Source organism: Lytechinus variegatus, chromosome 18 (assembly GCF_018143015.1).
Source record: "Lytechinus variegatus isolate NC3 chromosome 18, Lvar_3.0, whole genome shotgun sequence".
Taxonomy (NCBI): Eukaryota; Metazoa; Echinodermata; class Echinoidea; order Temnopleuroida; family Toxopneustidae; genus Lytechinus; species Lytechinus variegatus.
Genome location: NC_054757.1, coordinates 9,964,643 through 10,082,009, shown reverse-complemented (window position 1 = coordinate 10,082,009; position 117,367 = coordinate 9,964,643). Strand labels below are relative to the sequence as shown.

Genomic DNA, 117,367 nt, shown 5'->3' with positions numbered 1-117,367 from the left:
ATTATATAAAGCCGAAAATAGTTATGACTGGGTATGTTTATGTTAGCCTTTATGTGTATGTTTAATATGTTACTTATGCTTCATTGGTGAAAAATATTTTAGTTATCATTCTCAGAGTAATCAATTATTTGAATCTCAGAATTAAGTACCGATAAGTACCGTTACCGATTACGTTAGCGTCATTAGGCTATCCACTGTTAACTGCACTAGACCAGAGTTTAAAATAATACGGGCCATATCGGCGAAAGTGCACTTGATAATTATGATTTTTTTTTTAATCTTTGGGTGCTTACCACTAGCGTACCCAAGGGGGGGGGGCAGACTGCCCCCCCCCTGACGAGTCACAACTCATGCAGGGGACGTATCCCTGCCCCCCCCCCCCCTCTGACGAGTCACAACTGATCAAAGGGACGTGCCCCCCCTTTTTGATAAGCCAAATTTATCATTTGTAATGTAAAAATGCAATGAAAACAGACGTGTACCCCCCCCCCCCCTTTGAACCTGAAGACCTTTTTTTTTTTGCTTGTCAATTATTTTCGCGGACGAAATATCCTTAAAAAATTTGCCCCCTTTTTGGAAAATCCTAGGTACGCCAGTGGTGCTCACACACTGAAATAATAATAAAGAGAACGATACGCGTACTAAACATGTTGAATACAACGACATAAAGGCACAAAATGGATATCCCAGATATTTATCTGCTGGCCTCGCCATGGTCGTTGGCCCTTTCCAATCTTTCAACCTAACAGCCCATTGCACTCTTAATTTGTGGTTAACGATTGTCCTGACAGTTTTTTTTTCAAGGAATATGGAAATAGTACTTGATTATTGCGTAATAGATCATACCATTGCCAGATACCTCAACTTTTGGAGACAATAGATGGGAACGAAGAATACCAAGTGTTGTCTGATTATCATTGAAAATACTGCTGCTTTGTCCAATGTGGCAAACGATTGTTTTGAATTACACCCAGTTGTTTATTTTCCTATGATAGTATTCATTGATATAGACTAATAAGAAGTTATCCTTAAGAATTCCTTGTAGTGCTAACAGATGCGCTTGCTTTGGGAACGACTTGAGATTGGATTGGAAGTCAAACAGGATTCGAATTTCCCCCTTTTGTGGTATGCTTAAAGGAAAGAAGATTGATTCGGGCATTCCGTTCAGATTTTGATGAATTTATTTTAATAAATTTTAGTCTTTAAAAAAGAAACCGTTCAAGCCCCTGTAGTGTCTTAAAACTCATTGGAAAATAATTGAGTTTGGCTTTTAACTTCAATTAGAAGTATTTTTCTAAATGCAATGGAACTAGCGTAGGGAGTGACCGGGGGAGTGAGAAGCACACGTCCCTCGGCAACACTAATGACGGTGATTAGTGATAACTGGCGCCAATTGGCCATGAAGACCGTAGTAGCGGTGATGGCAGTGGTGACCGTGAATCTAATGATGATGGTAGTACGTGGAGATGAAAATAATCGAACGTTAAGATGGTGGAGTTAGTGATGATGATGGTGGTGGTGGTGATGATGATAATAATTGATGTTGATCGTAATGAATAATGAATGATCATGATGACGATGATGATGAAATGGGGATAATGATGATGATAATGATGGTTCAGATGATGATGATGGCAGTGATGATAATGACGACGATGATGATGAAAATGGATGTAATAATGATGATGGTAGTAGTGGTGATATTGGTGGTGGTGGTGTCGATGAAGAACTGATTATGATGATGATGACGACGATAGTGATGATGAAGAAGATCAAGAAAGCTGTTAAATTGATGGCGTTGGTGTTGGAAAATGCAGGAGAGCTAGAGAAGAGGACGGTGAAACGGACTCGGACAATCTTGACGGGCACAAATACTTCGATAAGAAAGAACGAATCTCAGATGGCCGGATATGGGGTTGAAATCATAAAGATATCATTATGAATGGAAAATCTCTATCATTCCGGCGACTTTCCCGATCTCATTTTATCGTCGATTTCGTGACATTCTAGTAAAACAACACTCGTTCATAGTTTATAATTTACATTTTGACAAATGGAAACAACCAAGACGCTGTATAAATCAACGGACACGCGAACACAAAAGTAGCAGAGATACAATCAACAAATGCTGACATATCCGTGGCAACATGCATCCCCCTAGTCACCAAATTTAGCGCTTTATCGAGATATTCTTCATTAACATGGAAAATAACACGACCTTGGATCTTATCTTCAAACTTTTGTAGCGGAAGGGAGAGTACAAGATCACCTGAGAGTACATTATTATATCCTACCTGTAAGGGGGAGTGGGGCCCACCTGCAACATTTTCTTTCCAGGAAAGGAAACTTGATGTTAAATTTAGAAAACGAGAAAGTTTTGATTTTCGTACTCCGCTTATCAGATCAATGCTCTGGTTCACAGAATCCGTTACAGAATCTTGTTATAAGGTAGTTAAATTGTGTTATTGGATTGGATGATAGCAATTTATCATCATCTGGTTGTATTTGTTATCAAAAATAGAACTATCATAGGACATGCATCCAAACCACTTTACATAATTATGAACAAGAAAACAGAGAGAAATCCTTTCAGGAATTTGGTCTTACCAGTAGGAGATCGGAAGTACTTTACTTACTTTACGTAATTGTCAAAAGAAGAAAAAAAATGGGGGAGGCGAAGTTACTGAGAGTTTTTAAATTATTTTTTCTTCATCAATTTATCCTAGACCCAAGTGTGCTTTTTCGTGGGCAGAAGGGTTGTTTAATGAGGTAAAGTGCAATATCGCCCTTATCCAAAACCACATGTACAGCATTTTGATTTTTATTTTCGAGGAGTCTTTAAATAAAAATATAAAAATAAAATAGAGGAAAGGGGAAGCAACGAGTAGGGTAGAAGGGGAAGGGTATTCATGAATCAGATCTGAGTGAGTCAGATAATCACGTGGTTTCGTACAGCTGTTTCGGTTTTCGCCGGAAGTATCATAAAATGGCCTCACGGGAGTGGTTGTACCCAAAGCATAGCCCAAATTTTGCAATCTTAAGCATCCATTCGAATGCTCTCCTTTTTTAAAATCAAGTTTTATATAAGTCAAACCTTTCCCTGTTAAAGTTCCTGAATGTTTCTTTTTTTTCTCCCCTTCCCCTTAAAAACATCCATTGTTTAATTCTTTACTTCTCCTTCATATTCTCCCTCTTCTACTTTTTCTTAAGTTGTTTTTCTCTTCTGTTTTATAACTTTTCATCATAAGTCATCATCCCCTCCTCCCCCTTATTTTTCTTCCTCTTCTGATCCCTCTTCTATCTTATCTATTTTCCTTTGACTTTTCATTAAAAAAAATATAATCTCATCTATCAATCAATCAATCAATCTTTCTATCTATCTATCTATCAATCAATCAATCAATCTTTCTATCTATCTATCTTTCTATCTATCTATCTATCTATCTATCTATCAATCAATCAATCAATCAATCAATCAATCAATCAATCAATCTATTTACTTAAATCATTAATTAGCATTATTATTATTATTATTGTTTCTTTTGGGGGGGTCTTCATCTTTATCCTCTTTAAATCCCTTTTCATAAAATATTAATTAATATTCTCCCTTTTTACTTTGCTTCTTTTATTTCTTCACTTTTCGTTAAAAATCCATCTTTTTTTAGCCATTCTCACTGGAAGAACACCAAATCATATAGACAGACTGCAAAGAAAAAACGATTCCTGGTAAACATTGGATATATTTTCAATATTTTTTTTTTGTAATTTTAATTTATATTTCATCTCCTCTCTTTTCACAGTCAGTAATGAGCCGGCCATCTTTTAAACCAAATATGATACACAACATACAACAATACTTCAGGCTTCTTCTCACTTCATGACAGCAAACATACATTTTCAATAAAACATTTCATGAGAAAAAAGAGGATATCAACTCACTACTGAAATAATAGGATCTTGCAGTGGAAACTGAACAACAACATCCAGAAATGCTCACTTTGTTCACCCACCCCAGATATATATAGGCTACCTTCAGACGAGGTGCATCGATATTCGTTCATCCACATTTAATATATTCATATTAAAAGACTATTTAATAATATATCTACGTAATCTTCATTTGAGCAAGTAATTTTACCCAACTTCATCAAATTCGACATTTCCTTGCCGACAATTTCAATTTCACAAAAATTGAAGCGCAAAGGCATGAAATAAGAAAAGACTACCAATTCCTTGCCCCGTAACAAGGTTGTTTATTTCACGTTTAAAAGCTGCTTAAATAACAGTAGAAATTGTACAAAAAACACGCCAATTATCTTTGCATTGCTGATACATATGATTTCAATTCTATTCACGGCAGAGCCACAACCATCAGAGTAAATAAATTTGTTACTCTTTAAAAATCCAATATTTTCTCTGCTTAATAAATTCTCATGACTGTTGCCTGGCGATAAAAAGTGCAAACTACCCTCTCTCAAAGTGTAGTCACTAGAATATAATGGACATCAGTTTTAAGACAAGAAGGTCTTAAAACCCCAAACTAGATATGAATAATTTATAAAACCACAAGAAGTGCATGATACATTGGAAGCACTCTACGAGTGTTAACATGCTGTGCAGAAAACAGCTAACTAGACGTTCTACAATAAGACAATTTTTTTTTTTTGGGGGGGGATGTCGGGTCTATCAAAAGGCACTTTAACACTAGTCTAACTGGATACCTAGCTATTCTGAACAATTAATTTTAGTTCCTCAGACACTGGCTCATTTAAATGACATTAATTGTAATTATGGTGAACTTTGTATGTTTTAAAATGCAAATGTAGACAATTTACCTGATCAATGTGTGCATTCTACGGATGCAGTGACAAAAACTAAGCATTAGTCTTGTAAAATGAGTTATCCCTCTCCCCACCCACCCCCATCCTTCGAAATTCAAATTTGTACTGGCAGTTTGAGTTTTTTTAATATTTGTAACAATATGCTACAAGCTGTTCAGTTTTATTTTACAGTTTCGTTTCCCTCACCCTCCCCCCCCCCAAAAAAAAGAGAAAAAATCAAAGAAAGAAAGTGTAAGTAGAATAATGAAAAGAAGAAACAAATTGGTTTTGAACAATAAATAGTCTCGAACAAACAAGCAAACATAAAACAAATTTGAAATTCGAAAATAAGAATCCAGAAATTCCAAAAATGGAGAAGTAAAAAAACAAAACGTAATGACATCAATTACAATTGATTTAATACCTTTAGTGAAATAAACCACAGAATCAAGCAAGTTTATGTTGATGATATATTTCAAGTTCATATTTGGGTGATTTGAAAAGTTATGGTTAAATGGTTGATATTTCACAATCTACTATGCTGCATTTATTTAAATCAAGTGCATCTTCCATTTCAGTAGCTTCCAATATTGCATTATCCGGATAGAAAGAGACATATCTGTCAGTTCCCGAGTTCCCACAATACAACTGATGCATCAGTAACATCAATGTGTTTTGCTTTGAAGCCGCATTACACAAAGCACCTACAAATAGAAGTATACCGTAACATGCATATTCAAGCTTTTATTCTTTTATGTTTTGTTTGCTTTAAGATACCATCAATGCTCAGCAAGCTCAGGCAATTTTGTCTAGATATTGAAAATTGAAATTCAACCGATAGAATTTGGTGCAAAAATTTGAGAATGTAAACGGTCAGTAGCATCCATTGTTCCAGATTGTGCATTGCAATATGATAATCCAGCTACTATGAGCAGTGTGTTTAACTACATTGAATAATGAATAAATTTTAGTCGATATTCATGGCACAATTAAAGAAGCTCTCTTGCTCGTTAAGGTGAGTGCTCTTGTTCCCAGTAGCAGTGGAAGCGGATGCGGCCCGGCCAGCATATCTAATGACACAAACAAGAAAAGAGAAAAGGATACATAAAATATGCATTCAATTCAATGGTCATCGAAATACAAGATATACGTACAAGAAAAATAGCAAGGGAAATGTCGCTGTACAAGGAAGATGAACTTACTGGCCCGTATTCTGAACTCAAATTTACTTCAAACACTAGTCTTAAGTTGTAGTTTAACCATGGATAACCAATGGTGACACAAATCTATGAGAGTCCAGGTTCAATTTTTCAGCACTTTTGGCACTCAAAACATTAATAACTGTCAATGAAATTCCTCGCTATCAGAGCATGAGGAAAGAACACCATAACATATTAAAGACACAAATAATGTAAACAAAACTGCGACATTTTTGGCTTCCCATGATTTACGCATAGAGTTATACCAATGCCGTAGACTTCATAATACGGGCAAATAGGTTTAAAGGATGGCCTATCACTACAGGAGCAATTCACAATATGACAAAGCTTTCCATAAAGTAACAAACGACTTCATAAATGACCAATACATGCCAAGTAACATGTTTTTTCCAATTATGCACATTGATATTTCTTTCAAACCTGTGATAATGCAGAGCATATTGACTTCAAAATTATTACACAATTACTGGATATACAAAAACATAATGTTAAAACACTAAGAAACACATTTAGCTCGTAATTTTGGTACTTGTTTTGTTCATAAAATCATGTATAACTTTGCAAGCTTTATGAAACAGCCAGAAGGTTCTGTACAAGGAATAACTGATCTCTTTTTTATAGAATCTAAAAATAAATATATTTTGGCAATCAAAGACGGCACATATATGAATGCAACCTTCACAACTCAAAAAAGTAACATTAACAGTTCATCAAATCTTAAATTACAAAATGTACAGTGATATCAAAATTTGTAGTTTTCAGTCATTTCATATTCTTTGTCCACTACTTTGACACACTCATTTGCTTCTATGGGTAACACTTCACAAAACTAACAATCCCTAACAAATGTGAAAATTTCAGGAACAAATTTTGTATCAGAATTTTGTACTTTGTAATTGTGAAAAATGAACAACTGGCATACATGTATATGCCAACTACCATATTGTGAAAATGGAAGGAATCAGTCAACTAATACCATGAATTCAATAAATTTGAGTTTTTTTGTGTGTGTTTGTTATGAGACTAATGGAATGGAAGCCTATTTGTCACAGTCTCTTGAACTTTCTCCTAGGATGATGACAAACTGAAAATGACACGCCATCATGTCAGCACATACATGCCCAAGATAAACTCTATCTGGAGCAACTGTTGCTACATATGACATGTGGCAATAATCATAAAAATATATCCCAGTAACAATTACAGGATCACAGGTTCAACGTACAGGCTTTACTGGCCAAGGCTTTTAAAATGTGTTCTATCAAGAACTGCACATATTCTCATACAACCAGGAAAATTTGAACACGTTATATCTGTGAACTTATATCTTGATAAAATATAAATATCAATATAAAATTTTATCTTTGTGTTATACCTACGAGACAATGGATAACCTGAAATATTAATGTCCAAATCAATTCCAAAAGGTAGATAATTGAAAACTGATGTGACAACCTTACCATGAGCTACATGTAATTAGATATTTTGTCAAACCACAAAGTTCAGGTTATTTTCGCTGAACTTGAGCATTTTAAATGTGCCACAACAGCGCCAGCTCAAGACCCAATGTACCGTGATATATGGAGCCATTTGATTTGTAGTCTTAGAATATATATACTCACGGCCAAGATGAATAAAAAAGTTTTTGGTATGCTTCCATGCATTTTAGGGAAGCGTTTCATAAAAAGACTTGTCAGACGTTTTATCCGACAAGTACTGTTTTATCCGACAGTTACTATGGTAACAGTGCCTCTCAGCCAATCATAATCGAGGAAAATTGTCAGATCGGACAACTTGTGGAACAAAAATGTTAATGAAACGCTCCCCTGTTTTTCAATAAGAGATTTGACTATTATTGTAATAAATGAAAATTCACAATGTGCATCTGATTGTTTTTAAATATGAACAGACACATACATGTATCAAAACTTCTATTGGTACATAGGCTTTAGCAGGTGATTGAATGTGTTGTCGGTGAACTGCCCATTTAACCATTTCAGCCTCAAAAGCCAAAAAACCAGCTTGCAATGTGCATCTGATTGTTTTATAAACAGACACATGTCAAATCTTCTAATGGTACATGATAGGCTTCAGGGTCGTGGGTTAGAATCCCAGCCATAGCGTAATTTCTTTCAGCAAGAAACTGATCCACAATGTGCTGCACTCTACCCAGGTGAGGTAAAATGGGTACCGGTAGGAAATAATTCCTTAAAAAGCTGTGTGCACTATGAATGCCTAGCTTAGCCGGGTAATATAGGAGCGCCTTGAGCACCTAACAAGGTGGATATGTGCGCAATATAAATACCTTATATTATTATTATTATTATTCAGCAGGAGACTCATTGAACTGCCCATTTAATTTCCAGATTAGGATTGTAGCAAGTGAGGTTGACTTACCCAAGAGGTCTTTCATGTCCAATGGAGTTGAGTACCCTAGGTTGGATGTAGGTCCAGTATCCTTGGTTCTTATGTTCTTCTTGTACCCACTGGAGTTTGGCGTTGGGGAAGCGTTCTACCTCCTCGGCCACCAGATCAAAGGGGAACGGTGAAATCTGTAAAATGATTCAACAAATAGATAAAAGCAAGTCTAAGTATTGCTGTGAATATCCATCAAATGGAAATTTGTACTGTTTACATGAGAGTGAAAACAAAAAATAATCAGAGACAATGGGTGATTTCAAGTCCGGTGTTAGCATTGGTGTTGAAATTTTGATTTCTTCCCCTAGCTCCAAAACTTATTCAGAATTTGTGAAACTGATCCAGATCACATTATTGACATCTCAACAAGTATTGAGTGACTTTTCAGGACCATCTTAATTTTATGTTTGGTGTTATAATCGTATGAAAATTGACCTAACACCAACACCAACAGGTCAACACTAAACTGAAAATAAAATCACCCAATATATTGTATGAAGTTATAATGAATATGGAACAATAGCAATAGACAAACATGTAAGAACCTTCCATAAACCGTATGCATTAATGACATCGCGCCGCAATCTTAGAGGCCTAAGCCACTGCCTTGCAAGCGTATCTCTGACAAATCCGTTTGCACGTATTCCTATAGCCTCTGACCGAGGGAGGGTGCTATATCACATGGTCTATTTATTAATGAATTTAATATCAAGGATAATAAGCCATCAATAATGCATAAATTTATAGCAGGTGTTAGTGAGAATGGTGTTAAAAATTGTACAAAAGACATTCAAGCGGTTTGATTGCAATAGATAATCATATAAGTTTACCAAAATTTTTTGTTTCCCCTTGAACATTTCCATTGAAACGTGCAAAAACAGTATTGGAATCGCCTGACAACACTGAAAGCTATATAGGCCCTACAATTGCTTTCTGACAAGGATTAACTCCCCTTTAAGCCACAGGCATTACTGACCTGTTCAATTCTGGTGACAGTGATGTCATTGGCAGGTCCCTTGGTATCTCTAGGTATCTGTTGGTCTTACATTTGTTTTCTTACAAAGACAAACTTCCCTTCTTCTCATTCTCAAGACTAACCAAACAATAATGAGACAAACGGCCTATTTCTACAGAGAAGCGTTAAACGGTATTACCAGCATAAGTATCCAGAATTCCGAAAACTTCCCTGCAGAAACAGACGCGACGTGGTTTATTGATAAACCACATCGCGCAATGTATGGTTTCTCATAACCACCTTCTGGGAGGTCATTATTGCTGTGTTAATCAATTTGGAATGTGAGTTAATCGGATTATTCGCTCTGTAGAATCCAGTTTTAAGGGTGATATGATTTTGATTCTGGAAAACTATTCTCTGTAGAAACATGCCGAAAGACATTACTGACCTGTTCAATCCTGGCGATGGCGATGTCATTGGTGAGTCCTCTGGCTTCCCTCTGGTTCTTGAGCTCAAAGTACACCTTTCCAGTACAAAAGATCAGTTTCTTGACTGCAGCAGGGTTCTGGGCTGGGACACCTTCCTCAGGGTACATCCTCTTGAAGAACGTACCTTGATGGACAGAGAGAAAATAAAAATTGAATCCACAGAAAGATTCACATGCAAGATATTAATGGCCTTTCCTCTAGTGATATAATCCCTCCCTTTAATAATCGAAACATGGACAAAGCCATAGAATAATCAACCTTTTTGTACGCCCAAACCGCATTTTTTTCTCTCTACTTTTATTTCACTTCAAGAACTACATGAGCCATTAAAATTCAGATCGTTTCTCGTTTTGTATAAAGCACAAAGCGGAGATGAATCTTTTCAGGAGGGCCCAGCTGATGAGCTGGGTCATGCATATAGGTGGTCTCAGTATCTCATCAATCACAGATGATGTCATTAATTACAAATTTGTTATTGATTGCTGGCCCCCATTGCATAAAAGTTACCATTATAGTAACTTGCCATGCAATGGGTATTTTGCATGGAATCCTTGATTCTGATTGGCTGTTCATCATTGTTACCATGGCAGTTACCATTGGATTGCAAAGTTACCATGGTCACCATAATGGTAACTATTATGCAATGGGGCCCTGCTCTACTTCAAACATAAGAAAGCATGAATCAATCGGCTTTACTTGAAAGCAATCCATTACAGCAGATTTGCGACTGAATATTGCAATCAATTGCATGTACTTAAGAAGAGTTTAGTTGCAAAGGGGTTAGGTCCATTCCAAAAAAAAAAATCATTTTTTTTTTAAATTCTCTCACATTGCAATATTCTTATGCATACTGAATTTTCATGATACCCTACCATGGGAACATAAAATTGGGTATAAAAGAAATCTACCTGTCTTCATATTTTTAAAGATATTCTTTTCCCAAAAATATCTAAATATAAATATAACTAAACTGGAATGGACCTAACCCCTTTAGAAAAAAAGGTGATTTTTCTTTGCCATTTTAGTTCACTTTTTAATAGGAATTTCAATTCTTTGGTATCATCTTATAGAGCTACTAAAAATCTATACATTAAGACATAAAAATCATATTTGATGAAATATGGACCTAACCCCTTTTGCAAGTGAGCTCTTCATAAATTGACTAAAAGCAATCATTTCCCATATTTTAGGGATTTTTATGGTTAAGATATGGCTTATTTCATCAAGGTTATGATATTATTCAGTTTTATAAAGTGCTCCATACATCAGAACAACTTTATTAGCTCCTTACAGATATATTATCATCCAAGATATCAGATTCTGGCTTGCCTGCATATTAAGGCCACCGCACACCTTACGACCCGACTGGTCGTCGACTGGCTTGCGACTGAGCTAGAGGATATGTGACGTCACAGCGCTTGCCAGCTTGAGAGTCACAGACCTGCCAGAGACAAGTCGCAAGGAAAATCGTAAGGATTTGACATGTCGAATCTTTATGACTTGATTGCAAGCTCAATCCCAACTTCCAGCCAATCAGACAGCAAGGTTGCATGACGTGTATATGATAAACAACGTGCATACGCAGTAGTAAGCGCACTTTCTCAGTTGCTATGCCAAAAAGCGCATGCGTGAGTCGTAGATTTGATCGCAAGGTGTGCGGTGTCGAGGCTTATGACTGCCTTGCGATTCATCTCCCCTCACTCAGTCGCAAGCCAGTCGCCGACCAGTCGGGTTGTAAGGCGTGTGGTGGCCTTAATGTATACAATTTTTCCATTCTCTAACTAGTTATCAGTCAATAACTACTACAGTGAAATCCCTAGTCACTGATTAGCCGCATGAAACAACTCACCTTCCTTCATTTCATCAAATGAAGACCTGGCATCGGGATGACGGAGAAGACTCTTCGGTGTGAACATCACAAGCTGAGAGAGAAAAAGGAGACAATAAATGATAAGTCAATAACCGATACAAAGAACCCCTTCTCCTGCTTGCAGTGCCCATAGAATAAAACATAATGTTTGTTGCACCTCCCTCATAAAACCAGAGGGCAGAGACCTTTAAATTTTGTTGATGGGATTGCATATGTAGGAATACGAATAATTGTTAAATGATTTACCAACTCTAAGGTCAGAAGCCTGTCGTACCATTGTTGATTCAATCTCGGATGCGTCCGATTTTTAGTGTGGCGTTGGAAAACATTCATTTATCAATTGTTTTGTCCATTAGAGAATGAAAGATTGAAGAGATAGGAGTGAAGATGGATTAAAGATTGAAGAGATAGGAGTGAAGATGGATTAAAGATTGAAGAGATAGGAGTGAAGATGGATTAAAGATTGAAGAGATAGGAGTGAAGATGGATTGAAAAAGGGAAGGATGGGAGTAAGCAACAGACAGAGAGAAGAACAAAATATACTGATTTCACTATACATTAGATTGACTACCATTTTGGACAGATAAAATGATTATTCATGCAACATTCAACAAGAAATAATACAAAATTTTGAACTGATCTCATTAGATAATTTTTTTTTTTTTATTGATACGTTTTGATTTTTTTTACGAAGTGCACTTGTACAAGAAACAGCAGTTACTTCAATTTTATTTATTTATTTATATATTCATTTATTCATTTATTTATTTATTCATTTACTTATTCATTCATTCATTTATTATTTATTGATATATTTATTTATTCAATCATTTAATTATTTTCATCTATCTATCTATCCGTCCGTCTGTTTATCCATCTATCTACTTATTTATTTGTTCGGTTTTGTTTACCCAGGGTAACCCTATCAGTGGACTAAGCACAGATTTTCTTGGGGGGCCCCATATATCATTTTCATTTTTAACTATGGTTGTGCGTTATTTTGCATGTTTCAAAATAATAAACCAAAATTAAATAAATAAGATTAAAGTAAATCAAAATGGATTGAGTTAAGCTTTCTCCCAACAATCATGCACTAGGCAAGTCTTGGATACCTACAGGTTTGCGGAAGGGGAGTAGAATCTGTCTTCTCAAGGCATGGAAGAGGTTTGCTGGTGTACTACAGTTCAGGATCTGCCAGTTACAGTCGTAGAGCTGTTTGACCTCCATATCACCATTCCTTTCCTAAACAAACACACACAAATTAAAGTATTAATAATGAATAGAGATGCTCTGCGGGTCGCGTAGCCGAGCACATGTATCCCCGAACCCATCGCATCATTGCGATATAGAGCTCACACTGGAATTTAACAAATAAATATAATTATCATGGCGACAATGACCCTAGCATGCAGGTCCCCCAAGCCCATCTTTCATCCAAGTGTGGTTGAAAAGTGACTTATGGTTGCAGAGAAAGAGAGTCTTGCATATAACCTTCAACGTTGACCTGAAAATGACCTTTGACCTTACCATGTGACCTATGACTGCAGCATAACATGCAGGTCCCTCAAGTCCATCTACCATCCAAGTTTGGTTGAAAAGTGAATTATGGTTGCGGAGTTAGGTGTCATAAGAGAGTCTTGCATGTAATCTTTAACGTTGACCTGAAAATGACATTTGACCTTACCATGTGACCTCCGTCCACACCAAAATCGATAGGCGGCTTCGCTATACCGTACTCGACCTTAATGCCAAATTTGAAGATGATCGGAGAAGAAATACAGCTGATAGAGCGCTCACAAGGAAATCTCTGCGGCGGCAGACGCGGCCAAATCCAAAGTATTCTCCGAACTCTGTTCGGGGGATACAATAATATGTCCATTTATACAGCGCTGTTACCATGTGCATACACTCAACTGCACTTTGATACATGGTATCATATTATTACCCCGGCCGTAGCTGAGCCGCCATATCGGCGCTAAAGTGTCAAGGAATAAATAAAGAAGGAGTATTGCCATTTAAAAAAAAATCCTATGCGCTTGCGTCTAGTGCTCGCGCATTTGAATTTCATAAATTGACGCAATCTTACTTGTTTGCCACACCTCCTTGCTTCAAGGATTTTCATTGGTTGAATGAGATGAGAAAGCTATACAACAGTCTTTCCCCATTGGATATTGCTTTAAAAAATAGGCATGTCTTACAAAGATACATGCAAAATGAAGATAAAATGGTTCTCAGAGTACCAATTCACAGAGATTTTAATCAAGGGTATTTTATTTCACCGATTTTAACAGAGATGAATATTTCATTTCATATCTGAGATCAAATGGATCATAGAATACCACCCCTGAAATGGACATTGTCTGGGTCTCAAATAAGGCAAAAGTTGAAGGACTGGTATCTTCGATGATGCCACCCTTACTATATATCCACTCTAGTGTAAACTATTGCACTTCATATTCATCATAAATTCCTGTAACTTAGTTAAGCGACGTGGCTAGAGGATTGAGTATTTAATTTTTGACTTACTGGGATCACGTCAGCATCTTCATTGCACATCTGTAAGAAACGTTCTGGCCTGCCACTAGAATGTTCAGGGCCCTAGGGGAATAAAATAAAAGCTGATTAAATTATTCCCAATCTTATTCAATATGCCATTTGCTTTAAATATGATCAGGAAGAAAATGGCCAACTTCTCCGTTAGTAAGGCATCAATACCATTGATATTGTAATCTTTAAAATAACCCACATCATCATTATCATAATCACCATCACCACCATCAGCACCAACACCAACACCAACACCATCACAGTCACCACCACCAAGACTACATGTACCACTACTGCAATCTCTACTATAACCCTCGATACCATCATCACCACAACCAATCCTACTGCCATCAATACCATCGTCACCACAACCACTACATTTGAAACCAAGACTACTGAAACAATCGCCACCACAACCACTACTACTGCCATCAATACAATCACAATCACTTCTACTACCACTTCTACCACCTTGACCACTATTACCACCACCAAAGCCAACATAACCAACAACACTGCTATCACTTCAATTATACAAACACCATCATCACCACCACTAATATCACCACCTACACAATCATCACCATAACCACCACCACTTGTACCATCACCATCATCACTATCTGTATCATCACCACCACCACTACCATCGCCACTATCTGTATCATCACCACCACCACTACCATCGCCACTATCTGTATCATCACCACCACAAATACCATCGCCACTATCTGTATCATCACCACCACCAATACCATCACCACTATCTGTATCACCACCACCACTATCTGTATCATCACCACCACAAATACCATCGCCACTATCTGTATCATCACCACCACAAATACCATCGCCACTATCTGTATCATCACCACCACAAATACCATCGCCACTATCTGTATCATCACCACCACAAATACCATCGCCACTATCTGTATCATCACCACCACAAATACCATCGCCACTATCTGTATCATCACCACCACAAATACCATCGCCACTATCTGTATCATCACCACCACAAATACCATCGCCACTATCTGAATCATCACCACCATCACTACAACCGCCACCACAACAACCTGTTGCACATCTGTAAGAAACGTTCTGGCCTGCCACTAGAATGTTCAGGGCCCTAGGGGAATAAAATAAAAGCAGATTAAATTATTCCCAATCTTATTCAATATGCCATTTGCTTTAAATATGATCAGGAAGAAAATGGCCAACTTCTCCGTTAGTAAGGCATCAATACCATCATCACCACCACCACTACCATCGCCACTATCTGTATCATCACCACCACAACTACCATCGCCACTATCTGTATCATCACCACCACCAATACCATCGCCACTATCTGTATCATCACCACCACCACTACCATCGCCACTATCTGTATCATCACCACCACAAATACCATCGCCACTATCTGTATCATCACCACCACCAATACCATCACCACTATCTGTATCATCACCACCACTATCTGTATCATCACCACCACAAATACCATCGCCACTATCTGTATCATCACCACCACAAATACCATCGCCATTATCTGTATCATCACCACCACAAATACCATCGCCACTATCTGAATCATCACCACCATCACTACAACCGCCACCACAACAACCTGTGGTATCACTGCCACCACCACCTATATCACCAATCAACACCACTACCACCACCACCTGTATCATCACCACAACCACCACCTCTACCACCACTCACCATGCCTTCATAACCATGAGGAAGCAGCATAACCAGTCCGCTTTGCCTGTACCACTTAGCCTGTCCTGTTGAGATGAATTGATCTACGATGCACTGGGCTGTGTTGTGGAAATCACCAAACTGGGCCTCCCAGACGACAAGGGCACGTGGGTTAGTGATAGAGAATCCCAGCTCAAAACCTGGTGAATAAATAAGGGAAATAAAAATGTATGTAACCTCCCTAGGAACAAATGATTGTCAGATTTGTCTGGCTTTAATACTTTAACATATCTGACATTACTATTGCTTCTTTGACCTTTGCTTGCACTTTTTTATATCTACAATTTACTATAAAAAGAGCTATTCTCATGAACTGTAGACAGTTACAACATTCAATTGATTCTCTTAAAGGCCACAGTACACCTTACGAATGCTCTGCAACCCGAATTGGAATAAAACGTAGTAGAATTTTATGCTAATATCGAAACATGGAATATCTTACAGTGCTATGTTCTAAACCATTGTACGAATACCTATGTTCAAGTATGTGACTATGCTATCATCCTTATTAGAACAAAAGCGAATTACTAGTCAGGACGTCATAGCAATCATATGATTGGCTATGATTTGAAACTAATTTGGCCTTTAATCCAAAATAAAGGCTTGCAATTGTCCAAAATAATTATATTAGTATTCTTTCAGTTAATTTGAACCTCAAATAAAAAGATACACTTTCAGAAAATGAGCAAAATGCGATTTGTTCCAAAATCGGATTGTGAACCAGTCGTAAGGTGTCCAGTAGCCTAAGTTGTCAATTACAAATAATTCAAAACCTCACAATTAATTTTGTTTACAAAAACACAGATAACCTAAGTATACAGAATCCTCAAAGAACACAGACCTACTCCCCATGAACTTATCTGATTTACAAATAATTACATATTTTGAAAGCATGAGAGATAATAATCTTACCAAGAACGCCAAACTCTGAGAGCGAGCTGTTACAGACAGTGTAATGAGCTTGGTCAGGGAAGAGATTATTGAGAGGATAGTAGCGCTTCTTGTCCACATTCTGATCATGCAAAACGTGATGACGATGGCTAAAAAAAAGATAGAGACAAAGTATAAAAAGTTAGTATTCTTGTCGCAGTCATCGCCCCACCACCTATAGTCTTGCTCTGCCATGCAGGCTAGACAAATATTATTGATTTCACTTTTAATTAACGAGTAGCCGATCATAGGGCATACAGTCACTCGGAATGAACCATTTTATGCTAGGGTATGAAATTTGGTTTCAGCTGTATCAGTTGCAGCTTAAATGGTAAAAGACAGCAGTTGCAGCAAACAATTATTTCACGAGAAAGTCTTTTCAATCAAGGTTAATTGTCAAAATTTATCATACATCTAAATCTGGTACAGTGATGTAAACTTATCTTGTAAAATAATGAAATCTTAGCCCAAAGTCAACCATTCTGATGATTACTAACACAGAAAAGCATACATGGGACAGTGTAGTAACATTTCTTCGAAAAATACCCAACATTTCATGGCATTCTGGGCTTATTTTGCTAATTCTCAGCAGTTACACATTTTCTTCCAGATATATTTTGCACATATTATTCGTTTATACATACAGACACTTTGGTGGTAATTTTTTAAATTCTGTTTGAACTCATTTTGAGACCGTTACCATAATTGGTATTTAACTTTAAAATAAAACAGTTATTGCTGACAAAACTAATATAGAGGATTGATAACTGGTACTAGGTGATTCCATGTTTGGTACCTTGTCAATTAGACAAGAACAGAAATAAAAGAAAATTAAAGCTTCTTTAAAGAGACGGAAAGTTCCCTAAAAGTGGCTGTCACTGTTTCATTTCATTACTACATTATAGACCAATTTCACAACGTGAGAGGGCAGCAGACTGGTCGCCATGCTGCGGTGGGCGAATCAACTTTTATAGTACACAAGTCAATAGGGTATTTGGTACATTCGTTCGATTTTTATTTTTATTTTGGACCAATTGAGCAGATTTCTTGTAAGATTCACAATGAGCATTAATCGGAGAAGTTCAGGTCGCAGCTGTGCTGTGTTCAATTGCCACAACAATTGGAGAAAGCTTCAGAATTGGAAGCAAAGTGAATGTGAAATTCACTCGCCTTGGACTCATGAAGCCTGTTTGTGTGTGAAGCCGTACTCCCTGCATAGGTTTCCAGGCCGTGATGAAGGAATGCGTCGCCAGTGGCCCTCTCTTCCCCTTCCTCCTTTCTCCTTCCTCTCTGTTTTATTCTCTTGCCTTGCCCCCTCCTTTTGGATACTTATAGGCCTGCATAAAATGTGGTGGTGGTGGGTTTTTTTTGTGGGGGGGGGAGGGAGGGGGGATTTATTTGATCATGCTTAGATGGAAATATCAGTCCCTCTCTCTCTCTCTATCTCACACTATCCCTCTCTCTCTCTCTCCCTCTCACTATCCCCTTCTCTGTATTACACTATCCCTCTCTCTCTCCCTCTCACTATCCCCTTCTCTGTATTACACTATCCCTCTCTCTCCCTCTCTCACACACTCTCTCGCTAGCCCCCCCCCCCCTTTCTCACTATTCCCCTCTCCCCTCTCACTATCCCCCTCCTCTCACACATATCCCCCCCCCTCTCCCCTCTCTCATCCTCTCTCTCTCTCTCACTCTATGTCTCGTTCACTCTCCCGCTACTCTAACACAATTTACTAGCAACAAGAAGTGAGCTCCCTGATGAAAACCAACAGCGATTCTTGGTCATCATCAACTCACTTTTACTGACAAAACTAAGGGGAAAAAGTAGCCAAAGTGCAAAAATTCATCATACCTTCATCGGTCAGATATGGCCATTGTCTTACATCGTCTACCCAGGTGTCCATGCTTTATTTTATTGATTTATGATGAAGTTAATGACACAATATCAGAGCTTATCTGTCATCTTTCATTGAATTTGTACACAGAGCCAATCGCGGTCAGCGCACTTGCCCACCGCAGCAATGGCGTCACCGATAGAGGGCCAAATACATAAACCGGCCGTGAAATTGGTCTATAGGAATGTGTAAGCACTAGAACTATTGTGTGGATAATATAAAATAAACACCAGTTTTAGTGCATGAATCTGTGACTTTATAGGGACATTCCTTTTGATTGGGTGCCTGATCAATTTTTTTTCCTCTTTTTTTTAAATATCACTTTCAATCATGGAATAGGCTGAAAATTTTAGGAAATGATCTTATCAATTGTAAAATAAGAATTCATATGGTTCTCTTTAAAAAAGTTAAAAAATTAATAACTAACACTTTTGGAGGAATCAAATGTGAGATGATATGAGTAAAGTTCACATTTTTAACCTTTTACTAAAGTTTTAAATCCGCTTGAATATTAATAGCCTTTCTCACCTAAATGTGCCTCTCTCTACATCCTGTCCACTCAATCTGACATGGATCCCTTCTTTGAGCAGAGAACCGAAGGCAAGAGCCTCACCCAGAGCCCAGTCAATGGTTCGGTTCTTCACCATGTCCATACGTCCACGGAGAACACGCTTCAGACCTGGATGGGGAGGAGAGATAATAACAAGTATTTTTTCATATTGGGGAAGTTCACTCTGACAAAATGTTTGTTGTAAAGATAGCACAAAAAGAAATTAAAATATTGGTGAAGATACTTTATGTAATATAAAATGCATACATTTTGAATTTTCAATGGTTTGTGATGACTAACTTTTCATTTCTTTCAGTAGTGGGTATGAAATGATTTCTTTCAAATACAGTAATTATCATCATCTCTAAAATGAACAAGGAAAAGAGTAAACAAACCTCCATGAAGTGTGAGATCATCAGGGTTGGTACTGAACTTCTCTCCGATATAATTCAAGGTCTCTTCATCGATACCGGTCGATGGGTATTGAAGAGGGATCTCCTTGTTGAAGAAACCTAGGTCAAAGGTCAAAGAAAGAGGTAAGGATATATGTGCAACATAAACCCTAAGATCTTCCCTCATCTATTCATTTAATTACATCTAGTCCCATTAGTTTGGAGTTTGATCACTGGAAGTTTTAACTAGTCGAACTGAAGACGGACAGTCAACCTGCCCGAAACGTCGAATCTCTACTGCTTCTACTCATCATCTCTACTCGCCAACTCAAGCCAGCATCTCCTCATCCATCCTACTACTCCAGCTGTTTTCAAGTCATCAATCTCTTCTGGTTTACAATCCTTTTCAGGACTACATTCAAGAAAGATTGCTCTACTCTCAAACTTCCACTTTCTCGCCTATCCATTGCTTTTCTTCTTCTATCCACTGTTTCTATAACACTCCACATGGTGTACCGTAAACCACATCAGCGATTGATTCAAATTGGTATCCTTACAAAAATCAAATTCTATCAAGTTAAAAACAGAATATTTACTCACAATTCAAAAGAAGTCTTGATTAAGCAAACTTGGAGAAAAGGCTCTATTTGGTTTGCAATACATGTATTTGGTGATGGGGGTCTAACTACATGTATTTCTAAAATTTTGGCAATCTCTCTCTATATCCAACTGGACTTCTGAATTAATCCACTCCCAACTTATTACAAATACCAATCAGCCTGATATTTAGTTGTATACATGGCAAAACCGTGTCAGGAGGATATAAATTTTCTGACAGCAAAATACAGATCATAAAAATTCTGTCAAGGGGGGGGGGCACACTCTGTAATTGGAATTGTCTGACTTTGGCCAAGCTTCCATGTCACATGACCTACCATGATGTCACATGACCTACCATGCCAAGGTGAATCGAGCCAGTCAGCATTCCTTATCTCAGTGACTTTCTTAGCATTCTGGTAAGCATCCTCACAGATCTTATCATAGCCATCTTGCTCCTCCTGGTCATATTGATAGAAACAAAAGATGAAGGTCATTAAAGGACAAGTCCACCCCAGAAAAATGTTGATTTGAATAAAACAAGAAAAATAAAAGAAGCATAACACTGAAAACTTCATCAAAATCGGTTGTAAAAAAAAAGAAGAAAATTACGACATTTTAAAGGTTTGCTTAATTTCACAAAACAGCTATATGCACATCCTGGTGGGTATCCAAATCAGTCTAAATTAGGGGACTGATGATGCCATCCACTGAGATGCCAACTTTTGGAAATCAGAATTAGGGAGGATTTGCAACCGACACCAAATTATGTGTGCATAGCGCACATCTCGAGCGCAGAGCGCTCGACCCTTGTGGCCGGGGTCCAGGGCTCTGAAGCTCTGGGTTTCTAGATGCTCTGTGGTGCAATCTGACCCTTATTTTGGAGCATTTCACATGTTTTAAAAAAAACATTGTTCCCACTTTCTAACATAAAAATTAAGAAAAATATGCATTTTTACATGTAAAAAAAAGTGAGGGGACAATAGAAGAAAAGTACCTGCTCAACAATAATAATAGGGAGGAATTATAATAATCCAGTAAAGAAAAGCTCAGAGCAGATAACATCTTTCTCCTCGCCGGTCCCTTGCTTGGTGAAATAAGTCAACAGGTTAATTTACTAATAGCTGTAGCTAGAAGTAAACTTAGAAGATCTAGTCTTCGCAATGTCCCTATTCCATGAAATGTCCACGCAGCAAACTGTGCAAAATGCATGGTAAATTCCTCTTTCCGACTTCCGAATACATGGGTACTGGAGACTGTATTCAGTCTTATACTTCTGAGACCATTTCTCGGTCTTCTTTTCTTGATTTTCCACCATTTCGTGTCGATATCAACCCATCAATACGCCGAAATCTCGCACCGATAATCAACCGCACGACTTGACAAATCCAGCGGCCACGAGCGCACACGCCTCGCGAAGCTAGCTGGGCCTACCGGCCTGGTGCACAGTGGATTCCTGTTGGGCATATCACATGCACCAGCTTTTCGCTGCTCCTTATTTGTCTGCCTTTCACACAGAATTTAGTAGCAGCAAACGTAATGGAATTACTACATGCTAAAGTTAGCAGACAATACATGTACTTTCAATCCAATTTGATCAATGCAAAAAAATTGTAATTTCGGGAGGATATGGATGGTAATTGTAAGGGCGGGAGTTGGGATGAATTTTCGGGAGCCTCCCGATGAAATCGGGAGGGTTGGCATCTCTGCATCCACTCACTAGATGACATATGATAATCTAATTTTCTCCTCATCGTCCTGTAAACCAAAATTTTAATCCTGCCTGAACATGTGGAATCATCACTGTTTTTGTGGTTCAGTGAAGCTGGTCCTGACTGCCAAATCTGTAAAAATTGAAATATTGTATAATCTAAACAATAAAAACAAAAGAGAGTGAGAGTGAGTGAGGGACATCATTGACTCTCTCATTTGCATATCCCTAAGTTGTGCATATCACCGTTTGTGAAAAATAAGTGAAACTTTAAAGTGCCATAACTTTCTTATTTTACATCTCATTTTGATGAAATTTTCAGCGTTGTGCTTCTTTGATTTTTCTCTATTGATTCAAATCAACATTTTTCTGGGGTGGACTTGACTTTTAAAGAGATATCTATATTAAAATGGTGAATGGATCCCAAATTAATTTGCTTGTGTGTATGCACTGGGATAACCCCTTTCAAGCTCCTTGCAGCTTTTTGGTTTTCCCATATTTTTTTTACAACATAAGTTTAATGATTTCAAATGCATATACCTATTCACCATATCATTGATTTAATTATTACGTTTTCATTGTTTGAATGTACATATTTTGTATTGCTTTTATCATGAGAAATAAAGTCAGTCAGTCAATCAGTCAGTCAGTCAGTCACTCACTCAATCAATCAATTAATCAATCAATCAATCAATCAATCAGGCATATATTTGCCTATCTCATAAATTTACTTATGACCATTGATTTATGCTGTATAAATTCAAGTATAAATGACCAGTCAAGGTTTTGAGATGAGGATGGTTTATTAGCTAACAAGGATTCTCACCAGTATCACGGCCTTGCAAAGTTTAACTTACACGTACCATCATAATGATTGATAGCATGTCTGATGCATCAGTATCTGTTTTAAAAACATTCCATTACATAGACTTCTCCAATAAAATTAGCATTTAAATATCTGCTTGAGTGAAAGTTTGCAGTGGTCAAAAACATCAATTGCAAATTAAGATAATGAGGGGCAGTTCCAATGGAAAAGAGCGATTAAAGAAAATGAAGTTAATCTAAGACGCATTTGAATTTGAGTTTGAACTTTTTCTCTTTTTTCACACATCAAATAATATATCAACACAACACAATGCAAGACAACACATTTGATTGTAATAATACAGACTACATTCTGGCAAAGTAGTTCAGTATTCATATGACAGGAAGTGAGTGACAAACCTCAAACTCTTGTTCCGTCATGATTCCTTCCTGTATCTTCTCTTTAGCGTATTGCCTGAGGACTTGACTGTGACCACGGATCTTCTTGTACATCAGAGGTTGGGTGAACAACGGCTCGTCCATCTCGTTGTGACCATTGCGACGGTAGCATACCTACAATGAGAACACAGTTAAGAGGACTTTTTTTATGGCTGTGAATAGAAATCAAACACTGTCTTGTCTATAACTTCTTGCTGTCACCATGACCATGAATCTCATCCTAGTCTAGCTTGGAGAAGCTAGTACAGGAATTATTACTTCAAGGTTTAAGGCATGTAAAATCATGCTTGGAATAAGTCCCTACATTCATTTGTCAATCAGGGAAGTACATGCTTGCTTGGGTAGGAAATCTTTAAAAATCAGACGCACCAGCCATCTAAGTACTATGGCCCGTATTCTGAAATCGGGTTTAACTTAAATTCAGGTTTAAAGTTGTGGTTTAAGTATGGATAGCCAATTGTTACATAAATCACTAACAATGGAGAAATCGTATTTCAGCTCATTTGGCTCTTAAATCATTCATAATTTTCGAAGATTGATGAATCAGGAAAGAGCACAGTAAACATACAAAACACCCATCTAACAGCTTCCCATAATTTTAGCACAGAGTTAGACCATGGTCTAAGTTAAACCCAACTTCAGAATACGGGCCAATGTATTTGTTTAACATACAAAGTTTTGAAGAGAAGAAGAAAGCAAAACCTGAAAGGACATCCAAGTAAGTTATCAACATATGACACCAGCAAAAACTACCAATAAACAAAACGGCAAAACCATGAGTATAAAACTTATATTAAGCATAATATTTTAAGAACAAGTCTTACCAAATCAATGACGACATCGCTCTTGTACCTACAGCGCCATTTAGAGGCAACCTGACACACGTGCATGACTGCTTCCGGGTCATCAGCATTGACATGGAAGATGGGTGCGTTGACAACACGGGCCACGTCGGTACAGTAGGGGGAGGACCGGGAGAAACGAGGATCAGTGGTGAATCCAATCTAATGTGGTCGGAAATAAAATAGATCAAGATTTTACCAAAAAATAAACTTTGGAGATCGACTATTTCCTATGACATGCTTCACAGGATTCTGATAGGAAAGCTAATAGAAAACAAGAAAAATAAATAATTTCTGACAGTTTCCATGGCAAAAAAGGTATCACCATAAAGGCCTCATGGTAGTACAACATATATCTTTCTTAGGCAGGTCTTTGATCCTACAAAGGACCACTCAACATTTCGGCAAACCACGATTGAATTGATTCATGACTGTTTACATGAATCTGTTCATTGCAAACTTTTTGAGTTTCTCATATCATCTTAACCATGAAATCTGCACTTTAATAGTCAAATCAAAATCAATCTGAACATAATACAGAAACCTTTTGAGTAAAATCATTTATGTATCCATGTATTGTAACAAGAAATCGCTTCATGAGTGGAATACTCAGGGAGACATGTGAAGGTCTCCGAAGCGATCCCTTGACCTGAAAAAACAAATTGACACCCCCCCAATAGACATTAAAATTGATATCTCCATACCTGGTTGTTGATGACGACATGGATAGTTCCGTGAGTGGAGTACTCTGGGAGATCCGACAAATGGAACGTCTCGTAGACGATCCCCTGGCCAGAGAAAGCGGCATCACCATGCATCAAGATACTCATCACCTAGATTAACAAAATGATGTAAGAAATGAGGATTCAAGAACAACATGAAGTTGATGGATAGGAAGAAGGCTGAGGATGCAGACGTTGGGTTTGGAAGAAGCAGTGGACCGGTTGCCAAAGGCGAATGGGGTATGTTGGTATAGGCCCGTGCTGAGGAGGGATGATGAATATGATGGGCTTTTGAGTTTGAGGTGGGTGCTTGGTTCGAGGACGAGGGGACAGCCAAAAAAGACATGAAAGATGCAAGTGGAAGAGGGGTGGAGGAGGGTTGGTTGAAGTTAGAGGATGCTTTGGACTAAGTGCAGGGAGGGGGTAAGGGTGCCTGCTGGGAGTGTCAGGTGAATCAGGCCACCCCCGTTCACGGGGAAAAACCTGGATTAAAATATTTGATGATGAACATCATTACTGGAAGATGAAAAATTTGTGTAAGTGGATAAACTTACACCCTGATACCAAACCACACCCATTCTACTACCCCTCTCCTGCCACTCTCCTCACCCGATTACTCTCTGTATCACCCCCCCCCAGAACTGTTCCGTCCGGGTCTTGCCTTGGACCGTAGGATGAAACTATCTGAAAGTCGTGTCCATTATGCTGGTATTGCCCACAACAAAATTACTTATTCTTCTAAGTGGATTATCTCACTCCCCAAGATTAAACCACGCCCATTCTAGTACCCCTCTGCAGTGCCTCTTATCAATTATATACAATTTATACAAAAAAATGTGGAATAATGCTTGTAAGAGGATCTTACACCCTAAAACCAGCGCACCCTCTTTGTACCCCTTTGGTGTCCCCCTACTCACCTGGTTACCCTCAGTGTCGCCCCTGTAGAACTGCTCCGCCCTGGTCTTGCCCTGGACCACAGGATCAACAGCCTCCAGATGAGATGGGTTAGCTACCAGAGCGAGGTTGATGTTGCGTTTGCTGATGTGGTTGTGACGGGAGTGGGACATTCCAAGATGGTACTTGACATCCCCAGAGCCCTTGTAGAGAGGAAAAGAGTTCAGACTTTAACATACTTGATTCTTTTGGTGCACATTTATACAAATACATTATGATTAAACTGTTTAGTATTTTCTTCTAAACTGGTACCAGAGAGAAAAAAAAATTGAATCTATAGGATAGTTTAACAAAATTTGATGATTTTACTTTATCAAAAGGGGGAAAAATTGCATTCACAATTTACACCAATTAGTTTTCTCTCTCAAATTGGTACCAGAGAAAAAACTGTAGGATCTGTAGGTTAGTTAAAACTCATAATTTGAGGATCTTAATTTTTGAAAAAAAGAAATAATAGCATTAGCAATCAAATAATCTAATCAGTGCACACGCTTCGGTACATTCTTCACATACCAGCTTACATTCACATACCAGAAAAAAATTACATTGAACAATAACACCGATTTGTTTTCTCTTTCAATCGGTACCAGGGAGCATAATTTTTTTTATCCAAGTGATGTAATTAGCAGATTGTCTACACAGACAAATGTCACCTAGCTTTCCCTATCATATAATATATACCAAAAATCACTAAATCTTTACATCAGCAACATGCTACATACCTCATCAGCAGCTTCAAGTTTGGAGTCAAAATGGCAAAAGATCTGTTCCAGCGGCTTTCGGGCGACATTGGCAAGGACATTGAGTCGGCCACTGCAGTATTCAAAGAGACAAGACATGTGACAAATGAAAAACAGCAAGTTTTATCAGGCAGACTATATTAATAAATTGCATATTGCATATAAAATCAATACATGATTGGCAGCTAAATGGCAAATTTGGCATATTTGCAATAAAATAATAGGTTTGGTATTCGGATAATCAAACGTAAGTTGAACTACAGTCTTGAGAAAAATTTTAGTCCATATGTCAATGGAATGCTAAGTTTCATTTTCCTTATTCACAACAAAAACAGCGTACCAATTGACAATTCCTTAAAACTAATTGCTACTCATATTATCCTTAGTGTCTCATTCCATAGCTAACGTTATTTGATATCATTCCACTGGAAGATTGAATGTAATGAATAAGTTAGATGTTTCATTTACAATGGTAAACATCTGAAGGAAACCAAAATACAATTTTAAAACTAACGAGCTACTTAAAGACAATGAGTCATCAATTTCAACACAATAAATTATGAAAACAAACATGTGACCTTGATCAAAACAACGCCCTTCTGCAAGACATGACTTGGCGTAAATGATGGAAAACAAAATATTAAATTTTGGACTGTTGAACCACATTACTTTGTTTGCTCCTTGCATTAAACAAGTTCATAAACCCTTATCCATATTTACTGATAAATCGTAAAGTACTTCAAGCAAACATACATGATACATATACATATTTTACTTCTGTATGAAGTAAAATGCTCTCCAAATCCATACAAGAGATTGATTGACATCTATTTAACCCTTTGCATGTGATGCTCGGTATAACTCTAGTAAGGGTCAATGGAACATGTGCATTATAATTCATACTGAAATTAGTTCAATTACCCCACCCACCTTTCTACATACAAAAATATATGCACATATCTGGCACCTGTCCATCATGACTTAATTCCCCTAATGTAGCATTTGGGGGTATATTTGGTAGTAGTACCCCTTCTTTTACCAATCCTGTTTACAAGTACATGCTCTAAATCTCCAATCCCTTTTCTGTCCTCATCCCTTTGTCATTTCGCCACCCATCCCACTCTACCAGTTTCCACCATTCGTGCTATTGTCTTTCATACTCTTCAGTTACCATAGGCAATATCTGGTACCGTGACGTGTCTCTGCACCCCTTTGGGGTACATTTATTACCCCTATACCCTCTCCCTACCCCTTCCACCAATCTTTCCCATCTACCTACCTAGAGGCATCCCCAGGATAAAACTTTCCACCCCTTTGCCGCTGCACTCGTCAATGATTCATTTCAGGGCGGGGACGAGTACCTCCAGCACCCCTTTAGGCCAAAACTTTTTACCCCTCTCTACCCCTCTCACCAATCCTCCCATCTACCTACCGGTGGGGCATGCCAAGGATAAAGCTCTCCACCCCCTTAGCACTGCACTCGTCGATGATCGATTTCAGGGCTGGAATGAGTACCTCGCACCCCTCCAGGCCGAATCGCTTCTCAGCTGACCACTTACGGGCAAGAAACTCTTCAAACCTGAAACAGAGGTCAAGAGATCATTGTAAGTGCCCTTAATAGTCCTTGGCCTCACTCATTGTGATGGTAGTTACATTGTAAATCATAACAATACAAGGTCTTTTTGCATCATATGGATAATAGGAAATGCCGGATGATACAGTTCTTTGATCTTTCAAGGGCCTTACGTAATATGACATCAGCATTATTTTCTGGTGATTGTAAACATCTGATGGATGATTCATCACATGAGAAGAATTTGGAAAATTCAGATTTCTCAAAAGATACAAGAGAAGCAGCAAGATTCATATGTAGCTTTGGTTTGAAATACTAAGAAATTAGAACTTAAATAGGCAAATTTCTGAAATGACAAAAAATCTCTATGCAACATTGGAATGTTTCCGCTGCTCACACTGCAAGTGACGACCACAATAATCCCAACAATATTCTCAGATCTATTTTTTAGAAAGTTATCACACAAGAACAATTGATGAATGCCAAACATACAAATAAACATAATGTATCAGATATATTACATGATGTTCTGTGTCTATAGATATTATCAACAAGATTGGGGTTGTCGGCCATACAGTCATGTTTAACTATTTTTTCCTTGATTTAAGTAAGGAAAGTATGTTCATAAAACGGGTAGTACAGTATTCTTGATTGTTGAATTTCAACCAGGCAAGCGCATGTCATGGATAGTATCCTTTTCACACTCCTTGAAATTAGGAATGAGATGGCTTGGACCATACGAACCTGGTGGAGCGGATGAGACGCTCCAGGATGAGTCTCTTGTCCATCTTGGAGAACTGCATGGCTCCAGGCTTCTCAAACTGCTGCCTGATCCAGTCACACTTCTCCCTGTCGTTGATGAACATGTACTCTACACCAATGCTGCGGCAGTACACATTCTGTATGAGATAGAATAAATACACATATACATGACATAATGAAATAGTGTAGGTGAGGATAATGATCCCTGTGGTACCCACAGACAATGCTGTGGCAGTACACATTCCATGAGAGGTGGAATGCACATGCATAATCACCTAGAAATAATACTGATTCAAGGTAAGAATACTTACTGTATCCCCATGAAACACTTCAAAATATGGGAAAATGTGACAAACATCTAATTGACAGAAATGAAAATGAATAGATACAATGACAGAAACTGCCTGCTTAAAAGCAGCCTTGGGCGAGAGATATATGTTGGTTACTTTTAAAAATCTTTGACCCCGAAATGGTAAGAAAAGTTTGCAATTTTTTTACCATTTCTGCAAAAAGATATCAGGGTCCCGTTACACAAAGGTTAGCGATTGATCGTACTCTTGATTTTCCAATTGATTGTACATAGTAGTCTATGCTATCAATCGTAGAAAAATGTTCTAACCTTGTGTTGCTTACCTTTGTGTTACGGGAACCTGATCAAGCCCTGTCCCGTAAAGTGACCAAAGCCAAATTTCAGCTCGGGTGCAAATAAACTTGGTTCATCTTCAATCATCTTTCATCAACCATAGTAAGAGTAAGATAAGAAAACCCTACTACTTCAACATGTTCAGGGCGATTCCATACGTGTCGTATGGGACAATTTCTAGTTTTCTAGCCAATGCTTGCGCAATAAACTATTTTTTTTGTCAATGATAAAGCTATAGTGGGTAGTCATGTGAAAAACTAATAACCAACACAAAAGAAATGATTATGGGCAAATTATAGGTGAAAATGTTGTGTGTCGTACGGGAAGCAGAAATGTCCCGTACGACAAGCAACATTTTAAGCTCTAATTCATCTATGGACGACATATTTTTGTTGGTTGTCATGTTTTTTCATGTCTACCCAGTAGTACTTTAATATTACCACAAAGCAAATTGAAGTTCTTCGTTCGATTGGACAGCAGGTTGAAAATTGTTCCGAAAATGGATTTTTCTAGCATGGAATCACGATCACCTTTCATCTACTCACCTCAAGCCGGTCAATAATCTCTCGGAGGGGCAGGGCCTGCTCGTCACCACCGATGAACGTGGTCGTGGGGAGGGTGAAGACCCGATCCATGTCTTTGTCATCTTGGAAAGGTCAAAGGTCGCAGAGGAGAGAACAAAAGAAGAAAGGGTGTTGGGAAGGAGTATCTTTTATCACATGTATGCAAATTCACTACAAGCATTTATTACTAGACATGATCTTTTGATAACTTTTGGAAAATATATTGGTGAAATTCTTACTGATCATGAGTCTGCAAGTCTACTTGAATGATCAGAGGACATTAGAATTTGCATTATACTGCCCTACTTTGACAACAGGAAGGAAGTGATATATTGACTAAACCTCAAGTTTTAGTCTGGATGTGTTCACACCCCACAAACTGAATGTTTCTTCCAGGCCAAACGTTCTGAAATAAAATTACTGGTGCTGCTACAAGTTATGGCTGGATAACCATCAAGCTAATACATCGATGTCTACACGTATGTAAATCACGGACACATTTTGCTCTTGTAAAGGAAATCTATTGTGCTTCTGTTACTATCCTTGAGGAAGAAAACATTTTCATATCTACCTTAGATGGCAGAGGGAGTCTTTCATTGTGTACCATGTCAGTGATTTCAATGAGATATTTGTTCTCAGCCAATCAGAGACAACTATTTCCATAGCTTATAACAATACGTTGTGAAAACCAGAAAACAAAATTGCTTTGTGAATAGCTCCATTGCTACAATGATATCTATCAATCTTGTAAGACACTGGATGTCAAACCAAGCTATGTATTCACATATGAATAATCAATATATTTTCACCTCTTGTAATTATCATTAACCATCATTCTTTGAAAATCATGCTTCTATCCTAAAGATAAGTAATATAAATATTTAAATATTAATTCAAGTAAAAAAAATAATTACAAAATACAATAACTTAGAATGAAATAAAATAAACCATGTGAAAGTACCTAAAAGGTGTGCAACAGGATGAATACTTTGATTTTATCATACTCATGATCAAAACAAAACCCCGGTGTATTTTTCCCCTGACAGTACCAGATTGCAGCATATGGCATCTGCACAGACGGTGAGGCAGGCCATACGCATTGCATTATACATGGAGCCTCCCTCCAGTCATCTTCTTTTCACTTGCAATGCAGAAATTCACTCTCAATGTACAAGTTGTGACATCATAGAGCATGAGGTAGTACTATTACAGCAATGACTCACTCTCTATCCGAATAGAGTTTCATTGAGATAGCAACTAAATTAGGAACATTATGTCTATATAAAAAAATCAAGTTAAAGTACTGCAAATTCTCCTTTCAACCTCATAAATAATAATCATTCTTGCTTATATAGCACCTAATACCTCTTTACCAAAAGCCTCCAAGTGCTCTACAATAAATGCAACATAATTATCCTGGCTTTAGCCAAGCTACTTTATAGCGCTCAAGGATTTCAAACAATAAATTCCTGCCAGGTACACATTTACCTCACCTGGGTCGAATGCAGCACAGTGTGGATCAAAGGAATCTACACCATGGCTGGGATTCGAACCCATGATCCTCGGTTCCAAAGTCCAGAGACTAATCCACTGGGCCACGACACTCCGCAAAAGTAATTAAAAAATAATAAAATATGCTGAGCATTACTGGCACCATTTCTCATTACCATGCCCCTTGGAAATGATGCAGAAGCCCATGGTCTCCTCATTTTCCTCTCAGCAAATATAGATAAGTTTTTTTATCATCATGAAAACCCAACCAAAAAAGGGCTTCCACTCCATATAAAAAGAAATGATATAGCAATTTTTCTCATGATCAGGTCCCTTGGAATTGATGTGAATGCCAAAGGTCCCCTGGTTTCTCACAAGGGTATGCTTTCTTAACAATCATAACAAACCCAAACCACAATGATTGCTAAAGTGTGTTTCCTTTCCATACAAACAGGTGTTTAAGGGCTTGCACTAAAAATACACCACTCTTCACATTATAGTCCTTCCCATCACGATATTATGCCTTTAAGTGAGCCTCCCGTCCTTATTTAGATGCAAGAATAGTATGGGAGTCTACTGGGACAAGGCAATCAGGTGAATTGAAGGTAAATTAGCCGAGGTTCTTGATTTGAGCTAGCTACATTGATGAAGATATGGATAGCACGGCACCATCCCCAAGTGTGAAAAATAGCTCTTCCCATTATTGCTTATATTCAAGCAATATCCTTGGGTAGTGTCAAAGGCACTATTATAATATGTTATAATCAAAGGAGATTTTTTCAGCTGATATATTAGTAAACAGGTCGAAAGTCCAATAAATACCTGAAATGGCAAAAGAAAAATGATGTCAAAAATCTCCCCAAACTTTCAGTATATTTTAAGAATAATTCATATGGAACTGAGTGTGAGTGGAGAATCTGACAAAAACCACTATTGAAAATGTACTAGTGAGGTTATGTACCATACCAGTGTGTTGACTCTGAATACATGTACAATGATGATATGCTATTTAATCTGATTATTATTTTTAAGTGACCGACAATGAGGTGATCAAATTGTCATTAACAAAAATGAGACAGATGATGGACGGGGGGGGGGGGGGGGGGGTGTCGACAAATGAGTAAAACCCACCATTGACAAATTTTGAAGGATTATTCATGAAATGCAATTAGAGCCACAAGATTGCCTTCAGAAGTCATTTGCCAGGTCAGATAACTTCAGGCAATGCTTTAGATGGTTGAAATGAACATCATGATACCCCTTTAACAGGAAGCAATATAAGTATGACAGAATCATCCAAGAACATTCTGTAAGAACAGACTACAGTCATGGTTTGATAGAAATGGATGACTCATATATGTAAAAATATATCCAGCAATAATGTAGCCACAATTTTATGGGGCAACTTACAAAATAAATCTTGCTGAAAATATGATATTCACTCCCGCCAATTAGTACATAATTACATATTTATAAATATCCCTTCGAATTAGAGAAAATTAATTTTCATAATATAAATGTGTTTAAATATAATAAAAAATATAATAATTGTAAGCTATTTTACTTTGTTGAACTATATCAAAAGGTATCCTCAACCAGCGCAGCTAAGTATAAATTTTGCACAACAATAGACCACAATAAATTAATAATAAATATTGTAAAAATAATAAGAGATGAATGAAGATGCATGTATCATATAAAGGTGTAAATATCTACATTTTTTTTCTTCAATAAATAAATAGGGATGTATTGAGGGTTGGAGATGTAAATATACTGTAGACTACATATACATGTAATTACATGAATATCGTAAGTTTTATACAGCCTGAATGCTGCCCTTTTCTTGTAAATAAATGAAGCATTCAATGCTTTTGCACAACAAACCCTTTAATATCATTAATGAAGGCTGGCTGTTAGGGTGCTAGGCTGCTGTACATGTACATTTCGTCAGCAAGGCAAAAGTAAGTCTTAAAGGCAAAGTCCACCTGATAATTTGGATTTCATAAAAGCAGAAAACTTTAAAGGAAAAATATTGGTGAAGGTTTGATGAATATCTATCAAAGGATGAACAAAGTTATGAAATTTTAAAATTTTGAGTTTGTGACATTATAGACAAGTAGCTCCTGCATATAAAGCATGTAATATGTGGAAGCGCCGTGGTGTAGCGGTTCTGACTCTCGCCTTGTAATCAGAGGATCGTGTGTTCGAATCCCACCATGGCCTAGCGCCCTTTGGCAAGGCGTCAATCCACACATTGCCACCCTAATCCAGGTGCTAATTAAGTACCAGTAGAAACAACTGTCATTGTGGTTGGTTTAGCAAGTGTGCGCCTCACAGGCTGCTTGAAATGCTATGAATCCAGTGACCGGGTAATAATAGTGAAGCGCTTTAAACAGTCGTAGATTGATAAAGTACTATATAAAATTAAATGCCAATTATTATTATTATCATTCTCAAATATACCATTATCCAAAAAGCTTAAAGTTAATTTTATTTGTGTTGTGGATATATCTGACATATCATTTTATCACAAATTCAAAACTCTAAAAATTCATAACCATCTTATTATTTGATAAATTTTCAGCAAACCTTCATTAATGATTTTCTATGAATTTTCTGACTTTTTCTGACTTAACGTCAGAGTGAACTTCCCCTTTAATATAATACTAATCGTATTATTGCATAAAAGGGGAGGACTCCTAAGAATGCAAGGAGGTGAATATACTATTTAGCATTATTATTTTTTATTCTTTGTGCATTAACACCAACACAAAATAACATAAAAATATGTGCTGTGCAAAAGAGAACAAACAAAAAAATTCTGCCCACATTGATTCTATTATTTTGACGGACTACAAAGAGGAAACATTTTTTCATCATTTAAAAAATAGCATTCCTGCATTCATATTAGGCATTTATTCAATATTTCAAATTTGTCATGGACACTGCATTTTGATTCAACAAAATCGCAGAACAGAAAGAACATTGCTATTGAAAATATGAGAATGTGATCAAGTTAACCATAAAAATTAATTAGGCCATGAAAAACTTTATAATAGATCTTCACATGTCACCTATCTATACACTCTTTCCTGTATAAAGGGATCTCCTTTCTTATTCATTTTTTTATGAAATGAGTAAAAATTCCAAAATATTCTTCTCAAAGATCAAATATACATTATAACACATGATACTCAAATTCTGAATCTAAGAAGCATATGTTATTGAACAGGAAAATTAAGTGAATTTTTTTTATAACATGTTTTTGTTTATTCTATGCAAATGTACTGTATTATACAATTCACTTTAACAAAAAGATTCAAACCGTTAAACACCAATAGCAAATATCTAGGCCAAGCACTGAATTAAAAAAAAACTTATTCATGCTTACTAGTAACCGAGATCCAATAGTTGGATCCATGTTACAAAAAAATACATGCCAATTTTCTATTATGAGCACAAAAGTTAGAAAAGGCCCAAATTTAATGTGCACTATTAAAGGGGGGGGGGGGTCAGGAAAATGAAACAAGTCTGATGTTCTTTCCTTTAACATGGCATATTGGTACTAAGTTTACAGACTAAAAAAAAATAATTTCAAAAGGGCGGTAATTGAATGATAAAGATCATCATTCAAAAAAGGTTATTTCCACTTAAGTATAGATTTATCCAAAAACCAGCATTCCCAAACTACATCATGCTTGCTGCTCTACAAATTCTAGCACAATTCCAAACAAAAAATTGGTGGAACATTTGATGCTACTCAGTGGACACCATTTTGCATTTTTTGTTACAATTTTTCTTTTCTCTCCCTCTCACACTCACTCTTCCACCATGCTCAAATAATTCCAAGAAAAATATGTTTGTTTGAGCTTCCTGCAAATTAGACATGTAATGAATTCTAATGTTATTGAAACAAACCAATCAAAATCATCGTTAGTTCCCAGTGGGAGCCCTTCTAACCAATAGGAAGGCCCGTGACAGGTATAGGGCGTATCCCCTATACAGTTGTGGGCATCGCGCAATACATGAATATTGATGCGCTTAATTACAAAGAGAGACAGGGAGCAGTGAAGGATTTTAGAGGAATATATATGTAGGGCCTAACTAATCGTAGCATGAAAAAATAATTTTGAAAATTGTCATGGATGAGTGAAACTAATACCACAATCTAATCTAAATAATATCATTATATGCTTGACATTCAGTCGGCAGGGTATCGGGATATTTGGTACTAAAAGATATGACAAAATTTATGACTGCTACCCCCTGTCATAACTTTTGTCATATCTTGCGCTTGTATTAAAGGATTACGCGCATTTAAAGCCGCATATTTTTGGTTCGCGCTAAAGATAAGAGGTAAAATTTATGACAATTTTTGTGACAAAAGTTATGACATCCACCAGAATACCGAATTTGTCATATCTCTGAGAAAAGATAAAATATGGAGAAAAGACAATGTTCAAAATACCGCCCCTGGTTTCCTTTTTTTGTGGGACGCACTTTACATAAAAGGGGTGTTCTCACTATCCAAAAGCAAGCAATATTTTCCAGTCTAATATACACCGTGTTAACACTTAATCGGCTTTTGCATCGGCTTTTTCATAGCATGTAAACGCGATTAACTTGCATCGGCCTACGGTTCAGAACTGGCAATTTTGCACCACCAAAGTAGTAGGTTCAGAACCGCGAGCCGATGCAGAGTCGGCTTTTTTAAAAAGCCAAACCTGCATCGGCAATTGGTGTGCATTTCAATTACTTTACCATTGTGACGCGATTGTAAGAGCACGGATCCGACGTTGTCTTTATTATGACGTATATTGATGGTGTGCGTATCATTTCAGGTTTTTGCATCGGCTCGCGGTTCTGAACCGCGAGCTGTAACAGAGTGTAAACAAAGTGCAAGATAAACCAAAAGCCAATTCTGCATCGGCTTTTGGTTCTGAACCAAAAGCCGATCAAGTGTAAACACAATAACTATGTACGTAACACACGTCTCTGGTCACACCAAAATTTTTCCTAATAAATATTCAAAGGGAAGTGTGGACAGTCTTCTCAGTATTAGACAGGATAAATATGTCCATTATATTGGCAATACTGTGGTCACAGTGTGGTGTCTAAATCTCATTTGGTTTGAAAATATCATCACATTTTCCTAATCTGTTAAAAAAATAATTGAAAAAACGTTATGAAAGACTGTGGAAAAAGGTGAAAGTGTTCCTCACTACATTGTTATTTTGAATCCATAATGTGGTCACTGTGGCAAGCTGTCATTCGCCATGTTTCTACAGAGAATTGCTAAAAATGGTTTATCTTTTCCGGAATCGAAAAACCGTATCACCCTTACACCAACCTGTCTACAGAGCGAATAATCCAATTAACTCACATTCCACATTGCAAATAAACGGATTAACACAGCAATAACCATCTCCCAGAGGTGGTTATGAGAAACCGTATTTTGTGCGATCGATGTGCGTGTTTCTACAGGGAAGTTTTCCAGAATTCTGGATACTTACGCGGGTAATACCGTTTAACGATTCTCTGTAGAAACATGCCGATTGTAATCAGCCATACCACACTCGTAGAAAAACATTATTTAGATAAAGGTTTTCTTAAAGAAGTGACTAGGTGTGCATCATCAATATTAACAAACTGGAAAGGGTAACAAAGCGCTACTCCAAAAGGTCAAGTGTGCACATAGCTCCACTTTTTTCTCCTGCATGTACATGTTGTTTCTTACGTGTTTGTATGGCCCCAAATATCGTTGATTGTGTCACAAGGTGGTTTCAGACCGCCTCAAAGTTTGTCCATTCCAGGTATTTTGGCAGTGTGAAAGCAATTTACGCGTAATCTCCCAGAAATAAAATACCCGCTAAATAGTAGGTACTTGTCAAAATTATAAAAATCTCATGGGAATATTTCCAAGGTCGAAGGTATTTTGGCAGTGTGAAAGCAAATTAAGGGAACTTTTAGCCCAACATGTTAATGGGCGCCGTGGGTGGCTCAGTGCTGAGCTAGCGATTTTGAATCTCATGCCTTGCTTGGTTATCAGACTATACTGCGCATGCTCGTAACTTCAGGCACTTATCCCAAAGAGAATGTTTCGGGGCAGTTTGAATGCGAAAATAATTTAACGGGCATTTTTTAGCCTGAAAAAGTTCTTGTAATTTAATCTGGATTCTTGTGATCTAGGCGGTTTGAAACCACCTCCAGACTACTTTTCCTGTAGCTTCAAGGTCAAGTATGCGGCGGCAAACTATGAGCTCAATCCAGTTTCTTTTTATATCAATGGTGTGCATCACTATAGTTAAACTGTGCCTAATTGGTGTAAAATAAGACACACACAAAATGTGAAAATCAAGTCTACACACTACACCGTAATGTGCATATTGTGTTTTTTCCAACTACTTGGAAACACTAGAAATATAATAAATACACCAATACAACTCAATAAAAAAAGTCAAAGAAAAATATAAAGAAAAACATGTTAAGCAACTTCATAGGCATCAATCCAGCATTGTTTTTCAGCTTTGAAAAACTAACTAGTATTCCAATGTCATCACAAAAAAACCCCAAAACATATTGGGTTTTGCTCACAAATCTTCCAATAAATCTTATCGACGCAAAAAATAAGTCAAATATTTGATACAGACAACCATGATTGTCTGTATCAATCAAATATGACATTTCCCCTCCATATTTGGATACATTACTCAATGTTTGACTGTTTTGCTAGCAATATGGCTTTGAAGTAATGCATATTTTAAAAAAAATGTTCAGGAGTTCCATGGACATGAAGCAATGCATGTTAATTTGTGCAGAGAACAATCACATTTTCTCCTATTTGGCCTATATCCATTACACTGGACCGATGCTGAGAAAGTGCCTATTAATCCTACACTTCATTAATAAGTGAAAAATGGGGTGTTTCAGAAAACCATTTGTAAAATATGAATACAGAAAATGAAATTTTGAATGATTAATGCTATTTAATTTCTGAAGTTAAAACTTAAACATATATATTGAAGAATGGAAATCTTACTGCTGGCCTTCATTTTTGAGGAGCGCGATTGCGCCAACGCTCCTACCGCGCTCCTACAATAAATGAGAGCAAAAAATCGCGCTCCTTAAAAAAAAAAAAATAACATTTTACATCTTTAAATCCATGAAATGGCTTTCTTTTTTCCATAATTCCTTGAAATTACTTTGATATAGTTTAAAACAATCAGAAAAATGAAGAATATTCACCTCTTTCCCGACTCTGATTTGAAGTTACCTCGGTAAATATTGTAGTACTACATGTAGACTTCCATGGTGTTGCCATGAAAATCTACATATGGGACTACATGGGACTGCAATATTTACCGCGTTTAAATTAAAATCAGAGTCTGGAAAGAGATGAATATTCTTCATTTTTCTGATAGTTTTTAACTAAATCAAAGTAATTTCAAGGAATTATGGAAAAAAGAAAGCCATTTCATGGATTTAAAGATGTAAAATGTGAAATTTTAGCAATTTTTTATTTTTCATTTTTTTTTTTAGCAGGAGTGCATACGGTACGACATCTTGTATTAAAACGTATTGACGTGACCCAGGCCTAGTTTCACCACAGATTAATAGCTAACACAGCTATTGCATATATACAATGTTAAGAAAAATCTACAATTTATCATACATGTATTGTAATGAATTGATTTGAGCTCCTCACGGAGAGCGATTCTGAGGAGCTCAATTGAGCACCTCAAAAAAAATAAGGAGAGCGATTTATTGAGCTCCACGAAATTATAAACGTGAAGGCCTCTTACTGGGATTTTTTTAGTCATTTTGAGTGATTTTTTTTTTTTGGGGGGGGGGGGGTGTAATTTGGGAGTCAAGTTACAAGTTATGTAGAATAGTTTTTTTGGATATGATCACACCTTGTGAAAACAGGAAAAACTGTGAAATAACATAATGGCACATCCATTGTATTTGTTCATAATCATATATGCCAATGCATCACTTTACAAATAGTTTTCTGAAACACCCCGAAGTTCTAAATAGCAAGATGCAATGAATAAATGAAGCAAACTGGAGAAGCGGTGAAAAGGTGACATGCAAAAAGCAAAATTTAAAAAAAAGCAAAGGAAAATGAAAGCATGCTCATGACGATGATGTCTCTGCTCTCGGACGTGATATCCTTACCCATGTGATAGTTGGTGATGACAAGCTCCGGTGGTGTGACCTCCTGGAGGTCGGCCGCGTTGATGCCCAGCGGATCCAGATGAGCCATATTGTGACCGCGGATCTAAACGAGGGATAACACACATGCAAAATGGCCGCAACAGGTAAATTTGGGTTTTCGCATGATGATACACAAGTGGCAAAACAAACAAAAATAGCCATTGGTGGGACTGGGAGATTGTAGATATGAGATTGCAAAACATACAGCAGTGCTGATCCAAAACAAATCCTCATAGTTTTAATAGTTTTTATTACTGAAATAAGTGTAATTTACAAGATTTTTCCCCATGAAAACCACCAAAGAGGGCTCTTGCTTAGAGCAATTTTGTGATATTAATTGTTAAACAAACATGTTTGGTGTAGTAGGTTTCACGGTACACCATGTACCTTTCTTGGGCAAGTGTTGGTCCTGAAAAGGACCATCCAAACTTTTGACAAGTATTTGACTGATAAATAAAGACAGGTAAAAATATGGGTACTGTGTAAATTTGACAAAGCATCTAATTTCAAAATCAGAACAAATCTATCATCACAGACATACATGTACAAGTTCCCTTTTTTCAAATAATTTGGTGAATTTCAAACCCAGGTATTTTTAGAGCTCCCATCCCCATCCCCTGCCCCCTTCCACCCCTCCCCCGAAGACTGGAATATTGATTTGCGTATTTAACTCAAATATGCATTAAAAAATAAGAAAATTGTATCCTCCACAAGCGTCATAATATCACTTCATTTTAGCCCAGCACTGCTGTAACAGTAGGCAGCATAAGCAGAAAGGGAGACAAAAATAAAGAGCTGCACTGTGTACAAATATCATACTGAAATAGAAAAGATATACAGAGAATGCTTCATGCAAAATGGGAAAATCTGGGCCCCGTCTTACAAAGACTTATAATTGATCCGATCAATCGTAACACTGTGGAAGTCCATCATAATTTTTTCTCTGAAAAATTTGCACAATGTCCTTTGTAGCAAAGAGAAGCATATTGAATTTTCAAGAAAACAATGAATGCATGAATATACATCATAGCTAGAAAATATTTTGAAGAAGCATGCATAACAGATGTGGACGTTGCTGGCCGTCCATAGTTGTGGTTAATCAGATCAATCGTAACTGATTTCATAATACAAGCAACAAAAAGAACCTCATCTGAATAAAGAGAGCACATAATTTATAAATGAGACCAGGTTGGTGTTTCATAAAGCTGTTTGTAAGATAAGAGCGACTTTAAGAACGACTGGTGATCCTTTCTTTTGTTAGATGGTATACTGTCACTATTGGTGATGGTTAAGCACGTAAGAAAGGTTCACCAGTCGTTCTTAAAGTCGCTCTTAACTTACGAACAGCTTTATGAAACGGCCCCCAGTTGAAATCAATTTTTATGCCGATAGAAATAAAAGATGAATGAAAGTTTCATGTAGAACCAGGGCCCCCGTCTTACAAAGAGTTACGATTGATCTGATCAACCACAACTATGGAAAGCCAGCAACATCAACGTCTAAATACATGTTTGTTCAAAATACATTCTAGAGAGTGATGTATAATCATACACTCATTGTTCTCTTAAAATTCAGTGAGATATCTAATAATCTACAAAGAATATCATGCAGATTTCCTGCCGGAGAAAAATTATGGCATTGCTGGACTTCCATAAAATGTTTAGATGATCAGATCAATTGCAACTCTTTGTAACACTGGGCCAAGGGGTCCCTTGACTCCCTTTCATGAAGCTGTTCGTAAGTTGTGAACAATTTTCACACCTGACTGCTGAACCTTTCTTCTGGTTAATGATGTACTCCAAATTTTCATCGATGTTGCCTCAACTCAAAAGAAAGGGTTACCAGTCGTGCGTAATGGTGTCTGTATCTTACAAACGGCTTTAAGAAATACCAACCCACTCCTGCCATATTTACCAATGATCAAATTTAATGTCATTGAAAATAAACAACCTAATGTCAAGATGAAAATACACAAATGCATAGACAGAAATTTAATGGTAAAACATACATAACACCATATTAAAGAAGACATAAAAAGGGGAACATGTTTAAAAAAAGGAACAAAAATATACAAGATAAATCATGTTATAAAATTTTTCGAAAGAAGCTACACAATAAAAAATGCAATCTATTCTACAGAAAATGTGAAATATGTTAGGGGAAATCCATAAATTCTAGTAAATGTACCTAAAAGAGAGCATACAATGGACGCTGATTCAATATTTTAATTATGATTATCAATCATGCAGAACATTTATCAGCTGTCCATAGAGCTTTATTGTGTTATGAAGCCAATTTAACAAGAAAAATGATGTGAAGACTAAATATAAGACTCAATTATGTTACATTCACATTTCAAACAGGTTCTCATGATCTACTACGCAGCGACTGATAAAAAAAATTTCATATTGAAATATTCGTGGGTTCGAATCCCAGCCATGGCGTAATTTCCTTCGGCAAGAAATTTATCTACATTGTGCTGCACTCGACCCAGGTGAGGTGAATGGGTACCCGGTAGGATTTATTCCTTGAATGCTTTAGCGCCTATATGGCCGCTCAGCTATAGCCGGGGTAATAATGATATACCAAGTATATTTCAGCGCCTTGAGCACATAATCAATGTGGATTTGGCGCTTTAGAAATACTCTATATTATTATTATTATAAAGGACAAGTCCACCCCAACAAAAACTTGATTTGAATAAAAAGAGAAAAATTCAACAAGCACAACACTGAAAATTTCATCAAAATCGGATGTAAAATAAGAAAGTTATGGCATTTTAAAGTTTCGCTTATTTTCAACAAAATATTTATATGAACGAGCCAGTTACATCCAAATGAGAGAGTTGATGACATCACTCACTCACTATTTCTTTTGTATTTTATTATATGAAATATGAAATATTTTTATTTTCTCGTCATTGTCATGTAAAATGAAGTTCATTCCTCCCTAAACACTTGGAATTCCATTATTTTAACATTTTGTGCTTCAGGCAAGGAGGACCTAATTGTCAAATTCATAAAAATTGAAATATTGTATAATTCAAACAATAAAAAACAAAAGAAATAGTGAGTGAGTGACATCATCGACTCTCTCATTTGGATGTAACTGGCTCGTTCATATAACTATTTTGTTGAAAATAAGCGAAACTTTGAAATGTCATAACTTTCTTATTTTACATCCGATTTTGATTAAATTTCAGCATTGTGCTTGTCTGATTTTTCTCTATTGATTCAAATCAACATTTTTCTGAGGTGGACTTGACCTTTAAACTATTAAGCAAAAAAGTTTTCATTTCCAAACGGTATGACATTACACCCTCTCTTCATACAGGATGGGGATGGGCAAGGGGGGTGGGGGCACTTCTCATCATACGGTACCATGTAGCATGGTATTAGTGTAAAACTTTTAATTTTGGGTAAAAAGTTATATTTAACATACTCCCTGTCCCCCCCCCCCCTGGATCAACACCTGATGCTTACTCCAGGAGAGCGTTTCATCAATATTTTCATCCGACAAGTTGTCAGATCTACCATCTTTCCTTTATTCTGATTGGCTGAGAGGCACTGTTCCTATGGTAACTGTTGGATAAACTGGTACTTGTCGGATAAAATGTCCGACAAGTCCTTTCATGAAACGCCCCCCAGTTGTAGACATGATTGACCATGTTTCCATCACAACAATGCTAGGACATTGAAAAATAAAGTGCTACAAAGAAACAGCGAACGCTGAAAACAAGTCATTACTATAAAATAGACAAATACAGATCTACACACTTCAACCACAACCTAGTGTCATAAATGATCTCATATCATCGTCTACATGTATATTGCTGTACAACAGCTGGCGGTCTTGTTTGCTAAATATACGATGACCTCATTAGCTGACCGAGACTGAACCAAGGTCAATCTCAGTGATGGTCAAATAGATCACTCAAAAGATTCCATCTGATTGATGTGTAGGCAACAGAAAACATTTTTAATTTTTTCCCATAAATTACAAACTTATTCATTTGCGGAAGGATAGTTTGCCATACTGGCCCGTGATATCGACATAGGTGAATTGTAGGGAGGTTACCCACAATCGTGCAGACAGAACCCCCCTATGACAGAGCCTTTTTCCCTATAATTTGGTAAATTTTCAACCCAGGAAAATATGCTCTCAATTTTCAACCCATGAAAATATGCTCTCTCCTCTATGTTCAAGCCTGTTCTAACGTCTTGTCGTGCTGCAGCAACAACACCAGCTATGACGAAGGTCTGACGAAGCTTGCAGCCTCGCAAGCGAAAGCTGACCAAAAAAGGGTATAATTTCCTGATTGTGGAAAAGAACATTTTCTCAGGTCGATGCAGATGTTTGCGTGAATTGTGGTAAAGTAGGAATTGGAATCAAAAACATGGTTGATATGGATTTAAACTTAGATATTTGCCCATATCATTATTCATAAAACATGACTAAACATGTACTTCATTGATTGGGAAGGGTAATGTGACAAAACAAGTAGACCTGCCCTGCTATCAAAGTTGATCAGTAACCAATTCCAGTTGTTTAAAATGCTTGTATTTACTTGGAACTGAACAATGTATGCTGCATTTTGATCTTTATTTTAGAAAATTTTACTTTTGTCTGACGAGTAGTTGCTGTCCCCTTTAAATCTAAAATGCCATGTCACGCCATTTAAAATGCTTGTATTTACTTGGAACTGAACAATGTACATGTACATGTATGCTGCATTTTGATCTTTATTTTAGAAAATTTTAATTCTGTCTGACGACCTTAGTTGCTGTCCCCTTTAAATCTCAGATGCCATGTCACGCCAAGAATGTTGTCACCCCTAATCAACCCCAATTAACCCGTAGCAACCAAGTTCCATTGTTATCCAGCATTTACCACATAGCTCCACCATGAGAGAGAGGTTTCCGAGATGAAAGAACTGACTGGAAGATCAGGGGTGGGGTGGGTTATTAGTGTTATTGTATGGATAACATTTGATAGGGCAGGGAGCAACTTGACATCTCCCAGGCTAGGGCATGCACGCACACAAGCAAGCATTGATCTAGAATAATCTATGTTGATGCAGTGCGGGCCATTACCCCGTGAACATGTACACATGTGCTACCGGTTGCTGCCATGTTGATAACAGAGGACGCTGTATACCAGGGGCCGACGTACCCTGTGCATATCGATGGGCCTGTGCAGAAATTGATTGGTCTTCTCACCTTTCGTGTACATGTGTATGTAAACGTTCATGAGCACAGGGCGGCGGCAGCGGCCATCAGCCTCACTTGAAAAACATGTCATATTGGGTTCCTGCTAGCAAAACAGACAGGGTTTATTACAGTAGTTGCACTGTCAGCCAATTGTCAAAACGTGGAATGGCAAACAATAGCCTCTATGTGGTCATGCCCGAATGCTTATTTTGCAAGATTTTCCTTTTCCATGAGAGGAATCAACGTGAACTTTTATACGACATGAAAGAGGAAGCCCGATAGAACCCATAAGTACATGCTGGCATATATGTGTATGATGTATCTCTAGAGCAATCCTGGGAATATTGATTTTTCAAAATTAAAGTGAAATATTCATGAGATACTATTGAAATAGTCTCTTTCTTTTCCAGGCGCAAATGTTTATCTTGCAACATTTGAAGGTACAGAAGGTACAAAGCATATTGGCCCTCTGTTTCTCTTTGCAGAGACTTTGCTTGGATATTATATATCGGCTTATATCTGTCAGGTAACTGATGCCATCCCAGACAGGAGATCCTGAGGAGGGCGAGTGGGCCCTTGCCCTTCTCACCTACCCCATCTTTTTTGCTTGCCCCAAAAATGTGCACAAAAATAACAGCCATGAGGGCTGATCGCTTATCATTTTATCAGGACTCACATTGTGAATTCAAAGGGGCACGCCCTTTTTTTCTTAAAGGGCACTTCAAGCAAAAAAGGGAAGACGGTGTTCACTTAAAGGGGGCATCTAAGGCCATTAGAAAGGACTTCAATTTAAAAAATGTATACCTTTCAATGGTATACATGCACTAGATTAGTACTGGGCACAAATCAGGCCACAGTCAAAAAGGGCACTTATTTTGGCCTTAAGTCTATGAATATTTCGAAGGGGGCATCAAGACATTTCTGTTCAGACTTATTTTGAAAAATTGACCCTTTCCTGGGAAACCCTTGATCCCAGATATACACTTTGCAAATCTTTGAACTTTACTGGGTATCAAATCAGCAGCATATCAAATGATTTTTTAGAAAAGCTGATGCCATGGTCACATTTGTTCTACGGCGGCCGTACGGCGAGTCGAAAACAGCCGTTTTATCAATTTTGATTCAAACCACCTATATGTAGTTGGATAAAAAATGTTAAAACGGCTGTTTTCGACTCGCCGTACGGCCGCCGTAGAACAAATGTGACCATGGTATTAGCTGAAAGATAATGAACAAAGCTCTCTGGTAAGGGGGAACCACTTACTTAATAGAATTCCTGACATGAAATTATTTTAGTGGTAATTAGTCGGTAAAGGTGACGTATTCATACAATGCATAGATCAGACATGTTTCAATACTGAAAGCATCAATTAACAATGGAAAGATGAAAGGACAATTATCAATCAGCATATCCTAATTCAATTATCTGACTCCATGAAGGGATATTGTCTCCAAAATTGCCTTGATGTCGAATTTTTGCGTGAAATTTATCTTTTGTTCAAAACCTTATTAAGCTTTCGTTGAGGGCCAATAATGTGAATTGTTGTACAGTACTAGAATACAATCTTAAATTCTTAGATCTTTAATAGATCAAGTGCCTATTTTCAAACAATTCTGTGACAAGAAATTTTGTAATCTGTCACCAAAAAAACTTGTAAATATCAAACACTTCAAATTAAAATAATTTAATAAATGAGATTCAACATTTCAATAACATTTATCCATTACCTTTAACCCTCCAGTCCATTCAACTACAAATAAGTCTGTCAATAAATTTCCCTTCCAAATTGGCAATAAAGGGTAAATTTGATTTGCAATTTCAGATCAATAGATACACTGTACCATAACATGGCAAAGGGACTAGTCTTATTCATAAGCTTCAAAGATATTTTTTTATCTTGACAAGTCTATTTTCTTATATTCTCATTTGCATATCTTCATACTGCAGGAAAAACAATACTCCTACATGAGAATGAAGAAGACAGAAGGGAATCAATATTTTATTGTTGAAAATAGAAATCAGAAACAGATCTTATCAGAAAATTCATTTTGCCCAATTGATCATGTGCCCTGCAAACGCTGAGCAGCGCCAGATCAATGTACTGTAGCTCTATTCCTTAAATCATTGAACGCCAAATGGGGTAGCAGCAACTCCCATACTGCAACGTCTTTTGGTCTGACACCTCCGGGGGTTTGAACTCCCGACCTCCAGGTTGTGAGACCAACACTCTACCAACTGAGCCAACACACTGGAATGTACATGGACATGTACATTACGGTACCTAATCTTTATCTTTCGGGGAAGAATTAGGGTGAAAAGATCTTTTCAAAGACAGAAGAATTTTTTTCACAATATTGAACACGTGGACAGTTTACATTTCTATATCTATCTTTTCTAAGGGGGGGTGATTTTCTCACATACATGTAGGTCAGATTAGATCAGTCTCGTTTTGACCCAATTTAAGTCTATACGAAGCTTCGAAGCCAGACCTGTACATAACATGTAGTCCATGGTTTAGTGGTTCTGACTGTCACCTTGTTATCAGAGGGACATGTGTTCAAATCCATTTGCCGCATTACCATCCTAAGGCAAAATTATTGTCAATTATCTACACTCTACCACTCTCACCTGTGTGTTATGGTTAAATGAGGTTTGGGAAGAACATGAATGTTGTTGGTTCTGCACTTTGAGCGTCATTCTCTATCCATTGATGGAATACTCCCCAGGGAGTGGAAATAGTGCATACTGTATTTTGGCGAGAACCTCATGACCATCTGTGAAGCACTACATGGAGATATTATTCCAATGCGAAAGCAGGATATCATGATACTATATTCAAACCCTCAAAATGAAAAGGGGTTTTCACAGAAAATACACCTTAATAACGGAATGTATCGCCTTCAAAAGGGAGATTTAATATGTAGACAGCCTGAGAAGCAAGCTACCACAAATCAATACGCGTCTTGTCTGATGGACCTTAATCAAAATGCTTTCAAGATGATGACAACGAGGAAGTGACTTCTCGTCCAATCAAGCAACCTCAAGGAAGACAGGTGGATTCAAAGACTTCTCCTTTCAATGATGGCCTACACATCTCCTTCCGGATGACGTATTCACGATTCAAAGGGACTGAGGATGACATTTGAAGATACACCACCTTATCTTTATGCCTCTTTCCCCTAGGAAGGCAATTGGTTTTTCATTCTTAGATTCCTTGGGTGGGGCGAGGGGCTGGAAGGTGTAGTTACAAATGCCATATTTTCAGCAGTCCTTTTCTTCCTTCAAATGCATCAATTACACACTGGCTCTGGGCGATTGCAAACCCCAAAATGACAATTTTTTTTTTGTCTGGGCCAAATATGCCCAATGCCTCAAGTGGTATTAAAGGAGTATAGTAAAAGTGAATCAAGAAGTCAACTCTTTGACTGATCAGAAGTGAGTTTCCAGCACTATCATGTAAAATTGATTATAGCATATATATATATTACTAAAAGGACAATGACTAATGCTGTTTGGATAATCAATTGATAGTAGAGGCAGTGAAAAAAAATGGTGGCCTGTTCTCATACCACATTTATAAAACATACGTTTTAGTGAAGTATGTACAATAGTGATTCACTTGTTTTCTTTACCAGAAAGCTAACCTATAATATAGTGCTTTGAACTTAAAAAAAGTGTATTCAACTATTAATGAAGAGGGCATTGTATTTCATGATTGAAAGTAGAAAGATAAGAACACTTGATCAAGCGAGATTTCATTTGAGAAAATGAGAGCAACTGCAAGGACAAACTTGTGACATTTTCATTATTTGATAGGTCTGTCTGAAAATACATGAAAATAAAACAATCATGAGACACTACTAAAATAGTCCCCAGGGGTATCTTCATTCTTCCAGTCCCAGCCTGGGAGAGGGTGGGGGGGCAATTATAGCCCCCTAGAGATCTCAGTTTAGTGATTTTGTGAGATATGCCAAATGTTGAAGTCAATCTGTTAATAGCTCTATGCTTGAATCATAAGAATGTCAAGCATGTACAACAAATGACAGATAAAAATTACAAATTTTGCTATTTGCTCCTCAATGAAACACATGTACATGTAGGGGTGTGTTTGATCAAGGCCACTTTTTTATCCCAGAATCAAGGTTGAATTAATAGTCAAAAGTAAAAGTAAACATGTTTTGAATCACAAACGTGAAATGCATGATAAAACGGGGCATTTGGAAAGACATTTCTGCAGAAACATGTTCAAATAAGGTTTATTATAAAATGGAATGCTGATTTGATTCATGATTCTATGACATCACAGTGCCAGCCTTCTTCTGTTTTCATGCCTAACTGCACGCCGCCAGTGGTATTTCACTTTTGCATCACAAAGTAGCAGTACACATGTATCGAAAATCAAAGTTGTTGATCTTTTGCAATTTGAAGCGATTAGAACTTGACCTATATTTCCTGGTTCAAAATGCATACAATGAGGTAGCTTACAGCGAGGGAGTTACAGAGAGAGAGTCAATTAAACCCTGATTCTGCAGTGTTACTATTACTTGTTTGTTTTTTAAATTATGTTTCGTCTTGGCGATTCTTGCATACGAGGTCACATAAAAACGCCTAGATCTGTCCAAGATATGAACGTACTGGAGGCTTTTTCACAAATAGGAAGGTGTTAATCAATGGGGGTGTTTCACAAAGATCTACGTATGACTTACATGTATGAGTCGCACTTGAATGCCTAGTTGCGTGTGATATACAAGGCATGACTGCATTGGTCAGATCATGCCAAGATGCGTACTGCGTATCAATCAATAAGATTGCGTACGCACTGCTTGATATCATGTAAAGTATGCATCGGCATTTAAGTACGACTCTCTCAAAGTCATACTTAAATCTTTGTGAAACATCCCCAATGTCATTAACCTTAATAGGCCCTATATCACTCTAAAAATAATCTTTCATTTGTATTCATTCTGTTGCAACACCCTTTGTCACCATTCTAATCATCGAATGGCACGTCCTTTCCATGTTCATTGAGTTACCTAATCCTAAGGTGGGATGGCCAGCGGCAACAATGTCCGGTAGACTACCAGTCGTTGCAGATGAGATGTTTAAAGGGTCAAGCTTAGCCATGTAGTGACCTCGAATCTACAGAGTTTGACCGGTACGAAGACAGGAATTCATTAAAAAAATTAAGAACAGGGATAAAGATTCATGGGACAAACTATGCTTGAACATGTCCTGCAAGAAATAAAATGTAGATAAATCTACGAAACAGACATTAGGAATAACGAGATTAGCTAAAAGAATATTATGAGAGATCAAGGTACAATGAGGGTTTGTAGGAATACAAAATTAAATCTACAACCCTAGAAGTCCCCTTCTATTCTTTCTCACACCAAGTGAGATCCTATTCTTCTCAAGTTTGAACCTGTCAAATCTCTAGGGCAATGCCATAAACTATGTACGTCTTACCCCGACCCCCTATACTGGGACCTTCATGAAATTTTCTGTCTTTGATTTCGTGTTCTTTTGACAGTCTGTAATGTTCTCAAAGGACCATGACTAGGTCAGTTTATGAAATGAAGTCACAGTTGAGAAAAATGGGGGTTGGACGTACAAAAAGGTTGATAATTTTATGGAATTGCCCTCTGCAATATGAAAATGTTACACATAGAGTTCAAGGTAAAAAATAATCTACAAATTTTATTATGTGAGCAAAGATGTTGTTAATAATCGCGTGTACATGAACATACTTCTGTTTCCTGGGGCAAGTACTTGCCAAGGTTAATAAAGCACTCCAAAGGAAACATACAATTAGTTTTCGGTCTTGCAGAATGCCATGGTTACATGTACTGTTATGGGTCAAATCACAAGTCAAATAAATGGCCGTTTCATACTTCCAATAAGTTATATCAATCACAAAGCAACAAGTCAAACGCATAAGATGCACACTATACAGAGGTTAATGTTTCCACAATTAAACAAACAGACAAAACAACAAATATAAAATTGACGAAAAAAATACAGATATTAGATACTGCTGACATTAGACATTATAATAGAAATTGGACACTGATTAGTAATGCAATCATTTTAACAGATGGAAGGGGGGGGGGGGTGGGGTTACATTTTTGTATGTTAATCTAGAATAAATGTATGTGTATTTACATGTAATAACTATGTAAATATACATTATACTCATCATGAACATGTATGATGTACATGAAGGCCTATAGGCTATAGTGTAAAGGAGAAGAAAAAAATAATTCAGTTTTTATGTAAATGAAGTGGAAGCAAACTTCAAAAATATTTTATTTGAATGGCAAAGAAATATCATCTTGAATCATGGAATCTCCATTAATACAGTTTACTGTACATGGACAAAAAATGGCACTTTTAACTCTATTGCTTGTCTAGAGCTAGAGCAATTCACCAGCCAGTTAATTCATTTCAAAATCACAAATATCAATACATGCACAACTAAAAAGTTAGGCAGTTCAGCAAATCCTTGTTAATAACATCAACCTTATTCAAGGACGAAAGAAAGAAGAAAAAAACAACAACAAATCTTTAGCTACTTTGGAGTCAATTTACATTTTAAATGCATATCTTATCTGGGAGCAAAGTTCCCAAACAGATCTTGAATATTTCTACTGCTTGCCCCAATTACCGTCTGACATTGAGCATTTGTCAATGACAAATAAGAAGCATACAAACAGTGTAGTTTGAACTTGTGCACTCAGTACACATCAAGTGTGTTTTTGTTATTACTTGCAAGGCTTTATTTAGCTGTTGATAAAATCTGGTTCTTCGAAGGGCAAGGGCCTTTTACCTTGTATTTTCCAAAGTGATATTATATAATCTGCTGTCTATAAAAAGACCATAAAAAGAATAAGGTGGTATACCTGTACATGTAGGGCCTACATGCAAAGTCTGTGAATCGTGCTTCACAATTTAGTGGCATATATAAATGTAATTTCATGGTACAAAGCACAGAACATGTTGATAGTAGAAAAAAGTAATGTATGAAATGTATGTCATGTGATGTACTGTATATACACATGTACGTGCCATCATGTGTTGAATGCACTTGTACCTGTAAATATTTTTCATGTCCCTGCCAGCAACCATTAATCTCTTATCTGTTTTCCTGTGTTGGAACATTATTAGGCGGTTTCAGACCGCCTCGAAGTTCGCCAGTTCCAGGTATTCTCTGATCGGGAAATTTACCCCGATCAGAAAATACCAGGTATTTTGGTAATGTGAAAGCAAACTACGCGTAATTTCCCCGAAAGAAAATACCCGCTAAATAGTAGGTACTTGGCGAAATTACGAGAACTTTCGTGGGGATTTTTCCAAGGTCGCAGGTATTTTGGAGATGTGAAAGCAAATTACGGGAACTTTTATCCCAGCGTGTCGTTGGGCGCGGCGGCGTGGGTGGCTGCTGGGCTAGTGATTTTGAATCTCCCGCCTTGCCTGCTTATCAGACCACACTGCGCATGCTCGTAACTTCGGGAACTTATCCCAAAGGATGTGTTTCGGGGCGGTGTGAATGCAGGAATAATTAACGGGTATTTTTTAGCCTTAAAAAGTTCTCGTAATTTAACGGGGATTCTTGTGATCGAGGCGGTTTGAAACCACCTATTGTGATTCTAAGGAAGACTGGTTTCAAGATCAACGAGTTCAAACAATGAACTTTGCAAATTTTGTTGTTGTGTTTTTTTCTTACATACATGTGCATGTTATCCTACATCTTGCTTCTTCCCCCCCCCCCCCCTTAACCCCATCTTTTTTCTTTTTTTTGCTGCAGGAGTGTTTCACTTAATTTTGATCTAAGATTTTTACTCTTTAATTTTGCTATTTGTAATGTATTAATGTATTGTGACCCCTTTTACAGGCATCGCTTCTGCGGGGTCTCCGAACCATCTATTTTTTCTGATTCTTTGTTAATACTGCTTTTATCCTTCTGATGGTTAATTAAATAAATGAATTGAATTGAAAGCATCATGCATTCATGTACTGTTTCTGCCTTTCAGAGTTGAACAATAAATTGCCAACAGGAAAAGCATAGTCCCTGGGTGGATTCTATAGGGTTGAGAAATAGGGATGATTGTGATTAACGGACCATTGTGAAATTTAAGTTTAATTAGTGTAAGATCAATTTCGAACCATGGAAACAAGCCATTAATGTTTTATTAGAACCAAAAATACACTTCCATTGAATAAGTACATGTACACGTACCACTACCTAATCAAGTTACAATCTAGCAAGATTGATTAGTATTGTATTTTATTGTAGAGTTTGACAGTACATTGCCCATTCTTTATATAAGCTTATCTACATGTATGTATATACAAGAAGAAAACTTTTCATTTGAATGTCTGACCAGGTGGGTGTTTCATAAAGCTGTTCGTAAGATAAGAGCGACTTAAAGAACGACTGGTGATCCTTTCTTTTGGTAAATGGTATATTCATTGGCAATGGTTTAGCGCGTAAGAAAGGTTCATCAGTCGTTCTTAAAGTCACTCTTAACTTACGAACAGCTTTATGAAATGGCCTCCAGCAAATATAAATATGTACATGTACATGTACCATGTATTTTCTCCCTCATTATGAATATCAATAGAGTATGCACTATGAATTGTTGCTGCCCTAAAAAAATTGTTGTTTCTTTATCATTATTAGTAACAAAATAATGATGCATATGTGAGACAGTGAGAGTATGTGTAAATTTTACTTATAGCATTTAGTAAAGTCTGGAAGCAAAGACTATAGAGGGGCGTGGCATGGGTGTGTTGGAGGGCTTGGAAGGACTTGGCAAATAGCCAAAACAAAAAAGACAAAAGTCCCCTGGATTATGGACTGAAGTCAGTTAAGTGAAAGGAAAAGGTGGATAGGGTTATTCCTTTCACCAATATTTGTAAAAGGAACCATTATCTCTTCTTTTTTTACAATAGCAAATTCCATTCCAGTCTGTTGGTTCCTCACTATTCAGATGTAACTGTAGTCTTACAAAATCAACCACACACATTTTCAAAATAAAGTTCAAAAAGTTGACTGTCAATATCTAGATTTGTCAGAATGTTCAAACTTCAAGGTACATACATGTACTAAAGGGGAAGTTCACCCTAAGAAAAGTTTGTTGTAAAATAGCAGAAAATGATGAAAATTATTGGTAAAGGTTTGAGGAAAATCCAATATTTTAAGAAAGTTATTAGAATTTAAAGTTTTGGATTTGCGATGTCATAAACGAGCAGCTATCCCATATGTAAAATGCAAGAATACAGTTTTTTAATGATTCCTGAATCTTTTTCTATTCATGATCATTGGATGTGAAATGATTTGTCTATTGATATACAAACCAAACAGTAAATCATTTTCAATTTTCTGAGATAATGACATTTCATTTATTTTTTACCATTCACTGTGTATGAATCCTGCTTCCATATTACATCACAAATAACATTATTTAAATTCTAATAACTTTTTAATTCTTTGATGGGTTTTTATCAAACCTTCGGCAATATTTGTTATCATTTTTTTCTGCTATTTTCACCAGAAACTTTTTGTCAGGGTGAACTTCCCCTTTAAATAAAATGAAGAAATTGCAAATTTGAATTTCTAATGTTGTAACTTACTGATAATGTACAAATTATAGGTCTACATGCAACCGGATTTAAGGATATCCTTTTTGTTAACCTGCGAAAATTATAAACCAACACAACGATAGGCCTACCCTATCTTGAGGAATTTTTTTTTTCAAATCATCAAAATTCTTTTAAAGCCTGTGTATAGCTTTGGTAAAGGGTCACTTATGTGATTGATAATTGAATATCATCTAATATGACAGTCTTACTGAAGCGTAGAGACCGTTAGATATTTTTCCAACTGCACTTCTCTGAGAAAATTTCAAATATTCAAATCTTGGATATATAGCGCCCTCTCTCGGCGATGCTTGTTTTAAATTTAAAAAATGGGCATTCAAACACTTATCTTATAAATTTAGTGATTAGATATCCAAAAGTTACAGACAAAGAACATATCTTGAAAGTTTCAGCCCATTCCATGATTTGGAATAGGATATAATTGAAAGACAAAAACACACAGATATTTTAATTTGGTCGGGTGACCCGATCAAGTTAAATTTCCATGTAAAATCGCAAAATTTATCCTGTAAAACATATCCTCCACATCATAATTGTTATAGGGCATATCCATTCATATTAGCTAGCAATGAATTGGAATAGTGATAGGTGCATTTTGGTGGATTTACCAAAACTATACACAAGCTTTAAGAATGTCATGAACTTAAAAAAAGATGGAAAATCCAGTTCAACAGTATTTCATAATATTCAGATGATACATTACCAGTAACCATCAAAGCAAATTCATTTGGGAATTAAGACTGATATGGACTCCATTCCACTCCCTCTCCCCCTCCCAAAAAAAAAAATCTTTTTAGAATGGCACTGTTCAAATCACTGACAAAGCATCCTACATGTAGTTATTACATCAATCAATAAAAATAACATATGACTCTGACCTACATGGCACATATACACTGTAGGCCTACCATGTAACTGTCATTTGTTTCCAATCATCAATGACTAAAATCCACACTTCTGGTTTATTCTGAAAGGAGGGGGGGGGGGGGGAGAGTCCGAGTAATTAACGGTAGTCAAATACAGGAACAGCCATTGCCATGACACTGACACACTTCCTGTATTTCTGCCTGTTAATATATGATAGGCTTCTTGTGATTTATATAGTCACACAAAAGAATGGAAAGGGGACAAGCCAAGGTAAAAGATTGACAAAGAGAAAGATACAATAACCAAAAGTGTGAAATGAAATCCATTAATTTCCGCTAAAGGCCGAGTTACACCACAACCGAATCAGCTGCAAATCCATTCAATTACACGTATTTGGAATATTCTGTTCTCCCTCCGCGATTGCGAGAAAATTCAGGAAAGATTTGGGAACATTCGAATTCATCAAAACCTTCCGAATTAGGCTGAATTCAGCTGGAATCGGTCCGAATTTATTTGGGAGTGTTCATTTTTGGTGTAACCCTGGCTTAAAGCTAAATGAAAGTAGTTGCAGTAAAACACTCATTTCGTGAAAAAGTCTGTAAAACCGAATTTAACTATACTATATCATCGTGGATGTAGATCTGGTACAGTTACATAAGCTGAACTTTGTGAAATCATAAAATCGAAGCTGAAAAACGATCACACTGAAGATTGCCAACACAGATAGGCACACGTGGGACAGTGTATATTATTATTGCTGGAATAAAGACCAGACGGAAGTGCCAGAATCCGCGCTTTGTTTTACATATTTCTCAGCAATTACACAATATCTTCCAGAATCCTTTCGCACATATTTTTTATTCATACAAACCGACACTTGGGTGGTCATTATATTGGATGCTGTAAAGTCATTTTGAGATCGTTACCACAACTGGCATTTATCTTTAAGTGCAGTTCACAATGTTTTACTACATGACAGATTTGCCCTAAATGAGGGAAGTGGGAGTTCCCTGCTCACATTATGAGCTTAATGATATCGAGCAATATTTAAATGTACATTTTACAAACACATTCACTCCCCTTGCTCATAATATGGAAAAATAATACTATCACTCCAACAAGGCAAGCTCAATCACATCTCTTGCTCATTAAAGGTCATGTCCACCCCAGAAAAATGTTGATTTGAATCAATACAGAAAAATCAGACAAGCACAATGCTGAAAATTTCATTAAAATCGGATGTAAAATAAAGTTATGACATTTCAAAGTTTCGCTTATTTCTAACAAAATAGTTATATGAACGAGCCAGTTACATCCAAATGAGAGAGTCAATGATGTCACTCACTAATTCTTTTGTTTTTATTGTTTGAAATTCAAATTATTTCAATTTTTACGAATTTGACAATTAGGACCTCTTTGCCTGATGCACAAAATGATAAAATAATGGAATTCCACGTGTTCAGGGAGGAATGAAACTTCATTTCACATGACAATGAAGAGAAAATAAAAATATTTCATAATTCAAACAATAAAAAACAAAAGATAAAGTGAGTGAGTGACATCATCGACTCTCTTATTTGGATGTAACTGGCTCGTTCATATAATTATTTTGTTGAAAATAAAGCGAAACTTTGAAATGTCATAACTTTCTTATTTTACATCCGATTTTGATGAAATTTTCAGTAAATATTATGCTTGTTGAATTTTTCTCTTTTTATTCAATTAAGTTTTTGTTGGGGTGGACTTGTCCTTTAAATGGAACAATAGTACAATTATTGTATCACGCTCATTTACTTCCCTTGCTCAATATATACATGTATTGAGTCAGTAAAAAATCTATGTAAAGGTAGAAACAAACTTGTTCACTTCAGTTGCTCAAAATGAGCAATAATACAATTTTTGTATTATGTTCGTTCAATTCCCTTGCTCAAAACATACTACTGACTGGCCTTGAGGGGAACATAAAATGTATAAAATCAAATTGGCCCAAAAGCAATATAGTTCTTTTAAGGGCAATATATCTTAGTAATGTCCCCCCCCCACCCCAGAAAGAAGAGTCAGTCAATATTTTCATGAAATATAATCCACATCAGACCTCTAGTAATGAGCAATAATAAATTTATGTTAAACTCTTTCACTTTCCTTGCTCACATTCTAAGTATAGTAGCTCAAAAGAGCCATCCAGATGTTGAATTACCTTGGGAAGTCAACAGTTTATTATGTAGTACAAGTTCAGCTGACAAGATCAGGGATCTCATCACGGAAAAATCCTTTAAAAGAAATAATCAGGATATCAGATCCCTGGGGGGTGTTTCACAAAGATTTAAGTATGAGTCGCACTTAAATAACGAGTTGCGTATGGTATAAAAGGCTTGACCGAATTGGTCAGATCGTGTCATGAGGATTCGCACTACTGCGTGTCTATCAATAAGATCGCGCGTTGCATATCATGTATGCGTCGGCGTTTAAGTGCGACTTAAGTCGTACTTAAATCTTTGTGAAACCCCCCCCAGTCCCCATCTTACAAAGAGTTATGATTGATCCGATCAATCGGATGTAAATCCATCAGTGTCATCAATTTTTTCTATGAAAAAATCTACACAATGTACTTTGTATGCAAAGAGAAGTGCAGTGAATTTTCAAGAAAACAATGAATGCCTGAATATAGGCCTACATCAATCGTAGCTGGAAAATATTTTGAACAAACATGCATAACAGATGTTGATGTTGCAAGCTGTCCATAGTTGCGATTGATCGGATTGATCGCAACTCTGTAAGACGGGCCCTGATCTCATCATGTTGACATCCCTTCAAAGAGATGATCAGATGACAAGATCTCAGATCTTGTCATGGTCACATCCCTTTGAGGGATGATAAAAAAACATGACGAGATCAAGGATCTTGTCATGTCTACATCCCTTAGCAGAGATGATCACGGGCCTGTTTCATAAAGAGCCACAACTGCTTTAACTTTGCCATTGTGGCAACTACCATGACAACCTTGATTATGATTGGCTGTTGAGCCCTGTTGCCATGGTAGTTGCCATAATGGCATAGTTACAACAGTTGTAACTCTTCTTGAAACAGGCCCCAGATGATAAGATCTTGGATCTTCTCATCATCTTAAGGATAATTAGCATTTAGATGATGGGATACTTGCCCACTCAAAGCTTTGTGTGCGCAAACATGGCATTTGAAAAAATATGATTTGAATGATCTCATATCTGATCATCTCTTCTAAGGATATAGACATGATGACATCCGAGATCTTGTAATCTAATCAACACTTCTACTTTGAAGACATGACAAGATCCAAGACAAAACACCATCCAAAAATGCTTATGGCACAACTCTAGCAACAGTTCTCTTTACTTTCTAAGAAGAGATGGTCAGATGATGAGATCCTATGCATGAAGTTGTAATGCCCACATTCTTAATCAGATATGGGGCCCGTTGCAGAAAGAGTTGCGACCAAACGCAACTCAAAAAAACTTGCGCAACTTGACTTTCAGCCAATGAAGCACCCGTATTCGGAAGTTACGTTTAAACGCAACTCTGTCTGCAACAGGCCCCTGATCAGACAATGAGCTCCTGGATCTTGTCATGGTATCATCCTTTAAAAGAGATGATGAGATCCCAGATCTTGTCATGTCTGCATTCTTAATCAGATATGTTCAGATAATGAGCTCCTGAATCTAGTCACAGTAGCATCCTTTAGCAGAGATGATCCGATGGTTGATCTCGTCGTCCCAGATCTCATCTGATCATCGCAGCTAAAGGATGTAGACAGAAGATCCAAGATCTCATCATGTCTACATCCTTTAACAGAGATAATCGGAGATCCTGGATTTCATGTCTACATCTTTACAAGAGATGATCAGGGATCCGTAACACAAAGATTAGCGATCAATTGCTAAATGAACTGACCAATCAATATCAATGTAACATGCGTATTCGGTTTAAAATACTGACCAGGGACCAATCAGTGCACTTCTTTCATATTTGCAATCCATCGCAAACCTTTGTGTTACGGAGCCCTGATGATGAATGGCAATTGAAGCATTGTGTGCACTCATATGGTGTAGGGAAAATAGATGTATGATTTGATTTCAAGGATCTCGTTACCAGAACATGGATGTAGACATGAAGACATACAACAAGTTTTTGTAATATAATCATCGCTGTACTTGGATGTAGACATTATGCGCCCTTAACACAAAACTTAGCAATGATCGTAGAACATTTTTCTATGATTGATTCCATTGACTACACTGTACAATCAATCATGAAAATCAAGCATACGATCAATCGCTAACCTTTAAGTTGGGGAACCCTGATGACATCCAAGATCAAAACATTATCCAAAGACACTCATGGCAAAACTCTATCAACAATTCTGGAGTGAACAAGCTTCAAATGTAAACAAAATCTACAAGTTCATCTCATATCACATGAGGAAAAGTTACAAGCATTTGCTAGTAAACATATTTGCAACACTCATTAGAATTCATAGCTACATTCTGGTGGGGTCTTATGCCCTCCAGCTTGCTGCTCCGTTCACCGACAATTCAAGGGACAAGCCCAGTCAGCACATAACTCACAGGAGCTCTAGCAAATGAGAGCAGCCCACAACAGTAAGCCAATCACACTAATGAATGATGGCAAAATAAGTTTACAATCTAAAAAAAATATTTCTTATAAATCTTGGTTTTGTTTTTATTAGGAATATAGTATCTGACATCATCTGTTGACCATGCCATGATTCCCTTCTCTTGCTCAAAATATATTGAAATAATTATTTTGAAAGTCCACATCTTATTAGCGAAAGATCAGGGGCCCGTTTCATAAAGAACTTGCAACTGTTGTAACTTTGCCATAATGGCAACTACCATGGTAACAAGGCTCAGCAGCCAATCAAAATCAAGGTTTCCATGAAAGGTGCAATAATCATAATGGCAAAGTTACAGCAGTTGCAAGTCCTTTATGAAACGGGGCCCCAGGGGCCTCTTTTATAGAGACTTGTCACTCAAACTAGATATGTGATGTAACTTTGCTAATATTACATAGGTCATGTAGATTCGAATCAGTGATAGGTCAATACGCCATCACGTGACCATAGCTGCGAGGATCGCATTTGTTATATTCTTGGTTTTGACGTCACCTCAGGGAATATACTGCGTAGTATTTTCAATTGCGGCGTTATATCCACTAAGGTGACGTCACTCGCTGCATACAAGTTGCGCAACAAGATAGTGTATTTGATGTACGCGCTAGTGTTAACGCGTCGATTGCATGAAGAACGCGCTTGATGCATTTTCAAAATCTATTATGACGTAGACGGATCAGAGCTGTAGCAAGAATTTCGCTCTTGAACCAGATGATGAATGCAATTTCTGATGGCGAATCCACATATACTATATAATATAACAGATATTGCCTGGTCTATCGTTTTAATAAATAACATTTCAACTCCCCTCCGAAGCTATATTTTTCCCTCGGGATAATATTTTCCCTCAGCGCTGCGCGCTTCGGGCAAAATATATTCCCTTGGGAAAAATATAACTCCATCGGGGAGAGGAAATGTTATATTCAAACTCTAGGTAGGCAATATCTGTATATTATTGCACCTTCCATGGAAACCTTTGAGTGGCTACTGAGCCGTTACCATGGTACACGTACAGTAGTTCCTATTTAATGGCAAAGTTACCATAGTCGTAACTAAGTTGTAGCTCTTTAAGAAATGGGCCCCTGTTAGTAACAAGACCTTAGATCTCATCACGGTGACATCCCTTCACATAGTAGATCAGCTAATGAGATCCCAGATATCGTCACGGTCATGGTGACATCCTTTAGCAGAGATGGCCTGACAAGAAAGAAACAATGACCAATACTGATACAGGCTTTTGTCACAGTGCGCAAAATTGTCGCCTGTTGGCGTGGATATCCAGTTTCATCCACGCTTTTTTAATTAACGAGTCTACTGTTTAAAACAGTGGACTCATGATTAAAATAGCATACTCAACCATGGCAACAGGCATCAATTTGGAGCACTGTGACAGAAGCGTGTATCAGCATTGGACATTTTCTTTATTACATGCATTATTTAAGTGTAACTTATTCAGAAAATCTACATAGACCATGGGTTCAGCCGATGGTTTTCAAAACTATCTATGAATTCCGGCCACGTCTACATCCTTAGAAGAGATGATTAGATGACAGGATCTTGGATCTTGTCAAGGAAACAACCTTTAGAAGAGATGGTCAGATGATAAGATGCTTGCCTATTTGAAACGTCGCGTGCGCACACAGTTGTCTGATTTCAAGGATCTCATTATCTGATAATCTCTTCTATAAAAAATGCAAACATAATGACATCCAAGATCTTGGTATCTAATCATGCTTCTACTTGGATGTAGACATGACAAGATCCAAGATAAAAACATTGTCCAAAGACACTCATGGCACAACTCTGTCAACAATTCCCTTGTGAAGAAGCTTCAAAGATAAGCAAAATCTAAAAATCAATTTCTTATCACATATTTACAACACTCATTAGAATTCATAGCTACTTTCTGATGGGCCTTGTGCCCTCCAGCTTGCTGCTCCGTTCACCGACAATTTAAGGGACAAGCCCGGTCAGCACATCACTCACAGGAGCTCTAGCACATGAGGACACTAGCCCCAAAGAGGAAGCCAATCAAACCAATGAGTGATGACAAAACAAGATTTACATGTAGATCTGTAGATTTTAAAAAATTATTTCAGTTAAATATCTGAAAATCTTAAAAATCTTGGTATTGTTTTTGAAGTTGCTGTGCGCCATATGAAATCAGTACCATGTCATGACTCCCTTTTCTTGCCGACAATATATTGCAATAAAAAAAAAACACAGCAACATTCAGTTGCTATGCTTTCAATAGTGAGCAATAATGATGAGATCCAAGTTGGATTTCATCATGTCAACTTGATACCCTTGAGCTGGGATGATCTGTTCATGAGATCCCGGATCTCGGTAAGTCTACATCCTGTAGAAGAGATGACCAGATGATAAGATACCTACCAACTTGTAGCGTCATGTGCGCATAGATGGTGAACATGTAGGAAGTAGAGTTGAAAAAGATTTAAAGGATCTTATTATCTGAACAAGTCTTCTAAGGTTGCAGACACGAGGCATCCGAGATCTTGTAAATTTTAAGATTGGATGGCATGACTGGATCCAGATACATCTTTTACAATATGATGCCATGACTGGATCTTTGATTTTGCCATGCAATCTTCTCTTACAGATAATGGTATGACTGGATCTTGGGTCTTGCCATGCAATCATCTCTTACAGGATAATGACATGACTAGATCTGAGATCTTGTCTTCTAATCTTGATCTCTTTTAAAGGATGATGGCATGACTGGATCTTAGCTCTTGTCATGCAATCATCTCTTACAAGATGATGGCATGACTGGATCTTAGATCTTGCCATACAATCATCTTTCACAAGATGGCATGACTGGATCATAGATATTGTCTTCTTATCATCTCTTTTAAAGGATGATAACATGACTGGATCTTAGCTCTCTCCATGCAATCATCTTACAAGATGATGGCATGGCTGGATCTTAGATCTTGCCATGCAATCATCTCTTACAGGATAATGACATAACTATATCTGAGATCGTGTCTTCTAAACTTGATCTCTTTTAAAGGATGATGGCATGACTGGATCTTAGCTCTTGTCATGCAATCATCTCTTGCAAGAAGTTGGCGTGACTGGATCTTAGCTCTTGTCATGCAATTATCTCTTACATGTACAAGATGATGGCATGACTGGATCTTAGATTGTCTTCTCATCATCTCATTTAAAGGATGATAACATGACTGGATCTTAGATCTTGCCATGCAATCATCTCTTACAAGATGATGACATGACTGTATCTTAGATCTTGCCATGCAATCATCTTTTAGAAGATGATCGCATCATGACTGGATCTTAGATCTTGTCTTCTCATCACCTCTTACAAGATGATGGCATGACAGAATCTTAGATCTTGCCATGCAATCATCTCTTACAAGATGATGGCATGTCTGGATATTTGATCTTGCCATGCAATCATCTCTTACAAGATGATGACATTACTAGATCCCAGATCTTGTCTTCTCATCATCTCTTTTGACAAATGGCATAACTGGATCTTAGCTCTTGTGATGCAATCACCTCATAAAAGATGATGGCATGACCGGATCTTAGATCTTGCCATGGAATCATTTCTTACAGGATGACATGAATAGATCCCATAACTTGCCTTCTCATCATGATTTTTTTTAAGGATGATGGCATGACTGGATCTTAGCTCTTGTCATGCAATCATCTCCTACAAGATGATGGCATGACTGGATCTTAGATCTTGCCATACAATCATCTCTTACAAGATGATGACATGACTGGATCTTAGATCTTGCCATGCAATCATTTCTTACAGGATGACATGAATAGATCCCATAACTTGCCTTCTCATCATGATTTCTTTTAAGGATGATGGCATGACTGGATCTTTGATCTTGCCATGCAGTCATCTCTTACAAGATTATGACATGACTAGATCTTAGATCTTACCTTGCAATCATCTCTTACAAGATGATGACATGACTGGATCTTTGATCTTGCCATGCAGTCATCTCTTACAAGATTATGACATGACTGGATCTTTGATCTGGCCATGCAATCATCTCTTACAAGATGATGGCATGACTGGATCTTAGATCTTGCCATGCAATCATCTCTTATAAGATGATGGCATGACTGGATCTAAGATCTTGTTATGCAATCATCTCATTTAAAGGATGAGCCATATTACAATTTTTTTAACTCTTGCTCACAATATTGAGCAAATAATAAGTTACTTTTACAAGCTCATTCACTTCCATCAGTCATAGTATGGAGCAATAATAAACCTAAGGAATATTTTTGTTCATTTCCTAATTTTCCTTGTTAAAAAAATTTGTACAAATAAGGTTTACCCAGTGCTTCTCTTGCTCTCAATATTTTACAATAATATCTTTTATTAAAGGCTAATTCACTTTCTGGATTGGGGAGGGGAGCTCACATTTTAGCAAGCTACAGGTACAAGTAATTCAGTACTATTGCTCATAATACATGTTTTATAATAAAAGTTCTACATGTAAGTACATTCAATTCACTGTTTTATTTTGCTCAAAATATTTAAAAAGATTCATCTTTTTAATGTGTTCGATAATATATCTTTCTCACAATATTTAGAAATTATTATAAAACAAAGTACATGTAAATGTGCTTGTTTATTTTTCATGCTCCCAATTCTGATAAATCTTAATTAAACATTGGTTGATCTTGAATACCAGTATAACTTATTACATCTTTCTGACCTCTGTCAATGATTTTCCTGGTTATCAGCCATCAAATTGCCTGGAAAAAAAGATTGTCCAAGCTGTCTTCCTTTTCAAACTATGGTACTGGAATTGTCATGATGTGGATTATTTTACTGAAACATGTCCATTTATGGCATGATTTAATGTAGATTTCATTGGCTAAACATACATGTAGTGTAAGAATGTTTTGTAGAGTTCTTTCTAAAGATCATTGCACGTATACAGAATTTGTTTTGCTTTTCACTGGACTAACTGGACTACTTGTTCCTCAGTTTTTTTATTGTGTGCTGCAAACGAGTGAAGTAATTTTAAATTGTAATTTGTAAGGCATGAGATTGCCCAACAATCAACCTATATTTTATTCAGGTTCAATCTTTGATCAATCTATGTTTCATAAAGGCCTAAATTTTGATCAATTTATGTTTCATAAAGGCCTAAATTTTTGCTCACTTGCTTCCTTCTGGATTTTTTAAAAAGAGATTTCCACAATTATGGCAATCTTGGCTAGTTATTCAGCTACATTATACACATCCCGTTCTCTGTTGGCAATAGAATATACATGTATCATGTTTGTATGTACATGTAAGTAGGTATGTATGTATGTGCATAGCAAGCTCAACATAGTTGCCAATTTTGGTATTGGTTACAACTGAAATAAATATTACATGCTGAATTTCAATTTTTGTTTTTTTTTACAAATGTTACATGCAGATTTTATCTGACTTGCTGGAAGGACTTTGATAAAAATGACTACCAAAGCAAACATTATAGAGTCAAAGAAACCATGGTTAGAGACAAATCTACATGAACAAGAAACATTTGGCCTACATGTATTCATATTTAAATTGAAATCAGGACAATATTAGTATGATTGGCATCAACAAACGTTAGTAGTTACAAATTGACTAGTTTATAATGTACAAACAGAAGACAATTCGCACAACAAAATAGAACAAAAAAAGAAAAAGGAAACAAAATACAACAAAATAACGATCACTGAAACATTGAAGCAAACAAAAAAAAATACTGACATATTTGTAGTGAGAGAATATAAGCACATGTATATTTCAACTTTTAGATGTTAGCAATTATTTGACGTAATCAAAAGTACAAAATGTAAATTTGGCATCACTGATAAAGCAATGCATTCATAAAGGATCAAACATGCAACAAATAAGATTTTTTACATGTGAGTACAGTCTAGGGGGTTCCAGATAGTTTTGTTGAGTTCCAAATTTGTTATGAGAAATACAAGTACTGTGCCACAATGTGTAGCAAGCAAACCAATCAAAACCTCAAGGCACGTTGTCCAGAGGACCACTTAAGGGCTCCTCGGGAGGGGGCGGGGGAGGGGGGAAGGAGGGCAGAGCATTTAGAACTTTTGAAGACTAGGCCTTTTAATTGGCCAATACATATCGGTATCCAAATACGTCCTCCATGCTAAGCAGTGGACTCATTAATTCAAAACAGTGGACTCATGAATAAATTAACCATGGCATCAATTTAGCACACTGTGACCAAAGCGCGCATCAGCATTGGACACTTTTTAGTATACGCGGTAAATAAAGTGTAATTTATTCAGAAAATCTGCATAAACCATGGGTTCAACTGGTGGTTTTCAAAACCACCTATAAAAATTCTGGCCTTAGAGTTTGCAGAAACACATGCCTTTTCCTTTAAGAAACTTGCAGAGTAACTGACCTGATACGACCTGATGATCGTTTGCACTGAAAGATGGTCCTCGATGACCTTCCTGTCCAGCTGGCCAGAGACTGCCTTTGAGGGTGCCAGTGACATGGCCGGGTGAGATGAGGTCGCTGTTGGTCTTGGCATGCTGGGAAAATTGCTAGAGATGGGAGGTGGTGCCACATACGCCGTACCCGGAGCGGCACCGTTTTGAGCGTTGCGGAAGAAAATGTCCCATGACTGGCAGAGTAAAACAAAGTGGTACACATAAGAATTTGCATCAAATAAACTACCTACAGTCGTATTACTGAGACTACACATACATGTAGGGAGAGTTTCATGAAATGAGAAGTCCCGAGTTTCAATAACAAATGATATAAGCAACACAAATCCCTGTAACTAATTGGAAAAAATTTGTCAGGGAAATAATTCACAAAGCACAAAACGATCAGATGTAATGCTTACATGTACCAGGCAGGCCAAAAACCTTTTTTTTTGGGGGGGGGGGCTATGTATGTATCACTTTTCACATCTTACTACCTAAATCTGAAACAAAACAAATAACATTGCAATGAATGGGGATTTTCCATGGCTATTTTTTTTTGTTTTTAGCTCTTTTGAGCATTTTCAGGCCCAGCAGGGCGGTGCAATTCACTCGGCGATAACACCCAAAACGTTTTTAATGAACCGTTATCCACGCACGTCTCGAGAGTTCGGTTTTTTCATGAAAAATTCATTTGCATATAGTGTCGGCGTTCATCTGAACTGTGGTATCATTCAATATTGGTAAAAATATATTAAAAAAAACAATTTTGAGATTTTTGCAGAAAATGAATGTACAAGCCCTATTCTATTCATAACTGAATTTCTAGGCAGCAATTTTATTTTAGTTTCTGAGATATGAGGGGATTTTTCACCGCGATGCCACACAATTTTTAATCAAATGCACAAATCCCATTGGAAACGTGTAATGTAGCAGAGCGACACAACGGACTGACCGTGATTTCAATGCACATGGTCAGCTAAACTTCGCATTGGCCATCTGCACTGCATTGACTTTGCATGTGAAAAGCGATACGACGTTTTGACTGACCGCGCACATTGAAATCACAGTCAGGGTTGTTGTTGTCAACAATTGCAATTAGATGGATTATTTCCAGACATAACGTTATACCTGGCTTCTCAGAATCGATTTTTTTACTTGTTTTCTGGTTGTTTTTTCTTGTATTATTAGTATCATTACAATTTTACCCATGTTCATGAATGAAAAATGTGAAAATCAAAAGGAGTTTCTCTACTACTCATTTTCACTCATTACTGGAAAGTTCTGTGACATTTCTTCTGTATTTTTACCTTGAATTAAAAAAAAAATGAACATGGACAATTGAAAAAAACTCAATTCAAAATTAATAGCCATGTAACTGACTTTTTATACATTTTCAGAATTTCAGCGGAGTCAAGTAAACTCTTGTTTCCTGTAGAGCACTCTCAAGGTCTCAAAAAAGTAAAGTGGGCTATAAATGATTACACTGCTCCACTATTAAAGCCTGTTTGGGGGCGAAATCCTCCTGAGCCCCCATGTAATTTTTTACAATATGAATAATAGACCTTATGGATATGATGTCGTAACCTCACCATGTCCTCCTTCAGAGGATATAGGAATACACATTATGGCGACCGAACACCTTACGATCGGTCTGCGACCTGATTTCAGAATAAAATGTAGTAGAATTCGATGCTAATATTGACCCATAGAATATCTTACTGTGTAATGTTTGAAATCATCATAAGAATAGTAGAATACCTACAGTATGTTCAAATCTGTGAGTATGCTTTAATCCTTCTTAGAATAAAAGCGAATTTAATATATATAGTCATAATGACGTCATAGCAGTCATACGATTGTCTTTGATTTGAAACTTATTTGGCCTTTACTCCAAAATAAAGGCTTGCAATCTTTCAAAATGGTTAAATTAGTATTCTTTCAATTAATTTTAACCTCGAATAAAATGATACATGTATGTTCCATTCACATTTTCAGAAAATGAGCAAAATGCGATTTGTTCCAATATCGGATCATGAACAGTCGTAAGGTGTGCGGTGGCCTTTAAAGTAGTTAGTACCAGGTGAAGATAACCAATGCATGACAATTGCATTTGCCTCTAAGATGGCACTAGGATAATGTCAATGCACATGGTCTATATGGAAGCAGGAACCCATTAAAAAAACAAGTGGAACAACTCTGGCATCTTGCCTGCATTATGCAAATTCAATACAGCAGTGCTTACTTTGAAAACCTAGATTAATAATTATTCACCAACACCATTCATTCTAAGTTAATTGACCCTAAATGACATTGACCATGTGATTTGACACTCATGCAAAATGATCAGTGATATTTGATTACCCTGGTACTTTAATATTAAAGTTTTAAGCAATAGAACCATTACATTTGGAAGATATACAGTTTCAAAATTTAACCATCGTTAGATTTCAAAGGTGATACCACAATATACATGTAGTCAAAGTTCAACAACCCGGCCTAAATGACCTTTGACCTTGATCATGTGACCTGAAACATGTACAAAACAATCTGTGATACTTGATTTCCCTGAATTTTCATGAACTACATTGTAGATCTACATGTACATACATGTATTTCAACACTAAACCATCATTAAGATTTCAATGGTGATACCACAACATAGTCAAAGTTCAACAACCATAATGACCTTTGACCTTGATCATGTGACCTGAAACTCGTGCAAAACAATCTGTGATACTTGATCATTACCCTGAATTTTCATGAACTACATTGTACTTGTACATGCAGATCTGTAAACTTTCAGTTATAAAATTTCAGAAAATACCAACCCTAAGTGACCTTTGAACTTAATCCTGTGACCTTTAACTCATGCAAAAATGATCAGTGATACCGGTACTTGATAGCCCTAATGTCCAGTTTCATTAACTACATAGGTCCGTATAACATGTAATTATACTTTCTATAAAAAAAATGTAACCTTGGTTAAGATTTCAATGTTGACACCTAAAAACATAGTCAAAAGTCAAAGTTCATTGACCCTACAAGATCTTTAACCTTGGTCATGTGACCTGAAACTAAAGTCAGATAATTAGTGATACTTGATTACCCTAATGTAAAAGTTTCATGAACTTGGTAAAAAAAAGCAACTTAGCAAAATTTTTACTGAAAAGGGGCTATACAGTACAAGAGAAATATGAACGACTATTGACGTTAATTATTCATTGTTGCATTTAAACAAATCATCACATGAGAAATTACACTGGTGTTGCATGATTGCCAACAACTTGTGAGTGCAAGAGTGGGCAGATAAACAGGATATGGCAAGCAACTGGCATTGCCATGGCATTGAGCATGATTGGCAACATTGATTTCCTCCCTTCATCAATTGCCATGATTGCCAGGCATCTTGGAAATCTGGATCTATTGCATTATTCCTTCACATTTTTCAAACATTTGTTTTGTTTTCCAATCTCCTTTTCTCACCTTATGCACAGAACTTGGATCTTCAAGCCAAGACTGATACATTTCTTCCACATAGTTTGAATTGCTACCGCTCAAAAACGGCTCAGCAGCCACAGGGGCCGCATAACGTCTAACATTGGCGCCGGGAGTTGAGGCGTGGACATTAACCGGCGTGCGGGCCTGCCCACAAAGGGCAGGCGGCCTAAACGTTCTGCTCGAAAGGGTCCTATTCTGAATCGAGCGTGAGGCCGCCAAAATGGATGGCCCTCCTGTTTTTATCAATGTCTGAAGTCGATGCATTTTTGTGTCCTAACCGGTGACACTTTCCTACCGGTCTGAAAAATAGCGATGAGTCTGGAATTTGCGGAGGAGTTTACCGGCTCCAGCTTTGCAACACCGGTGTTGCACGTAGAGCAATGGGTTGCAGGTGAGCAAAAATAGTTCTCCAATTTCCAAGTATAGTTTCACTGATGATATCGAGGTAAACACTGTGTGGCAGCGGTTCAAAACATGTTCCAATATTCCAAATGTTGTCTTTCAGGATCTTCCGAAGAATGAAACGTTCTTCTGATTCAATTATTTCAAGTTGCAAAGTGAACAAGATGTTTGTTGATCAAGAACGAAAATGGACCGTGTCCATGATTAATCCTGCAGTGTATCCCGGCAAACTCTCCGATAATCTCCAAGCAATTGTGTTGAAAACTGCGTTTACTGAATTTCAAATCTATTTAGAACGGATAAACGAAGAGAAGTAGAGATTAGTTTCGTTTATTAACAATTGTCTTTCAAAAATGACAAGATATGTTGATCCAGGAAGTATGTTTACGTTAGCTTGGCAAGTCAAATATGCACACATTTGTTGCGTATATAATATCGACGATGCAAGAGCGCGCGGAATCTTACGCAACCTTTGACATGATTCATTGAAATGCTACGGTATATCAACTTAGATGGCGCTAGAGCTATTTTGACCAGGGGGGTGAAACTCCGCTTCTGCATCCGGTCAGACATGGGGAAATTTTGGAAGGTCAAAAGTGCACACTGCTCCCATTTTTCGCGTACAAGGCTATGGACACCGCAACTTCATGGTACACCAGCGAAACAGAGGCGTGGTCATGAATTGGCCTGCGCGCACAGCGTAAAAATATGCAAGCTATGCAAGTAAGCAAATTGTCACAAATTAGCATAATACGCGACGTGATTGAATATGAAATGTATTCCTGATAGAGCTGCGTCTTTGGTAAATTCATGTCATTGATCATTCCCCCGTTCACCCCCACCCCTCAAGGTATTCAGTTGTTTATTCATCTTTTCTTGTTTACATATTTTTAATTCTTTCCCGATTATTACTACATCAATTAATTCACTTATTTATTTGCTAGATATTTCCCTGGAAGAAATTTTGGAAGCTTACAAGAGATCCATTAGTAGGATTGAACTTAGGGATCTGCTTGCTCTATTCATCAGGTGTTCAGAACTGCCCATTATTTTCATTACACATCATGAATAGCCACAAATATTTGTTTATTTTTTTTGGGTTGGGGTAAATACTTAAAATGATCTGAGCAAGAGAGCAATCAGGTCATTTTGTCTTTATTTTGAAATTGAAATGAACAACTTGGTGCAAATCTTAATATGAAGATTTTTTTTTTAAGTCTGAGTTTGGGATGGGAGCAAAAGAGAGCTCAGTACCCCCCCCCCCCCATGTATTTGCTCTCATCAAGGCTATCTTAAAGGTCACTTCCAAATAAAATAAAAATTTTGTACCTGCCCATCCCCTATATTTCTCTATCGATTCCCCCCCCCCCCCCCCCCCCCCTCTCTCTTCCACACACATTCCACATAATCATGCGAGCAAACAATTATTCTCATTTCATTTTTATTTCTATCCCACTTTTAAATCAAACTCATTCATGTCCTTAATTCGGCTGCACCTGAATGTCACAGTATGCCCTGTTGCATTGGCTTTTATGGGCTTGCCACGCATGTTATTTTGTTACTAAATACCTGTTGTACTAAAATTATACCCATGAATACCCGACATACAGTATCAATCAATCAGTAGCACCATCATATTCCAGTCATATAAAAGTAAGTAATCTTCAGTGCCATTTCATCACAACACAGTTTGGTAGCAATAACATCATCATCACATATCTTTCACGCAATATAAATTGATGGATTAAGTAAATCATGAATATCAAGATTAGAAAGTAATATTTCAAATTAAAATGTTTATTAATTTATAAAGTTTTGAATACATGATAAACATATTTTTTTCTCTTTTTTCTCACCAAAGCATCAAATTACATCAGCAAAATGCCTATAATGAGTGCAACAGAAATTGCAAGGATATTACAAGAGAGGGGATGTATTTTTTTGGTAAAATCTAGAGAAAAAAATTTGAAAAAAAATAAGTATGTATATTCACTTACATAGTTATTGATAAGCCTTACATAGTCAATATAAGGGGGGCATCAAGGATGCCATTAATAAAAAGATTATCAATATACCTCTCTCTCAAAGTCAGTTACTAAAATATCAAATTATTTTTTCAGCATTTGCTGACAAGAAATAGCATGCTAATCTAATCGGGGACACTTCATAAAAAAGGGGAGCACATTGCCACATTTCTCTAAAGAGTGCCTTCCCAAATCTGCACATTAGTAAATCAGTAACAAAGTTGCTTATTGTCTATTGTTGTGAAGTGCTGCTAGAGCTGTGTTCTATTTCCAACAAATTCTTTTATTTGCAGAGCTAATCTAGTTCATTATACGGGACATCGACAATACAGTGTTACAAAAAACAAAGAGATTAAAAACGAAAAAAAATAGTGCAACTTTTCACTTCCCCCAGAAAATGAATTCAACAGCTTAATGTCCAGCAATACATACAGGTTCTTGTTTCATAAGGACTTCAATTATGGTAAATTGGCCCCAAATATAACTAGCAACTAGCATGGGAACCCCAATTTTGATCTGTTGCTTTAATGTTTCCATAGTAATTACCAGAATTAGTCTTAATAAATTGGGGTCCAGGACTGAGAGTGATTTCTTCGCCCTTTGTTCTGTCACATTGTTTTTATTATGCACATTTTTCAATGAAAATCCATTATTTCTTATCACCTTTTATATGTCTGTAGGCATGTATGTTACATAGCCCAGACCTCAGTAAAGGCCCATTCTGCATTGTTTAGATTACCAGAATACAACCTATCCCTTTCAAACTACTAATATTATTCAAAGTGCTTTCACTACTATAAGTACTACATGTAGATGATTAGAACATTAATAAAGGGGGGGGGGGTAAGTGTGCCCTTTGGAAAAATATTTTAATCTTGTGTGAAACCAATGGACCTAAATACTATACTCCAATTAATCTTTTTTTTCAACAGATGTGTAGTTTAAGCAACATTCAATATGTATTGACACATTTATTTAAATTCATTCAATTTTTAAAATCTGTAATTGCAATGAAGTAACTGCTTGTTATGAACCTGGCCTTCATATTTCTTCTTGATCTGCCCTGGTGATACTCAAACAGCTTGTGAAACCTGCATAGTAAACAAAACGAGAAAGGAACAAAATGAGCTGCTTATATAAATTATTCTTACTCACCTTGTCCAGTTTATTTAGAAGTTTTAAACTTTTTATGAGCCCCTACTCTTCCATGCAATATTATTTAGAAAATGCACATGTAGTAACTTATGTTGCCAGATAAAAATCATAGATCACTATTATAGATCATTATTCATATAACTTTTTTTATTAAGTGTGAAAACCCATTCAAATATATATCGAAAGATTAATCTCAATATTTTGTCCTTTTTTATTTCTGTCTTCAGAGTAACTGAGTTTTAAAGTGATTTTATGTATGATTAATATAGCTAAGAGACATGGACAATAAGTATGCATTGATGATAATGGAAATACTGGTGAATCTGAATCCAAAAGAATATTATCTCATCATGGAGCTTTACTTTATGGGATAACATGATTCAGAAAAAATATTTTTTTTTTTATTTTTATGAAAACAAGCATACCTGGCAAGCTTTTAGATCAGATATCCTGTTACTCATCAGATTGTACCTCTTGGTGATGTGCAAATGGTATTTGACTTTGTACTTCTGACTAGGCTGGGACTGCTAAGAACTGGATCCCATTGGATCTGAAATTCAATATACATACAATACTTTACAGTTAAAAATTTCAAAAGTGATAAACAAAATTCCTCTCTTAAAACAATTTTTTCAGAGTTTCCAGCTTTCACAATTCCCAACTAGAAAAAAGCAGGTCTTGACCAAAAACTAAATGGTTCAAGCATACGTGGCCTACTATAGTGAGGTCTTTTGTCAATCTTCAATATATATATACACCAAGCCAGCTTTGACAGATGTAGGATAATTATCATTTGTGTGATAATATGGCTCTCGCTCATTCATCAGTGCGAGACAATCATTAAATTTTTTGCACTCGTCTATAAACACGTCTGATTTGAATCTGTACGTTAAGTGAGTTCCTCTTTAAGTTTGATTTTTATTTTAAAAAAGGGTTAGCTCACTTGCTGGCAGGTTTAAATGACCCTTTGCCTTTCACCACAAATAACATCAAGTAAGGACAATAAAGATAAATCAATTGGATCAGCCGCTCTCTCTGCTTAGCCTTATAGTTATACTTAAACAATTCAAAATAGGGCACTATAAATTTTCTCAACCCTTCCATAAAACAATTGAGCAGTTTCAACCCTGACAAAGAAATGTTGCCCCCCACCCCCCTGAAAAAAAAATCATTAAACTCCATTGGCATTGCTAGGCTAATTATATTTTAGTCCAACGGTCCAGCCAGGAACTAAAATAAAGTTACCTTAAATCTTTGTAGAAAAGAAAGTCAAACCAGACAGATCTAGAATTTTTTTAAAATCTATATCTAAGTTAGACCTATCCTAGGGCCTTACTTTTATATAAAAAAGGAAAACGTTAACATCTGTCTCAAATCATTCCATGAGTGACATTGGCATGCCAAAAATCTACCAATATCATTCCAAACCGATTCAGTTCATTTAGATTTAATTTCATTTCATTTTAAATGCAGATAATTATATTGAAATAGCGGTGTCGAAAAATCAGTACTAGGCCCATGGCCTATAACGTCAAATTCCAACTCAAGCTTGTTTGACAATTAATTTCCAACACCTAATGACCTAGCCTACATCGGCAATTTCGCAGCCGGCTGGCACCGGCGATATCAAAGTCCGCATCCCGCTCTGGCTATATGGTACGATACCGTACCGTATATCGACCAGAACTCGAACACCTGGCTCAACTGCCAGCGGCTGCGTCAGTGCGCCTTTTATTGCCAGCGCAAACGCGTATCGGAGAATGTGAATACGCAACGGGGCTACTGCCGGGTAGGCCACGATCGTACCTTCGCACTCATGTGCGATAAGCATCAAAAACGATAATTAAACTTGGCAAAACTAGTCATTTTACTTCACAATTGAGTAGCAGTTGATATTATTCGCGATTTTGTAAGGGGTGCCCGTAATCAGTATTTTTACGGAAATTTCACATTTTTTAATAAAATTGGAAGAAGTTGAACAAATAATATACAATATTCCGAAAGTGCTTCTTACGTCGACTCGGTGTTCGTCAGGGCATCTCGTAATTACGAATAATTTTCGTTTCAGAAGGGGAAAAAGATGACACCAACATGAAAGTTTTTTCTTGCCAGAACTCGAACACCCCGATTTAATTGCATTTCAACACGTAATTAATTAATGGCAGACTAGTCTTTATCAAGCATTTATTATGATCTCTTTTCTTTTGATATCAATTTGTTTTCTTTTATTTTTTGACCAAATACTTTTTTCTTGTGTGTTAATTTGCCCATTATAATACACATATTTATATTTCATTATTTATTTACTTTTTTGGGGGGAGTGGCAAATACTAAGGACTAGATAGACGGGCTGTACGTGGACTTGGATTTTTGTTTCAATTTAGCACATGCTTTGAGGCATGGGCGGGAATTCTAGGGGGTACGTGTCCCCCAAATCCCTCCTACTATTTGTGGTATTTTTATTATGATGGAGAAAATACACCATTCACAATCGTTTTTTTTTTTAAATGACCTTACATTTTGGGGGACCCCCCCTTTTTTTTTTACTTGTCAATTTTTTCTGTTAAAATAACCTTACATTTTGGGTGATAACTTTTTTTTGCCTTTTTTCATATTTTGGGTGATAACCTTTTTTTTTGGGGGGGGGGGCTAAAAAGACCTTACATTTTGGGTGATTAACTTTTTTTTGCTTGTCATTGTGTTTACATGACCTTTCATTATATTTTGGGTGATAACCTTTTTTTTGGGGGGGGGGGGCTAAGAAGACCTTACATATTGGGTGATAACTTTTTTTTTTGCTTGTCTTTCTTTATGATCTTACATTTTATTTCGGGCGATTTATTTATTTTTTTTTTTTTGGGGGGGGGCTAAAAAGACCTTACATTTTGGGTGATTAACTTTTCCTTGCGTGTCATTTTTTTACATGACCTTTCATTATATTTTGGGTGATAACCTTTTTTTTTGGGGGGGGGGCTAAAAAGACCTTACATTTTGGGTGATTAACTTTTTTTTGCTTGTCATTTTTTTACATGACCTTTCATTATATATTGGGTGATAACCTTTTTTTTGGGGGGGGGGCTAAAAAGACCTTAGATTTTGGGTGATTAACTTTTTTTTTGCTTGTCATTTTTTTTACATGACCTTTCATTATATTTTGGGTGATAACCTTTTTTTTGGGGGGGGGGCTAAAAAGACCTTACATATTGGGTGATAACTTTTTTTTGCTTGTCTTTCTTTATAATCTTACATTTTATTTCGGGTGATTTATTTATTTTTTTTGGGGGGGTGGTATTATTATTTTTTTTTTGGGGGGGGCTAAAAAGATGCACCTTATATTTTGGGTGATAGTTTTTTTTTTCGGGGGGGGGGTCAGGTCCCCGGCTACCTTTTGCATTGGCGGCGGAAGCCAAAAAATTAGGGGGGCCTACCTGAACTTTTGTGATGGACACATGTAATAAAAATTGACAAGCAAAAAAAAGGTCATCAACCTAAATTTTAGGGGGGTCGGACAAGAGACATTTTAAGGGGGTTCACCAGAATTTAGGGGGACGCAGGAAACAAAATTGACAAGCAAAAAAAAAAAAAGTTATCAACTAAAAATTCCTCCCATCCCCCCGCCTATGACCTTTGGGGACAGATGGAAGGGTTTCCTTTTATTATAATTTTCAGCCGTTTCCTTTTATTTATTTCTGTATACATCGGGTGATTTTTTCCTTCATATAAAGTTCCTTTTCGTCAGATTACCCCTGGTTTTCATTTTTAATATTTATTTATTGGGCAATTCTCTCTAAATGCCAATGATTTATTGTCAGGTTGATATTAAATTATTTTGATACAATATCTAATTTTGGTCATTATATATCAAAAAACCACCCCTATATGACCCTTGAGACATTGACTATGATTGACATTATAATGTCATCCACATATTGCTATTATTGTCATCATTATCATTGTGACATTACTTTTGTCATTACTATATGTATTAAAATTATAATCATTATCTCGAAACATTCTTACCTTTTTTCTGTGGTGGTATGGCCAGGACCGAATCCATTTTTTTTTTCTTTCTCTACATTCTAGGCTGGGTATTTTGCTCACTGTGGGCATGCAGGCTTTGAATAGTATTTATCCAGGTTTGTATGCAATGGCAGCACAAGATTTTGACTAGGAGGCAAGTGCATGGGGGGTGGCAAAGACATATTAGGGGCCAAGTTTGGCAAAAGCACATTACAATTAACTAAACACTTTTTTCCAGGTTTATTTATTAGGGGACAACTGGGGAATGCTCCATAATGCAACCCCCCCCCCCCCCGCCCCTTGCCATGGACAATGCCCTATTTTGATGGAATGAAGATTTAATATTAATTATTTCTCAAAATTACAGGACTAATAACTCAACTAATACATGTAACCCTTTAAGCTCCTTTTCTTAGTTCCCTTTCTTCCTCATTTTATTCCTTTATTCTATCAGGGGTAATTATTATTTTCACAGTCACGACTGTAAAAATAATAATTATGATAATGATTTTCTCTCTTTCTCTCCTATACTATAGAAGTGGATTTATTGTCATATTTACAAGAAGATCTGTAGGCCTACCAAGTCCTTCAAGATGTCTTCTGTGGATAGGCTATATCCTAGCCATCAATGTTCTCTGTGGTTATGCATAAACTTTGAAATGTAAAAAAAGGTTACTGTTATGGAAAGTTTATTTGTTTTTAATGAACACAGTTTCACAGTAATCATGATTCATAATGATTATAACTGATTGAAAGATGAACACAAAAGATTTTGAATTGAAGAAGACTACATCATTTATATCATTGTGTTTGTAATTGCATAGTATATAGGCCATACAATTATTGATTTTTCTAATCCATAAATGATTGGTCTCAAAATAAATGTGTTTCATATATGATTACAGCAATTCATCGTTGTAGAAATATATATTTTGCTTAATAAATATATGTATAAGATACAGAATGGATCAAGAATAAAAATAAGGGCTGCAGTGATCAAGGAAAACAAAGTCTTCTGAAATGATGCATGACAGGGAATAATTTTCCTGGTATCGCATCGCAATTTTCTCCACATTTTTTTATAGACTGCTACGAATAAATTCTTTCGTATAGCATATCTTTACATATAGGACTGTACATTACTTAGTTGAGAGCTAAATTATGACCAAAATGCTATTCGAATATGTAAAGCAAAATTATTCCTTGCATGATATAACAATTACTTTTATTTGGTTGTCTCATCTTTCTCTCTTAAAAAATATGATTGACAGTCTAAGATCACTTAAAACAATTTTAAAATCTCATTTTGGGACATGATAAATGTCTTTGTGTTATTATATTTTAATTAATGCACATAAGCACTTTATTCAAGTTGATGAAACCAATTGAAATTGCTTTATGAATATTTTTTATGATTTTTTATTTATAATTCATTTATTCATTTTTATCTTTTTCTTTATTTATTTAATTTGATTAAACAAATAAAAATTGGTTATGATCTTTTTCAATTTTTTGTATTTATTTATTCATTTTTTCAATTTACTATTACATGTATTTCTTATTTTGTATTTAGTTATTGTATTAACTGTATAATTTCTGTTATGTTTTTGGAAATAAAGGAATCGATAATAAGGCAAGAGTGATATATATGTATCATCAGTAATTTATGTTTTATTATGCAATCGGAATTGAGCGCCCATGCAGAGTGTGCTAAGGTAAGTGGGAAACTTCTCTTTCGCACTTCTTTAGATGAACCAAGAAACCTGCAATAAAACACAGAAATCAAGTACCGGTAAGTGATATATGGAAATCAATGAATCAATAATGTTAAATCTCAATGTGAACCCCCCCCCCCCGAAATACTCCTACTTGCCTCAATAAAAGTAGTGAGACAACTGACATGCATTGTGGTTATACCTTCCAAAATATATCCCCCACATGAATTTCTCAAGGAAATAAGTTCACATACTGGCAGAGAAAAATTATACCACTGCGATAATAAGTGATTTTAAATAATTAAGTAATAATAGCACAAATTAGGCCCATACATAAAAGAAGATGCCAATGATGCTGATGATATTGTTAACATTGATAAAAGTAAATATTATTTTAATAATGACAATAAATCTAAAAATAATATCATAAATCATTAACAATATTAATAATTTGACTAGTCATAGAAGAATAGTAATTGAGAGTAATACATAGAAAAAGCTATTGCAAATAAATGAATCCTTTCTGATTTTTTTTAAATAAAGAAATTATAAAATCTATAAGCACAAAACTCAAAATAAAAGTAAGTGATATCATGGATATGACTGAAATTATTCTAAAATTGAAATATAAGTTAAATGTAGCAGGAACTAATTCAAACAATGAAATTCATGAAAATTTATTATTTCAATGAATAGAACCTATGATTTAATGTATAAATAGTTGAAGAAACTGAAAAATAACTACATAAAAATAGATAAAGAGGTGTATTAAGTCAATAAACACTAAATTCATAAAAAACAATCATTTAATTATCACAGAGCGAGGAGGACATGATCGCGCGATCATCAACACGCAAAATGTACTGCGCCATCTGGTGTTCGAATTCTGGCATGTAGTGTACGAATTCTGGCAGGCACGAAGCCTTCGGCGATCGTCGCGCTCCCCGAAACTTTCCCGATGAAATCCCAATCGAACGGCACCTACGGAAAGCTTAGAATTTCGGCTACACCGCAAGCCCAAGAATGTAAGCCAGAAATGCCGTAAATATATTTTATGCAACCTTTACTGAAAAGGTGTTCGAGTTCTGGCGGTTATACGGTATTTGGCTTAATTTTGATGCAGCTTTGCCGTTAAACAAGTCCACATCTACCCCTGATATTTGACAATAAGAACTGAAATACAGATTTAATAAGGGCGGACATGAAGCATCCCAATTAACAAACTTAGTTCTACGAAGAACTATGTTATTTTCTGAGAAAATATGTCAGTCAGATTTCAGACTAATTTAGGATCAGGACAGGAAAAAGAAATGGAAATATGGAAATTGTGGTTTGCGTTGTAAACTGCACATAAAGCCATGCATGCGACGCCGAACCCCAGCAAACACATTACAATTTCAACTAAGATCAAAGTAAGGAATTGAACTTAACTTACTTTTATTCCTATGGAATGTCATTAGATTGATTATAATGTTTCCTCCAAGATTTTCTGCTCCATTGAAGTTCACTCAGAAATCACGATTTCGAACATCAATTCAAAAAATAGATAATTAGACTTGCTATTGTATTTCAAAAAGTTGAATTTCGCAGAATCAAAAAGAACGACACTTCGCACAGATATCGTAGGGAATTGTGGGACGGAAAAAAATGTTTAATGCATGAGGACATGAATAAAACATTAGCATTTTATCCAATCATACAAGTGCATTGTGCGCATTTTGACGTCATTACTCATGAATTAAACATTGACCTTCCAAAATCAACCTTCAAATTGGACAAATGGCAGCCATGTTTTTTATGTACAAAACCTATGGAAAATAAAAAACGCGCGAAAAGAGTTGCCTCTCTAGCTCCCTTCGGGAGCTTACGTATACGTAAGATCGTTTCTCTGTGTTTTGATCCACTCGACTAGAAATGCGAACAAGAAGATATTGGAGGGGGCGGGGGTCCAACACACGACTGGTAGGGGCTGAAAATTTATTCAGCAACACTCACCCCCAATCTGAAAGGGCTGTCTCTTCTTTGGCCAGGGCGGATCCAGCTTTCGCCAATAAGGAAGGAGGGCGAAAAAAAAATAACCCGTATTTTCCCTGACTCGGCCGCTCAAAGCTGATTTTTTTTTTCCTTTGAAGGGGTAGTCATAACATTTACTTCTTTCTCAGAAGCACGCTTTATTCTTATAAAAAAACATACATATATGATAGCTTGATAGTGCGAGTGTAATGCACGAGCTAAGTTTTATGGCAGTTTCATGTATTTTGCCCTGAAAATAAACATTATTCTGAGCAATGTTTGTGATCCTAAACAAGATGTAACAAAACAATTATTGTGAGCGCGAAGCGCAAGCAGAAGTGTTTAATATACGTTCTGGACTGATCGAAATGGAACCTGTTAAGAACTATTTGCAGTTAGGCCTACAAATGAAGAGGAAACATATTCTAACAATGCGAGCGAGAAGCGCAAGCCAAAAATTTGACATTCCGACCTAAAAGCTGGATATTCTAAGCACTTTTTGTAATCATGAGAGATTTAGACTTAAAAAGAACACTCTATTCGTGTTTTGAAAATCATTAAAAGAATGGGTAATTGGGTATTTTCCCCAATCAATAGTGCGAGCGCAAAGAGCGAGCAGATTTTTTTTTAACTGGATTTTTTAAATTGGAAAGGCTGCATATTTCAATAAACATGCATTTGCGTGTTTTAGATTTAGACCTAGAATCTGGGAATTACATATTTTTTTTATTATGAATATCAATAATGCAAGCGCGAAGCACGAGCTAAAAATATTTGATATTACGATATGAAAAAGAAGCAATATTTAAGCACTATTTCAAGCACTGTGTTGAAAAATTGTGAAGTTGATATGGATGATGCGAGCATGAGGGCGCGAACCGATTTTTTTTTTTTAAATCTAGGACCGGGACATTCTATTGACATTTTTTCATCATGTGAAAATAATGACTAGCTTCCAATTCCTCTTCCTAAGTGCGAGATGAAACTTGTCGATATTCCATTCTGAAAGAAGGAACAATTTTATTATTAAGAATTCATGAAAATTTTATCATATTATTCATTAATCTAATAAGCCTAATGAGAGCACGAAATTCGATATCAAGGCCTGAAAACCTGAAATTTTAAGCAATTTTGTAATTATGAAAAATGATGCATGGTATATAGTTTTAACAATTAATGCGAGCGCAAATCGCGAGCCGAAATTTTTGATAAACTGCCATGATAAGGGGGTTCAAGCAGTTTTTTTTTTTAGAATCAATATGGAGGTATACATAACTTACCAATCAAAATGCAAGCGCAAGGGGTCCTTAATCGTTTTGACAATCAGACCTGAAATGGGATATTTTGAGAACACGGAGAGAATAGGTACTTGACAAATCAAATAATGCGTGAACTCAGCGCGAGCTGAAAATGTTGATATTCAGACCTTCAGACCATAAAACGGACATTTTACAGAGCACTTTTTAAACATCATTATGTAAAAAAAAATGACAGCTTGATGTTCCACCGTAAATACATTTTGTGTATTTACTATTATGATAAAACTTGAAATTTTAAGAGTTGCATCAGCTTATTGAGCAAGATTTGTATGTCAGGCAATGCAAGCGCGAGCGAAAATTTTATATTGTGACATGATTTTTTTTTCAAAGATTTCCCCTCACCTTATTTTATTCACTCGTCACGGTCTTCCTCCTATTTTTTTTTTCCTTCTTATTTTTCCCCTCTCTTCCCCTTTTTTCTTTCCCTTATTTTTTTGCTTCGCCAATAGGGAGAGAGGGGCGGGCCCCTCGCCCCCCCCGGATCCGTCTATGGGCAGGGGATTGTGCGTCTGCAAGCGGGAAATGCAAAGTTAAATATGTATTTACACGTGAAAACTGAACCCAGCCTGTAAGCAATTATTGTTGTCATGAATGCAATCCCTATAGCGTGAGTATTTTTTTTTTACCATGGAGATTTATTATTGTCATTATTTTTTTGACCCAGAAAGGGAACCGTCGTTTGATAGTTTTCAGGATACCCAGTAATCAAGTAATATTAGTGCAAAAAAGTAATGTACAGGATGTGTATGCTCACCGATAGATAAGGACATTTCGCCCCCCCCCCCTCAAAAAAAAGAAGGTCTTCACTTTCAAAAGCGGGGGGCACACTTGTGTTTTAACGGCATTTTTACTATAAAAAAAAATTGTGCCTCTCAAGGGGGGGCACGGGCCGTTTTTCTCCTCTGGTCCTGATTCAATAGATAAATAAATAGATAAATAAATGAATAAATAAATAAAGAAACAAATCAGTCAGTCAAATTGATACACGTCATTGATATTGATACACGTGTACCATTTTTACCCCACCCTCAAAATAATTCATATCCGATCTAAAATTACACGTATATGTACGTGCGCGCGCGCCTCGCGCCTCGTCTGTCGATAACAATTATTTAGATCAGATACAGATTTTACCAAACCTGCACTCTGCAGAGCTAGAGCAAAATTTTAGTAAAATTAAGAGAAGTGCCAGCCCCAGCTCAGTCACTCTGAAGACGGTAAGTCACTTTTTTCACAATGCTTTGGTAACTTTTAATGGAAAACTTCGAACTTCGAATCCATTATCTTTGAGTTGAAATATAAGATTATCATGAACTTCATCAAGAATTTGCTAATGACTGTATTTTTGTATTTCTGCTTTTGCAGCAGCATTTTGAGTTTTCGTGTTGTCCCACATGCTCATTTCTATGCTGTGTAGTGTTGGATCTCCAGAGTCCAGTCCAGTCTCCAGCTCTTTTAAATAATACTAGCTACTGAATTCATTTTTTGCATGTGCATGGTACTTTTGGAGTACGACCTTGATTCTTGATTGACATGATTGATTTTGATGTACCAGTACCAGAACTTCAAGACTTACACGGTTACAGTTCACTTGTAACTAAAGCTGACTTCGTCTTGACTTAGAGACAGCTGGCAGCCGTCTGTTTCGAGGAGTTTTTTAACTTATTTTTTTTAATTTCTCCTCGTACACAGACAGCTCGCTATTGTGCAGCCACCATTAGGGGACTTGCAATGCAAAATCCCCCCGTCGGGGCTCTTCAATTTTTGTCTTTATGAATAAAAATTTTGAAAATTAACGTGACCAAAATGCAAATTAATATTCTCTCTTGGCATTAATTGCCAAAAAACGGAGAAAAATCAAGTCAAAGGAACAAAAACAGTGACTTACCTGGGCTGTTGCGCAAATTCACTTCCCCGTTTTATCCGATCTTAAGTACATAAACATATGGCCATTGAGTCCACTGTACAGATCGCGCTAGAACTTCGGTCTCTGTAGATGTATTTGGTGAGTGAAGCCAACGGAGTTCAGCTGAACAACCAACATAACAGAGACCGAAGCTTTTGGTCTAACTCGGTCTCAGCTCAAGTTATAAAACAGGGCAAGTGAACTTGAAGGTTTTAAAACTAAATGTAAGTCTCGCCAAGTCTTGCCTCTGCCTCTTGGACAATGGAAGTAAGTAACTTAAAAAGTTTAATTCAATCAAGTTTAGTTTACAATGTGAGACATAGACAAAGGCTTTGTGTGTTAGTTTGTCATCATTTAGTTTACATCTAACGAGTTAAGCATCATTTCTGTGATTCTTGATCATGTTAATGCCACTCAGTGTCTCACCTGCATAGCAGAGCGTGACTATAGATCTCTAGGCACCACTTTTCCGAATTCGCTGCGGCGTCGTTAACATTGAAATCTTAACCAAAGCTTACGTTTTTGAAATGTCATAACTGAGGAAGTATATGGACCTCTTAAAGCTTCACGAAACGTAGACATAATAAGGGTAATCCACTCACAACACGTATTGCGAGGTTAGTATTAGTATACTAATCTCGTAATCAAGTAGTACTGAATATCCTGTTTGAGTTTCACACTTTCAGGTCACATGATCAAGGTCAAAGATCATTTAGGGTCAACAATGATATAATAAACAAGGTTAAAGTTTTATAATATCATCATAACTTTGAAAGTATATGAATCTAGTTCATGAAACTTGGACATTAAGACTAAGAGTAATCAAGTATCAATGAGTATCCTGCGTGAGTTTCAGGTAATGTGACCAAGGTCAAAGGTCATTTTATCCATGTTGTGGGTATTTTTTTTTAATGGTCAATGAACATAGTATTTTATAATATGTTTATAATGTGTTGTGAATAAAGAGTAGTTTCTTAATTCAGCACTGCTGCTATATATTGAATTCCATAATGCAGGCAAGACTACCAGAGGCGTTCCACTTGTTTGCTTTATCTTTGTGGTCATTGTCAATGTGATAAGTGAAACATGTCCAAAATAATTGTAGCTTTGATTGTGATTTTCTCATGTTATCCTTTTTATTCAGCTTGGTTACAAAAGTAGAGACAGATCTCAGTTGAAGAATGGCTAACCCACTCCCAGCTGTTGCATTTGCTATTGGTGTTTCTGCATTCCTCTTTAACTTTGCAATCCACAGAATTGATGAAGGTAAGTCTGAAGTTAAAAAAAACAGATTTGTGAGGTAAATTTTGCTCTGGATGGAATTTTTCTGACATCTTCTTGAAAATTTGAAGAAAGACACTGGTCAGTTTTAGAGGAGAAAGAAAGAAAATGATATGGAAGAAGAAATATGAAGCAGAAAGGGTAATAAATGGGGAGAAGGAAAAGAGAAAGAAGAAGAAAATAAAGAGGAGAAATTGAAGAAGAGGAGGAAGGGAGAAGATAATAATAGAGTTGAGAATTAAGAGGCAGAAGAATGAGGAGGATGAAGAAATCAAGCAAGAAAGAAAATGAAGATGAGCGGAAAGAAGATGACAAAGAAGAAAAAATATAATGAGTAGAAAAAAAAAAGCAGAGAGGAAAAGGACAAGCAAAACTGAAAAGGCAAAGATGCAGAAAAAGAAGAAAAAAAATGGATGAAAAAGAAAAAGAGGAGAAAAATAGATAAGGATGATGAGAAGATAACAAAAAGGGGAGGAGGGAAGGGAGGGAGGGGGATTATTATATTTAAGATAATAAAATTGGTTTAGAGTTTAGAGAAAAATGAAAGAAATATTTTCAAATATGTCACTTAGTAAAACAATGAAAATTCCAAAAGGAATTACATGACTCACACCAAAGTTGATGCTTCAATGATCCAAGTGTGAAAAGGTTCTTTTTTTAAGTCTTGGATTTCTGAATTTATGTTCATGAGATCTTGCATTGCATCATGAGAGGTGTGCATGTAAACTACATATAGTTTAATTAAGAACCAATGTGTAAACATATCTGATGTAGGTTTGGCTTAAGAGTAAACAAGTCTTCAATCTACAGTTGACTGATCTTAGTGACAAATAGATATTAATCCAACACTACCAAGGCAATGATAGTCTGTCAGTGCAGACTCTGTAGATTATGTCCTAGTAGGTCCATGTTATTATATACACTATAATCTATTATCTGATTTAGTATAGTCTGCTTTCACAGACTTAACTAAAACCAGTTTCATTGTCAATTACGGTACACACAATTCCAAAATTGTGTAAAATATGGAGTGACCATTTTGGTGCTAATAAAATCCCGTCTGGATTCAAGATTATTTTTAAATAGAATATCATGGAGTCTGTTACATTTATATTGTCTGATTTATTTTTCAGTGTATTTTTATTAATATAGTTGATTTGCTCCTGTTAAACAGCTGGTGATTTTAATGGCCACCACATAATTGTGAATTCAATATATGAATTTACAATATATCCTTTCTTATCCGGACAAGTGTGCGTCCGGATAATAGAGAGATCCGGATAAGGGGAGGCCGGATAAGAGAGGTCGGACTGTAATGGTGGCTACTTATATAGTGCACAGGTCCACCTTTCGGTGCTCATTTTGCTTTAAAAAAGTCCCTGCTATTATCATATTATATTACCGGTATATGAATTTCATGGAATTTTGACAACATTCTTATAGGTTCACCTTATCTCATAGAGTTTTCAATTTTTTGTCTCACCTGCGAAGCAAAGTGAGACTATAGGCGCCGCTTTTCCGACGGCGGCGGCGGTGGCGGCGGCGGCGGCGGCGGCGTCAACATCAAATCTTAACCTGAGGTTAAGTTTTTGAAATGACATCATAACTTAGAAAGTATATGGACCTAGTTAATAAAACTTGGCCATAAGGTTAATCAAGTATTACTGAACATCCTATTAGAGTTTCATGTCACATGACCAAGGTCAAAGGTCATTTAGGGTCAATGAACTTAGACCATGTTGGAGGAATCAACATCGAAATCTTAACCTGAGGTTAAGTTTTTGAAATGTCATCATAACTTAGAAAATATATGGACCTAGTTCATGAAACTTGGACATAAGGTTAATCAAGTATCAATGAACATCCTGCATGAGTTTCACGTCACATGACCAAGGTCAAAGTTCATTTAGGGTCAATGAACTTTGGACGAATTGGGGATATCTGTTGAATTCCCATCATAACTTTGAAAGTTTATGGATCTGATTCATGAAACTTGGACATAATAGTAATCAAGCATCACTGAACATTTTGTGCAAGTTTCAGGTCACATGATCAAGGTCAAAGGTCATTTAGGGTCAATGAACTTTGGCCGAATTGGGGATATCTGTTGAATTCCCATCATAACTTTGAAAGTTTATGGATCTGATTCATGAAACTTGGACATAATAGTAATCAAGCATCACTGAACATTTTGTGCAAGTTTCAGGTCTCATGATTAAGGTCAACGGTCATTTAGGGTCAATGAACTTTGGCCGAATCGGGGGTATCTGTTGAATTACCATCATAACTTTGAAAGTTTATTGGTCTAGTTCGTTAAACTTGGACATTAGAGTAACCAAGTATCACTGAACATCCTGTGCGTGTTTCAGGTCACATGTCCAAGGTCAAAGGTCAATGAACCTTAGCCGAATTGGGTGTATCTGTTGAATTACCATCATAACTTTGAAAGTTTATGGATCTGATTCATGAAACTTGTACATAAGAGTAATCAAGTATCACTGAACATCCTGTTCCAGTTTCAGGTCACATGATCAAGGTCAAAGGTCATGTAAGGTCAATGAACTTTGGCCATGTTGGGGTTTTTTGTTGAATAACCATCATATCTCTGTAAGTTTATTGGTCTAGTTCATAAAAAGAGGACATAAGAGTAACCATGTATCACTGAACATCTTGTGCGAGTTAGAGTAGTATGCAAAGTCAGCACTGCTGCTATATTGAACCGCGTGATGCAGGTGAGACGGCCAGAGGCATTCCACTTGTTTTTTTTAAATGTCACAATTTTATTGTAACCTTTCAGGGATTAATTTTACTGGTATTGCACCGCAGTTTGCTCCACATTTTTAAGACTGCTATACGAAAGGTCTTTTGTGTAGCAGTTTTTTTTTACAGTCTGTTAAGAATGTAGTTAAGAGGTTTCTCTTACGACCAAAACTGCTAATCAAATTGGTTAGGAAAATTATTCCTTGCATTTAAGGGTATGAGACTACTACATGTATTTGACCCATTCCCTTAAAGGAGAATGAAACCTTTGGAACAAATAGGCTTGTGTCGAAACAGAAAAATCACAGAATAAGAACGAAGAAAGTTTGAGAAAAATCAGACAAATAATGAGAAAGTTATGAGCATTTGAATATTGAAATCACTAATGCTATGAAGACCCTCCCATTGGCAATGTGACAAGGATGTGTGATGTCACATGTGAACAACTTTCCATTTGATGGACTATAAAATACCCCCCAAATGTCTCTTTTTGTTTTTTCTTACTTGAGGTGATACAAACTCTTTATCCATGATGTGTTTTTCTAAAATCTGTATTACATGCCTTCCTGTAGAAAGAACACATGATCTACTGATAGATGTGATAAAAGGGGCAGTTTAAGTGAAATATATACTAAAGTAATGGAGAGACTTGTTCACAAGTGACATCACACATCTTTGTCGCATTGCCAATGTGAGGATCTCCATAGCATTAGTGATCGCAATATTCAAATGCTCATAACTTTCTCGTTATTTGTCTGATTTTTCTCAAACTTTCGTTGATTTGTTTCTTTGATTTTTCTGTTTTCACACAAACTATCTTGTTCCAAAGGTTTCATTCTCCTTTAAAGTTAATGTTGCCTTGCATCATCCCACTTTGGAAATTGGTAATGGTTGGAACTTTTGCATTTATATATTGTGTTATGGTGAATTGTTATTTGTTGATAATATCTATTAGCAATCTTGTTTTGTTTGGATCTATTTTCAGGTCATGTTGGTGTGTATTACAGGGTAAGTATTGGAGACCATTTGATAGGATGATCTCTGAATAATACCTGTTTTTATGTTAGTATACAAATAGCGAATAGCGAATAGCGAAATAGCGAATAGGCTTGAGTGCGATAGTGCAAGATTTCGCATAAAGTGAAAGAAAGATGCTCTTTTCAACGAGGTGTTTGTTGAGTTGAATAGAGCGTCTCTTTCACCGAGTGTGAAATCTCGCACCATTGCACGAATAAGAATATTCGCTATTTGTGTTGTACAACGCCTCGGAATTTAGCGAAAATATATATGAAAAAAAAGAGTTTTTCCCTGCAGTAATCTATGAAAATGGAGCAAAAAAATGAAAGGGAAAAGCAAAATCCCACAAGCGCACATGACCTTGAGCAGCATTGCGCATTTGGCCAGCAGGCTTATACGCGCATTGTACAGGTCTTCATTTTTACTGAGCGCAATGAATTAAATTGTATTGTGATGTCACCTCCTAAAGCCGTGCAAACGTACATTTTGGATGGTACGTCTTGTGTGCAACGGTACAAATGTTTGACATTCAGCCTCCCATTTGCTCGCGTACAATAAGCTAAGTAGGTGTTGTACAATGATAACTGTCTTCTCATGTGGAAGCCTCATGGTGTAGCAGTTTGAACTCTCGCCTTGTAATCAGAGGGTCGTGTGTTTGAATCCCACAGTGGTCTCGCATCCTTTGGCAAGGCGCCAGTCCACAGTTTACCCCTCTCCACCAAGGTGTTAAATGGGTACCTTTTATTAACAGATGCAAAAGCTGTTTATGTCGTATACCTAGCAATTGAGTCTTGGAGTGCTCCCCAAGTAAGTGGAAAAAGTGCATACAATGAGTGCAGGCATACAAGGGTCCAGTGACTGGGGTAATATTTATTACAATGTAAAGCGCTTAGAAATACAAAGAATTAAGTGTTATTATACATGCAATTATTATCATATTTCCAAATCTTTTGATATGTGATGTTAATATATATTAAGTCGGATATGATGCAAATTTGCGATGACGTTCATTAATAATTGTCTTCATTGCTGAATTATGTCATTAATGTTACAATGCAAACTAGATATTTGATTCTTAATTAAATGGAATATTATTGCTATCAAATAGTACAATAATAATATTTGTAGAACATGCACTAATAAATAAAGTCAATTGTCTATAAAGTTGAATAATCTCCGAAATCAAATCCTATTTTCAGTCCAGTATATATGCAATATATATGTGCCATTCAAATCTTCTAAGTTTTTTTTTTTTGATGGTTCTAAGAGATTTTACTTTGGAAGAGTTTACAGTGGTGCTAGAAACAGGGGTTTGGGAGTTCAGATTTTTGGCTGATTTCAGATTTTTTTGTTATGATTTTCATCTTCATTTCAGCTTATTTTTCACTTTCCTAAGTACAAAAAGTAATGGAGCTATTTCTATTTCAGACTTTTTCAACACTCTTCAGCTTTTTTCATATCTTTTTATTTGTGACCACTTATACCCCTGTAAAAAGTTAGTGAATCCTACCATAAAATGAATTTTCAAGTGTTTAAATACTGCCATGTTTAAATAATTGTGAAGTCAGGTTATAAAATATTACATTCAATAATTTTGTGTCTCTGGGATCTCTGAAGTTGTCTCCATTCAACACTCGGCACAAAGGAGTGTATTTTCTGGTGGGGTTCACTATTACTTTCTAGCACCACTGTGGTATTGAACTGTGAACCTTCTGTTATGTGTACAGGGTGGTGCCTTATTACAGTCAACCAGTGGACCAGGATTCCATGTCATGATTCCATTTATCACCTCATATAGAAGCGTACAGGTAGGATGATGTTGGACAGATCTATACAGTGTGCTAGCTAGACCCATTTTAGTGGTGGTTGCTAATTCATGGAATTTCCCTTTTTTTTTCTGGCAAAGCTAGTGGTCTTATAAAGCCAAAAATGAAGGAACATCAATGACAGGAGATCTTTGAAAATAAACTATTTATCAAATACTGTATGAGATTCTGCAAATAAAACAAGATTAAAGATGGAATTGAACGCAAGGAGTTAGTTTTGAAACACTTTTGATTTGAGATTAGTGGTGGACAGAAGCAATGTTCTTCACGAGTAGTGGTCAGAAATCTTCTGTGCCAGTTGGGCCCGACTATTGATGTTCACTGTTACAGCTAAAACATTGGACAGATACTATGAGTGGTTTACAAAATTAATAATGATGATGCTAACAGATTTGATTTTTAATGTGCCCAATCTACGCTGTAAAATGCTGAAGATTTAATGACATTAAGTAGATGAAAGTAGAGATATTCAACAAGAAATAAAAAGACAAGAAACAAGGAGAATTCGTAGCTTTAGATATGCGCATCTTTGGATAATGTTTAAATTTTATCACAGGTATGCAGTCTTGTGTAACACAAGTGGAAAAGGTGTGTGAAAATATACCCCATGCTTATAAGAGTTGAGTGTGTTTTTAACATTTCACTTAAATTCACTTAAAAAGAAATAAGATCTGTAGTAAATTGAGTAAGGGATTTGTCACATAATTAGAAATAGGGCTTACTTCATCCCAAAACTTTAATCATAAAGACAATTTCATCTTTTGGGTAATTTATTAAGAGGCACATTTTTATCTTTGAACGTAGTACCTTTCAGCATACATGTAATGCAACTGAAAATTCCAAAATCTCTTCAATGTTTATCAAAGAGAAGTGTATCCTAATTTCAAAACCAAGTTCAAGTTTATTTAAACCAATCAAAACAAGAGACATATTACACAGTTTAACAAGAAATGAGAATACATGATAGGTTTGGGACCCCACAGAGACAGAGCTTGTGAGAGGGGCCCCTTATAAAGTACATTACAACAAGACTGAGATGAAAAAATATTTACAATGATAATCTAGAGAGTAAATACGAAAAATACATACAAAAATACACACACACACTCACTCAAACACACACATGTGGTTTATCAAGAATACAATATTCACTACAAAGAGAGGGAAATGTTGTCATGATGATCTATCTATTTGAATATATGAAGAAAAAAAAATGCATGGTATTTTGGAAGTAAACCCATTGATGTTTCTTATTCATTTTGCAGACCACATTACAAACAGATGAGGTTAAGAATGTGCCTTGTGGAACAAGGTAAGTTAAGACCCTGTGTCACAAAACTTGTCATCTTGTCAAGATACAACCTACTGTTGAAATCTATTGTAATCCTGCCATCTGCTTGGATGAGAGTTACTCTCTCTTATAATTCTAGTATTTGTTATTGATTAATAAGTTTTATGAAAAAGGATCCAAAATCAGTTGAAAGCTATTGTAATCCTGCCATCTGATTGGATGAGAGTAACTCTCTCTTATAATTCTAGTATTTGTTATTGATAAGTTTTATGAAACAGGATCCAAAATCAGAGGGCAAGGGCCAAATGCCATGATTTATGAACACAATTTTCAATCATATTTTATGCTCTCTTGATGTGCCTATAATAGGTATACTATGCTTAAATCAAGTCTGTATTCCGGATATGACCATAAGCATAAAACACACACTAGGTCCAAAGGTAGGATTCTCTGTAGTCTGTAGTAAAAAGCCAAAATGGTCACTTGTGCTTTTCGTTGACTAATTTTTGATATAGTGGGGAAAGATAGTGTAGTATTCTTTGTAATTTGACAACTTTAATTTATTTTTTTCGTTTTGTTTCTTTTCAGTGGAGGAGTTATGATCTATTTTGACAGGATAGAAGTTGTGAATCAACTCTCACAGAATGTGGTTTATGAAACCGTCAAAAACTATACAGCGGACTACGATAAGACACTGATATTCAATAAAGTCCACCATGAACTCAACCAGTTTTGCAGTGCTCACAATCTACAAGAAGTCTACATTGAACTTTTTGGTAAAAATGCTTTGTGGAGCTCTTAAACCTCCTCTTCTTCTACCCCTGAGAATAGAATGAAATTAATAATGAGGAATAAGTGAAAAGATTTTGATTATTTTCATTCTCACTCCAGTGCAACAAAATTATTCCTCAATGAAAGGGATTGGGAAAATTCAAAGATTCTTCCTCTTTACTATGGAATACTCATAGAGTGCATGAAATATGTGTAAGCGCAGATAAGTTTTGACACTATTGTTTCTAATGGTAAAGATTGATTCTTATTAAGAACTTTTGCAGAAAAACTTAGGCCCTATGGCAACTACCACCGTAACTGGCCTCGACACCCCGTCACAATTGCGTTTTCCCTGGTACTTACAATAAAGACAAAGTTAGGCCTACTATACATATGACTCTTTATGAAATGGGCCACAGACCAACCTTGTCCTCACCCATATTTCTTTTTGTAATGTATAGTGCTAATTGATAACTATTTAATTCCACATAACACCCTTTAAATTTGTTGAATATTTTGTATTTTTGCAAATAAGATGATATATATTTTTCTTGTTTATTACAGATCAAATTGATGAGAATTTAAAGAGAGCATTGCAAGAGGATTTAACTAGCATGGCACCAGGTCTTACAATTCAGGTAAATAGCAGATATGTTTATGAAAGAAATTCAGATTGATTAATTGTGATTGGTATCATATTCTAATATTGGACTGATTCCAAGAATCTCCTAAATTAGAATTTAAATTCTATTTCTGATGAATGACAGAGAGGCAGAATACAAAGAGAGATTTGATTCAGCAGTTATGATCTCACCCAAGCTGTTGATGAAAATCACAATAGTTTCAAGAATGATCATAGAGGGGGTTGAAGCTTCCAAGGACACTGCATGGGAAGAAAATACAGTAGATGATGATGGTGACGATGATGATGGAAGTGGTGCTGATGGTGGTAATGAAGATGATGGTGGTGGTGGTGGTGATGATGATGATAATGATGATGACAGTGGTGGTGATGATGATGATGACGGTGGTGGTGGTGGTGATGATGATGATGATGACGGTGGTGATGATGATGACAGTGGTGGTGGTGGTGATGATGATGACAGTGGTGGTGGTGGTGATGGTGGTGGTGGTGATGATGATGATGATAATGATGAGGTGATGATGATGATAATGATGATATGATGATTATAACAATGATGATGATGGTGGTGGAAGGTGATGAAAATGCTACTATTTTTCAGAACTATTCATTAGCATAAATGTTTTCCACTTGCTGTTAACAGCAGTGTGATTTGATGAATCACATACTGACTATGGGAAGAGCATTGGGTGCTAATATTTTGCTGTAAAATTTTAAAAATGTTTTCCTACCTGCATTTGTAGTCAACATCAATATGTCTTTCTTTTTTATACCTTTCATAACAGGCTGTCCGTGTTACTAAGCCAAAGATTCCTGAGAGCATTAGAAAAAACTATGAACTTATGTAAGTCAAGATTTGGATACACTTTACTGATTTTTTATATGATTAAATGATATCAATAATGTTGATGGCAATGATGATGATGTTGGTAATGGTGATGATGATAATGATACTACTATTACTACTACTACTACCAATAATAATGTTATTACATTCATAGAGTGCTTTATACAAGATAGATTATATATTTATTTTGAAAAAATGTTAAGGCAATGTAATATTTTTTTCTTAGATGGTAAATATTGTTCGTTTAAAACAAGGGTTTGTTCATTTACAGAGATTAGGCTTCTGTTCAGACTTTCATAAGTTTTTGCATGTTTAGTCTTGTGGTCTGATTTTTATTTTTGTGCCTGATGCTAAATGATATTCCACAGGGAGAATGAGAAGACCAAACTACTTATTGCTGCCCAACATCAGAGAGTAGTAGAGAAAGAGGCAGAGACAGACAGGAAGAGGGCTGTCATTGAGGCAGAGAAGATCGCTCAGGTTGCCGAGATCACATTTTCACAGAAAATCATGGAGAAAGAGAGCGAACAAAGAATATCAACAATTGAAGGTATCAATCAGAACATCGTCCATTTACGTCAAATAAAAAAATGATTGCTTTACAATAACTTGATTGAGCTCATAAATATGGAGTAAGTTGCTTAGTCACAAAAATGCGGCACCATATCTGGTATGCCAATGAAATATGGAGGTATAGGTTGTGTTATTCCAGTATTACTCAAAAAATTGCCTCAGGTCCTATATACAAAATGGGAGGAAGCGTACTTAGTAAAAGTAAATTCATTGACCCCCGTTCTTATACTCCATCATACCAGCGTATGATATCACTGACATTCTTAGGGTTTATTTTCTATGGAAGGCCGGTGTATATAGAGTCATAGAGACAGGGTATTACTAACATCTGCATGGAAAAAATATCATATAATGTAATGATAATCTGTAACCATGACATTCAACAGAGAATGAAATAATAAAATCTTCAAAAGTAAAATAATTGTTTATTCAGAAATACAATTTTTATCTCAACAGATTGGAACTAATACCTCAAAAAGTTTTGGCCATCCATTGCAGTCTTTATCAATGATGTGACTTGATTGGTGTGTTGAGATCAAAGGTTGAATTGATAATTATATTCCACCAACTCAGGTAAATTTTATTGATCATAGTTGTTAATTGATTATGTTTTTCAGATGAAACACATCTAGCCAAGATGAAAGCCAGAGCTGATGCACAGCTTTATACATCTATCCAAGAAACAAAAGCTAATCAGGTGAGGAAATCACTCCTACTAACACCTCGGTCACATTTGCTCTACAGCGGCCGTACGGCGAGTCAAAAACTTTGTACCATCTACAAGGTGGTTTGCATCAAAATTAATAAAATGGCTGTTTTCGATTAAAGGTATTGTTTTACTTTGTAAGCAGCCGGTTAAAAAAATTTGCAAACCAAGATGAAACATTTGTACAAGTGCATGAATTAGAACTAATAAACCCTGAAAACAACCATATTGAGAATGAAAAGCTAAAACTACAAGGCAAACCCCGATTTTGTAAATAGGCGTCTTATTGACGCTTAAATAGTACACATAAGTGTATGGGATGAAATTAAGATGGTGTTTCCGGTCACTAAATCATTATTTTCGAACGCAATTTTTTCTGGGCTTCATTTTTGTAACATATCACAGACACAGGTGACAAGTGTGACCTTCTAGCTCAGATTTTTTAAAAGTCAAACCAATGTTAACCAATCACTTTAATAAAATGGCTGTTTTCGACTCTCTGTATGGCCGCCGTTGAGCAAATGTGACCAAGGTATAAACGACTTTTGATGTTCGTACCAAAGTACTTGACTGTTCCTACCCAACGACCCTAATGATGATAATGACCATGATTTGATGATGATGATAATGATGATAATGTAATGATGATGATAATGATGACGATGATGGTGATGATGATGGTAGTGATAGTGATGATGATTATTACAATGATGATGGTGATGATTATTATGATGATGGTGATAATGACGATGATGATGATGATCATAATGATGAACATGATGATATTGATGATGATAATGATGAAGATGATGATGATGATATTGATGATGATAATGATGAAGAAGATGATGACAATGATGAATAATGATGGTGATGATGAAAATGTTAATGGTGATGATGATTATGATGATAATGATGGTGATAATAATGATGATTATGATGATGAAGATAATGATGGTGATGAAGATGATGATGGTGATGCTAATGATAATGCTGATTATAGATATAATTATCTTGGTCGTGACAGTGATTGATGATAATCCTATGATTGATTACAGGAGAAACTCACTCCTCAATATCTTGAGATGTTGAAGTACCAGGCACTAACAGCCAACACTAAGATCTACTTTGGCAATGAAATCCCTAACCTCTTCATGATGGGAAACAACCAAGAAGAACCAAAGGTAAGAGATAAACTCTGTTTAAAAAAAAAATTGAAGGAAATCACACTTAACCAGCTAACAGTCCCACTTGTGCGAGAACACCCTGAGCATGACATATTGATTCCTAGCACCAATGCCATAGTTAAAAAGATTTTATGGCAAGTTCCCCCAAGTCTGCGCAGCCCCCCTTGTCTGCGCACAAGCGTATCTGCGCGATTCTAGTAAAAGAAGATACGCAACGAGCACAAACTCTACACATGCAATACAAAGACAGGTATTCATTAAAAAATCTGACTCAAAATGGTGGGAAAATAATGAATTTAGGGCATTTTATATGACGGCCTCAAAATGCAGCCTTTCTCATCAAAATTCCCGAATCGTGTGCAAAGTGAATGAGTGCACAACCATTTTTTTTTCAATCTGAAAATGACTGCCCAAGGTTTTTTTTCAAGAAAATTCATTTTTTAATGAGAAATTTGGTACACTTAATAATATATGGAACATTATTAACTGAAAGATTTTGTGAAATAAGAAGAAATTCCTGTTAAATCTTAACTCAAGTTGTTAGGTGCGCAGACTTGGGGCCCACCATCGTAACTCTATGCTTTTGCAAATGTATAAAGAGTTTGGTGTTTGTGTCCCACTGCATACATGTACCTACATGTAGCTTCCTTTGGCAGTGTTTGATCCACAGTCATTGCTTTATGAATTACACGTTGCATCCTTATTATTATGTTATAATTGCTAAATTGCATGATTGCATTTCTAGCTGTATGCGATACAAGCCAATGTGATACTTGATCTCTTTCACCAATGCAACTGTGTCTTCGGCAGAATGTATCTCACAGAGAATGAGAAAAATAAATGGATGAAATTGTTTGGAAATTGCATATTGATAATAATGGTTTAAAATGAATATTTCATAAAATGAACATTTAAATGAACATTTCATAAAATGATCATTTAAATAAACATTTCATGAAATTGTTTGGAAATTGCATATTGATAATAAGAATTTAAATGAACATTTTCCTGTGTTTGTATGTAACATTACATAACTATGTCCAGATAAAAAAAAAATCCACAATTTTTTGTATGATAGAAGTGAAAACATATAAATTGGTTCACATTTTGATGTGGGATACATTTTATAAATCAATTTGAATTTGAATTTGAAATCATGTATTGTGTCAATTCTTCTGAGGGAGTTTGTGAGTCAATTTCTCTTTTGTATTTTTTCCCAAAAATATGCAATAGTTAAAAATAGTATTTTATTTTTCCACAAAGTAATTTTCTATAAATATGCAAAATGATACTTTTTATTTTCTTTTTTTTTGTGTGTGTGAAATTATGGCTTATTTTACCAATGGTAATAAACTTTTCAGAAATGGAATTCATATCCTTGAAAGTATTATTTTTAAAATACTATTCTGTTTACATTTCAGACACCATAAACATCTGGGCCTTCTGGAGGCACTTCTCTTTCAAATCTACCAGGGCTTCTTCCCTGGATCTTTGGCCGTTGTGCCCCCATGCTCACAAAAAAGTTAAGAAAATCAGCCCCCCCCCCCATCTCATTGCATATCATTGATGGTGTGATGAAACTGACAATCTCAGGATTATTGTTTTAAGGGGTTGTTTCACAAAGATTTTAAGAGTGACTTATAAATGTTGCTTTTGAATTCCCAATAGTATGTGGTTTGCAACCCATCACCGCATTAGTATTATGTGTAACATATGTGCATTTTGGCACTTGGGTTTGACTGCAAGTCAGACTTGCCTCTTTGTGAAACAGCTCTCGGAGACTGAAAAACACAGCTCTTCCAGAACATCATGCAATACGGACCCTGTAACAAAGAGACACAACACATACAATGATATTTACAATTGATTGTAACTTCATTGTTTGCTGTAGTTGTACAGTTACAGCTAATTGTGTTATCGATCGCATCTTTTGTGTTACAGGGTCATGGTGTTATTGTCTCATCAGAGATTTTACAAAAGAGATTCAGTTTTGTTACCACCATCAATGATGTGTGAAAGTGTTCATATATGTTCTCTAAATGTTTTGTTGTTTATAATTCTGATTGCATTCAACCAGGCTGTGCCAGCAGCAGCGGCAGCCTCTGGCTTTGCCCAAGATTCCATCCATTCAACATCATCAAGCAAAAAAGCAGAGACCAAATCCAAATCATCAGGGAAGTCACCTTCATAATCCATAGATTACAAGTAGGAGCAGCAGAACACCATCTTGATGACATTGAAATTACAGGTAGCATAAATTCAGATTCTATACCATGGTCCCGTCTTGCAAAGAGTTACGATTGATCCAATCAATCGCAACTATGGATGGCCAGCAACATCGACATGTTTGTTTGTTCCAAATGTTTTCAAACTATGATGTATATTCATGCATTCATTGTTTTCTTGAAAATTTACTGTGTTTCTCTTTGTTTACAAAGGACATTGTACCAATCTCCTGGAGAAAAAAATTATGACAATGATGGATTTCCATAGAGTTACAATTGATTGAATGGATGAATCGTAACTCTTTTGTAAGACGGGGCCATGTCTCCAGGGTGTCAGTATGCATGCTTGGTCTATTAACACTTTGTTCCTATTGCAAGAAGGCTGTCTTTAGTTCGGCTATTATTTTTTTTTGGGGGGAGGGGGTGCTATTTTGTGAAGAGTTTTGATAGATCAAACTGAAACTGAAATCGATCTGAAATCAATTGATCAGTTACGTTTTGAATGTGATTTAGGTATATCACAACTAAACGTAGGGTTTCACGGTACACCATATACTGTATCTTTTGTGGCCATCTGTCCACAAAGATACATTGTACACCATGAAGCCTCTATGTTCATTCATTCTCTAACATTAAAACTTTCAGGAGTTATGTCCATTGCAAATCTTTGTAAGATGCTTACCTGGGTGCCATTTCATTTTGTACAACGCCAACTTTGAAACTTCTATGAATGCCAAACTTCAAATATGATTGTACCTCTTGGGTCTAACATGTGTCATGTAAAATACAAATTTGTCAAAAATCGTATCACAACGGATGGTTTAGTGTGCACTGGGCTTTAGCGGTGCTAGACCAAGTAGGTTATATACAAATTATGTTTAGTCCAAACAGGAATTGGACAAGGTGGTAAATGGGCTCAGTGGCAGTTAGACCAAATGGTATTGGTTAGTTGACGAACTCGTCAAAGATGACATAAGATTAGACTGTCTGGGACGATACCAGGGTCCTGTCTTACAAAGAGGTATGATTGATCCGATCAACCTCAATTTTATGGAAATCCATGATTGTCATAATCTTTTCTACAAGAAATGTTGACGTTGCTGGCTTTCCATAGTTGTGGTTGATTGGATCAAATCGTAACTCTGTGTAAGATGGGACCCAGACGGAAAGAAGACTGAGTGGTTGTAGACCATGTGGCGAGTTAACACCATGATAAAATAGTTCTGGGCCCCGTCTTACAAAGAGTTACAATTGATCAAATCAATCTTAACTATATGGAAATCCATCAATGTCATAATTTTTTCTAAAAAAATTGGCCCAATGTCCTATGTTTGCAAAGAGAAGCACAGTGAATTTTCAAGAAAACAATGAATGCATGAATATACATCATGGTTTAGAAAATATATTGAACAAACGTCCATTTTAGAAGTTGACGTTGCTGGCTGTCCATAGTTGTGGTTGATTGGATCAATCGCAACTCTTTGTAAGACGGGGCCCAGACGGAAAGAAGACTGAGTGTTTGTAGACCGTGTGGCGAGTTGACCCTTTTCGCTAGGTAGTGCAGCCATGATAAAATAGTTCTGGGCCCCGTCTTACAAAGAGTTACAATTGATCAAATCAATCGTAACTCTATGGAAATCCATCAATATCATAATTTTTTCTACAAAAAATTTGCACAATGTCCTTTGTATGCAATGAGAAGTGCAGTGAATTTTCAAGAAAACAGTGAATGCATGAATATACATCATAGCTAGAAAATACTTTGAAAGAACATGCATAATAGATGTTGATGTTGCTGGCCGTCCATAGTTGCGATTGATTGGATCAATCGTAAGTTTTTGTAAGACGTGGCCCAGATGTCTGATGATGATGTCAATCCATTGTTGGTCCATGAAGAAGAATTATGATGTTCGCCAGAATTCATTTCTGAATCAAGCTCATGTTTGGAAAGTTTTGAATTGTAATACATTTTATCAAAAGAGAAGCCCACCCTCAAAACAAGCTTTATTGAAGCACAAAAAATGGTTGAACATGTCAGAGAAATTTGGTTAAGAATAAAAACGTCATGTGATTTTTTTTTTTAATTCAATATTCCATAGTATATCATTTGTTGGTTTGTAATTAGTCAAGAGTGTTCTTTTTTCTTGGGGGGGACATCTCTTTTAAATTACTTTCAGTATGTTTGTGAGTGCATTTTTTAGCACTTTAGTCACTCTTCTCTATGTTCAATGATGTTAAATTATATATATTGAGTGCACAGCACTCAAATCTCATTGAAAATCAAGATATTTCTGATTGTTTTAAAGTCACAAGACACGTGTTATCTTTGAATGCCTTGCGTTCATCTTTATGTCATGAATGTTTGCTGCTTAGCAGAAAAATGAATGGTCAATTTGTGAAGTATTATTAATCTTTTAAAATCTGTGTCTAAACAGTAGCGAGTACTGACATTTTGCCATTTTAAATGGTGTTATTATATTTTGTCAATTGTGATGTTTTCAATTGATAAGTTAACAAGGTGAAAGGGTGAATTATTGTTGAAATTTTGTTTCTAGTTTTTACTGCAATTATGTGTCAATTATTGTAGGAATGTTATCAAGTCTTGTAGATGTCGATGATTAGGCTTATTGTTGAGAGGTTTTGATGCACAGTACTTGCAAATGAACAAACCTCATGCAACAAATGCAAGAAAACAATTGTTTGCTACAACTAGGTTATGAAATTTGCAGTTCAGCATGCCTTTCAGGTGAATCATTAGTCTACTCATGCGTGGTCCTTAAAATGTTGAATTACTTAATGTCTCCTGTCGGAATAGTCCAAATTATTTTTGCACCGCAAAAGGTAAGATCAATGTAACACTACATATGAATATATGCCTTTTTATTCCAATATTATAAGAAGCGTCACCTTTCATTCCTTACCCCTAACAAAACATCAGGTGATATTTTTTTGTCACAGTAAATATATATTAGGTGATATTTAATTTTCTGTTCACCCTCTTTCTTTTTTAACAGTTAAAAATGAGATGATCTGAACATAAATTGTGTAGGGGGATGGAGAACATTTTTTTTTTCTGAAAGAAATTTTACCCTTTCCCCCACCATCCCTATTCCTGTACTCTGCATATTGTGTATGATGTTTTCTGCATGGTATGTGAAGTGTTCACATACCATCAATATACTTATATTTACCACTGCTTTTTATATTTTGAATTATGAGTTATGTGTCATTCCTTATAAGATTTTGAATGCATTGATTTTGTAATGAAATTATTGAAAAGCTGATTTTGGCTATCATTCGACTTTGTCAATATGATCTACTGCAATAAATGTATCATTTTGTGTGTGTTTAAGCTTGAAGTTGAAGTATAATCAAGTACATTTAACAATTATGTTGTATATTTTATACTCATATCTATTTTGTTCAGTCTGTCAATAAACCTTGCATGTATTAATACATGTTTTACGTTCTTCTGTATGAGTGAACACACCACCTAAAGGAAACTTATTAACTTTTGAAAATCTTTCTTTTCCTGAAATATGCAAAATAACAGAGCCTAATAATATGTGGTTTAGTTTTCATAAGTGAAATGTTTATGTTTATAATTCTCTGTTTCTTTTTATGATTACCATGAATATATTGTTATCTTTTGTTACCTGTATATGTACATGTTTTATCATTTTCAAAAGGTATGAACTTTGATTCGTGATTTATTATTCTTACAATGACATAAACTGTTGATAGCAATCAATAGGATGTTTATAATATTTGCAAATTGAAAATAAATACCAATAGGATGTGGATTTTCTGGTAAATACTTTTGAATGTTTGAAAATGATGTCATCAAGTTCACATTTTTGTAACAGTTAGTGTTGGTCATAAATGATTTTTAGAATCAGAAAATCAGAGAGCTCCCTTTTAGACATGGATTAGAAAGGCATAGAAAGGTATACATACTATTTGTAATTAAAGTACCCATCCTTTTCCCTACTTATTTAATCGGTAAGATTTTGTTTCACAACTATCAATTTTATATGATCCTGTAAACGTTAAATTAAATGTAATTACCTCATTTTGTTTGATGTAATCAATAAACTTAGCTTAATTTTAATGATTTTGTTAAAAACGCTGTTGTCATTTTCATTTGTAATGTAATTACTAATCGATTCGCTATTATTTAGGGAATAATTCTACAACATATATTTTGAGATATTGTTGAAGAAGTTTTTGAGGAAATTTGTATGATTTTGCATCGTTGATAATATTAGACCTGGGGCCTGTTGCAGAAAGAGTTGTGTTTAAAACGGTAGTCAAAATATCAAGCGCAAGTCCCGAATAAGGACGCTTCATTGGCTGGAAATCAAGTTGTGCGAGATATTTGTAGTTGCGTTTGATCGCAACTCTTTCTGCAACGGTCCCCTGGGGCCTGTTTCATAAAACTTGCTCTAATGATACATTTGCAATAACAGTTTAAAGCCACTGAAATTATTCAGTTTGATTAGACACTGATAGTAAACTTGTAATAGATATTGTACTGTTTCTATTGTAACAATTCTTTATGAAACAGGTGTTTCATAGATGTACATATTTATGTTGCAAATCATCAGCCTAGGGCTGGCAATGTAATATGTCTTGTGATTTATGAATGGTTGTGAAACCCGCATATATGCACTTCATCTTTCAATCAGCTACAGTACATTGTGTTTTTTTAAATTTATTATATGTTCATTCCTTCTTATGATTTTCGGTTTTGTTTACTAAGCAAAACTGAGAGTATTATTTCATTTTTTGTTAATTAACCATAAAGAAGGTGAAACAAAGATTCAAATATATATGCAATTCATGCATTGGTGATGCCGTTTCCAAATTCTTTGCCAAACATCGTTATTTGTTCTTCAAATTTTTCATTTTTCAAGTTATTAGTTCCCTGGAATCTTCTCCTGGGCACTTTAACACAAAGCATACTGATTGATCATAGGGCTGTTTTATGATTGATTATTGTGTGTGATCAATCATAAAAATCAATTCTAAAATCAATCCTTAAGATTTTTGTTACAGGGCCTTGGCATTACTTCCACCTCTGATAGTTCATGAATAGAAAAAGTATATGTGTGATAATTTCCACTTGTAGTAGATGTCTTACCAACTACTTCATCTGTTAGGTCTGTTCAAATTTTTTTTATTTAAATCAGCATTCTTGTTATCTGTCCATGGCCCACCATTGCGGTCACACTTGTCGAGGGGGTCATCACGTGCCTTGAAATGCATTGGAAAAAAAATCATCTTTGTACTGTTCACAAGAAATTGTGTAGACTCAACTAAACTTTAAGATTTATTATCTTAATTCCTAACACTTCTCTTATTTGTGTTTGTTGCAGAGAAATGAAATAAGAGAGAGAGAGAGAGGATGAGTGAATCTGTGATAAGTAAATTGTTTTCAGGTTTAGGGTGAAGGGGCAATGTGAATATATTATTCACATATAAATTATATTTTTCACATTGCCCTTCACCCCGGCTAACCTGAAAACAATGTTTGTAATCATCCCCACCCATTTCAGATGTGACCAGACTCACTGGAGTATATTTTGATTGGGGGAAGGCCAAAATTTGACTTGAGCGCTGTCCGACAGTCAATGGACTAATGTGCTACGCATTTCATTAGAAAACGCTATTTTTTCTATCTCAAACTATTTTCAACTGCAAAAAATATGCACATAAAATACACACAGGGGCCACGGAACCGGGGGCTGGGGGGCTTCAGCCCCCCCCCACACACTTTTTTCCAAAACTGTGCTAAAAAATGACCATATGATTGCATTTTTTTTTGCATGGTCAGCCCCCCCCCCTTTGAAAACCATTCTGCGGCCCCTGACATACACACAAGCAGACATTAATATCGAAGATTATAAATCATGGACTAAAAAAAGTCATGCTGCATGTCTTATTTTATGGAGCAATTTGTCTATTCATTCTCATTGTATTTATAGCATTCGATTATCCTAATCTTCTTTATTACAATCCATGAATCCAATATCCAACCATTCTGAATGCTAATAATCTTCATCGAATCTTTTGTTTATCTCCGCCGAAGTCCATTCGTTTTTCTCGTAACAGGTGTATTAGTTATCCTTTAATCAAAGACAGCAATCAATATGTTTATTCAATTTCACTACGAAGTTCGGCGAAAAAAGGATTAATCACTATCTTAAATGATCAACAATTTATAAATATATATATTAACAATATATTTAATCATGATCGTTAAATTGTGAAGATTTTTTTTCCAATCAAGCTCATGGTACATAAAACGAGGTCTTTGAATTTATAGACTATGAAAGTGTTCTGCTCTACGGAGCGTGACGTAACATAGCAACAGACAAGCGTCCGCCCATTCAGTGCAACACGTTGTTTTGCCTGGTTATATTGAACCGGCTTTTCAATAAACCCGCGATACATGGACGGTCAATATTTACATCAAGCATGAGTTTTGCTTGACAATTGACCTCCATGGAAAAGGTACCGCGGACATGAACTGACTAATTTACTATAGGATAGTGTGAGAGTTTTATTCGACTACGGTAAATTAGCATCTAATCCCAGAAAGAGTGCAATTTATGCTGTAAATCTCTAAAAAATTAGACACTTTGAAATGGCTAGTGCTTTAGATTCCCGAAGAACATCAGCGGTCGCCGAGTCGATGGCCAGCCGTCCGTACTCCGATGCAACGTGGATGACTCAAGGTGGAGCAAACCCAATGGGGAAAGGGCAGATTTTATTCACAGGTAATTAATTTCAAGAAAGATACTAAAAAATTTTACGGTGTTTGATTGGGGATGGATTATTGAAGTCATTTTTTTTTCTCAAGAAAAATGTTAGAATTTAAAACTAAAGTTGCTGTCAGTGTCATTGTGACTTTTTTTTCATTCTGTTTTGTCAAACCAGGCAGGAGGGAGTTAAGAATAAGACAAGAGTGAGACAACAGTCTACAATAAATTTAAGTCCAAATTATGGAAATGGCAACTCCAACATAATGATGAAACAGAAACATATTATCTCATAACCAGTCATTTGGAATAGATTAGATATGGTCGGCCTAACTTACTTAAACTTGCATGCATATTTGGTGATAAACACAATTAGTTTAGTTCTTTACTTTACTTGGATTTACTTGGATGTAGAGACATTAAGATTTTCTTATTTGCCCCTCGTCACGTTGGATAGTCTCTGCAAGGGTAAAACCTAAATGGATGGCTTTAGTGCCTCTCAATAGCTGATTTGAACATATTGACACTAGATGATAGTTCAACACTATAGTGACTAACAATCTGTTTTTTGTCAATCCAGGCAGCAAAGTTGAAATTTGGCTCTGCTTTTGGATTTGTGAATTTAACCCTTTTTTATTCTGAACAGATCACATTTTGTTTAGCCATTTCTGCAGTTTATGAAAAGTAGTTTGCAAAAGTGATTTAGATCTAGACTAAGTATTGCAGATTACACTGATGATGTTTTTTATTTCCTCTATACCAGCAATAGGATGGGGGGGGGGTCGGGTGTCCGAACACTTTATATTTTTGAAGCCTTCTTATTTGTCTTTGGATTACACTAAAATATGAATTCAATAGCTATAATCATCTTCTATTTTGTTCGCTATAATATTTCCTATCATTTTGTACTAAAAATTGATGAAACTTTGCTTGTAATTTTTTTCCAAATGACTTTCTAAAATTGATCGTCTGGACTCACAACCTGTCCGGACACACAACAACTGGGTATACATCTCTGCATTTTCTTCATTCTTTCTTATTATAGGAATATTTGTTATATTGCTCCCAAATGTTAATGGACCACATACAGTGTACATGTACATATACCCCTTTGCAATAGAATGAATGATATCTTCTTGTCTTAATATTTGACCTATTGCATTTTTCTTTTTTATTTTCAGGTCCAAGCGGGATCAGGGATTACAAAGTGAAAGTGGTGACCGATGACAGAATGGTAGGGATCGGGACGATGTCTCCAGAAGGTACTAGTGCCCTTCAGTATATCTGGAGAGGTGCCCCTGGTGCTGCCCCGCCCAGGAGAAGGTCACAGTGGGTGGGGGAGGTGGGTTGGTTCATCCCGCCTTTCCATGATTACAAGAATACATTATCTGGAAATCAAATACAGGTGAGAATCTGAGATATGTTGATCATTTGTTGTTTTGTTTTTAATTGAAACTCTAATTGTACTCAATTCTTTTCAAAAAACAAATTATTTAAAATCATGTTTTTTGATAGCAAATGTGTTTGGATTTCAATGACTGATGCCTCTGTGGTGGCATGGTACCTACATGTAAAATAGATGTGAGATATTAATGCTTAAAAAATACAAATGATTATTAGTAGGCCTAATTATACAAAATATAAGCCTACAGTCCAATGATGTTGACATTAATTAAAGACCTAGTACATGTTAATACAATGTTGGTTTCTTTGTCTGGACGTGTTGTTTGTGTGTAAGATAATGACTTGAAATGTATTCCCATAGCTGTATTTTTGTAATTGAATATTACAGAAAGACATCTACAGTAGATTTAATTATGTATTAGTTGATTTTGTATTTTATCAATGATCAGTGATCAATTTGTTTTTGCTTTTAGAATATTGCCAAGTTATTACTTACTGTACTTGAAGAACTTTAAAAATTAATTTGAAAATGGATAAAACTTATTCTTACTTTTACACACATTGATATTATTGATATATTATTTTATTAAATGTTGACAAATTGCACCAAACACCAGTCTGCATACACTGTCCAATACTGCATTTGCTACTACATGTATACTTGGCCTGTCATTTTCAATTTACTGTAGGCCTTTTGATTACATGTAATTCCCAACTTTTATTCGTTGGCGAGACTACACAAAGACTGTATTGCAGTTATTAATTGTCAACTCAACCTATCGTCACAGTTTCCTTGGTGATACCGCCTTTCAAAAAGACTCATCAAATATTAATTGCTATTTCATTATTTGTTCGAGTGCCTGATGAATTTTCATGGACGTTTTATCAAGTTTGCATTAGTGTTGACCTTCCTGAGATCATTATATGAAATGCAAGCCTGAATTGAATTCCTTATCAGTTGCCACTTGAATATAGTGACCTATTAAAGTAAATAATGGACAGCAAAATTGTAGGCTACATTGTAGTTCTCATTTGAAGATTTAGATAGAGGTCTACTCTTATTTTCCAGCTTCAGACATTGATTGTGAAGATCCCTTTTAAAAAGTGATTTTGCCTATAAAACTATTTTTTATTTATAGGATTCCCTCATGCATTTAATGATCCAAATTATTATTTTGTAATTATTTAGTTTTTGATTGATTTATATATCCTTTATTGATTCATTTCTTCTTTTTTTTAAATTAGTTCATTGGAAGGGGGGTCTTTGTTTTTAATAGGTGGTTCATACTTTTGATATAAACCTTTTATTTACTTAGGAGATCTTATGTGCTTGGCTGTAATAGCAAAGTAAACCAATAAAATTTTACGATCAATTTTTAAATCAATTCCATTGAAGCAACAACAATCCTTGCACCTTAAATCATTTCTTAGACCTTTTGTGATTGTGCGTGATCTCTTTTCTCCTGTCAAACAATACCCTATTGTGTCTGCCACCTTCATGGTTAAGAAAAGAATGACCAATGCACTTTGCCCCCAAGGCATCAGCTAAGAAGATATTGATTTTTGATTGAGTGTGAGATAATAAATCATTTGGGATATCTTAATGTCATTTGTGGAATTTATTGTACATTGTACATTATAGGAAAGGTACTATTAAAGTCAATTGTATTTTGTTTTCAGTAATAGGTATTTGATAGGTCATAGTATTTGATCACTGATAAGATTATAGTCTGAAAAAGAGCAGGTTCCTAGAAAATCTGAAGTTCATTAGAGTATTGGAAAAGGCTTTTATCGATTTCCAATCCATGCCATTGTCAAGTGACCTCTAAGGATGAAACTTAAAGTTGTTTGAATGATTGATGGTCAATCATAGCTTGATGGTTAATCATAGCTTGAAAATGAAATCAATCTATATTCATTGGAAGCACTTTAATAATGGTTTGTGGAACAAACAGCATTTTGAATAATTCTAAGTAAACATAGTCATAAAAGTTGAAAAAAATATTTGAAAAGAAACATTTAGATACACGTACATATACATGTAAGTATACAAAAGAGATAGATCCATGTTGCAGTTTAACAATGATTTAGCTGGATTTGCTTTAGATTAAAATCATGTTTTTATAATTTTTGTTTGTTTGACAGCTCAAAGTATTCAGAAAGGCACAAGAAGAAAAATACACTCACAGATTCCAAGAGCCATGGTAAGTTTACTATAAAAGAAATTAAATGATGAATTATGAATGGATCATGTAAAATTTAATGCAATACATTCAAACCTAATGAACAAGCATGTTTTTGTTTGTACTAGATTATTTAACATGATTAAAAAAATCAGCCAAATAAATTCCCTAACATTAACTCACAGTGAATGTATATTGTTATCATACACTGAAGCCAATGTCATATGAAATTACATGTACTAATGTTTCTACAGGCATTTTCTTTGCTATGACTTAACATCGTGAAATATTTATGTTTGAATTCTGAAATTAAACTCAATAATTCATCTATTTTTATCAGATTTCTACATTTTTGTCATCTGCATTATTTTTAGCACACTTTACAAGGATTATGAAAGTGAGACATTTGAGAGGTGTACATGTATATGTTTTATTTGGTGTATATTTGGCTGAAATTGTCATTCTTTCTACTTTTTAATAAGGTGTACACTGTATAAATAGTAATATGTAACATATGTCCAATTCCTGTATTTCTTCTGGGCCTTTGGTTGAACATTTCATTAAATAGATTGTCTTTTTGAGACATGGTGGGGAAAAAAAGCCCAGGAACATTTGTGTTTAGATAATGCACTCCACTGTGTATGTATGTAATGATTGCAATTTGTAGTTTATTTAAAACATTAGAAACAATCTTGAGCCAAACCTGAGAATGATTAGTATTCACCAGCAATTAAACATTTTCTGGATTTCTCTTTTGAATTTCGGGATTCTGTGATTTCAGTTTGTTACAATTTTTAATGCCTTTTTTGGTGGAGGAATGTACATGTACATTGTACTCTTGAGTTTTTGACACTGGCTTGAGAAAAGTAGAAATTGTTTTGCTGTGGGTTTTCATCTTCATATTGATGGTGGCTGATTTAGAGTTGAATGATATATACTGGTATGACTATTACCCATATGTAATTTTCAGCAATATTTATCTTCATATTTTTGACAGCATACCTAGCTTAATCTTTTCCCCCCACTCTTCCTCTCTCATATTTTAATTTTGCCTTTTTTTACTTTCTTATTTTTATTTTCTTAAATTATTTATTCATTTATTTAGTATTCATTTATTTATTCATGTGTTCGTTCATTCATTCATTCATTCATTTATTAATTTATTATTGTTTTTATTATTGTGGAGGGGGGGGGGGTGATGACAGGAATTATATTGTCTTTTCTTAAAAGACCCCCGAAACATTGGATATTAGTCTATGCTTACAGTGAAAAATCAATACAGGTACATGTAAATATGTATTTAGTTTGGCCTCTTCAATGAATCTTTTAAGTAGCACATTTTTGCAAAAATTGAAAATTGTTTGCGAATTGTTTTTGTGAGCATGTGCATTTATTGACTGTGGAAAATTCAACTAAATCTTTTTTTTTAATCTTGTACACTCGGCAGGTACCTCCACCCTAAACACTCAGACTACAAAGAATCGTTGCCTTTCACACAAGGATCGAAACAAAACTGGGGACCCCCCAGCAACTGGCGACCCCCTGGCCAACAACGGAGCACGGAACAGCTCCCTCCCCGCCCTCACACCGTCGCCGGCTTCCATTCTGACGACACACTCCCCAACGTTAGCAACAATGCAGCAAGCTCGCGACCCGTCACAGCGCAACCCACCTCATCGGAAAACATCAGTCGTCCTGCCAGCGGTAACAGCTACTCATCAGCACAGTCAGCTCACTTCAGATCGGCGTCCGTCGCAAGCCCGCACCACTCCCCGCCCGGGAGCCGACCAGGGAGTGGGGGCGGCCATGGGCAATACAACCGTGAATCGTCAGCGTACAGCAGCCATTCGAGGGGGTCCCAGTCGTCGTTAAGAAGCAGGGCTAGTTCACATACGTCACATCAATCAAGACGAAGAATTACCCCTGCTGCCACCAGTGTCAGTTCAGCGTACAGGTGATTATTGTATTTTGCTTTTAAAAATGGACAGAGGGGGCATGGGAGGATTATTTTGAAGTAAAATGTGAAACATGAACTTAAACATCTCTTGCTGATAGGTCATTTCTCTTGAAATAAATGACCAAATAGAATTTGTGTTTCCTTTATTATTTTGATGGATATATTTATATGGTGTTGCTAGAAACTTGCGATCAATTGCAAGTCAATTTTCGGTCCCTAAATCAATCACATGTCTTGCAGTTAATTGCCAATTAGTGATTGATTGCTAATATGCTCCTTGAAACAAGAAGCTTAATCTGATGTGCTACAGCTAACGTTGATCTATCAGTTGAAAAATTGCAACAGAATATTTGCAATTGATCGCAAATATTTTCTTGCAACACCCCCAAGTCATCACACGAAAGACAATTTTTCAATGTACATGCATTACTCATTTTAATTGGTAGGATTTAGGAACTTTTGATAGCTTGAATGCACTGGTCAGTACTTCATTTCATAGTTCAGTTTTCCTTGCTGAATTTCATTTTCATATGTAAGTAAAATTACTATTATCAGATGATTTCAATTATATTTCATTCCATCTTTGTCTTTAATACAGAGCGCCAACGTCCGATCCAGAGTACTAGCCTACATGTATAGTGGGCATCCTATCCTGTACCTATTCCTCTCCACTCGTGGCAATATTAACATTATTTAAAGGACAAATATGTGGAGATAAGACGAACATAATATTACCTGTCTTCCTCTTCCTAGCACCAATTGATGTTTCTTATTTGAGATTTGTTTGCACGTCATGTACGCAACTTCTCCATTCCTATGCAATTTCTGATGTCTTTCATTATAGATCTCTGTATTTTTAGATATTTTTTTTTCTTTACTCGTCATGTATACTAGAATTTTCTGAGACTTCTGATGTTTTAATCATATTCTCAATGAATTTGATAAAGTTATTATAATTGCATAATACTTAAACTATTTACTGGATCACTATGTAATTCATCTGAAAGGAAAATTCATATATAATTTCAAATAAGGTGTAGTTTACTTTGTCAATTGTAGGAAAGTAGATGTATGCCCTGTTAATTTCAGTTAACGACTCCATGTGATTATTTATTATTATCAAAGCTGCCTAAGTTTGTAATGTATGATATTAAAATTGTAAATAAAAAACTTTTGAAAACTGATATAACCAGTTGTTCAATGCACATACAGTAGATTTTTAAAAAAATTAAATTATCAGTGTGAGTCACTTTGTTTACAAGCAAATTTAAAGTGAGGTTAACAGTAGTCCATGAAAAATGAAATAATAATAGTAATAATAATGATAACAATATACAGTTCTTGTATAGCGCATCACATTATGAATAATGTCTCTATGCGCTTCCAAAGGACTTGGATATTATTACCCCAGCTGTAGCTTGGCAGCCGTAATTACTCAGATTACAGCGGACACGCATTTTAAGGAATAAATTCCTGCCAGGTACCCATTCACCTCACCTGGGTTGAGTGCAGCTCAATGTGGATACATTTCTTGCTGAAGGAAATTTTGCCATGCCTGGGATTCGAACCCACGACCCTCTGTTTCAAAATCAGAAGACTAATCCACTTGGCCACAACGCTCCACAAGAAATGAGAAAATATTGACTTTTTAATGGTTGCTTGCAGAACACTGGCACTGGCCTTGCTGTCTTAATGGACAATAATGCCATTGTACCTAGTAGAAATAACTTGGTACTTTATTATGATTGACTATTGCTATAAATTCTCTATTTTTCACATGAAGTGAATGGAATCACTTTTGGAAATAAGCTGTCATTATTCAGATGGAGGATGCTCATGGTGATAATGATTTTTTTTTAATGTAAAATCCTGACTATGATAAATATTTGTGCAATTTAATGATTTGATGTGTGCATAGACCAACAGTATTCTTATCGCTGATTAATTTTGAATTTTAGTAATGGCTGAATATTTCTAAGCAATTAGGCGTTTGGGCATGGAATTTTTGTGCTGTGCAATTGAAAAAAAAAAAGATTTTATGCAATTGTTTCATTGAGAGTTTGTTGGCATGATTTCATAAATTTTGCCTTTTGAAGTGCAGTGGCCTCATCCGTCCAATCATGTATAGTATTATAGACTGCAATTATTTACGTATTCAAACAATATATTGAATGTAGTGTTTAAGTTGCCCATCATAATTTGTTAAATCCTTTAGAAATGATTAGCTTGGTAGGGTTGTCTAGATTTCTTATAGCGCATTGTCTGCATGAGAGTGGAAATGTTTTTTTATGGAAATAGTAGCATTTCCAATTGTCTGTTTCATCTTTATCTCTCTCTCTCTTTCTGTCTCTCCCATTAATCTCCCGACTCCCTCTCCCCTTCACGTTTAAACCTTTTATACAACTCTCTTAACTTGTTAATTTGTTTGCATATTTTGGAAATAATATTAAGAAATAAAAAAAAAGCCTTTAGAATGTTGAAAGCATTTAACATCTTTCTCAACTCATTATTCACAAGGATATGTAGTGGTTTTAAGAATTAGCTGTAGGTAATTTAGAAATAGCTTTACATAAATGTAATCAAACTAAATACTGTTCACATTGTTAGTTCCTCATATACATGTAGGTGTATATTCACTGTTCCGGGCTGTAACAAAACGCATAGCGTTTGATTGTACAGTTAATTTTACGATTAATTGCATATAATAGACAATGTAAAGGCCTGGTCACACCGCCCGAGCGTTGTTGGAGCGGTCGTGGAGCGGAGAGAAAAAAATCATCACCGCTCACTACCGTTCACCATTTTTGATTTCGATTGTTCTTTTTTGTTTTCAATTTTTGTTTTAGATTTTTTCCCCAATTTTGTGAGCGAAATTCGACCCTCTCTCCCTACCGCTCCACGACCGCTCCAACAACGCTCGGGCGGTGTGACCAGGCCTTAATTAGTTGAGGAAAATCTCACCCATATTTATATATTGCTGGTTTATTTTTTTTTTAATCTGAATTTATTAATTCTTTAAACATGTAGGTTTAAATTTTTGTGTGTAAACTTTCCAACGGTTGTTTTACATATACCTCTAATTAATTGCTATGCCAAGGTTTAGGTATCTATTTATACCACTTAATCTGGGCACTTAGCAAGCTTGTATATTTTAGATACAAGTATAAACTGATGAGTGGAAGTATTATGTTCATGACAGCGGTGAATAGCGTATATTTATTCCTGAAAGTAATTATTATTACCCGGTATTATTTTGAATTTTAAGATATCGAGTTTCCTGGGAAATTCTTTGGTAAACTTTATTTTGCTAATTCTATGTACATATTTTGCAAATGCAATTGTGTAATACATATACTAGTTTTCAATTCTTTGCAATAATTTTGCTGCTGTTGTCTTATTAATATTTTTTAGATGATCTAACTATCACTATTTATATATGCCTGAATGAATGTGAATGAAATTGAATATCTTATGATATGATTAAGAATCTTATTTTATGTGTTTTGTTTAGTTTTCTTTGTAAGTTAGGAACTGTTTAATGAATAAAAGGGAAATAAAGAGGGAAAGCATGGAGAGAGACAGGGAGAGAGGGTGAGGTTAGAAGAAAGCTAGAGTGGAAGAGAAAAGAATAAAAAGGAAAGAAAGAATAGAGGCTTACATATCTAGAGAGATGGATAGATAGAGCAAGAGAGGGGGGATGGGAGAGGAGGGAGGGTTGGGATTAAGAGGATGCGAGAGAGGAAGAGGTCAAGAAAAGATAAAGTGAAAGAGAGGGGGAGATGGAGATAAAAAAGCAGAGAGAGGGGGAAGGAGAGGTACGACAAGGAAAGAGGGAGAGGGGGTCCCGCCCTGGGGGGGGGGGGCACTCGACCAAAAAAGTGGTAGGGGTGTGCTGCAGGCGAGACAAAAAATGGGTTTTGGAGCGGGCTTACCAATGCATTTTTATCAAACCAAAATGCAATGACCTTGATCAAAAGGAATGTTAATATAAATCTCATAAAATCTTTCAATGTATTGTAAAAATCATCACAAACTAAACAGAGAAATGCAAAATATACTTGATCTGATTTTCTCAATGAGCATATAAAAATATGCTAGTCACTTTATTCATCATGATGTAGGTTTAATAAATGAGGATTTCATTACTCAAGGCAGACATGGAAGTTTAATGTTTACAAATGTTTTATATAACCTTCCTTACAACAGGATTAATGATATGATTACCCTTTTTTACTCGCAGATTACAAGACAAAAACAACAAACATTTATAAATAACATAAAATGAAGGACCAAAAACATATTACAACTGAAAATATGGACCAGGGTGAGAGATTTATTATATCTGTTAGGATTTGCTATATATATTTAAAATGACATTCCTCAATCAATTATAATTGTTCCTATATGTTCATAGATATATAAAGTTCATAGAAATAATGACATTGAAAGGCGGATAATTAGTTCCCCCCCCCAAAAAAAAAAGAAAAAAAAAAAGGCTGTCCTTGAATAATTCAGGTCATATAGCATGCCCACATGGGAGGCTTATACCCAGAGACACCGAGGTCAAAGAGAAGCGATGCATGAGATTTTAGGTCGGAAACCGTGACTTGACGCAAGATCTCCATGCATTGTGTATAATGTATACAAGGATAGGCTGTGATACATGCGTGAGAAAGAGATTTGAGGGGATGAGTAAGAGTCCAAGTTTTAATTTACTTTAGATTTCATTCTGTGTTTCAATTTATATCTAATACTAAAAATGTCAGATGTATATGAGAAGTAAAACAAAATGGAATATCATGGCAACAAATGTTTGTAAATTGGCACGTGATTAGGAGAAGAAAGAAAAGCACAAAGGTGAGCCTGAAAAGAAACCACTTATAAAACAAAAATATCAGGAAATAAGTGAGAAAAGAGACATGAAAAACATATATACAGAGTAAATGATTTGGGGTTAGAACTATCAATTTTAAACTTAATTGAATACTACACAACACAAGAACATTATGAGGGTGAACATAGTTGTGGTTCTTCGACAAATTAATAACAACCTCAAATCATGAAAATAATAGTAA

The 117,367-nt window shown here is 36.0% G+C and overlaps 3 protein-coding genes and 1 long non-coding RNA gene across 7 annotated transcripts; 2 read left to right on the top strand and 2 right to left on the bottom strand.

Moving 5' to 3' along the window:
* Nucleotides 1-3,738: 3,738 nt before the first annotated feature.
* On the bottom strand, nt 3,739-71,168 carry LOC121432095 (2-oxoglutarate dehydrogenase, mitochondrial-like). Of its 2 annotated transcripts, none has more exons than XM_041629944.1 (22): nt 70,289-71,168; nt 66,775-66,999; nt 50,181-50,286; nt 30,211-30,311; nt 29,005-29,159; nt 28,120-28,266; nt 26,670-26,760; nt 25,911-26,090; nt 24,976-25,104; nt 24,254-24,433; nt 23,391-23,543; nt 20,814-20,916; nt 19,862-19,978; nt 19,445-19,595; nt 17,004-17,131; nt 16,053-16,231; nt 14,298-14,369; nt 12,888-13,013; nt 11,751-11,823; nt 9,862-10,025; nt 8,438-8,592; nt 3,739-5,890 (listed from the first exon to the last, which is right to left on the bottom strand). In XM_041629944.1, exons 1-22 carry the CDS (start codon nt 70,565-70,567, stop codon nt 5,788-5,790), a joined length of 3,117 nt encoding a protein of 1,038 aa, XP_041485878.1. In that variant the 5' UTR covers nt 70,568-71,168; the 3' UTR covers nt 3,739-5,787. The 2 variants fall into 2 exon arrangements, with proteins under 2 accessions (XP_041485878.1, XP_041485879.1); XM_041629945.1 differs by lacking the exon at nt 50,181-50,286 and adding an exon at nt 39,898-40,000 and having other exon boundaries at nt 70,289-71,167.
* A 2,543-nt stretch (nt 71,169-73,711) lies between these two features.
* LOC121405566 lies at nt 73,712-81,085 on the bottom strand. Its single transcript, XR_005968650.1, has 3 exons — nt 81,055-81,085; nt 74,310-74,434; nt 73,712-73,820 (listed from the first exon to the last, which is right to left on the bottom strand). It is a non-coding gene; the product is annotated as an uncharacterized LOC121405566 (long non-coding RNA).
* Nucleotides 81,086-84,061: 2,976 nt separating this feature from the next.
* Nucleotides 84,062-100,100, top strand: LOC121431993 (erlin-2-like). 2 transcript variants are annotated; one of them, XM_041629799.1, is made up of 12 exons: nt 84,062-84,168; nt 86,002-86,123; nt 89,884-89,906; nt 91,643-91,723; nt 93,007-93,053; nt 93,621-93,808; nt 94,368-94,441; nt 95,232-95,290; nt 95,662-95,843; nt 96,484-96,563; nt 97,631-97,756; nt 99,837-100,100. In XM_041629799.1, exons 2-12 carry the CDS (start codon nt 86,039-86,041, stop codon nt 99,948-99,950), a joined length of 1,059 nt encoding a protein of 352 aa, XP_041485733.1. In that variant the 5' UTR covers nt 84,062-84,168; nt 86,002-86,038; the 3' UTR covers nt 99,951-100,100. The 2 variants fall into 2 exon arrangements, with proteins under 2 accessions (XP_041485733.1, XP_041485734.1); XM_041629800.1 differs by having other exon boundaries at nt 99,181-99,891.
* A 6,295-nt stretch (nt 100,101-106,395) lies between these two features.
* LOC121431816 lies at nt 106,396-113,510 on the top strand. Of its 2 annotated transcripts, XR_005972164.1 has the most exons (6): nt 106,396-106,766; nt 107,930-108,153; nt 110,298-110,356; nt 110,710-110,732; nt 111,783-112,289; nt 112,891-113,510. XR_005972164.1 is itself a non-coding variant. In XM_041629559.1 (5 exons), the coding sequence occupies exons 1-5, from the start codon at nt 106,634-106,636 to the stop codon at nt 112,916-112,918; spliced, it is 951 nt and encodes a 316-aa protein (XP_041485493.1). In that variant the 5' UTR covers nt 106,398-106,633; the 3' UTR covers nt 112,919-113,510. The 2 variants fall into 2 exon arrangements, 1 of the variants encoding a protein (XP_041485493.1); XM_041629559.1 differs by lacking the exon at nt 110,710-110,732 and having other exon boundaries at nt 106,398-106,766.
* The last annotated feature ends 3,857 nt before the right edge of the window (nt 113,511-117,367 follow it).

Bases quoted from the DNA above. Each gene is read 5' to 3' on its own strand.
- LOC121431993 (XM_041629799.1), top strand. From the start codon at position 86,039: ATGGCTAACCCACTCCCAGCTGTTGCATTTGCTATTGGTGTTTCTGCA. The intron at 89,907-91,642 runs GTAAGTATTGGA...TTATGTGTACAG, and splicing joins ATGTTGGTGTGTATTACAGG to GGTGGTGCCTTATTACAGTC. The intron at 93,054-93,620 runs GTAAGTTAAGAC...GTTTCTTTTCAG, and splicing joins AATGTGCCTTGTGGAACAAG to TGGAGGAGTTATGATCTATT.
- LOC121431816 (XM_041629559.1), top strand. From the start codon at position 106,634: ATGGCTAGTGCTTTAGATTCCCGAAGAACATCAGCGGTCGCCGAGTCG. The intron at 110,357-111,782 runs GTAAGTTTACTA...TACACTCGGCAG, and splicing joins CACAGATTCCAAGAGCCATG to GTACCTCCACCCTAAACACT. The intron at 112,290-112,890 runs GTGATTATTGTA...TCTTTAATACAG, and splicing joins AGTGTCAGTTCAGCGTACAG to AGCGCCAACGTCCGATCCAG.
- LOC121432095 (XM_041629944.1), bottom strand. From the start codon at position 70,567: ATGCATCGACTTCAGACATTGATAAAAACAGGAGGGCCATCCATTTTG. The intron at 19,979-20,813 runs GTAGGTCATGTG...CCTTTGACCTAG, and splicing joins GCTCGATTCACCTTGGCATG to GTTTCTTCAACAAGGAGATC. The intron at 10,026-11,750 runs GTGAGTTGTTTC...CTGTCCATCAAG, and splicing joins ATTTGATGAAATGAAGGAAG to GTACGTTCTTCAAGAGGATG.